The 122,841-nt window shown below is 39.9% G+C and overlaps 3 protein-coding genes across 7 annotated transcripts; 1 reads left to right on the top strand and 2 right to left on the bottom strand.

Moving 5' to 3' along the window:
- Positions 1–2,248: 2,248 nt before the first annotated feature.
- Positions 2,249–61,607, top strand: col6a3 (collagen, type VI, alpha 3). Of its 5 annotated transcripts, XM_078263078.1 has the most exons (46): positions 2,249–2,542; positions 12,558–12,671; positions 13,217–13,849; positions 15,745–16,341; positions 17,256–17,849; positions 20,721–21,350; positions 21,443–22,036; positions 35,760–36,371; positions 36,510–37,130; positions 37,356–37,952; positions 38,560–39,171; positions 39,304–39,638; positions 41,050–41,128; positions 41,251–41,396; positions 41,488–41,580; positions 41,683–41,736; positions 41,982–42,053; positions 42,177–42,203; positions 42,311–42,355; positions 42,542–42,595; positions 42,702–42,764; positions 45,536–45,601; positions 45,697–45,750; positions 45,852–45,887; positions 45,990–46,052; positions 46,324–46,386; positions 46,674–46,736; positions 47,007–47,069; positions 47,637–47,687; positions 48,129–48,164; positions 48,298–48,360; positions 48,503–48,565; positions 48,856–48,888; positions 49,001–49,037; positions 49,138–49,149; positions 49,250–49,743; positions 49,894–49,996; positions 50,679–51,380; positions 51,509–51,611; positions 51,707–51,762; positions 52,070–52,330; positions 53,910–53,996; positions 55,177–55,362; positions 58,363–58,422; positions 59,600–59,785; positions 60,808–61,607. In XM_078263078.1, the coding sequence occupies exons 2-46, from the start codon at positions 12,587–12,589 to the stop codon at positions 60,846–60,848; spliced, it is 9,525 nt and encodes a 3,174-aa protein (XP_078119204.1). In that variant the 5' UTR covers positions 2,249–2,542; positions 12,558–12,586; the 3' UTR covers positions 60,849–61,607. The 5 variants fall into 5 exon arrangements, with proteins under 5 accessions (XP_078119204.1, XP_078119206.1, XP_078119207.1 ...); XM_078263080.1 differs by lacking the exon at positions 13,217–13,849 and having other exon boundaries at positions 2,250–2,542; XM_078263076.1 differs by lacking the exons at positions 2,249–2,542; positions 12,558–12,671; positions 13,217–13,849; ... (2 more) ...; positions 20,721–21,350; positions 21,443–22,036 and adding exons at positions 29,586–30,237; positions 30,486–31,079; positions 31,311–31,910; ... (1 more) ...; positions 32,984–33,583; positions 33,831–34,424.
- A 27,161-nt stretch (positions 61,608–88,768) lies between these two features.
- On the bottom strand, positions 88,769–100,987 carry cops8 (COP9 signalosome subunit 8). The gene is made up of 7 exons (XM_078263075.1): positions 100,862–100,987; positions 100,097–100,167; positions 99,663–99,711; positions 97,039–97,171; positions 91,241–91,348; positions 90,962–91,024; positions 88,769–89,406 (listed from the first exon to the last, which is right to left on the bottom strand). The coding sequence occupies exons 1-7, from the start codon at positions 100,952–100,954 to the stop codon at positions 89,327–89,329; spliced, it is 597 nt and encodes a 198-aa protein (XP_078119201.1). The 5' UTR covers positions 100,955–100,987; the 3' UTR covers positions 88,769–89,326.
- On the bottom strand, positions 93,724–97,129 carry trim63b (tripartite motif containing 63b). Its single transcript, XM_078263074.1, has 2 exons — positions 97,039–97,129; positions 93,724–95,604 (listed from the first exon to the last, which is right to left on the bottom strand). Exon 2 carries the CDS (start codon positions 95,191–95,193, stop codon positions 94,153–94,155), a length of 1,041 nt encoding a protein of 346 aa, XP_078119200.1. The 5' UTR covers positions 95,194–95,604; positions 97,039–97,129; the 3' UTR covers positions 93,724–94,152.
- Positions 100,988–122,841: the final 21,854 nt, after the last annotated feature.

The raw sequence follows: 122,841 nt of genomic DNA, 5'->3' as shown, positions 1-122,841 counted from the left end.
GTGGGGGGTGAATGATTTTCGGAGGTGGGAATGACTGAGCCCTTGATCATTTTATTGATGTAACTTTGCACATTTGCACATCATGTTTTGTGTTTCATTTGCATTGAATTGCATTGAGTTATTAACGTATTGTTTTACCACATGCCCAGGGACTACGGTCCGAAAATAGCAATCTCATTAGTCACATCTCTCCTTGTTTTTATACCAGGCTAGTGTCTAATTGTGCAATGTGCCTGTCTAAACAAAATGACATTAGAATACATTACAAACGGACACATTTAGTTACCAATTATCATAAAAGAAGCGTTATAATCATTTAGTATTATGGGCCAATCTAGGTCCTTATGTTTTACATGTTCTCTCAGAACATGTAAAGCTTGTAACTCAATGAATATTACAACAGTGGTTGCCATAACAGTGCAATGCTTTGCAGGAAATTTTGCTGGTGTGAGTAATGACCTACAGGCAACAGAACATGGATGCAGTGGGCCAGCTTATAAACACTTCCATATGGTACATTTTGGAGCCATTTCAGAAATATAGAAAAAATGCAGAGATAGTTTTGTGGGGTAATAGAAGTTACTGTACCTTACCTGATAACCAACTGCTGTTAGAGCTCAGCATTCAAGTTGTATTCACACAGATGTTAGGGAATTAATTTCCCAACATACTGACCTCTGGGCGCAAAGCCTGTTTAAGCTCACTGACAGAACAATACTGCAGCAACAACAATACTGTTTCTTTAGCTTCTAAATGCTCCACTATGTTCAAGGGCCCGACTGATATGAGCTTTTTGAGACCAATACCGATTTTAGAGGGGAAAAATTTACAGATTACTAATATTTTTTTAAGCCTTTGAGCTGGAATGACAATAGACCTTTTCTATATGGATTTATGCATCGATAATGCACCAATATGACTATGCCAACAAATAACTTTTTCACTGCATGCTGCGGCTGTAAGCAAGGTTGATGAGAGTGATAAGAATGAACCAAAACACTAGAGCTGCAGACTATAAAACCAAAATAATGATCTGAATGAGTCTAAAATGCTCTGCAGTGATAATTCTTTGTGGGTTTGTCACTACGAGCAACGTCTTTCACATTACACAGCCAATCTATCCATTGTTAGCATACAAATTGTGCACATATTTTCAGCTTCAAAACTTATTGTCTACGACAACCCATCAGCAGGCCACTCAAAACAGCGATGTTAGTATAGCTACATGCTAGAATTTCAAAGTATACTTTCTTTTATAATTTTCCCAGTTTGTGCACACTACATTTTTTAAAACAAAGTTATAGTATGCAGCTGGGACACAGCTACAGTCTCTCATGAGCTCCTACAAGCATATAAAGTAATATTTTACATCTAGACTAGACTAGATGGGGTGATATTCCAATATATCCACGTCCTCTGTACCCCTTATAATTTAACATTGCAATGGAGTCTAATCGCCAAAGACTCTAACATATCAACCTATCATGCACCATGTTCATTCAACTTATTTCACTCTTAAATGAAGTCTCTCCTGATTGAAATATAGTCTGCAATGTATGGCTGTGTAAGGGTGTTGGTAATAAAAATTAACTCATAAGCTTTGTAATATGCTTGATCATTTTATTGTTGTGGGACAATTACATTCATGGCAGTGTGTCATTGCTCCTCCTTAACAGCATTCACATTGTAACCTGTGCCAGGAAACATTCCCACACATTCCTTTATGGGAGATTTGTGAGTTTATTTGTTCAATGTGGAGAGACTTCTTGCCAGGATGGCCCACAGATAATACATCATATTTATTAGCTGTTGGGACAATGGGTAAATTGACACAGTATGTAATCAGTCATTAATTACCTATCTTCAAGACATCTTGCATGTCAATGTATGCTAGTTACTCAAACCAACAACGTTTTTTTTTCTTCCTTTAGTGTAATTTTAACGTAAGAATGGAGATCCATATAGTTGAAATGTAAGAAAAAGGGCCCCAAAGAGGTAGAGGGAGAAATGGCAAAATGTAGGAAAAGGTAAGGAGAAAATCCCGCTCCAGATTTGTGACATCATCCTATCCACTGCTCACATCCAGACCAAACAGGGCCATGTGTCTGGTTTTAATTTACTTCTTTTCTCCCCCCTCCGTTCACCCTTTTCCTCTCCTCTCCTCACCCTCCTCTGTTTCTTTTTTTCCTCTCTTTAGAGAGAGTGGGAGGAGGAAGAGAGAGGTGGCCGAACTCCAGAAGTTTGGAAGTTTGTCCCATCCCAGCCTTGAACTCAGCACCACAGCTCCTCTGGTTCGAGACTGGGAGGGTGTCTGTCTCTTTCTGTCTCAACTATTTCCTCCCTTCACTCAGGACCCCTCTCTCTGCACATCTCTTATCAGTGACCTTCTCACAGCTTTGCTCAGCCGCCTTCCTCTGGCAGCAAGAGGAATTTACCAGGAGGATAATGACCAAAAGTTCAGCTCACAGTCATTTTACATAACTAATATTATCTCTTTTTTTCTTCAAAAACAAACAGTGGAATACAGCTACATCAGCTCAGGGTAAGTTTTAAATCTGCTATGTTCTCAATGTGATTCATCTCGCAGAAAGAGCTTTCGGTTTGGTTTTTTGCAAATGCATGCTTGCTTTCTTTCTCAATTCTTAATTCTTTACGATGGACCGTGATTGCACTGTATGCTGATTATAAATAGTGCACTGACCATAGCATAGTTTCAGTTGTAACATGTAAGCGTATGATGGGTGCCATAATCATAGGTTTGATAGAATCTTTGGCTTATAGGTCATAAATATCAGACAGCATGTGTTCAGCAGCATGACTGGAAGCTATACTTTAGTGGTGAGAGTGCTGCGAGGGCAAGAGGTGAGCTGCAGTTAGAGACCTCAGCAATGTTATGTACCGTGCATGTGAGCGTAGAGGGGCGTGTGTGTTCGTTTTTTCCTCTTTAGAAATCTTCAAATGCTACTCTTCTGTTTGACGGTCTTGGTTTGTGCAAAGTTGTTTGGTGTGAAATAATAGTGGGGAGAGAATAAAGTAAAGTCTGAAGCTGTGATCCCAGATCCCTGTTGGAGCTGTGAACCTGTAAGGAGTTGCTTTGCACTGAGTAATGTCAATTTATGTATGTACATATTGTGGTATAATGCAGATTTTGTGTAATAAGCAATGCAACAGATTATTTATATATATAGACTCAGTTCAAAACCTGCTAAATATGATTTATGTTATGTCAAGACAAAAGGAATGTCATCAATCATCAATAGCTTATTTCGGTGCACTTATTAGTGTTCTGGAACAATCTTTTGGTCATTCAATTATATCTAAATCTGAATCTGTTAGTAATGGTAGAGTCAAATCAAATGTTTAAAATCTCCACACCAACATGTGAGCTCTAAAGAAGAGTAGTTGGATGGGTAAATGTTTCCACGGCAGCAGTAGCTCAAAAACCACACCCTCTCTGAAATGGGTACAGCACTGGAAAAGTGTTTTCCACACTACAGGCCAGAAGAACTAGGAGAACCAAGAGGGCTTTTTCTTCCACTGGACAAAAGAGGTGGGGTGGTGGGTGGTGTTATTGGGCTGCACTGTTTAGTGAACCAGGTGTGAGTCATTAATCTTCCACTTCTCCTACAAGACTGTCCAAGTAGGGACAGAGGAATTCAGCTGTGTCTTCATTGCATTCATTTCATTCTGTGCATGTACAGTAGGATTCAATGCGCAAATTAAGTAATTTTACTCTTCCAAGTCATAACATAATGAAAGTACACTGGAAACAAGGTTCATGAGCTACTATTTTCACACAGTTTTATTTTGGCATGCAACCCGTTGCTATGATACAGAAAGGAAGAACTTGGTCATCGCCTAAAAGCGAGAGGAAACTTGGTGTGCGCTCCAGATTTGATTTTATGTGTTTGAAATATTTTCACATAATTTACTGCCAGTCCCACGAAAACGTAACAGCTCTTACTGGAAGCTAGGATCTAAATGGTTATTGGCAGAGCTGCGTCAGGAGAGTTCTTAACAAAGAATTTTTGGATATACAGTATAACTCTGCATTAGTCTGTTTTATGACTGCTGTTCTCTCTCCAGCTTTTTGTCTTTTTTCTTCCATGAAGCAGCACAGATGTCTGGAAGGTTGAAACATTTTTTTCAGAAAGGGCTTGTCTCAGTGAACTACTGTTCTCTTTTAAGGGAAAAAACCCATCTTTGCTCGCAACTGATGTAACAGTTCACACTGCTTTGCATTGGTTAGTGAGAGCACCAGGTCTGTGGGTGATAATGGCATTAACGTTTTTATCATCTTTGACTTGTTAATTTTGAGCTGCTGATTGATTAATTAAGATCACAGGGCCCCCATTTGACTAAAAGGTGTATCAGGTGAAAAATAAAAACTAACGATCTCACCCAGCTGAACAATGTATATATTTAGTCTTTGCTACAAGCTTCCTCCATGTGATTTTCTCCCATTCTAACCAACAGTGCACAAGTGTCACATTTAATACTTGAACTCAGCCTTTAGGCTTAGATTGGCTATGATGCTTGAGCACACATCTGCTAGGTGTCAGAGGGGCTAATACACAGCAGCTGTGTGGAACTGCCTGCCCAGCCTGCCTCCCCCTTCTGCTTTTAACCTCCTCTTATCTGTGCCACACATGTCACGTCACATCCTTCCAGGGAAAGGGTGGGTTAGGTGTACAGGTCCACACCCTAACTAGCACAAAGTCACACATACTGTACATACTGTGTGTACATAGATATTTTCTCCGCATGACTTGTCCCTCGTTACTTCACTTAATTTACAAATTTCTTTTTTTGTCAGTGGTTTGGGACGAGATGTCGTGAATATAAAAAAAAAAAATTGGCATCAATAACTGTTGTTGACAGTATAATTGATATGTACATGGTTTCAGTCTGTAATTAAGTGAACAGCTTATGTTGAGCCAATTTGACAAAATGATCCATTAAGCCCAGAGCATAACCTGCAGTTGCACATTGAGGTTTCTCATTAGATGCATATGATATGGACAAATTCCACTTGCTTAATGTAAGCTGTGCAATATAGCCAGTTACATTCATGTGTAAGCTTGATTTGCTGTATCATTCATAATTGATAACACAAAGTGCAATCACAAACAACATATACTAGTGGTTAGGGATCCTATGTAACATCTTTGATCATGTTATTCCTGCTACACATGTGGCTAATGAGATGGCTGCCAAAAGAAATGCAGCTGTTCCACTGTGGCAGCAGGATCCCCACTAGCTATGCTCACATGCAACTTTTTTGGAGTTGGAAAAGATGTTTTTGGGGGAAATGTAACAGCCCCGTTGAATGTACATGTCTTTAATGGTAAAAGCGTTCACTGCACTATATAGATATGACACTATATACCTCCTGTAGTAGTGAGCGTTTGAACATAGATCACAAATTATAATAATTACAATTTCAATTCATGGAGAATGTGTTGGTACTACTTTATTCCAGTAAGGCAAGTGCTTGTTTACTGTGTATGGAAATTGTCTTTATTTAATCTTTATTTGACTTCTAGAATCTAGACTTGAGTTAAACCTGATTTGTTTCTGCCACATGTGGGCAGTGGAAACAAGCTGTAAACACAAAACTAACATGTCACCTTTAAGGTTTCAATGGTAACTTTTGTTAGCAAATAGTTGCAATTTAACACATTCAGAGCTACATTAGTATTAATTTAGAGTACTGTTTCTGAACACCTGATGAATGTAAGTCCAATATTCCATCTCCTCTTTGCTCTGGTTTGGTCTCCACTAACTCCTGACAGAAATATCTGTCTCTGTAGCTGCTACATGCTCCACTATATTCACCAGCTAGCCGCAAACTCTATCAGTCTTGATATTTGGTGCTGGACAGATAGCGTTCAGTTTGTTTTTTAGTGCTGTTTTGGTCAAACCTGTTATGTGTTGAAAGTGCATTTTGAAATCCGTGAAGCGCCTCTATCTGGTAGCCTTTTTTCAGAGGGACACAGTTTTTATTTTTGTGAGGGGACTGAGCCACTTTCCATTTCCTATCCTAGGAGGTCCGCCTGGTGGAGCTGGTGTAACATGGAATTAATTACACTGGTATCTGTCCTTGAGGCTGATGGAGTTGTGTGCTGTGCTGCACTGTAAGCCTGTGTGTGTGTGCTTATGTATGTGCATGTTTATGTGTGTGTGGGGTCTTTGCTATAAATAAGTGTGTGAGGTCCAGGTGCAAATGTGCTTCTAAGAGCACATTGCAGCATCTATGTTGCTCTGGAAATGCAAACTGAGTGTTAACTCTAAATAATACCACTGAGCAAGATACTCTGTTATATACAGTATACAGAGCAGGGTGCTATGCTCACTGTATAACATAAACTGCTCACTACTTAAACTCTGAGCTTTCTTTAGAGCCTGTCACTTTATGGCGGGGACTGGATTACACATAAGATTAAACAATGACTCAGCATATCACCCAAGTGGAACTCAGCAGGAGAAAAAAACACTAACATGCTAACAGATCATAACTCCTTAAATTCTTAAGTTTAGACCATCATGGTGTTATACACGGGGCATGCAGGACCATGGACATCTTTAGCTTCTCAAAGTGTGTATGGTTTAAAAATGTCACACTTTGGCGACTCCTAGTGGTAGAAGCAAAAAATACACTAATATGCTTCACTACATGCTGATATCCACCAACCTCACATGGATCTTAACTGGGGATACTGATATGGAATGGGCTGACAGAACCACAAAGATTGGTGCTAATTTTTACGGTCCTTGTCTCATTCTACTCCAAACAGAAACTTATAATTTTAAGGACGCTCATAACATCGGGGCTTTAAGTTTGGAGGAATGGCAGTTTTTAAACTGTGACCTGTAGTTTATATTTTGTGCATGCAGTGAGTGAATGAGTGAGTGAGTGGGTGTATAATTGACACAGGTTTTTCTGAAAGAAGAAGAGCTTAACAATGGACCTATTGAGTTCCCTGGACTGCCAGAAGCATGTTTGTAGCAGATGATTTGGGCTATGACACAATAATGTTTATGGGTTGCTGACAGGGATTCAGATGTATACCACAGAGTATAAGTAATAATCAAATTCATCGTTGAGGAAATCGAGAGCAAGTTACTTTTTGTGTTGTCCTTTTTTTCCTAGGCTTTGTGTCTTCCTTTTCTCTGCCATTGCACTGTCCCTGGCGCTGCTCTGCTTGTTATAATAAAACTGCACTTATCAATGATTGTTATTAACAATGGATTAAATGACAATGTGTAATGTTAAAGTCACACGTAGTGACAAACCCACAACAGAATGATCAACCAGCTCAGCAGTAGACTATTCTCAATGGAGTGTTTTTGCATCTTTTAGCTTTTTTTTATTTCAGTCTCCCTGCTCTCATCAGCCTCAATTCCAGCAGCAGCAGCCATCCAGCTGTTTTCAGAGAAAAAACACTCTGTACAAGAACTGTCCAGCACCAAGCTGACAGACATACTTAACGACTAGCTGGTGAACATAGTTGAGAATTAAGCAGCTAAAGAGCTGGATATTTCCCCATGTCTGCTGAATATGTAAATAAGCAACTGTCTGCTAACATGTTTGCCATAACAACTTTAGAGTTCTGCCCCTGAGTGGCAAAAAAGAGTGATGCAGCTTTAAATTAGGGAAGTAATTTAGACACGGCATCTTTTTTTTACTTTCTTTCCTAATTTTCTCACTAATGCTATTCCCCATGCTGCCATTGTTTTGGCTGCTCGTATCAGGGAAAACAGGAATCCACTGTGCTGTGTTTTCCTCTGTGGCGGCGAGGGGAAGCCATAGTGTTGACACATTGGTCAGGCCTGGCAAACTCTGCAGTGGCTTTTGAGTGACCTGAAATCACATGAGCATGAGTGGAGAACACAAACATCTGTTGCAGATTTCCTTGAAATAAAGGAACTTGGGGGGAGCACTGGGACTGAAGGGATCCATATCTCCTACTGCAACAGTGTTCAAAGGATACGTTTCTTTTAACTCTCTTTAAATATGTTCTCCAAGTGCTTTACATGTTTGTTTTATAAAGTAAAGTGTATAACAGAAAGTTTCCATGTGTAAATTATCATCATCTCTTCACAGTGGGCAAACACCGACATTTTAGTAAAAGAAGAAAGTTGGGTTGGGTTTAGGATACGTGACACGCGGGACACGATCCCCGGTCTCCTGGGTGAAAGTCCTGTGTTGTTTGACCCATCCTCCACCCCAACCACCCTCCCTACGCAGATTTTTGGCCTTTCATACTACTCGCTACCGTAGTCGCTCTTAATGCTACCTCATCTTCTCATTGACTTTACAATGGCATTGTTTTCCGTGGTGGCCACACGGAATCTTCACACATTCTGTGCCACCGCCACTTAATGCGCTGTTAACAGTTCGTGATCATTTCATGGAATTCTGTGAGACCAGGCTTAACAAATCCTACGTCTGCAGTGCATTAAATACAACAGCCATGTGTTTATAATTCATTTTTGTAGTGTACTGTGGATGGCTTTGATTTAAGCCTAGCTGACACAGGTTTTCCTATCCTCATGAAAGGGTCTCTTTGACTAAAGAATTATTTAATTTAAATATGTTTGAAGTGCACTCTTGGTAAGATCAGAGGGAAACTTGGTCCAGAATCCACTTTAGACAGGGCCATTTTCCACAACTGAGGGTTAATATTATTGCTATGTGTTGTTGGCCAAGATTTCAAATTAGACACAATGCTAGGTAAGCAAAAATCACTTAGCATGATCTACTTTGCCTTTATGGCGGGGACTGGACATAAGATTCAATGATGATTCAGCATATCCCCCAAGTGGAAAAAAAAAAAAAACTAACATGCTAACAGATCATAACTCCTTAACTTGTTATGTTTAGACCATCATGGTGTTATACAACAGGTCCGGGCATGCAGGACCATGGACATCTTTAGCTTCTCAAAGTGTGTATGGTTTAAAAATGTCACACTTTGGCGACTCCTAGTGGTAGAAGCAAAAAAGACACTAATATACTTCACTACATGCTGATATCCACCAACCTCACATGGATACTGATATGGAAGCAAAAAACACTTCAGCATGATTTACTTTGCCTGTGACCTGTGCAGCATTGTAATTCGGCCTGTGTTTTATTTTTATTGCTTGTCAAAATTTCCTTTCTTTTAGTTTTCGTTTTAAATTGCTGCAATGATAAGCCCAATTAGCATTTCAGTGGGGCCGATCTTTGTGCCAAAATTGGTTTTGTTGTATTTATATTACTGACAAAATCTTTTCCCTGTGGCCTTGGTGGAGGTAGCCTAAAGTTTAGGGAAGCAGTTCAATGACTGGAGAGTTTCCAGTTGGATCCCTCGATCCGCAGGATAAATCCGGGGAGGTGCCCTTGAGCAAGACTATGAACACCCAACTGCTCAGTGGTCAAACATATCGGGCTGTGGTTGTACTGGGCGGCTCATTGTTGTGTGTATCTAAAATGTGTTGGAGTGTTGTCTTTAAGGTCTGCCTAAACGGAAAAATATAGCCACCCCCACAGCTCGGCATAAGTGGTTAAAAACACACATATTCCCACAGGTGACCCATAGGTGGGTAAAAGTCAGAGCAAGCTCAAAATAGGATGGGATTACAAAAAAAACATGAGCCTCGTGACTTAGTCATATTCCATTAAGATCATGATGAAAGACAGACGAACTGTAAAGATGTCTTATGTGCTACTTTATTCTAGAGAGTTGTTGATTATAATTTGTTGTACTTGCATTTTGCACTAGAGGGCATTTGTTATTTTCAGTGTTCACACTTCACAGTTCACAGTTGTGCCTCAGTATGCCCTTTTTTCAATATCATAAATGCACTCTTTTATTTCCAATAAAATAGACATACGGTAAATATCTAATTATCCAAATACCACTTTCCTTACAGTACACTCATTAGTGCTGGTCTGAGTGCTGAGCCTTTATTGTATGGCTACCAGCAGGCACAAAGGCTGTTAAAGAGACTCCTCTGGGACTCCCCCATCATTAGTCTAATGGTGAAGACTTTGGCCATGTGTGCCATCTAAGGCTATTTTATTTTTTCAAGACCCTCTTTTTTACGTTATATTTAAGTCTTTATATGCTTGTGTAAAAAGCCTTCCTAATTGCAGAGTGGAGTGGTGAGTCTGCCACATCACAGTTGGATGTTTGGGTTAATTTGGGTGGCATTTGTTTTTCTCAGATCAGAGTTTTGCAGTTTTAAGTTTGCTTTAGTGCAATTAAAATGTAATTGCTCTGGTTGCTCTTTTGGAATCCATATTATCACTTCATGGTGGTCTGAAATTGAATAGGTTGTGTGTGTTCAACTGCTCTTTGCTGACTATTGTGAGTTTAAGACCTAGAGAGTTAGGAAAGTAAAGGAAATCCTCACTTCTCAACGGGATACAGGCAAGTAATAAAGTACAAATATGTGTGTTTGGATCTGTAAATATACTATTTCTTTATAAGAGATGATTTCATGAGGAGGACATCTTGGTGTAATAAGGCTCATTACGTTAAGACTTGATCATAGGGTTAGGGCTGTGGCTACAATCAAATGTGTGTGTTTTGTTGTTGTTCAGGCATTAATTATTGATAGCAAAAGATTGATGAACAATTGTGTTTGTAACCTGAAATTGAAGAAGATATTGCATATTAAGCATATTTGAGTTAGAGTTACATTTAATGTTTGAAATATAATTAAGTGCCCACGCCTCAATAGAGTTTGGTTCACTTTAGGTGAGAATGCGATCCGCCCAAAATACAGGAAGTGAACAAAAAAAACATGCATTTACTAGCCTGCAATTTCAACCTTGCACACAACTTATGAACTTGTATATGATTTAAGGGATGATAACTTTTAAATCCATAACCTAATATGACCATACATTGCTGGTCGTTTGTATGACAACACATCATCATCTCTCTCTCATCCCCTTTCCTTCACTCACTCTCAGCTGCTCAGATTGTTTGCCTTCTTCAAGAAACACCAAAGCAAAAAACTCAAGACATGATAGATTTAGTTTTGCTCCATTATTTCTGAGACCAGGCAGTGTCGGCGAGTTTCACTCGGTTATTCTGCCCAATAGACCAGCGACAGCTTCGACCTCGTGACAATGTTTGCTACGCCTGACAAAGTGCAGTGTAAACCCAAACCGAACCAAATGAAAAATGCAACAATGTTGCAACTTCACCCACGAATCGCACCAAGTCTACCGAACTATAGATGTGGAAGTGCCCTTACTGTACATGCATGCGTGCATTCTCAGTAGTGAGCCATGCATGACCTTCCTTTCATTTCCTGTGACATTACTTAACATAACAATTGGGGAAAATCTGACTGAATAGAAAATACACCCACCCTGCTGTATAACTGGACTTTCCAGTCCAACACCCGTCTTAATAACACTTTGTTTTGTGAGTTGGAAAATTCCGTCTTTGCCAAACAGTTAATTACTAAAGCACATTGGCTGGTATTTTAACAGGTGGTTTTGATCATTACCACTCTGTGCTTCAGGTCTGCTACTGAAACTCCAACACATGCTGCAGCTCCCTCACTCACACAAACCAAAATGTTAGACACATCTGTTACAAGAAGAGCTGGTGATTCAATTGTCATTTTTTTTATTGAAACATAGCAGCCTTTAATGGCAGATACCATGTCTATTTTAAATCTTGGCCAGGATGTACATGCTTGCCGCTGGCTTATTAATGTGAAAAATGCTAATCCCACCGTTAAGCAACTGGGACCTGGTGATGCTTCAGCAGGAGTACCAGTAGGAAATCTCTTATTGTTGCATGACAGGCTGACAGGAGATGTGTGGTGTGTCGAGGTTAGATGTTGCTTTCTACCACAAATACAAATAATAAACATAGATTTAGCATAGCTATTTATTTATTATCATAACATTCAACATCTGTAATTTCTGCATGTAAAAATCTCATTTAACTAGTGCCTTTTATTTATCTCTTTTCAAAGCTGTACTTGCCTTTTATTTATTTTCAAGTTGTACTTGCACAAGCGTCACTTTTCACTACGCTGCTGTTTTTGCTGTTTTGCTGCTACTCTACTACTGCTGTTGCTGGTACTGATTTGATCTTTTTCTGTGTTCTGTCTGCATCAAGTCAAGCAATACGGAATTTCATTATATCTGAGTATAATTACAATATCAGATCATTTTGATAGTCATGGCCAAATGAAGCTTCATAATACTTCATGAACCATTTTCTTTATTTTCTGAGCCCACTAGATGGCGCTTTTGGTTTAAAGAAAAAGGCTCAAGGAATGGTGATTCAGTGTGCTTTCAACATTTTGTTGAACAGAGAGCGCCATCTAGTGGGCTCAGAAAATGAAGGCGTATTTTGTACGGGAGTATGTTTATTTAAAATGTATATTTTATAGGCATGCAGAAGAATCATTCTTCATTATAATAACCATATTGCAACAGTAGACTCATTTGAAGTGTTGAGTGTTGGTCAGGCCTTGTGCTATTAGGATAGAACTACTGGTTTAAATGCATATCATATTTGCTTCTGGTTTTACAGGTGTCCCTTTGCTGTATTGGTGATAGAAGATGAAGAGGCATCGGTTATTACCGCTATGTGCCCTCCTAGGCGTCCTGTTTGCAGGACTCCTCCCTAACCTTGAGGCTCAGGAAGGTAAGTCGAACTAAGTTCATCTCAGCTGCAGTCAGCAGGCTGTGCTCATTCTGCAGATGATTTGTCAACTTTTTCCAATTTTCAGCAATGCTCAGTAGGAATAATTTTTTTTTCTACTTCTCGTTTTTGCTCCCCTAAAAATGTATACTGTAGTCTACATCTACACCTGTTCATATTTTGCAAAGAAAAGCAGGACTTTTTAAAAGTGCTTATGACATCCTAAGAAAAACCAAACACATTAAAGTAATTAATTATAATATTACATGATTTTTCACTTTTAATGACCATTGTTAGTTAACTGGCTATATTTCAATTATTGTTATTATTTTGGAAGAATCTGAATTCAAAACGGTGTATCTTAACATTGGAGAAAAAAAAATAGAATACCAAGTGCAGTCAGATGCTTTTGCTAAACAAAACAGCAACATTTCAGCTGTATTGTGCAACCATATTGGTGTTAAGCACCAAAACAATATTCTGGTACCAAACACACCAGGCATCTTTTCACTGGTCTTCACTTTTGTCCTCCAAACACTCTTTTGAAGATTGTGCACAGGGTTTGGGAGCTGATATATACTTTCTAGTGGATTCATCCTGGAGTATGGGAGTGGAGAACTTTAAGCATATCAGACAATTTCTGTACAGCTTGATACAATCACTGCACCAGGTTGGAGGGGAGAGGTTTAAATTTGCCCTTGTGCAGTACAATACTAAGCCAAAAACTGAGTTCCAGCTCAACAGCTACCCAACAACACAGGGAGTCCTGGCACACATCAAGGCTATGCCTTATCATGGTGGGGGAACCCAGACTGGCCTGGGCCTGGATTTCCTGACTCGTACACACTTGACCACTGCTTCGGGCAGCCGCGCTGTTGATGGTGTGGCCCAAGTGGTGGTTGTGCTAACAGATGGGCGCTCCCAGGATGACGTGGCCGAGCCAGCTCAGGTGCTGCGGCTGGCAGGCGTGGAGGTGTTTGCAGTTGGAGTTCAGGATGCAGTTGATTCGGAGCTCAGGGACATGGCTAGCAAGCCCTATGACACTCATGTGTTCAGTGTAGACTCTTTCCTGACTTTGCGGGATATAATCCAAGATTTAGTAGTGGGGCTTTGTGACGCAGTGACCCGGTCAGGGGGTGGTCCTGTGGCAAACGAGGCCCCCGTGTCTGGAGGAGGGACAGGTAATGAAATGGGACCAGTGCCACTACCATTACTAATGTGTTTACATGTGCAGGATAAAGCTGCTGCATATGTGGATTTTATTATTAACACAATCAAGTGTTTTTTTTAACCACAATAACCTTTCACTATCCACCTGCAAAATTAACATCACTTGTTTTGTCTCACCACACTTAATATCCCCCTAATGCTTTAAAAAAGAAAATCACAATTAGATCTGCATGTGATTGACATCCCTAGAGCATCTCAGATTAGGGTGTGACAGTGGCACAGAAATATGCCTGTGCAAAGCCAGAACAAAAACAATGAGAATGGAATGAGAGAAAGCTATTTAAGTGATGGGACCATTCTGTGCTCATACATTAGGTAGTGATTTAATTTCTGTGTTGGCATACAGCATAATCAATCATAAGGCATCATTTAAGACACAATTTCAAGGTGATGCTTGTTTGAATTAGACATAGCTGTGGTGAGAGGACACAATACAGACAGCAAGGGAATAACATTGTAAAATCCATATATTGACACCTCAGACTGACATTTGTTCAGAAAACCTTTGGAAAAGAGAAAGGACTCAAGGATGCCTCACCCTTTAAAACATCACATCTTAAATTCAATCAATGAGCTTTTAACCATAGCTAACCATGCACCACTGCTTATGTGTCTTGCATTTTGTATTCTTTTCTTTTGTGTCTTTATCAGTCACAATGTCTATCTGTGTAAAATATTGTCAATATTCTGTATTTGAAACAGCGATGAACCTGCTTGGACTTATCCTTGACCTGCAAAAGTACGTTGAGAATATTTATATATGCAGATGCCCTGAAATTATATACAATATGTTACAATTAATTACCAGAAGTTACTGGAATGAAAAAATACATTCCATAAAAAAAGATTTCTTTTGCCAGCATATATGATTCAAGTTAAAATGAATTGGAAACATCAATAATGAACACATTTGTAAAGATTTTACATGAAATCACATGTAATATATTCTCAAGTATTGTAGGCCTCCAGGATATGCCACAGGGTCATGGCTGGTCACTTTATCTGAGGTCCATAACAAGAGTCTGCATGGGATGGCTGAACTCAATGGAGTTTCTACAAGGGACACATCACACTAATTTAACGAAGAACTTTGTAAAAGGTTTAATGATTAAACAGCTCAACTTTTTTTTTTTCATCATTGTTTTTCTTTTGTCCCCATAGTATGACCTCATGATGGAATACCCTTGGTTTTAAATTTATTTTATTCGGAAAAAATATTACTGAACCATGTAGTTAAATGTATTAATTATATTAATTATAACCAATTATTATCATTTCATAATACTTTTTTTATTTTTAATTTCCCCTTCTTAAGGCTCAACAATTAGTTTTTATAAAAAAATCTAGCTTTTCAGTTCACGGTCACTAAGTCACATTCAACATTTCTGACTATCACATTTTGCTTTCTGTAAAAATCTAAATTATGCCATGGTTAGCTTTACATGTGGATGGAGTTCTAATCTGCCCCTAATGTGGGAAAACATTAGTTTTTCTGGAATTTAAAGATGTTTTTGACCTATTTAAGCCGTTATGATTGATCATCCTAGATGAGGAGAATTAGCTCATCAGTGGTTAGTATTCATACTGACAATACAATACAGTACAACAGTACTATACTCTGCTTCATCAAACACATTGCATCACTTTAGGAAATGTCATTGGTTCAGCCTACATGCAGTATGATGTGTTTTGCAATGTTTGATTGATTTGTTCACTTTCACTGTTACTTGACACACACAATGATATGCTAGCACGAGTTCTTTGATTGGATTCTTTGTCTCTGCCTCACCATGTTAACGCTTTCACAAGTTCCATTTTGTTTTGTTTTCTCTCTCTTCCCTTAAAGCACAAGATTCAGCTGACCTAGTACTCTTAATTGATGGATCAGAGAACGTTGGAGCAGCAAACTTCCCCTTTGTGCGTGATTTGGTTTTGAGAATCATTGAGCCCCTTGATGTGGGCAGGGACACTGTTCGGGTGGCCTTGGCCCTGTACAACGGCAACCCACAGATAAAGTTCTATCTAAATAGCTATGACAGCAAATCATCAGTCCTGGAAGCGGCGAAGGGCCTTTCCTACTCAGGGGGTGATGAATCTAACCTGGGGTTCGCCTTGGAGGAAGTAGCCAAGAGCCTTTTAAGCCAAACAGCTGGGGGCAGGGCCGACGAGGGTGTGCCCCAGATGTTGGTGGTTATCAGTGCTGGGCCGTCCACTGATGATACTGGTGCCGGTGACCGGGCCCTTAAGAGGGCCAACGTTATCACATTCGGCGTGGCGATTGGTGACACGGCCAGTGCAGATCTGGAAGCAGTTGCTACAGATAAAAGTTTTGTCCTGTCAGCCCCTGATTTCAGAACAGTGGCGAGCATGGGTGACCAGCTGCTCCCATTCATTAACGGGGTGGTCCAGCGCACCATTATAGTTCAGAACGAGTTCACAGAAGGTATGTAACTTCTCTGTAAATGTTGGCGAGGCATTGTGGTTGTGGATGGGGTCTTAAAAAAGGAAAAGCCCTAAAGAGCTCATAATGAATGTAATATAGTTTACAAGGTAAGATAGTGGTAATAACACATTAAACATTAGAAAAGTATTGTTCTCTACTTCAAATTTGACTAAGCTGCTGCAAATGTATAGATCCACACAGTTCCATTGATCCATTGTAAAGACACCCAAGTCAACAATCTGAAAAGCTGCATACAATTGCAGAATGGGTTGTCCCCATATCATATCAGTCACATACTGTATACCCAAATATATTCCTTGATAGAGCCGAAAGTGTTTTGTAGTTATAAGTTCCTTCATTGAATTGAATAATTTTGTTGTTTTGCAAATGCAAAATGCATGCAGTTAATGTCTGGATAGCTTTTTATTGTCAAACTTTGAGAAAGAGAACGTTCTAACAATTAATACAAAGTTCCAACAATCATTGCAATGCGGAGAACAAACACACTTTAAGTACATGGCCCCCCTATTAGGCTTATTTTATGACCTATATGAATGACCAAGACGTAAAAAACAGGTATCATCAATGGAAATTACTTTTCCTTGAGGGCCAAAGTCCAGTGTCATTTCCAGGCTATGTATTGTATTTTTATTTCACATTTTGTTCATTAATCATTAATGTTATTCAGCATTTCTATTAATATTCTAATCTTAAATTAAACTTTCTTTGGTACAATATATCTTGTCCATATGCAGCAAAAAAATTATCCAATCTAAATATAAATTATTAATCTATTAAAATATATCCTTGGTGGACTTTGGTAGCCCTTAGTACTTATTTTTTTTTTATTTTTATAATGTTAAAACAGCTTTTATTCTTATATTATTAATTCTCGCATTTTCTTTTCTTTTCAGTCTTGGCAGTTGGACCACGAGACATCATTTTCCTCATCGACAGTACAATGGGTGCAACGCTTATCAACTCTGTGCGAGAATTCATCAAGCGGTTCGTCGACATCATGCCAATTGGTCCAGATGGAGTTCAAGTGGGTGTGGCCCAGTTCAGCAATATCCCTCGACTTGAGATGGATCTCAACTCCTATGGATCCAGGGAGGAATTAACTGCTGCTTTGGGCTCTATCAAACCAAGACCGGGACAGACAGTCAACATTGGAGCAGCCTTGGACTTTGTGCGGACGAATATGCTGCGGCCTGAGAAAGGCAGTCGTATTCAACAGGGGGTACCCCAGGTTTTACTGTTGATGACCAGTAAAAAGTCAAGTGACAGTGTGGAAGCACCTGCTATAGCCCTGCAGCGACTGGGCGTATTGACTCTAGCTGCGGGTTCCAAGACTGCGACGGAGAACGAGCTGCGGCAGATTGCCTTTGCTGACACCGTTGCGTTCTATTTGAAAGACTTCCGCTCACTGATTCGCAACCCAAAGGCAATTGTCGATGCTCTCTCCACTATAGCTGGGGTGGTGGTGACTGAAGGACCCACTGAGCCAGGTACTGCTTTGTCTTTCACGAACATCTACTACATTTTAAAAATATTTTTTGTCATCATTCAATCAATGAAATTGATAAGTGACAAATCAAAGGAAAACCTTAAATAAATAAAAACAACAAATGCAGATGCTCCGATACATTTGTGCTGCGTGATAAAATTAAACAATTGAAATCTTCCTTTGTTGTATGAAAAATGCCACTGAACAAGTGGGAAATTGTGGCCTGACCCGCTTTCTGCCACTATCATCAAACCACCAAAAAGGGAAATGTCTTTTGAATGAATGAATGGTGTCCCATGAAACATGAGACATGAAATACAATAAAAATGTCCACCAGAGCTGTGATTTTTAAAGCATCACAGTCGCAGAGATTACAATACTCAGGGACAGGATTGTGAAACTGTTGAAAGTTATGATGGTGGCAATTATTTTGGCCTTCAAAACAATGTACATGAGGTAAACAGTAGAAATATGTTTTGGTAATCGGATGGCTGATGCTAATGGCTATAGGCAGTCAATTTGTAAGTTAAGGCCCGGACACACAGAGCCGATAATCGGCCGTTGGACAGTCTGGCGAGGTCAGTGACTCGAGTCTGCTCGGTGTGTTCCGTGCTGTTGTCGGTCAGAGGGGCCATTGGCCTTCATTTTTGCCGATTTGACATGTATAATCGGGAGGGCGGGCACTGCCGGCAGTCAGACTCAAATGACCCATCTGATTGGTGGAGTGCTAACCCGGAAACGGGGAGTGGAATGAACGTGACTAGAGTCTCTCAAAATCTGACGAAAATCTTTTAAACTGACCTTTCTCGATCTGAAATGAAGACAGATTCAGCAACTGCACGGCCTATTTCTCGCTTAAAATGTTTTCAGAAACACATTTCGGTGAACTATTTTAGTACAATATGAGATCGTATTCTGAACAAGCCGCCATGACAGTCTGTCTTTCAATTTCCGGAGACCCACGTGACGCGTTCGTCCAATCAGCTGCCGGTTTTCATTTTTGGGCGACAATACAGATTAGCGCCGCCTGCTGTTATGGAGATGTATCACGTCTCGTCGCTTTGGTGTGTTCTGAGGCATTTTTTTGACCAACTCGGGGAGACTGATCAGTCCAACTGCCTTTTCTGCCGAGGGTCGGCTGTCTGGTCGGTGTGTCTGCAGCTTTAGAGTGTTTGCTGTCTATGGCAACTAGTGCCAGCTTAGCTGTGTCATCAGCTGAGTCTAATTACAATGGCCACTTGAACATTAACACATACAGTTTAAAGGGCATTTGCTGAAACAACTGATGCTGTCGTGTTTCTTGGAAGGGCAGTCTCCAGTTTAGGTTGATTTAAAAAAAATTTAAAACTGGTCTACATTTGGAGAACTTTATTACATGACTCTTTAGGAGCTAAATAATGCTAGTTTAGCTGTGAGCTTACTTAGTTGCATGTATTATCACAAAGTTAGAACTAAGTTTTTAATTGAGTAAACAATTATTTAAATACTTAATATTAGTGGTGCTTTCACACCTGAGCAGTTTGGTCCACTTAACAAAAAACCTAGAGCACTTCATTGGATAGTTGGGTTTGTTTGTGGTGGTGTGAAAGCACATTAGAACTCTGGTCCGCTTGAAAAAACGGGTTCTCGATACGCTTCCAAGTGCGCTAAAGTTGGTTCCCTTAACCCTTGTGTCCTCCCAGTCAAAACTGAAAATCAACACTTTTTCTGACGTCTCTTTCGACACTTTTGGTGCTTTATTCAATGTTTTTTGGCACTTTTTTGGCATTTAACGCTTCTTTTCACTACCATGAATAAACACCACCAACACCAACTCATAACTAGTTTTACACTTATTACTTATTTTTGGAATTCATTTTCAATAAAACAAACGCATTTATAGGAAATAAATGAATATGTGTAAATAAAAAAGCAGAAACCCATATTTCTGATATAGACATTTAGACGGGTCAAATTAACCCGAACACAACACAAGGGTTAAGGTAAGAATGCAATCCAACCAAAATAAAAGAAGTGAATTAAAAACAGGGCATTTAACTAGCCTGCAATTTCAACCTTGCAGGCTTATATATGATTTAAGAGATGATAACTTTCAAATCCATGATGTATCATAACCACACATCACTCCTCATCTGTGGAACAAAACATCATAATCTCTCTCTCATCAGGGGCTGCCCTCTCCGTCACCCACTGTCTGTCAGCTGCTCATATTTTTCACCTTCTTCTAAAATCTTAGAAGCAGTAAAGTAAAACCAGACACCCAAGACAATATAAATCTGGTTTTGCTTAATTATTTCTGAAGTACAGGGGAGTTTCACTTGAATATTCTGTTGAATAGACCAGCGAACGTTTCGACCATGTGACATTTGTTTACAATGTTTGGTGCGTTTGAAAAAGTGCAATGGGAACACAAACTGACCAAATGAAAAAATGCAACAATCTTGCAACTTCACCCCAAAATCCCACCGAGTCTACTGAACTATGGGTGTAAAAGTGAACTTAATTTAATAAGTGATGACCAGTAACATACATTGCCAGGAAATACATTAAGTTACAAATTCACTGCCTTTAGCCTTCAGCATCTCAGAGAGCATTTCTGTTTTTTCCATTGCTGAGAGACAACAAAATAATCTTTTTGGGGGGTGGGCTTTAATAAATGTGTAGCATCTTACCCGACTATTAGCTTACAGTGATGAGAACAAGTGCCCAAAGCAAAGACTCAACTTCATAGCATATACAGATAACTGTTTCAATGGGCATCATTTGAGCTATTATTGTGTCACTAACAGTGTTACATCGTCCAGAGCCTGAAATTATATGTACATAGTATTACAAAGAGGACAATTTGTTTTGTTTTTGTGCTTTTCCCTAGTGGTGGAGATAACCACAGTGCAGACTCAAAAAGTGGTTCGAGACATTGTCTTCCTTGTGGATGGATCAAACTACGTTGGCAGCAGTAACTTTCCCTATGTGAGAGATTTCATCATCAACGTGGTCAACCAGCTGGATGTACGTCCTGACAGAGTCAGGATTGGTCTCCTGCAGTTTGCTGAGAGACAAAAAATTGAATTTCACCTGAACAGCTTCAGCAGCAGGCAAGATGTTGTGAATAAAATCTCTCAACTCAGACTGACTGGAGGCTCAGTTTTGAATACAGGAGCTGCCATGAATTATGCCCTTGCGAACATGTTCCAGCCATCAACTGGGTCACGTAGGAAGCAGGGAGTCCAGCAGGTGTTGGTTCTGATCACAGGTGGTCCAGTCCAGGATCAGGCTAAAAACGCAGCTGACAAATTGGCTCTTGCTGGTGTTTTGACCTTCACAGTCAGTTCTGGGCAAGCAGATGAAGCCCTCATGAAAACAGTTGCCTTTGTTGAAGATTTGGCTTACCATGAAACAAGCTTCTCAAATTTGCCAGCTCTGGCTGAACAAATAATGCCAAAGTTGATAACAGTGGTTGGCGATACAGATGTGACAGAAACAACATTCCCTGAGGAAACTGGTGAGTTTTTTTTATATCTCTGTTTCAATTAATGAAACACATGTGACTTACATAAAGGTTTCCCTGGTAACATTGTTTTTGTTTTCCCTCAGCTGTTGTTGCTGGAGCTGAAAGAGATGTTGCCTTTCTCATTGATGGCACAGAAAATGTCAGAAGAGATTTTGCCTACATCCGAGATTTTATCCTTAAAGTCATTGAACCACTTGATATTGGGACTGACAGGGTACGAGTTTCAGTGGTTCAACACAGCGAGAGGCCAACTCCAACTTTCTACCTTAACACTTATCAGACCAAAGATGAGGTGATAAGAGCTGTCAGAGGAATGACATTGGCTGGTGGACGTAGCCTTAACACAGGAGCTGCTCTAAGTTTCATGAAGGACACCATCTTGTCTGAAAGGCATGGTAGCCGCGCATCACAAAATGTCCCCCAGTTCCTGATCGTTTTGGCTGCAGGCAGGTCCAGGGACAGCGTAAAGGATTCTGCTGGTGCGCTAAAGACAGAGGGAGTTGTACCGTTTGGTGTTGGTGTCAAGGATGCAGACCCAAAGCAGATTGCGGCCATTTCACACAACCCTTCCTTTGCCTTCAATGTGAGGGAATTCAGCGAGCTTAGCACCGTTACACAAAGGCTCAATAACTACGTGAGCCTTCCAAGGGAAGAGCTGACCACAGTTCTACAGCAAGGTAAGCTACATCTCTTTTCCTAGTGGTGTTTTAAACGTGCTGTAAGAAAACAACACTTTGATGTTTTTGGTGCTTCATCGGAATAACTGAATTTTATTTGTTGTGTCTTAGTACAAAGCAATGCTGCAAAAAGAGATATTGTGTTCCTACTGGATGGCTCTGATAACACAATAAATGGATTCCCAGAGATAAAACTCTTTGTTAAGAGCATAGTGGAGAGCCTCTCTGTCAGTGAGAGCCAAGACAGAGTGTCTGTGGTTCAGTTTGCTAATAACCCTGAGGTCAACTTTTATCTGAGTTCTCACAAGGCAAAGGATGACATTATAAATGCCATAGATAATTTAAGGCACAAGGGTGGGAGGCGCCTTAACATCGGGGGAGCTCTCCAGTTTGTGAGGCACAGTGTCTTCACTTCCTCAACGGGCAGTAGAAGACTAGAAGGAGTGCCCCAGATTTTAATTCTTCTAAGTACAAAACCGTCCACTGATAACGTGAGAAGCCAAGCTTTTGCTCTTAAAGAGCATGGAATTGTGTCAGTGGGGGTTGGAGTGGGAGATGCCAATCATTCAGAGTTGGAAATGATTGCCTTCAAACCTGGCTTTACATACAAAGTCACTGATTTCTCCAAGTTGCCCTCAATCCAATCACAAATTGTTGCTACACTGAACATAAACAAAGAAACTGCGGAAACCATGACTGGAATCTCAGATTTAGTAGGTAAGAATTCCACATTTCAATATATGCCTAAAATTGGAGTACAGTATTTGTCTTCAGAATAACATTCTTTACTCTCTTTTATACTCTCTCTCAAATATATTTAACATACATTTCTAGTCTGATGATGATAAACAAACAATTTTCATTTATTATTACCCTTGCTAGAATATCTATACTGTTTCAAAAAGGAGGTGTTCTGTATTTCTTAGGCTTTCAAGAATGTAGCCCATTTTATTCCTCTTTCCAATTGTCCACATCAATGAGTCGACAAATTCTTTCACACATCTTTCTGATAAAAAAGATGGTTCTTTAGAAGTTTTGCTTGGAATAACACTTTCAGAGAAGTGGCTCATCTTTCTTTCAGTGCTCATCCTTTGAGCTTGCTCATGCTGATAAAAATGCAGCGTAGAAAAGTCTTGAACGCACAGTCCGTGAATTCTCTTTTTATCTATCCATGTATTACCTCGTTGGCACAGGGAGCAATAAGAGGGACATAGTGTTTCTCCTTGATGGGTCAGATGACTCCAGAAATGGACTACCAGCTATTCGTGAGTTCATCAGAAGAATGGTGGAAGAGCTGGACATTGGTGAAGACAAAGTTCGAGTGGCCGTCATACAGTATAGTAATGACACCACAGTTTATTTCAATCTAAAAACTCACAGATTAAAAAAGGCCATCATCTATGCCGTGAGAAGTCTCCGCCATAAAGGAGGAAGAACTCGAAATACTGGAGCTGCTCTACAGTTTGTGCGAGACCATATTTTCACAGCTTCATCTGGGAGTAGACGCCTTGAGGGAGTCCCTCAGATTCTGCTTTTACTGACAGGTGGAAAATCCAATGATGATGTTTCAGGAGCAGCATTAGACATAAAACAAAACGGGGTTCTGTCTTTCGCCATTGGAATGAAAAACACTGAACAGGAGGAGCTTCAAAAAATTGCCTTCTCCTCCAGATTTCTTTTCAACCTTCCTGTCTTTGGTGAACTTTTGTCCATTCAGCCGGAGATAGCTGCATTTGTCCAGGCTGAAATACAAATTGAGCCTCCCACTATTGTAGGTAAGAAGTGTCACAGATTCATATTTGAGAATGAATCAAACTGAGTCCTCTTATGGCTATGGTTTAATACACTTGGTCTTTAATAGTTTGAATTGCAATGAAACTGCATCGTCTTCTGAAAAATGTCAGTTGATCAGTTTCATGTTTCTCAAACTGTCTCCACTGGCTAGCGGCAACTTCCTTGTTACGCTGTTTCTTGTTTGGCTCTCATCCTTCTTCTTGTACCTTGGGGCAAGTCTTTTCTTGACAGCCCCACATCAGCAAAGGTCCTTTCTTTCTATTCTTAAGCTCTTTCTTGAGCCAATGATAATCACATCATTGACCGTATATTTGGAGTTAAAGAAGAATATTGAAATCTTTTTCAGCTTTCTACATCTTTCATTTGTGAAAGAAGAATATGCCTCTTATCTTGTAGTTATTTCCATGTTTCTCAATAATTACTTTTTCTACCAGTTTTCTTAAATGTTCTTTCATCTAACACCTTGTTTACCGCAGTTATTAGTTTGAATTTCGATTACCAGCTCTTCTGGCTTTACCAACCATTTAAAGTGTAATGATTGCACCACAATAATATTTTAACTTATGTATTATATGTCTGATTCTTAAACAAGATTTTCCTATTCTGTTTTAGTTGAATTAGAGTCCCCTCAAAGAGATGTAGTGTTTCTATTGGATGGGTCAGATGACACACAGAGTGGCTTCCCAGCAATGAAAAGTTTTGTCCAAAGAGTGGTAGAAACACTCAGTGTTGGTGAGAACAAAGACCGTGTGTCTGTGGTCCAGTATAGCAGAGATCCACAGACACATTTCAGTTTAAACACCTACAAAGAAAAACAAAATGTTCTTGCTGCTGTCCAGCAGTTAAACCATAAAGGGGGCAAACCCCTCAACACTGGGGCAGCTCTCGACTATGTGAGGAAAAATGCTTTCACTGATTCCTCTGGGAGTCGGCATCAAGACGGTGTCCCTCAGATATTGATTCTGTTGAACGGGGGAAGATCTCAAGATGATGTTGCAAGTGCCGTTGCCGCTCTAAAACAGGACAAAATTGTTCCATTCTGTGTGGGAACGAGAAATGCAGACATACTCGAGCTCCAAATGATTGCACATAACCCTTCCTATGCTTTCTCTGTGCTTCGGTTTGATGATATGGGTAGCATCCATCAACAAATTGTGTCATTTGTGAAAAGGGTGCCTCGACAGCAGCCAAGACTAAAATCACACAATGTATTGGGTAAGAATATCTATCTATCTTAGTCATAATATATTTTTCTACTATTGGATAACTTTATGTGTAACTTACTGAGCATAATCTTTGTGTCTGTCACAGATCAAACTGAATCCATTCAACGCGATATTGTATTTTTACTGGATTCTTCAGATGAAATGCAAAATGACTTTAAGGCAATACTTGGATTTGTTGAGACAATGGTGGACAAATTCAATGTGGATGAGAACAAAGATCATGTTTCAGTGGTGCAATACAGCAGAACACCTTCTGTTGAATTTTTTCTAAACACATACAAAACACAGCAGGATGTTGCTGCCAATGTGCAAAGTGTCAGGCATAAAGGAGGCACGCCCCTCAATACTGGTGCAGCCCTTCATTTTGTCAAGGATAATGTTTTTACCGCCTCCTCTGGAAGTAGGCACCAACAGGGTGTCCCTCAGATTCTGGTTCTCTTAACTGGTGGACGTTCCAGTGATGATGTCAGAAATGCTGCAGAAAACTTGAGAGGAATGGGTGTTATGGTATGTGTGGTGGGAACAAAGAATGCAGATACCCTTGAAATTCAGTCTATTTCACAGGAAGCCAGTCATGCTTTCTTTGCTGCAGACTCCAGTGATCTGTCAGGCATTGAACAACAAATATTTTCTGTCATCAAGAAGAGTGAGACCCCTGCTGTCAAACCGGCATTGTATGGTAAGACATTGTGATGACTTCACGTTGTATGCCGTGTGCACAACTTTATTACACACACATTATCAGATTGACGTGGACCTTAAGTCATTCATTCCATATGAGGGTTAATGATGGACAGTAACAGACTAGTGCCCTTTTGGGCACGATGACTGTTTTAGGCTTTTCTCATGTAGATTGTGTCAACAAAGATGGTCCTCTAAAATAGATAGCAAGTTGTGCACACAGGGTTATTGAACATTTGCAGGAATAAAACACTTTTCATCGCAATTTGTATCAGTTTGTTTAAATGCCTGTGTGATTACAGATCCCAACAGAAGAGACATTGTTTTTCTGCTCGATGGTTCTGATGGTTCTCTGCAAAGATTCCCAGATATTAAAGATTTTGTGCAGAGAATAGTGGCGGACCTTAACATTGATGCAAACAAAGATCACGTCGCTGTGGTCCAGTACAGCAACACAGTGGAGACTGATTTTAACTTGAGACGTTACTCAACAGAGGATGAGGTTCTTGATGGAGTAAGAGGCCTCAGTCACAAAGGAGGTTATCCTCATAATATTGGAGCAGCTCTCCAGTATGTAAGGGAACATATCTTTACTTCTGACTCAGGAAGTAGACTTCTTGAAGGAGTTCCACAGATACTCATACTACTGAGTGGTGGAAGATCTGGAGATGACATAAGAACTCCGGTCAGAATGCTGAAAGAGACTGGTGTCATTTCAATTGCCATTGGAACAACTGACGCTGACACCCTGGAGATGCAGACAATATCTCATGAACCCAATTATGCGATCTCTATTACTGATTATGAGGCACTTCATACTGCTAAGCAGGATGTGTTGTCATTGTTAAGAGATGCTTCACACCATGTAGAGCAAACCACTCCCAAAAATGTTTTTGGTAAGATGCAATGTTTTAATCTTTTAGCTTAAACATGTAGTAAAGAGAAAAGGGGAATGGACTAAAAATGGACTGAGATGATTTTCATGAATTATTGGGGACTATTATCACTGCAGCGGTTTACCGGTTACCTGCAGAAAATCACATTGCCTTTGTTTCTCCATCTTTTGTCTTTGTTACAGATTCTGAGAAACATGATATAGTATTTCTTATTGATGGATCATATGACTCACGCAATGGTTTTGAAGAGATACGAAGCTTTGTTGAAAAAATGGTTCAAAGTTTAAATCTAGATGAGAACAGAGACCGAGTGGCTGTTGTTCAATACAGCCGTGATGCCACAGTCAATTTTTACCTGAATTCCTACTCATCCAAGAACGATGTGCTCAATTCCATAAGAACAATAAGGCATAAGTTGGGGAGACCCCTCAACATTGGCAAAGCATTGGAGTTTGTCAGAGACAATGTCTTTGCTGCTTCAGTTGGAGGCAGACGTGCAGAATCAGTCCCTCAATATCTGTATGTATTTAGTGGTGGAAGATCAGGGGATGATGTCAGAGGACCAGCACAGTCTCTCAAAGGAAATGGGATAAAGACTTTTACTTTCGGAACAGAGAATGCTGATACGTTGGAAATGCAAACAATCTCTTTCACGCCAGCACATAATTTTCATGTTACAAGCTTTCACAATCTGCAAAGCATCCATCCATCTGTAAAAGCTACATTGAGCGGTGCTCAAGAAACAACTGACATTCCTGGTAAGACCTAGAAAATAATTAGCATTTTAGAGATGTTTTCTACATGGAAATAAAAGTTGTAAGACTGTATACCATGGGTATGTTTCTGTCTACAGCAAATATGGTTTTGTAAAATGTTTGTATCCATTTCAGACACTTCCACAATTCCAGAATTAGATCTCCAGAGTGCTGATGTTGTTTTTCTCCTTGATGGTTCTGATGATATGCGAACAAGTGAAAGACAAATTTTGGATTTTGTCAAAGAGCTTGTCATGCAACTAGAAATTGGGCCAAACAAAGTACAAATTGCTTTGATTCAGTACAGCACAGAGCCCACAACTGATTTTCTCCTGAACACTCACTCACTAAAAGATGATGTCTTGAGTCATTTGAACAATGTGAAACTGAAAGGAGGGTTCACTGTGAACACAGGCGTAGCCCTTGATTATGTGAAGAACAATGTGTTCACTGCTTCATCTGGAGGCAGAGCCCAGCAAGGAGTATCACAGATACTGATTCTCTTAAGTGGGAGAAAGTCAGAAGATGACGTCTTAGGTCCAGTGGACAGACTGAGAAATGCTGGAATTGTCATTTTCAGTGTTGGAGTGAATGATGCAGATAGGCTGGTGATGGAGCAATTAGCATACAGTTCTAGGGAGCAGTATTTTATCAATGATACTTCTGACTTTATTCTTGTAAGACAACAATTGCTCTCAGACATTGCATCTCACAAAGGCACTGTCAGCCCTGGTGTAGGTGAGTAACAAATTAATATTAATTCATTTAACTTTATACTTTATCTTCAACAAATTTTATTACTATGCACATCTAATACAATCTGTATATATTCAAACCCTGTAAACTGCATGTATTTCAGAAAATCTGATTTCTGTGGAATTGTTAACTAACACAATTTACATGAATGTGGAATTTTCTAGGTTCAAGCTCCAGTATGAATAGAGATATTGTCTTTCTCATTGATGGATCTGATGATGTCAGGAGTCGATTCTCTGCTATACGTGAATTTGTTGCAAAAATTATTGAGAGCTTTGACGTGAACCAAGGAAAAGATAAAGTTGCTGTTGTACAGTATAGCAACAATGCTGAACTCAATTTCAATCTGAATACTTACAACACAAAAGATGATGTTCTTAAGCATGTTGCAAGCTTAAAACCAAAAGGCGGAAGGCCTCAGTATATTGGAGCGGCACTGCAGTTTGTGAGAAATAATGTCTTTGTTTCAAATGCTGGAGGCCGACATCATGAAGGTGCCAAGCAGATACTTGTTATGTTGGCTGGTGGGAGGTCTAGAGATTCTCCACGAGGCCCAGCAAGTATGCTCAAGGCTGCAGGGGTTGTCACATTTGCAATTGGGTCAAGAATGTCAAATTCAGCTGAGATGCAAGTCATATCTTCTGACCCAAATCATGCTTACTCAGTCCCTGATTTCGTAAATCTTTCTCGTATTCAACAAAGTTTGATGAGTCATCTCACTCAAATGGGGGATGAGAAGGAAACTATAACAGGTAAGATTTTAGAGTATTTTAATCATTATTAAATACATAATCAATTAAGATGTTAATAATGTATATTATTAACATCATACAACGTATATCTATTTTTGTTAACAGAGAAAAGTGATGAAAAGGGAAGAGACATAGTTTTTTCTTTTGCCAGTCAGCAGAGCAAGTCTAATTAGGTTCCTCTGAGTGACAAAGCAGTTGTATAATGTCAGATGTTTTAAAGATAAAGAGATACCAGTGAGTATCACGTCTTTCTTGCAGAGAAGACCACCCAACCCTGTCATATAAAATACAATGACATAACAAACTTGTTGCCTAGGTCGGCACAAGTGATGTGATGTGAATTTTGAATGGGAACTTATTTATGTATTTATGATAATATTTTGGAATATTGAAAGAAATGGCATACCATGCAGAATCAGAATTTAATGTGCCATTGCTGTATACAAAAGTCAGGGGAGTCAAACATTCTTACATCAACTCTGCTCTGTAAAAGTGCTTTTTACTAAGTAGAACACATAAAACCAACAGTAAACATATTTTTGCGTTGCAAGATCATGGTAGGATGCAAATTGAACTGTATTAAAAGATCAGGTCTGCCAGTGTTACATTGGCATAACAGTTGTTCCAGCATTACTAAAGAAAATGTTGTAAACGTTGAGGTTAGCGTTCACCATCTGACTTTTGCACAGGAAAACTTTTGACACATGAAGCTAAATATTTCTGAAATTCTATATTCCTTAGTGGAGAGACAGCCACCAGGAAGGGATGTTGTCATCTTGTTGGATGGATCTGATGGTACTAGAACTGGATTCCCAGCTATGCGAGACTTTGTCCAAAGACTAGTCGAGAAACTAAGTGTGGATGACACCAAAGACCGTGTCTCAGTGGTTCAGTACAGCAGAGATCCAGCTGTCCAGTTCTATCTGAACACGTACAAAACAAAAGGCGAGATCCTTGACACTGTCAGAGCTTTAAGGCACAAAGGCGGAAGACCCCTCAACACTGGAGCAGCTCTCCAGTACTTGAGGGATAATGTCTTCACAGCCTCTGCTGGAAGCAGGCGCCTGGAAGGAGTTCCACAGGTCCTCATATTGCTAAGTGGTGGAAGGTCTTCTGACAGTGTTGATGCACCAGCCTCTGCTCTCAAACAGCTGGGCGTCTTGGCCTTTGCAATTGGAACCAGGAGCTCTGATAGCAAAGAACTGCAGACGATATCCCACGATGCCAGTTCTGCTCTATCTTTGTCTGAATTCACTGAACTTCCCAGTATCCAACAGCAACTTCAGTCCGCAGTGGACTCTGTGGTCGTTGACGTCACCCCAGAATTACCAACTGTACTTGGTATGTTAACGTGCACGGCCTCTTGCTGGCCTAAAAGGCTGACTTGTTTTACCTCCACTGAGGGAAATAAATTAAGTGCAATGTGTTAAGTGCATTTAAATATTGGTGGGGGGTGTGCTTTCCTTCTTTTTAAAATTGAAATAGGAAGTGCTAGGGGCTTTAAAAAATATAGTCCACCACTTGATGATTAGTCCACAAGCGTACTTTTTGCAAATGTCTTCATTTTTTGTCTTCCTGTCTTTTCTCAGTTGACACTGCCAAAAAAGATATCGTATTCCTTCTGGATGGTTCTGATAGCACAAGGTATGGCTTCCCTGCCATGCGTGATTTTGTTGAAAGAGTGGTGGAGAAACTCAATGTGGGAGAAAACAAAGACCGTGTCTCTGTAGTCCAGTACGGCAGAGATGCAGAAGTCCATTTCGATCTGAAAACATACACCACAAGAGAGGATATTGTGGATTTGGTCAGAGGGCTGAGACACAGAGGAGGCAGGCCTCTCAACACTGGTGCCGCACTCCAATACGTCAGGGACAATGTCTTTACAAACTCCTCCGGGAGTAGGCGCCTGCAAGGTGTTCCACAGATGTTGATCCTGCTAAATGGTGGAAGGTCTTTTGACAATGTAGATACCCCAGCCTCTGCTCTCAAACAGCAGGGCATCTTTGTGATTGGCATTGGAACAAGGAGCTCTGACAGTGGAGAGCTGCAGAAGATATCATATGACCCTAGTTATGCTCTATCAGTGTCTGAGTTCACTGACCTCCCCAGTGTCCAAGAACAGCTCTCCTCTGTAATGAGCACAGTGCTGGTGAGGGCCACGCCCATGACACCAACAGTAACTGGTAAGAAAGTGAACAATTTTTACATTCTTAGATCATGGTAGGATGCAAATTGAACTGTATTAAATAGTATTTCACTAAGTATAGGTCAGCCAGTGCCACTTTGAGAAAACAGTTCCAGCATTACTAAAGAAAATGTTGTAAACGTTGAGGTTAGCGTTCACCATCTGACTTTTGCACAGGAAAACTTTTGACACATGAAGCTAAATATTTCTGAAATTCTATATTCCTTAGTGGAGAGACAGCCACCAGGAAGGGATGTTGTCATCCTGTTGGATGGATCTGATGGTACTAGAACTGGATTCCCAGCTATGCGAGACTTTGTCCAAAGACTAGTCGAGAAACTAAGTGTGGATGACACCAAAGACCGTGTCTCAGTGGTTCAGTACAGCAGAGATCCAGCTGTCCAGTTCTATCTGAACACGTACAAAACAAAAGGTGAGATCCTTGACACTGTCAGAGCTTTAAGGCACAAAGGCGGAAGACCCCTCAACACTGGAGCAGCTCTCCAGTACTTGAGGGATAATGTCTTCACAGCCTCTGCTGGAAGCAGGCGCCTGGAAGGAGTTCCACAGGTCCTCATATTGCTAAGTGGTGGAAGGTCTTCTGACAGTGTTGATGCACCAGCCTCTGCTCTCAAACAGCTGGGCGTCTTGGCCTTTGCAATTGGAACCAGGAGCTCTGATAGCAAAGAACTGCAGACGATATCCCACGATGCCAGTTCTGCTCTATCTTTGTCTGAATTCACTGAACTTCCCAGTATCCAACAGCAACTTCAGTCCGCAGTGGACTCTGTGGTCGTTGACGTCACCCCAGAATTACCAACTGTACTTGGTATGTTAACGTGCACGGCCTCTTGCTGGCCTAAAAGGCTGACTTGTTTTACCTCCACTGAGGGAAATAAATTAAGTGCAATGTGTTAAGTGCATTTAAATATTGGTGGGGGTGTGCTTTCCTTCTTTTTAAAATTGATGTAGGCAGTGCTAGGGGCTTTAAAAAATATAGTCCACCACTTGATGATTAGTCCACAAGCGTACTTTTTGCAAATGTCTTCATTTTTTGTCTTTCCTGTCTTTTCTCAGTTGACACTGCCAAAAAAGATATCGTATTCCTTCTGGATGGTTCTGATAGCACAAGGTATGGCTTCCCTGCCATGCGTGATTTTGTTGAGAGAGTGGTGGAGAAACTCAATGTGGGAGAAAACAAAGACCGTGTCTCTGTAGTCCAGTACGGCAGAGATGCAGAAGTCCATTTCGATCTGAAAACATACACCACAAGAGAGGATATTGTGGATTCGGTCAGAGGGCTGAGACACAGAGGAGGCAGGCCTCTCAACACTGGTGCCGCACTCCAATACGTCAGGGACAATGTCTTTACAAACTCCTCCGGGAGTAGGCGCCTGCAAGGTGTTCCACAGATGTTGATCCTGCTAAATGGTGGAAGGTCTTTTGACAATGTAGATACCCCAGCCTCTGCTCTCAAACAGCAGGGCATCTTTGTGATTGGCATTGGAACAAGGAGCTCTGACAGTGGAGAGCTGCAGAAGATATCATATGACCCTAGTTATGCTCTATCAGTGTCTGAGTTCACTGACCTTCCCAGTGTCCAAGTACAGCTCTCCTCTGTAATGAGCACAGTGCTGGTGAGGGCCACGCCCATGACACCAACAGTAACTGGTAAGAAAGTGAACAATTTTTACATTCTTAGATCATGGTAGGATGCGAATTTGAACTGTATTAAATTGTATTTCACTAAGTATAGGTCAGCCAGTGCCACTTTGAGAAAACAGTTCCAGCATTACTAAAGAAAATGTTGTAAACGTTGAGGTTAGCGTTCACCATCTGACTTTTGCACAGAAAAAATTTGACACATGAAGCTAAATATGTCTGAAATTCTATATTCCTTAGTGGAGAGACAGCCACCAGGAAGGGATGTTGTCATCTTGTTGGATGGATCTGATCGTACTAGAACTGGATTCCCAGCTATGCAAGACTTTGTCCAAAGACTAGTCGAGAAACTAAGTGTGGATGACACCAAAGACCGTGTCTCAGTGGTTCAGTACAGCAGAGATCCAGCTGTCCAGTTCTATCTGAACACGTACAAAACAAAAGGCGAGATCCTTGACAATGTCAGAGCTTTAAGGCACAAAGGCGGAAGACCCCTCAACACTGGAGCAGCTCTCCAGTACTTGAGGGATAATGTCTTCACAGCCTCTGCTGGAAGCAGGCGCCTGGAAGGAGTTCCACAGGTCCTCATATTGCTAAGTGGTGGAAGGTCTTCTGACAGTGTTGATGCACCAGCCTCTGCTCTCAAACAGCTGGGTGTCTTGGCCTTTGCAATTGGAACCAGGAGCTCTGATAGCAAAGAACTGCAGACGATATCCCACGATGCCAGTTCTGCTCTATCTTTGTCTGAATTCACTGAACTTCCCAGTATCCAACAGCAACTTCAGTCCGCAGTGGACTCTGTGGTCATTGACGTCACCCCAGAATTACCAACTGTACTTGGTATGTTAACGTGCATGGCCTCTTGCTGGCCTAAAAGGCTGACTTGTTTTACCTCCACTGAGGGAAATAAATTAAGTGCAATGTGTTAAGTGCATTTAAATCTTGGTGGGGGTGTGCTTTCCTTCTTTTTAAAATTGATGTAGGCAGTGCTAGGGGATTTAAAAAATATAGTCCACCACTTGATGATTAGTCCACAAGCGTACTTTTTGCAAATGTCTTTATTTTTTGTCTTCCTGTCTTTTCTCAGTTGACACTGCCAAAAAAGATATCGTATTCCTTCTGGATGGTTCTGATAGCACAAGGTATGGCTTCCCTGCCATGCGTGATTTTGTTGAGAGAGTGGTGGAGAAACTCAATGTGGGAGAAAACAAAGACCGTGTCTCTGTAGTCCAGTACGGCAGAGATGCAGAAGTCCATTTCGATCTGAAAACATACACCACAAGAGAGGATATTGTGGATTCGGTCAGAGGGCTGAGACACAGAGGAGGCAGGCCTCTCAACACTGGTGCCGCACTCCAATACGTCAGGGACAATGTCTTTACAAACTCCTCCGGGAGTAGGCGCCTGCAAGGTGTTCCACAGATGTTGATCCTGCTAAATGGTGGAAGGTCTTTTGACAATGTAGATACCCCAGCCTCTGCTCTCAAACAGCAGGGCATCTTTGTGATTGGCATTGGAACAAGGAGCTCTGACAGTGGAGAGCTGCAGAAGATATCATATGACCCTAGTTATGCTCTATCAGTGTCTGAGTTCACTGACCTCCCCAGTGTCCAAGAACAGCTCTCCTCTGTAATGAGCACAGTGCTGGTGAGGGCCACGCCCATGACACCAACAGTAACTGGTAAGAAAGTGCCAGATTTCTACATTCTAAGATCATGGTAGGACGCAAATTAAACTGAATTAAATTGTTTTTAACTACGTGCAGGTCATTCAGTACCACTTTGACAAAACAGTTGTTAGGCATGATGGAACCAGGAGCAAAGAATTGCAAACAAAATATATGATGTTGCCATTTCTCTTCTATCCATGTTTGAATTCATTGAACTTCCCAGTATCTAACAGCATCTTCAGTCTTACATGGAGGCTGTTGCAGCAAGGCTACCTGCCTCTTTTTGATTTCCTATGAAAATTTACTTTATGTCATGTGACCTTACAGTCCTTACGTGTCGGCATACACACCGCATGAGCAGGGTTTTCTAAACTTTAGTATTTCCTTACTTATTCGTCAAATGGAGCAGCATAAATCGAGTTATTGGCAGTTTGAGGAATATTGTGTTGTGTCTGCTGAAAAGTCACTTCTCTTGCTCCTTGCCCCTCTGTTAAAAAATTAAATCAACAATTTCAAGTACACACTCTCCAAACAGTAGATGCATTTTTATCGACTTGCAATACTGTGGCAAGCAATTTTGAGACATGAAGCAGCGTGGTTTGAGAGACTAGAAGCAGCTATTGGTTGGCAATGTTAACAAGGTTAAGGGTTATATCCACCTCACTAATGGTTCAAATTATATACCAGCACAAAAATAACAATTACCAACATAAGCCACCACATTCTGAGTAGACATATTACAAACACTAACAAAACGTGACACTTGCATTTTGGTACAATAAGCAGCTAATTTAACAAACTACTCCGTCCAGCACTAGGCAAGCATGATGTGAAATAAGAGCGGTGATTATTGCTACAATACTCTTAGCACTGACAAAGTGTTCATTACAGCTAAGCAGACAGTGGTGCAGAGTCAATCGGTGTCTTCATGGCAAATTGCTTATTAGTTTGTGAAATACTGATGACCCCATCATTTTTTACTTTTTAGTATAACTAATATAATCCTGTCAACTGTTCAGCACAATTAACAAGGTCCTCCTGCAATAAGGACAGTTCATTGTAAGAGGAAAAGTTGGGAGAAAATGTAAATGGCCTCTTGAATATTCACCAGATTACCACACATTTGGCATTAAAACATGCTGTCTATATATGGTTTAGGAACACATAATGCGCTAAACATTTCTCCATGTTATCGAGAAAGGTTGCAAAAAGGAGTCCAACAGTCTCAGTCATGAAAGCTGCTATACCTTGGTGTATAACTGCTGCCATAAAAGTACTTTGATCTTTTCTTCCATATTTTAATATTTTTTGTTGCACAATATAGTAAAAATTTTTTCTCTCTTACAGCCGAGACGCAGGGACCCCGAAAGGATGTTGTTTTCCTTGTTGATGGATCTAATGGTGTTGGACGGGAATTTCCTATCATCCAGGAGTTTATCCGCAGGGTCGTGGAGAGTCTCAATGTGGGCGAGAACAAGATCCGGATTGGTGTGGTCCAGTATGGTGACTATGCTCATGCTGACATGTTTCTAAACACACATACAACCAAAGAAGGTGTTTTGAATGCCGTTAAGGGAATCAGGCAGCGAGGAGGAAGACAACGTAACCTGGGACAGGCCTTGCAGTTTGTCAGTCAGGATGTTCTGACAGCAGCACGTGGTGGCAGGAAGCAAGAGGGTGTACCGCAGTTTGTAATTGTCGTTTCCAGTGGGTCTTCAACAGATGACATCAGTAGTGCAGCATCTTCCCTTAAACAATCTAGAGTTCTTCCCTTCAGCATTGGGACCAGGGATGTTAACCCGACAGAGCTCCGAGTGGTGTCATACGTGCCTAACTTTGCCTTCACTGTAGATGACCTCCCTGGCCTGTACACAGTCCAAGAAAACTTAATTAACACTCTCACTGAGCTGTCAGATGATGACATTACCAGGATGCGTCCAGTATTCCCAACCATTGATGGTAATTTCCTCAATTCAATTGTACACTTTTTACATGATACTTGACTTTTTCAGTCATAATGTATGTCCTCTATATCTATCAGAAACTGTGTAGTTAGTAATCTCACCTTGTTACTGTGCTTGCATTCTTTCTGAGCAGTAATCACACCAGCACCTACGGGAGGAGAAAAGAGGGATGTCGTATTTTTAGTTGATGGCACAACAGCGACTCGTGAGTTTTCTTCCATCCGTGAAATGATAAGAAGAGTTGTGGAGAAGCTGGATGTAGGATTGGATAAGGTCCGAATTTCAGTGGTACAGTACAGCGATGACCCAAAGTTAGAATTTCTTCTGAATGAATTCTCCACCAAAGATGAGATACGCCAGGCTGTGATGAAACTTAAAAGCAAAGGTGGGAACCGTCTAAACACAGGTCGTGCTCTTGAGTGGGTCTACAGAAACGTCTACCAGAGGTCAGCAGGTAGCCGCATTGAGGATGGTGTACCTCAGTTCCTCATTCTAGTTACAGGTGGCAAGTCTGCAGATGATGTATCCACTGCAGCTGACCAACTTAAGAGAAACCAGGTTGCACCTCTTGCCATTGGATCAAGGAATGCAGACCCTGATGAACTGAGACAGATATCCCTGAAGCCCGAACTTGTATATACAGTTGACAGTTTCCAGCAGCTTCCAAGAGTGGAGTCACAGCTCATTGATTCAGTCAAAACAATATCCACCAGTGATATCATCAGTAGTTATGTTCCTCCATCAGTGGATTTAGGTAAGAAATACTATATCATACTAGCTACAATTGCTCTAAGCAAAAACTGATACACATTTTCATGATTTGCTTTTTACATAACTCATATAATGAAAAAAAAAACATGCATCAGGGTGCAGAGCTCTTTTCTGTTATGGAGGTATTATGCATCAGCCTTTTTCTAATATATTTCAAAATAAAGTACGTATATATACACCTCTTCTCTTTGTTGTGCTTTTTTTGCAGGTAACCTAAATCTTGGAAGAAAGGACATTATCTTCCTTATTGATGGCTCAGACAGTACAGGTCAGGGTGGCGTTGTTCATATCCGTGACTTCATCCTCAACATTGTCCGACAACTCGATGTGCAGCCTGATCAAGTGCGTGTGGGTGTTGTCCAGTATGCCGACAGAGTTAAAACAGAGTTCTCACTCAACTCTCACAATAACAAGCCAGCTGTTGTCTCTGCTATTCAAAGACTTCGGCCGATGGGTGGCCGGGCATCACATCTGGCTGATGCCATTGACTATGTTATAAAAAACGAGTTTAAACCCGCTGCTGGTGTTCGTCAAGCTGAGGCCTCCCAGCATCTTGTGGTTCTCACAGGTGGACATTCCCCCCAAGATGTTTCTATCTATGGACCTCTGCTTAAGGGCACCCGGGTCAACTGCATTGGTGTTGGAGCTGCTGGTGCTGACAAAAGGCAGCTAACCCAAATTGCCACCACATCAGCTGATGTCCTCCAAGTTCCTGACTTCCGTGGCCTGCCAGCAGTCCAGCAGGGGGTTATTGAGAGGTTGAGTGGGATCATCGAGGAACCACCCACACACTTTGAGGATCCTAGTAAGTTGTGAAACCATGTACACATATTAGAGATACTTAGGTAACGTATGTTTTACCTAAATAAGGTGTCAAGATCGGCCGAGTGCCGAGACAGGAAAAACCGAGTTCTTGGCTCAAATGCAAGACACTAGCAGGAACTGATGCAGCTGTAGTATTTATTTAAACAATAGAAACCCCAGGCTTACATGTAGTGACTGTAGGTAAGAATTAAAACAAGGGTAGTAATCCATATAGTGATAATCCGAAATGGGTAACAACATCCAACACAATAACAGGTTCGCAGAGACCAAGCAGAAACACAACATGAGATGAGGACCCAACAAAGACTGAACAGAACAGAGCACATTAAATACAGAGGCAAACGAGCAGGGAGGGATCAAACAGGTGAAACACATTAGGGACTAATCACACTCAACGGGAAACAAAGCTAGACAAAGACACATTAAACCGAACATTTCAAAATAGTACAGAAAGAAAAACATACAAATATACACCAGGACAAGGTCAAACATTGCTAAAATCTAATTTGTCAATTTTCTCCATTTCTTCTCCTGTTTTCACCCTTCTCAACCTTGTCCTCATCGATATCTCATTGTTCGTCTCATAGCATCAGGCCTTCCAGCCCCCAAAAAGGCTGATATAGTGTTTTTGGTGGATGGCTCCATTAACTTGGGCAGAGACAACTTCAATGAAGTGATGTTGTTTATCACCAACCTAATTGACCTGTTCTTCAACGAGAGAGACAACCTGCGGATTGGCCTGGCGCATTATACAGCAGATGTGACTGACGTCTTCTACCTCAACACCTACAAGAACAAGCAAGACATTGTTAGTGCCATTGGCCGAACAGAGTACAAAGGTGGACGTAGAATCAACACTGGTGCAGCCATTCGCCACGTTCAAGATGTTCACTTTACCAAAGAAAAAGGCAGTAGGATGGATGAGGGCACTCCTCAGATTCTTATGGTTCTCACGGGAGGACGCTCAGCTGATGATGGGAAAACAGCAGCCCTTGGTCTGAAGAAAAAAGGTGTGAGAGTCTTTGCTGTAGGCGTGGGCGACATTGAGAATGAGTTAGAAGACCTGGCAAGTGAGTCCTCCACTGTGGCTAGAGCAAGCACCTTTCTAGGACTTTCAGAGCTCAATGAGCAAATTCTGGAAACTTTGGATGATGAAGTGAAAGGGAAGCTGTGTGCTAGTGTTCAAGAAACTCCTAAAAGTAAGAGACAGTGTTTATTTCTTGCTAATTGATTATTTCACATTTAGTTTGCAACCTTTAATTAAAAGTTTTATTTTCCAGATGTTTTCTGTGTTTCACAAAAAATGCCTTAGAAAATGCTATGTTTTACAGCCTGCAGCATAGAGGTGTTGGTGGGCTTTGATGTTGCTGCCCAGAATATCTTCAGTGCTCAGACCAACCTCCAGAAAAATATGGAGGCCATTCTCAAGAGGATTCCTAAATTGGCAGCCATCAGTTGCTCATCTGGGCAGATTCCCTCTGTGCAAATGGGCATGCTGGCCATGGACTCTGCCTCTGAGCCTGCCCAGCTGGACTTTACAGACAATGCTGGGGAGCTCATTAGGGACTTCAAAGCCCTAGGGAGTCGTGGCCCCTTTGTCCTCAATGGCAAGACCATCTCAGCTTACACCAACAGGTTCAAAACCAGACATGAAGACGTTGTCAAGGTTGGTTACTAAAACAGTTTAAACTATGTCCCAAGCCAAAATGAGATTGGAAAAAGTTAACCTGGCCTCTCTAAACGCGACCTTAGCTCTCTCTTTCTCATTTGCGAAGGGCAGTGTACAAAACATCCAGGTAGCAGCTTCTCATTTTTGGAGTCACACTCTCCCATTTAATCTTCATTCAAATCATATCAATAATATAGCATGATCACTGTAATAGTTTTGATGATCAATGTGTTCATTAAAAATACAGTATGCCAACTGTTAGAATAATTTCATTATCAAAGGATAGACAGAACCACTGAAGTTATATCAAAGTTCATTGTTACTTGTGAATACAAGGAGGCAGTTACAGTACTCACAGCATAAGTACAGAAGTGACCTAACGAAAAGCTCTCTACAGCCGCTTTTTATAATACCAAGTGGAATGTAATACAATCATGATACAGAGTTGATGTCGTCAGTTGTTATTATCAGTTATCTGATAAGAGACGATGTTGTCTCATCTACATCTACAAGGACAAAACAGTGGCTCCAATGTTATCTTGTGAGTTTAAGCTGTTTTTTGGTTCCTTAACAATATCCACACACATCCACAACAGTTTAATTTAACAGAGAGAGAAAATAGTAATCAGTATAATATTATTCTATGCAAACAGTTGAATAAATAACAAGAGGAAAAGTATGTAAATCAAAATTTTTCTAACACCAACTTTGTTATACAGATGTTATTTTAATGTGTCACATACATATTTCAAAAAATTTGATTTTCTAATGTTTATGTCCACACAAATGTCTGACATTAACTATACTGAATTGTATCCATGCAATGTTTGTCACTAGAGAGGTGTTGTCACATTCCTCTCCTAAAGGTGGAGTTTCTTTGAAATCTGAGATTGAAACGTATCCTGGGCAAGCTTGCTTAGGTCTCCAATCCGTAAACCGATTGCTGTCTAAATCCTCAAAAGCCAGCAAAGAAACCTAGAGCAAACAGAGAGCAAAAACACACTATCAACATTTGTCAGGCACTGCTAGTTACAAGCTAACAAACAAAGGAAGGGTGGGCGGGGCGAGGCCAGATCCAGAATTTCTCAATGAGGGAGAAAGGGTAATTGTGTGTTCTAGCCACTTTTCAGTTTTTTTATTTACTTTTTATGTGGGGAAACCATGTGAAACTAAATATTTATCATTGCAGTAGTTTTGCATACTTTGAAATGTGTTCAACCAAAATATTTTTTTAATCAATATTTTGGTTAAAAAAAATACTGAATCAAACACTATCTGCACATACCAAATATTAAAGGAATTGGATCAAGGCCAAAACAACTGGATATCTCTAGTTTAAACTTACTAATGAAAATACTCTGAAAGTGTAATGAAATGTGTGAAACTGAATTGTGTTTTTCCCCTGAAGATTGTTGTTCATCTGACTGATGGTATTGACGCCCCATATGCTGAAATGAAAAGGCGAGTTGAGGAGCTTCGACTGTCAGGTAAAAAGTTGTTACAGTACACAGGCCTTAATGACTAGCTATCTTTAAACCTCTATAACATTACAGCAATATCATATTTAGAAGGAATTAATGTTCCTGAAACTCTTGTATGTGCAAAACAGGAGTGAACAGTTTCATCCTGGTCGGGCTGGAGCGGGTGTCACAATTTGACGAGGCTTTGCTGCTGGAATTTGGTCGCGGATTCAGGTACACAAGACCTTTACGACTCAATATCATGGACTTGGACTATGAGCTTATGGAAGAACTGGTGAGTACTAATCAGTCACACAGAAGACTTTCATGAGCTTTCTTTTCAGCCCTTAAATCATTTATTAATTGTTTTTTGTTTTTCTGCGTAGGACAATATTGCAGAGAGGGTTTGCTGCGCAGTGCCATGCAAATGTACTGGTACCAGAGGAGACAGAGGAGCAGTTGGACTTTCAGGGCCTAAGGTATTCAATGTCAAAAAATTAAAATATATTTTTTGAGACCTTGCCTTCAATTATACCACAAAAGAATGTTAGAGGCTAATACTTGGTTGTTTTGTCTTTCAGGGTAGCCCGGGAGGACCAGGAAGCCAAGGACATCCTGGAGATGAGGGTGGACCTGTATGTTTGAATGCCTTTATATATGTATATAGTCATAGTCTGACAATGTTTCCATTAGAGTTTTTCATACATCTGTTGTTAACTGTCCTGATGTATAACCATGTTCAAACATGTTTTTTTTTGTTCTCAAGAAGTTCAGTGACAACTCTGTGTTCTTTTTGTTTTCCACCACTTCATGTTCCTTAATATTGCCTCCCTTCTGTATGTTGTCACGGTATTTTACTGTCTTTATTCTGTAATGACAGGGAGAGAGAGGTCCTCCCGGTGTTAATGGAACTCAGGGTTTCCAGGGATGTCCTGGACAACGAGGTGTTAAGGTAAAGGCTTTGATATTAACTTTAACATCCAACTTAAACTTATTTTTTTAATTTAAATTGTCAATATTAATTTTTGTTTATTTAATATAATGTTGTAACACAGTTTTTTGTTCTTTTGTTCAGGGTTCTCGTGGCTACTCAGGAGAAAAGGTCAGTATTTTTTTTAAAAAGGGTTTTTTTGAGTCTTCATTATTAGATGACGCTGCAAGAAAAAGACTAATGCACTGATTCCCTCACAAACTTCAACCATGTTGCAGGGTGAAGCTGGAGAAATTGGGCTCGATGGCATCAATGGCGAAGAGGTAAGAGTGTGTATTATATTTTTTTGTTTTATATGTAATATTTTCAAACAGAGTCTTATGCAATCGCTTCTTGTCTTAAGCTGTGTGGTGAGTCACACCAATGTGTTTATGAAGCAAAAACATGTAAATGAGCTTTGATTTACGCATGATTCTGGGCATTAATTGGCATCTGCTTTATGTTTTCAGGGCAAAAGTGGAGTGGCTGGACCCCCAGGAGACAGAGGAAACCCTGGCAAAAGAGTGAGTGACTGAATGCAATTTTAGCTTTACATTTTTACCCATTTTTCTTTAAAAATCTCAAGTGGTTGGTGCTGATAAATGCTCACAAAACATGTATTGCTTTTAGGGTCCCAAAGGTAGCAAAGGACAAGCAGGAGACATAGGTGAAATTGGAATCAGAGGAGACCCTGTGAGTATTATGCAAACTAATTAAGGTGCCATTTACAGTCTAAATCTATTAAACAAATCATATAATACCCTACTAATACATACATACATACATACATACATACATACATACATACATACATACATACATGCATCCTGGACTGGGCGGTATGGAGGAAATCAGATATCACAATATTATTGACCAAATACATTGATATTGATATTGTGACGATATTTGTAGGGTTGACAATGGGTGCTTTCACAAAATATTTTTTACAATGAGATTTTGGATAAATAATCATCAATAATGTGTTAACAGTTTCAAGTGAAATTTCCAGCTATATACTGACTATGTATATATGCATGCACAAAAATAGTGTGATGTTAAAACAAATCTGCGATTCTTGAAATGATATTCCCTCAAAATGTTTCACAACAGCGCAGCTATCTTAAAAAGCTGGGCGCCCGGATAGCTCAGTTGGTGGAGCGAGCACCCATATAGAGGTTTACTCCTCGACTCAGCAGGCCCGGGTTTGACTCCGACCTGCAGCCCTTTGCTGCGTGTCATTCCCCCTCTCTCCCCTTTCATGTCATCAGTTGTCTGTCAAATAAAGGCCTAAACATGCCCCAAAAAAAAAAAAATGCTGAGTGAGTATGTGCTTGTTATTATCAAGTTGGACAATGTCATTTTATTTCACGATATCTCGATATATGATTTCATCATGATATGAAAGACGATAAATTATCATATTTAATTATTGTCCAGCCCTACATATATCTATTGTGCTGTATTTTAAAATAACTGACCGAGACAACTCTTTAAAATTGGAATACTTTACTAATATTTGATTGAATTAGAAATAACATATAACACAAATTAGACCAAAATGTACCTTTTAAAATAATATTACACAAAATGACCCTGGAATGATTAGCAAACTAATTATTTGTTTGAAAAAAACAAAATATTTCAACACAAAACCTCCAATTTCTTTGGCCAAACCTTTATTTCTTGCCATTTTCACTAGGGATGCCCCAATTGATCGAACGCCGATCATTATCGGTCAATATTTACTAAAAAATACTGTCTAACTCACAGTTCGGCGTCAGTCCTGGAAGTACAGTTCAAGTCCGAAAGATGAAACCAGATGGCAGTGATGGCGAAGTCCTCATCTGCAGGCAACACACAACAGTCCTCTCCGGTCCAAAATGGCATCATCTGGTTCTGCGATTAAACAAGAAATGTGCATTATTGTCAACCGCTACAGCTTTATCTGTTCACTTTGATTTTAATCAAGCTAGCTATCCTAGTGTTTCTCAGTTTTGTGCGCTTCGTATTTTCTTCTCTCTCTCTGTTTGCATCGCTCTCCTCTTCGTATCTGCTGCACCACTTATTTCCTGCCAACACTTACCACAGGTGATACTGACTAAAAAGTAACCAATCACCATAAAACACTTCGACATAAAGGCACAATCCGTGTATTTATTATTAGGTTTATACCACCGTTTACTTTCAGTATTACCGGTTGCCTTCAGTAGTTTATAGAACCGTTTATTTAAACTTCTTATTCAACTATTTACATCCTGTCTAATTTAAAGGATAACTACTGTTTTTTTCAACCTGGACCCTATTTTCCCATGATTTTGTGTCTAAGTGACTGATGGGAACAACAATCTTTGACATTGGTCCAATATCAAGCGAGATCGCTGCAGTCGGCAGCGGCGAAACAAGCTACAATGAAAGTTAATAGGGACATTGTGCAGCTTGTATTTACGTTGACAAAAGTGCTTGTTTTGCCATTGACATAGAACGGATTTCTAAGGAGGTCGCCTTTTATGTTAAAGAGTAAGATCCTTTTTTTAAACATAAAAACATCTGCAAAATTGAGTTTAGTAAGGCCACCAGACTCCATGCAAATAAACAGTACTTTTAGCATCGTAAAATACACTTCTTTCAAAGTCGACAGAAACTATGAAAAGCCGTTTTTAATCGTCTTTCCACTTTTCCAACCATCACAACTCTAGTTTTGGTTGAAATAAACACATAGTTTACCGACTTACATGTGAAAATATGTTGGCTCTTTACACAGTAAAAGTATATTTGATTTTTAAAATGGAGTCTGGTGGGTTTAGCGCTAGTGACCTCAGAGCTGTTTCTGGTTAAACAAAAAGGTCTTAAAAAGGTTTTAAAGGTCTATCTCTGTAGGGATCCTTTCCATAATGTTGTCAGACACTTAGAATATTAATCTGAGACTTTCAGTGGCAAAAACAGCACTTTTAGTGGACCAAATTGACGATGCACATTTGCCCCATAGGGTTACATTGCAGCCCGGTCTGTGGTTGCCGGTTACAGCGTTCACGCTTAATACTGGACCAATTTTGAAGATTTTGTTCCACAGTCAGGTACACACAAAAACATCGGAAAATAGGGTTGAAAAAAGTGGCAGTTACCCTTTAAGTTAAATTATCTTAATATCTAAGTTAACCATTTTTATTTCTCTACTAAACTAAATTACTGTCCGTTTAATTGCCTTAATTACTTATTTTCACACAACTTTATTAAGGGACTAACTTGTTTTAATCCCTTATTCTTACAACAGGGCTATACTTGGAATGGTCACTGTTCTAATGCCCTAGGCTTTCAACAGTGGGAAAACATTGCAGGGTTTGATCATTGAATGCAATTGTATACATTGCAATTGCTCTCCCAGGCAGTTTGTACTTTAGAATGTGTTCTTGGTCAGTGTTTTAATGTGTTTGAAAGTAGCTGAAAAAGTGACATCTATCTAACAGGGTACAAGTGGACGAGATAACAACATCCCAGGACCTAAAGGAGACCCTGGTGATGCCGGACCACCGGTAAAGAAAATCCTGTCAATGCATTTTCAACATGAAACGGCTAGTTTTGTTTGTATGCACTTGTTTTATGGGAGATATCTGCCCTGAAATGACAGGGAGCGCCTGGTGAAGATGGAAACAAGGGGGGCCCTGGTGAAGTCGGAAGAAAGGTAAACAAGTTTGCCAGGTCTTCATTATATTTAAAAAACAATGACTTAATTACCACAGTTTTTTCGTTAATCAAGACTTATTTCTACTCTCACTTTATTAGGGAGCTAATGGCAGAAGAGGCCCGCCTGGACAGGCTGTAAGTCTCTTTTTGGTGATAACATACATTGTTTAATACTTATTGCAGTAATTCTTGTAATGGCAGTGATCCAATCATCTTGCTGCTTGCATGTCATTAAAGGGAATTCCCGGAAAGCCAGGAGAGGAAGGTGTTCAGGGAGAGCCTGGTATTGGAGGATCTAGAGTAAGTTTGTCATTCTTTTCAGGGTATTTGGCAAATTAGTCAATCTAAAGATCCACTTGCCAAAACATGTTTTATAGTGGATGTTGTCATTACTGGTAATACTTTTCTTGGCTGCATTAGCAATATGACAGATTGTTTTGACTGCACTGTGACTGGTGTATTTATATGTCTAGTCAAGTGTGTTCATTCTTGACTTGTGTGTTGGAGGTCCAGCTCTAATATGCAAGAAACTGGTGCATCATTCATGTCTGGTTTGTCTTTTTTTTAAAAGGGTCCAGCTGGACCAATTGGTGTACCAGGACCAAGAGGAGAAGATGGAAATCCTGGACCCAGGGTGAGTGAACTTATTATGGCCATTTTATTGAATACAATCTATTGCTATGTCTGTAACATATTGCAAACATATTAATTCAAGTCAAGTGAAATATAATTATGGATCACAATTAAAACCAGCATCAATTTAAATGATTAAATGCAAACAGGGAACACAGACAATCCTTATTTCACAAGCAAGCAATAACTAGTGTCTACCACACATTGCTACTGTAATGGTACACTGGTTTAACTGACTGAAAACCATGTGCACAATATACTTCATTTTGAGAAATGTTTTGTTTTTAGGGTCCCGGAGGGAGCTCAGGTCCCACTGGAGAAAAGGGTAGAAGAGGAGCTCTCGGACGCAAGGTACTGAGTGGAACATAATTTTGCGTGGCTAATGCACTTCTAACAGGATTGTTTCATTTATACACACAATGGCCTAAGCCTAGCTCTCTCACATTACTGGACACACGTGTAGTCTATTAGAACAAACATAAAAGCACTTTAAGAAAACATGAAGTCTCTGCTTGAGAAATATTTCACTCTTAATTTGAAGCCTTCACATTCTCTTTGAATCTTTAACTATTTCTGTCTCTGTGTCATTCTCCGTTTCTGGCTATCTCTGTGCCTTTTTAGGGAGAGCCAGGAGAGCCAGGACCTAAGGGTGCTATTGGACCTCTTGGTCCCCGTGGAGAGCCTGTAAGAATTAAACCACATCTTCTTTGCATGTACCGTTGTGTAAAACTGGGTAGGAGAAATTAGCTAAATAAGAACTTTCAACTCTCCGAGATATCAGATGTACATGGTTTGTGTTCTTGTTTATGAAACCAAATGTCTATACTTTATAGTACAGTAGATTGTTATTAGATTATTAATAATTGTCCTTGTAAAAGATAATGTCTTGAAAGAACTTCTGCCTCAGGCTGCAAGTTTAAGAGGCATATTATTTGCATCACTGCCATGTGTGGTTAAAGGAAGACTTATGTTGCTGTGTCTTTTGCATCTAGAAATGTATGTTTAATGGTTTTAATTGAGAAACGGTTTTAAATGAGATTTTTTTTGCTGAAAGGATCCTAATCCATGTGTTTGACTTGTATTAGTACCATTACATTGCTTAGTATCACATAACAAAACTGTTATGTTGACAAGAATGGGTAAGGGTTGCTTTATTTCTTGTTACTACTAAGTATGTGTAAAGCTGAAATAATTAAGCACATTACAAATAAAACTAATTGGTCGAGCCTTCTTTTCTTGTCTGTTTGATAGGGTGAAGATGGTAGAGATGGGTTTGGCGTCACAGGTCCTAAAGGACGAAAGGCAAGTGAATTTTGTCTTCTAGCAATATATAGGTATGTATGGTAATCACAAAGTGTGTCTACATTTTGAGTAAAGTTAACGTGAAAATTTGATTTAGCCTCGACTATCCATTGATATTTTAGAAATTGGATTAAGAGAATGTTTAAATCACACCACAGAAATGAAAAGAAGGATAATAAGAGGAAGTTACAAACCTGTTAGTCTAACTACTATTGTCATTTAAGACATCTGAAGTCCTTTCCTAAACACACAAAGTAAATCCCTTCTGTGATACTGAATAGCACTGTAAAGAATGCCATGGCATATACAATTATCAGCGATCCACTATTACAAATCTCAAGACAAATCAACTTTTACACTCATTCAATTGTAGAATAATGATAATAATTCATAATAATAATGATGATAATACTTAAAATATGAATACATTTTCCTCTACAGGGTGATGAGGGCTTCCCAGGATTCCCAGGACCAAAGGTAATGGAAAACATTGAATTCTCAAGTGCAATTTCAACAGAGGTTGTAAATTATAGTGTTATGCTGTACACTGGCAAATGGGCCTTCCTTTTGCTGTCGGTTATTTGCATTATCTTTACTTCCATTATTTCAGGGAGAGGCTGGTGGCCCTGGCACCAAGGGTGGACCTGGACGCAGAGGAAATCATGGACAGAGGGTAAGTTTCCAGACCCCACTTAGATTAAGTCACACTGAGCATTCATTTTTAAATGTGACATACAGTATGGTATCACTTAGCAAAATCCCCCCACACTTATTATCTCTGGACACATATGTATGTGTCTCTCTATTCTTTCCAGGGTGTCTCTGGAAATATTGGTACACCTGGACAGAAGGGAGAGGTTGGATATCCTGGGCCTGATGTAAGTAACATAAAACTATACCCTTTGCTTATAAACAAAGTAAACCCACACAAACATTTAAATTAAGTCATAGTGCCAGCGTAGCAGAATATCTGTCGATTTACAATATACATTATTTAGCTTGGTCTGTTTTTTTAAATGTTGTCTTCTCGTGAATCCACACTGCACAATGTAATATTTTTAAATTTGTAACATGAAAATAATCGTGCTTTACATACAATACAAAAAATAAAGTCCTTTTTATCGTTGGCCATGTCCAGCTGTTAACCCAAATGTTTGTATTCCCATAGGGTGAGAAAGGACCAAGAGGACCAGGTGTTGTGGTATGCGCCCAAATATCAAACTGTTATACAAAATTGTATTGAATGAACAGAGCAAAATTCTACTCTGGTGCCTGTGATTAAAATCTTACTCCAAATGTATCTTTGTCCTTAGCAATGTGACCTGGTTAAGAAGATCAGAGAAAACTGTCGTAAGTATGATTCAATAAGAACGATAATAATCATTCCACAATAAGCTATGTACTACAGAAAATGTCTCATGTTTTTTTTTTTCCCCTTTTATTCTACCAGCTTGCTGTTATGGTAAGTACAGAAAATACTTTTTATTATATAATTACAGTTTGATAATGTACTGTACACACTATTATAAAAAGAACAAAATCCTCCATGTGTACGCTATTAGGTCAGCAGGAATGCCCGCTCTACCCCACTGAGCTGGCCTTTGCCCTGGATGCCTCTGGAGACGTTGGCGGCACAGCCTTCAACAATATGCGTGACACAGTCCTGCGCCTAGTCAGAGACATCACCATCTCCGAGAGTAACTGTCCAAGAGGAGCTCGTGTTGCTATAGCCCTTTACAATGAAGAAGTGACCACTGAGGTCCGGTTTGCTGAAGCAAAGAAGAAACGTGCCCTGGTGCAGCACATCGAGGGACTGCAGACCCAGCAAACCCGCAAGCCGCGCAGCTTGGACACGTCCATGAGCTTTGTGGCCCAGAACATCTTTAAGCGAGTGCGCAGTGGCTTCCTAATGAGGAAGGTGGCCATCTTCTTTGTTGGTGGGGCAGTCAGTAAGCCACGAGAACTTACTGCTGCAGCTCTTCGCCTCCATAATGCTGGAATTGCCTCTCTGTTCTTGGTTAACCGTGAGGACAGAATACTCAGCAAAGCACTGCAGGTAAAACAAAGAAAAAACTAAAAAGATATCTCAAAAAGAACTTTGCAGTATATACCTTTCTAAGGTATATTTGCAGTGTCTGTCTCGAAAGAAAAGAAATGACAGTGTAGATTGTATTTTGATTACTTTTGGCTCTTTTTTGTACACCAGGTCAACAACACAGCACTGGGCCAGGTAATTGTCCTCCCAAATCCTGGAAGTGCACAGTACAATTCAGTCATCCAGAAGGTGATGAACTGCCATGTCTGCCTAGGTAAGACCTCTGTGTTTGTGCATCAATAATGACATTACATTCTCATTGTTTATTATTATTATTATATTATTATTATTATATTATTTTCTTTTAGATTTACACTAAAAATACCGATTTAAAAAAGAAAATGATTTTCATCGTGATGTGTTGCCTCAACATCCAATAGTTGTTCTATTTCTAAAGTTGGCCACCAGCCACTGTGGCAGGTGGATTTTAAATGAGTTATTTGTTCCCTTCATAAATGTGAAATACAGGAAATGAACGAGCATCATTTCTGAACTTGTTAAGAATACAGATTTAAGTTCTTTGAAGTTATTGATGAAATTGTAATAATATTGTGCCTCCAAATTTTTAGCTCAAATCCAAGGAAATGGTGGACTTAGTTGAAATGTGAAAGAACAACAAAAAAAGCAAAAAAACAACTAATGAAGCCAGAATGATAGTTTCACCCACTGATGGCAAAATTCAACCACATTTGCTGTGTGGTTGGGTGTTATTTTCAGGTCCTGAATAGCCCCAATCATAGTATAGTTTAACCTTGTGTGGCATCACCATTGTACAAAAGAATCCACAGGCACTAACAGTACAGTGACTGGGCAGAATCCAAGTACATCTTTTGATGATCAGAAATAAATTGAAATTGCATTAATGTAACATTAAATTATGTGTCTTTGTTTTTCAGATGTCTGCTCTCCGGACCAAATGTGTGACTATGTGCCCCCATTGGCCAGCCGAGATAGGAGGTCTTCTACCACAGACGTGGACATCGACATGGTTTTCGTCATGGACAGCTCTGAGTCTACATACCCAACCGTCTTTACTGAGATTAAGCGCTACATAGCGCACATGGTGGAGCAGCTACAAGTCTCTTCAAATCCCACATCGTCCATTCACCACGCCAGAGTGGCTGTGATCCAGCAAGCACCTTATGAGTTCATCCACAACAAAACTGGCTCTCCCATTCGTGTGGATATCGGTTTGACGGAGCACCACTCAGCTCAGGATATTGTCAAATTTCTGCTGGAGAAGACACCACAGTTAGAGGGTGGCCGTGCACTGGCAGCGGCGATTGAATCGACAGTGGAGCAAGTGTTTGAGAAGGCGCCTGCCCAGCGTGACAGGAAAGTACTGATGCTCTTTGTGACAGGAAGTGTCGAAGAAGAAGAGGAGCAGCTGGTGCGTATCGCCACTGAGGTCAAGTGCAGAGGCTACTTCCTGGTCATCATGGGTGTGGGTAAAAGGTTGAGTGCTGGAGATGCTCGTGTCTTTTCACGCATGGCCAGCGAGCCATCAGATGTCTTCTTCAAGCAGCTGGACAGTATCTCACACTTTTACGAAAAACACATCCAGACCTTCGGCCAGCTGCTGCCGAAGTACATCAGCAGTAAGTTCAAGATAGTTATCTATTATATTGCCTTTACACACTCTTTTTTATTTACTATTTTAGACTTAATGCCAGTAATTAATTGGTTCAAATTAGTCTCTCTGAGTGACATCCTGTGTTCTTTTCAGTCGAAAATGCTTTCTACATGTCCCCTGAAGTATCCAAAAACTGCAAGTGGTTCCAGAGTGACCAGCCACTTAAAAACCCCTTTACATCATCACACCAACAGGAGTAACTATTATATTATATTTATATTCCCTATCACTAGTTTGTTAATTTTTTGGGAAATTTATGGTTTTATTCACTATTTATGGTTACATTTGTAGGAAACATCAGAAACATCATGAAGACCACCAAGCAGTTCATCAAAGCAAGCACAAAGGTAAGTGTGGATGGACTAAAGTAAACTTAAAGGTCTTATATTGTGAAAAGTGAGATTTCATTAAAAAGCAGGTTGAGGTGCTATGTAAATATGGTGTAAGTATCAAAACGGTCACTCTGAAAAGAAATGCACACAGCCTGTATTCAGGCTAACCATTCACCAGTAACCATTGACTCTAAAAAAGGATGGACAACGCATCTCCACTTCCTCCCACTGTACAAAAGCAGAGCCAAAATTCTGCAAACTGTCAACCTGATTTTAATTATGCAATGTACTGCCTTGACAACACTTTATCTTACCCCCTCAGATGCAGATGAGCTGCACGTCTCTAATGTCACCTCCAGCAGCATGAAATTGCGTTGGACCAACCCAGACTCCAAGCTCTTTGTCTACTTTGAGGTAGTGGTGACACGGTTGCACGACCATGCTCTGGTGCTGAAGACCAACGTGTCAGGCACAGAGCTTTCTGTGGACAACTTAGAGAGTGCTCAAACATATCATGCTGTGGTCACCGCTCACACTGCAGAGGGTCAAATTGTCTCCACTCGCAAAGGCATCATGACTACCAGTAAGTCCATGAACACATCTACACAAATGTTTCGATATAAGTTTTATTCCAGAAGATTACATAACTTACTTTGCAGCTGTTGCAAATGTTTTTTTTAAATACTTTTTAGAATAATAATAATATGATTATTATAGTTTCGGGGGGGGGTTCAATTAAATGTGACTTGAAATTCAATTCAAATAACTTTATTTGTCCCCAAGGGGCAATTAAGAGGCACAAAGAGTAGCACATAAAAGGACAGTCCACAAACAAGGTACAATATGAATTAAAGCTGCAAGCAGCGTCGGATGGGCCCTCTCTCCTCCGTGCGCGTCAGGGTTACTGGCGGACGCCGCTCCACGTGACCCTGCATTTGTGCAGCGGTCGGACACAGCGCACATGGTGGAGTGTGCGGCGTTGGAAATGGTGTATTGCAAATGTTTTACAAAGTTGAGAGGGCGGGGCAACCGGGCACCAATGAAAAGGGAACTCTTTACTGAGTTCAATGAGACCTCACACAATAGTCTACATCAAACGGTTTAAAAGTCTAGAAGTATGTAAAGTAAGATGTAAACAGTAAACAATAAGTACCCCACATCATCTCCAGACTCCATCTGGAACTTGTAAACTAAATTAGACAGTCCGCTATAAAACTTAAAATACAGCATCTCTGTTCTCTGCAAAGACAAACTAAATTACCTGATTAATGCAACGTTATCACAATGTTTCCCGGCCATTTTTCACTGGAGAAAGCTGCTCCCTGCCTGCCTAAAGCTAATATAGTTAGCCTGAAGAAACAAGGCGTCTGTCCCAACTAAAGTTACGGTTCGGAGTCGCGACCCCAGAAACGTAACACTAATCTACAACAGCAGTCTTATCCACCACTCTCTCGCCTGTACTACTGTGACTGACTGGGAAAACCAAAGTTTTCCCAAACTTGCGATCTTAAAGAGGCCGGCGGGTCCGGGTCTGACTCACTAAAACTGCATACATAGGCGCAGAGATTCAGAGCTAAGGCGGGGCTACAGATTAGGTGTCCTTAAAGAACCCGCGTATCTAACAGTAGTTCCGCATTACATTAGTTCCACATTACATTAATTAATTTGCCCGCGAGTTTTATTTATTTTTATACCGTGTATTCTCCGTGTAAATTCATGCTCAGAACCGTGACGCCTGTACCATTTCGGTTCAGTACGAATACATGTACCGTTCCACCCCTAATATGTGTACCAGATTCCATAAGTCTATGTGAAATGTACTGCAGGGGCTCAATTATTTAATGTTTGTAGGGGGCGCTAGCGAGCCATTTTTGAACGTCTATTTACGAAACTATTAAAATATAAAAAATTTCACCAGGCCTGATGCTTGGTTTGAGTATGTTAAGGCCTTCAAAAAGGAGATTCATTGTGCGTAATAATAAAGCGTAACAATAATTCCTTCAGTTTCAATAGGGCCTTTGCTGCTGTCGGCGCTCGGGCCCTAATGAATTCAACAAAATGCATTTGTTAAATGCAAATAAATAAACTAAAGCTAAGTTCAACTAAAATGAAAGCTAAATATTGAACACTTTGTTTAATGACTTATGGTTTCACTTTTGCAGAAGCGGCAGAGCCTAAGCTAGAGCATAAGCCAGTCAGGCAAGGCTCCAGTTTTGTAAATACTGAACCACTGGACAAACCAGAAACTGGTGAGTGACTGCGCATGCATGTATGTGCTTGTGTGTGTTATGCATAAGCTATTTTGTATTCTGTAATTTTGAACTGCATAACTTGTAATTTAGTAGACTTTCAGCACAAATCCATTCAATATTTACTCTATAGTGTATTAATGTTCTTGTATTTGGCTGTTTCCTAGGCAGAATATTAGTCACATAAATAAAACCTGAAAGTAAGTGCTATGCTGTAATGCAGCCATATTTAAATAATATGCAGGTCACTAGTACATGCCAAAATATACTGTGGCTTACTCAACTGAGTCTTGGTTTGCAGATTTTTATCTCTTCCTAATGTGTTATGACAAACAAATGAGTTGATGTTGCACTATGTGTGCCATTTTGGAGAAAGATGCCTCTTAGAGGCGATGAAGAACACTTACACAGTGCATATTTGTTTCAGGAGAGAAGCCGTACAGCTGCTGCTGCTTCTTAGAAAAGGCAACACTTAAGGCATAACTTAGACATGAGAACTCTATACTGGCTGTACATTTAGGAGTCTTTGAGGAGTCAAGCTTCCTAACCTGCCCAACTATTATCCAGTTATGATTATAAGAGTAGTAATGCTGTCTTAATTATTTTTTAAAGTCAGTGAGTGCTGTACTTTGATAACCTAGTGTGAGCAAGAACATTTTAACTAGCACCTTGCATTTCACACAATTTAAAAAAAAAGAAGAAAGACTTAAACAATGCGGCCAAGAATGCAGTGGATTTTGTCATAATTAGCTGTGATGAAGTATTTATGGGGTCAATAACCTGGACCACACAGCCATGCACATCCTGGATGACCAAAATGAACTAACAAAACAGTAGCTGTAGTTTTAACTAACTGTCAAATGTACCAATGGAAACCTACACTTACATGTAAACCTCTTTCTTTCTACTGACTGCTTGATTTTCATATACAAACCTGAACCCTTGGAAGTCATTTTGAATGCCTTTTCCTTCAGCACTAAGTCTCATTTGACCCCATTAGACCCTTTTAAAACACCGCTTAGCTTCTAATATGAATGTATCCATTACCATCAACTTCTTTAACAGCACACAGTAATCACTCAGTATGCCTCCTAAAGTTGTTATTTTAACTAACACATACTCATCTTCTCTCTCTGTCGTCCATCACTGCTGCTGTTCTTTTTCTTTTTGCATGTTCTAGTTATTGAATTTGCAGACCCATGCTCACTTGACTATGACCCTGGAATGCCGTGCAAAGACTATCAGGCTAAGTGGTTCTTTGACAGACAGAACGGGATCTGTACACAGTTCTGGTATGGAGGTTGTCAAGGCAATGAAAATAGGTTCGACACTGAGGCCCTCTGCCTGAAAAACTGCATGAGGTCAGGTAAGTGGCTGTCACTGCCAGGCCCCCTTAGGGAATGTTCCGCCCCCTGCTGTGATGGCATAATATATAATCATGCAGCATTGTATGAGCTTCAACTGCAGATACCAAAACCACAAATGACTGTTCGCTAAACCTTGCTCCACAACAATGATTGTCCAATTATAGCTTAGCAACCAGGCACACCAGGCCTATTAAAAGGGATACTGGTTTGGACGGTTTTTTTGTTTCGTTTTTTAAATCAAAAGTGGGAAAACTGTAAAGAATGAATGGAACAGTGTGTTTATCTGATTTGCAAACACTAGCATGCAATGGCTAGTAAACTAGCTACCTATAGTAGTAACCTATATCTCCAGAGATAGGGGGCATGTCATCTAACCAATTGTAGAGAAGATTACAGGAAATATCTGTTCGTGGCTGGAACAGGTTTAGGATGATATGGACTAAAAGTCCAGCAACTGTTGTATTGTAACTTTATATGGCCAATAGGGGTGCATGCTATATTGACTCAATATCGTTATCGCGATATAACGTTGCGCAATATTATATCGAAAGTGTCGCAATAAGTATGCAATATTTTCTTTATATTGTGGAGCGCTGCGTCCTGTCCGTTGGCTGTGTTCATTAGTTGTGTTTGATTTAGAGCCCGCTTGAAACGCTATAATGATCATGTTTCATTGGCCATTTACCGTGCCACATGCACTTTAGTGCACGTCAGCGCACGGGTCCACTACGTGACAAACCCTATGGAATGTACCGTGTGTGTGCATATTTCGACAGAGTGACAGTGTAAGTGAAGAAATAGATAGAGACAACTAAACGGAACCAATCAGAGAAGCGAAAGAAAAGTTGTGTCCTGTTCTCTTTATTTATATATTTGATACTGTCCAACCAGTAAAACATGTCCTGTTCTCTTTATTTATGTTATACTGTCCAACCAGTAGAACATGTCCTGTTCTCTTTATTTATATATTTTTATACTGTCCAACCAGTAAAACATGTCCTGTTCTGTAGACCTGGTCCTGATTTATTTATTCAGGTTGTACCAGTCTAATATGACTGCCAGTTGAAATAAACCTTGTGTTGTATTTATTATGAATCTATTTTGATACGTTTTCTCGTAACTTTTCTAATTTTACATTTTTAAAAAACTATTATTAAAATAGGCTCGGAAGGAACTTGTTTTGGTGGCGCAACAGAAAACTCAGATTGGACAGATAGTCTAGCTAGCTGTCTGGATTTACCCTGCAGAGATCTGAGGAGCAGTTAACCATAGTCCTCAGAAATCTACCAGAAATTTCCCGTCACGCCATTCATGTCATTTGCAGTGGCTTTGTATGTAATCACGCCGCCGAAAAAGCAGTGGTGTGAATGCACCATTACATTGTTTTTAAAAAAAATGTAAAACTGTTACGTTTGCCAAACTCCTCAGTTGTTCTTCATCCTCAAAGGCTTTTCTCTTAAAATCAACAGTTGTCAACTCAGCTGACAAAATCCATAGTAATTGGCTAGGAATGAGAAGCATGCTTTGTTTGCTTGTGTGCAAATTCAAGACACGTTTTCAAAATGACAGCAAATGTATCCTGCTATCATTGCAAACTGTGTAGTGTGAGAATGGTTTGACAGGCGTACAACAGTAACTAATGGGGCAAGGCTTAGCAAACAGTCAATCAAATACACCCGATGTATAGAACCTGAAGGAATTTTACTCTTATGCCTGATATAAATGTATATCTTTTACATTTTACATACAAATATTAAAATGTCTGTCACTGATCCCATTAGCTATTGGGAAAATGTGGATTACATCTTAATACAGAAGTATGATGGGAAGTTAAGGTGGCTATATGTAACTTTCAGTTTGTGTTGATTCTAGCGGCCGCTTTGGACAAAAGCGGTAGTGTTTTTACCACAGCTGCTGACGTAAAGATCTTTTCTTTACGGTGCTGTATTTCAGAGTTAGCGTTACCGGAAGGTCATATAGTTGCGATGAATGTTTTGCTCAGACAGTAAAATCACTCATTTATAATAAGAGAATAAGTTACAGATGCATCGTTGCATTTCGAGTGTTGCATGTAGTAACTTAGCCTGGATGTATTGTGAGCTAAACCGGGTAGATTAATATAGCACACTCATGAAATCCAAGAATGTTTTACACAAGTACAAGAGGACAAGGGAAAATAAAATAGTAGGCCAACACAAACACAGACTGAAAAGTAAATTGAAAACGTACTTTAATGTAGGCTACTGACTTACAACCACATCATGCATTGTCAAGTTATTTTATGAATGAAATAGACATAATAACATAATATCTGAGGGGCCAATTCGGGGTGGGTTTTGAATCATTTAAAATTCAGCAATTGTCTCCATCTGTTGAAAGACCGACTGTCAAATGTCACGTTCCCTTTTAGCTTTTAGTTGTTCTTCGTTTAGTTTCCTTTTTTTCCAGTGATGGCCTTGCCCCAGTATCAGCAATAACTACAACTGATAACTTCTACAATCAAATTAAAATACAATTAGGCCTATATAAAGCAATCCCCTGCTACCTTTTACCTGGCTGGTGCAAGCTTTTCTGGTGTTACACCGAAATCTGTGACCCGTCAGAATGTGTGACTGTAGAGCCGGTCTGCCTGCAGTCAATCATTTGGTGACTTTGCGGGAAAAATTTGACCCGGGCAAAGGCATTAATACAAACTATATAACAATAGGGTTCTTTTCACTGTTAGTCTCATTTGCTGTTACAGGTCATTTATGATCATCAGATGAAAAATTATAGTTTCAGGAACATTAAAAAGTTACATATAGTAACTTTATAAGTAGAAAAAGAAAAGCAACCTGCCGATGTGGGCAATTTACAGATAAGACAGATAATAAGGATTGCATCTGAGTACATGTCTGTGGTCATTTATATCAACATTGCACCATGTTGGAAATCCTCCAGCAGTGAAAAGTCTGGTTTCTTTAAAGCTGAAACTACATTCATATATTATGTTTCCACAGTGCCAGAGCCTCATCCAAAAGTGCAGCAGGTTGAACAAGTGGAGATCCTTCCAGCTCCTGGTGAGATCTCATATACACTGACTAAATAACATGAATAGTTTTCTGTAGGCCTACAGTATTATGTTACTGTTCCTTCCCTTCTAACTCCCTGTTTTGAAGACATAACTGACTTTGATGTGGGTGCATGTGCATGCTTTGCAAATGCCAGCCAAGAGGAAAGAAAAAGCATTTCCTCCTGGTTTCAAACAAGCGAACCCACATCCTCAAAACATGATGATCAAATCTTTTCAGACCACCCCTAATGTTGGGCACATACAGTATCTGGACATCAAGTCGCCAGCCTCTTACTGTATCACTGTTACATAATTCAATTTCCACAAACTGTGTTCACTTTGCAAAACATTACGTTCTTTTTATTCAACTGGAAACAAACCAACCTCCTCCGCTGCCCCTCACGTGGTCTAAATGACTGAAGGAACAAATAAAAAGCAAAACATAGAAAGCTGAGAAGGTTAAGCTTTTGACACATCATAATCATATAGAAAATGAATGGAAAGCCTTGTTCACTGGTTCATTGTTTTTCTGGCGGCATACAGAGCAAGTTCAATTTGTCAGTACCACGTCAGCTGTGGAGTGAATTGGCACAAGGTCCTCACAGTAATACAAAGTCTACTCCAAACCAAATGTGCTATATCTCATTGTGGAACAATAATAGTCTGCTGTGTTGGAAGTACTTTTGTTCTTTCCTTGAAACATTTATAAGCTTTATACCGATTTTCTGTCCACAACATAAACAGGTCACTGGCAAAATGCTGCCATCATCTTTATTACTAATCATCATCAGGGCCACATAGACTCTGCGGGTGCAGAATTTCACCGTATTTTCCGAAGAACTTTCTGCAGAATTTTCCGCAGATTTTAAACCAATTTTAAAAATTAAAAGAAAGCTCAGAAGGTTAACATCTCCACCTCAAGCAGAAAAACAGTCCGCTAAATTCCGTAGATTTTCATTCTGGATCCCCGCTGAACCTGTAAAAACTAATCTACAGATTCTGGTCATTATTAGTAATGGTAATGATATATTTACTGCTGATTGCACCACTCATTGTTGTTCATATTTACAGTAACTTCTAATTTAGTGAACAATTAGTGAAAGCATTTCAGAGATGTGGTCTCTTCTAGTTGCATGTGTTCTCACAGTTTGCCTGATTGTTATTCTTTGTCGCTTCCCTCACAGCGGCCTCTACAGCCGTGGACATTTGCCAGCTTCCCAAAGAGGAAGGTACTTGTGCCAAATTTGTCCTTAAGTGGCACTACGATGCTTCCAGCAAGAGCTGCACACGCTTCTGGTATGGAGGCTGCGGTGGAAACCAGAATCGCTTTGAGACACATCAGCAGTGTGTGACGGCTTGTGGAAAACCAGGTACTTTGTTTATAGTAATAATATTCCAGTGTCACTGATCAGATATTGTCAGTCCACAGGTTACTGACCAATGAAAGGGACACCTCAGTGAAAGGATTTTTTTTTTTTACGGAAGCGCATTGCATTTGCCAATTTCTTTTTTTTTTTATTTTTTTTTTTTTTATTCTTGTAATATAATAAACTCCATGTCTCATACTTTTGATGGATGCCAGTTATTGCAGAGTTAAAAGTTGTACACATTCCATCAGTACGAACACTGGAAGATCAAGTTATGACACAGGGGCTCCCAGTCTGTGTTTATGTTCACACGGGGGGGGGATAACTACAGTATAAGATCAGTTGTATCCAACATTGATGCGGAAAAATGACAAGTTCAAGTTTCGATAGCAATGCAATCCAATAAAACAGGTGTAACAAGTCACAAGCAACAATACTGATCAGCTAATGCTGATTAAGCATGCTCACTGCATGCGTTACACGCTCAACACTGAAATATAGCAGTTAGCTTTTGGCTAAAACTTCCTCTGAACCCGACTACCACAACAACCTACAACATCAGTTCCTGTGGCTGCATTAATTAGATGGATCTTATTATAATGACATTCATGTCATATAATTGCAAGATACAGAATGATAAAGAGAAATAGTAAGTAAAATGTATTTATAAAGCACCTTTCTAGATTAAATGTCACAATATGCTTCACAATGAGTAATAAAGAGTTCATAATTATGATATAAAGGTCTTGCAACTATGACATTCATCTTAATTATGAGACACAGAAGTCATAATTACAAGGTGAGGTCTCCAATTATTTGTTTCTTCCGTGAAAACAATGCGCTTCCGGAAATTTCTGCAGATCGTTATAATTCGGTGTGTACACAGTGAAATATAACTACCTACCAAGATAGTTTAGGCCATTAAAACATTCTTAACATACTCTTCATAGTCTGTAATAGTATAGTTAGAAGTCCCTTTTTATATTAAATGGCTAACTGTGTTCATCTTTTCCATTCATCACCAGCACCCCTCAACCAAGGAGTCATCGCTACAATAAGAACATAAGACAAAACATGGCCAGCTTTCCTCTCTGTTTAGGGGATTCTGAGAAGAACCATCTAAAATGGCCATACTGTAAGGATGCAATGCCAAAGCAATGGTGGGCGCACTGGATTCCACAAACAAAAATGGACTTTATCCCCCAAATTCTTGAAGTAGTCTTTTTTTTTTTAGTAGGAAGGCAACACGATTTGCTGCATGATTTGTTTTAACCTACTGGTGCTACATAGTATGTTCGTTTTACCAAAGGAGTTTTTAAGTGGATTCAGTTTTGTAAAGTCACGTTTTCTGAAACAATGTTGTCATATTTTTCTAAATGCAGTTTTATAAGCAAGAAAACATGTATATCTTGGACAGAGATTATCAATGAATCAGAACTTGCAAAACTGGCATTATTCAATGCAGTCCTTTTTATATTGTGTTTTATACATTCCACATTCACATAGCAACATTGGCTTGTATTGATTACTATTTTCAAACTCACTTGATCCGTGTGAAATCATTACTTCACTATTTTAGAGTCACAGATTCCACAGCAATGTTTACACAAGTCTTGTATGGTAGTGTTTGTATTTAAATGACAGTGACCAAACATGGAATGTTAAGTGCACTTCTGGATCCACTGCCTCAAACACACAAGTTACAGCTATTGAAATGGAATTTACTTGTCAAGCTGTTTTTATTTTTGTTTCATTTGGTTACATCTGAAATTTGTGTTTCATCTGGGTATAGAGGAAATAAACACAAACTAGACTTTCTAATAAACATGAGCAACTCATTTTTTTTCTTTCTTGTTTTGAATTAAGATTTAAGAAACAGATACAGAGGTTCAGGAGTATGAACGATATGTGACTTCCTTTCAAAAGGTGGAGCTGAAGATTGCATAAAACCAGAAGAAAATAACTTCTATAAGGGACATTGTTATTTTATGTTGTGTAATTCTACTGCCTTTTACTTGTTTTTACAAGTGAATTTTAAATTAGCAAGAATTGGAGTAGAAACAGCTGACATATTAGTGCTCAATATGCAAGTGGCAATTATTATGATCCTTCTAGGTCAGTTAAAAACTGAAATCAAGTTTAATGTTGGTCCTGTGTTTCCAAAGTTATATATATATATAAAAATCTGCATGGTCAATATGCATGACTAAAAAAAAAAAAAACTGGAAAAACCTCACTCTGATTCGGTTGATTGGTATGCATACTTTGATGTCTTTAGTTAATGTGGGACTGTTTGAACACCCCACATGACAGACAAATCTTGTAATCATAATTAACATCACACTAGAGAACAATTATTAAAATCCAAAAGCCTAACTGGAAGCAACTGCTCACAATTAGTGGCGAGACTTGATGTGGTGTCTCCTCTCTGTGGGTGGAAGTTTGTACTTTTGGACAGATGTGTTGAAGATTGTAAGAATGTAAGGGGCTGCTAATGTGTGTGATAACATACAGTACATTGGCATGTCAGTATATGTGAATCATTGTTGCATATACTGATCATACACTGACATGGTGCATTGTACAATGTATTAGGGCTGCACAATATGAGGAAAATGTCAAATTATTATTTGACTGATGTTGCGATTGCAATGTGATTCACGATATTGGAGGGAATGATACATTTTTTGGGTCATCATTCTCATGTAAAATGTACTATAGTCATGTAGTGTGATTTTTGCAAGAATCTGTACCAAACAAAGATTTTTTCTTTAGTCTGTAGGATAGGATTTGTAGGCCCAGGACGTAGTCTCTCTCTCTCAGTAACTAAGTACATTTACTCAAGTACAGTATACTTCCTGTACCATTTTAAGGTTCTTATACTTTACTTAAGTACTTCCATTTTACTATTTTATACTTTTACTTCACTACATTTCAAAAAGGGAAACAGTACTTTTTACTCCACTACATGCATCTGGTAGATACCATTGCCAGTTACTTTTGAAATAAAGTCTTTACATAAAAAGTGCCCAATGTTTATGTTCCACCGGAGATACATCTCAGATGGTTTCATTTAAACACGTTTGTGGCCAGAAGAAGGCAAACTAACCATTATTTCATAAAAATGAAAGCGGGGGGAAGAGAAGGCTACCAATTTGTGGAACAGAGCTTGGTTTTTCTCCTTTCTTCTCTAGGGCTGGGTAGTGAACGTCGATTGTTTTTAGGCACCGACTGAATTGCCTACTAAGCGTTGAGTATCGAAAAATTTACTTGCCATTCAATATCAAAGTTCAATAGACTTAACTACAGTGTGCGTCACATAAGTGGAAAGGAGATGAAAAACAAATGTGTGCCGTAATGTGTAATATGGTAATTTATTTTTGTTAAAATGGATTTTATGGAAATGGTATCAAAAAAAGCATCAAATGATTTTTTTGCTCACTATCAATTGTTTTAACGATTCCTATTCTATTCTTTTCCCATTAATCATCTCTTGAACTTTCAGATGTATGTTGTGACTAGGGCTGCACGATATTGAACAAAAACTGACATTGCAATATTATTTTACCTGCGATATACTGTATATTGCGATATGAAAAAAGACACATTTTTACAAGATGACATAAACAGCTCTATTTGGAAATAATAAATCATTCTCGACTACTGGGATGATTTTGTAGGGGAGTGCATCTACATAGAAAAGAAAAAAGAAAAAGGAACTTTAATGCTTTACAAACACCAAAGCAAGTAAGCGCTATGACTGCTCTTCTGAAGTGGTTTTTGGAGAGGAAAATTAGGTAGTTAAATACACTGGTTGACTGGCATGACACCATTGTATACATATAATACTATCAATCCAGGCTAAAGTCAAAGATAATAATGCATGCATGCTGCTTCCTCTAAATTTTAGGTTGTGGTCGACTATCGGCGCCGGCTTGTTTGCTAGATAGATTGATCAACAATGATTGTGATTGGTCGTTCGCTGTGCATGCAGATCCTGCATGTCACGCACCAGCAACAAACTGTGTATCCATGAACGCTTTAATCAGTGTAAATAACGTTATATCAGACACAGACTTCTGTTGTAGATTAGTGTCACGGTTCCAGCATCGCCGCTTCAATCTGTTAATGTTAGTTTGGGACAGACCCCTTGATTTCTGAAAGCTAAGTATCTTAGCTTTAGTCTGGCTGGTAACAGCTTTCTGGCAACTCTGTACAGTTTTCTGTGCCAACACCACATCAAGTTCCATTTGTAAATGTAACACTTTAAAGTTTCTTTCTACTTTAAAGTATCTATCCACTACACAGTAAAAAAACTTACTTTTAAAGCTAGTTCACCAGTTAATCTCATTATTTCCTTCCAAATAACAAATAACAATAACACAGACGTCCTGTACAAAAAGGGCCAAAGCTGTCTCCACTCCACACCTGCTGAGGAGGCTGAGGTCCTTTGGTGTGTGCAGGACTCTGTTAAAAAACTTTGTATGACTCTGTGGTTGCGTCTGCAATCTTTTATGCAGTAGCCTGCTGGGGAGCTGGGAGCACAGAGAGGGACAGAAAAAAAGGCTAAACAGACTGGTGAAGAGGGCTAGCTCTGTTCTGGTCTGCCCTCTGGACACCATAGAGGAGGTGGGGGGAGAGGAGGATGTTAGCCAGGCTGGCATCAATCATGGGCAACACCTCTCACCCCCTACATGAGACAGGGAGTTCCCTGAGCAGCTCCTTCAGCAGCAGACTGCTGCACCCTCAGTGCAAGAAGGAGCGCTACCGCAGGTCCTCCATTCCAGCAGCAGTCAGACTCCTTAATACAACATCATAATGTAGCACTGCTAGCTGATTCTGCAATATGAGCCATCACGGGACAATATCCTGCACTATGCACATGTATCTATTTATCACTCTTTGCTACCTCCAACTGTGCAATATGTCATTTCTATTCATCCACACCTTACTCATCTGTATATCTGTGTTTATATACTGTTTATATAAGGTTGTTGATTGTGTAAATACGGTTGTTTTATTACTATAACTAATTATATTCTATTTTTCCATTTCCTATACTTTATGTATAGTTTTTCTCCTATGTCTACTTAATGTGTATTTGTGTTATAATGATGTGTGTACATTTTTTTCTTCTTTTGAGATGCTGTAGCACAGGAATTTCCCCAGTGTGGGATTAATAAAGTCTATCTTATCTAAAACAGCTATGAATAACATCAGGACCAATTGCCAGGAGTTGAGTTTAAATTCAAACTAAAGTATGACTGTAATGGGTTAATGGCATGGCAAATTAATGGGAGCACACAAGGCCAAATTGCCTCCTAAATCGACAAGTATTCAAAAAGCTTCCACCGCAGGTGCCAAAAGCCGTTCAGGATGATTACGGTTTTTATTACAGTAAACTTATGAATCCAGGCTATTTACTTGTGATGGAGTATTTCTTCATTGTTGTATTGGTACTTTAATTAAGTGAAGAATCTGAGAACTTAATTTCTGGATTATATTCCATCCTCTCACTTCTTCCTGTGGTGACACAAAAACACAGACCATTGCTTTTTTTAAATGCAGGGCTTATTTCTGTCCAAGTTTACTAGTTGTAAATCCTAGTGGACACACCACATCCTTGCTAAAATGTCAGATTTGTTTAATGTTCAAACATAACCTCTGTTATGTTCACTTTAGAGCCACAGGAGTTAAAAGTATATTAAAAAACCTACCAGTCTTCTATGTAGAACAAGACACAGAGGCCACAGCAATGGGCAATTCTGTCAGAATTTACACAATGAGCGGAAAGTGACTAACAGCAGCTCACTTTGGTAAACTGCCGAGGCATTTAGCACATGCCAAGAAAAACCACCCTCTCTCATCCAACATCCAACCACCCAGCAGCATATGAATTAAAACAAATAAAGTCACACAGTTAAACAGAGCAAATCATAATTTGGGTTTCTGTAAGGTGATGAATGGGTCATAAAGAACATGTAAATAAGCGCAATCCTTCTCGCCTCTCTCTCTGTATCCCCACTAATGCTTCCCGTTCACTGCTTACTCTGGACGATTATCTTAGTATGCATGGTTCACATAATAAGACACTGAGGATAGTCCAGTAATTTTGTACATTTTTGTAGCAACAAGTCCTCCAAACCATACGAAGATACCCATCATGTATTCCTACCCTCTAATACGACCCACAGGAGTGTTTCCGTCCTCATATCTAAACTAGACAATGCTAACGGTCACGGTTCTAAACACATTAACGTGAAACAGGCAGTTTGGTTAGGTTTAGGCACACATACTAATTACTCAAGTTAAGAAAATGATTGTGGTTTGTAAGGGTGGGGAAAAAAAAAAAAATCAAAATTTGACTGCATCATGATTTTTTTGCGTCGATTTTTAGAACTAATTCTTTTCCCCAGAACTGAATTTCTTTTTCCCCCAAATATTCACATAACTATTTTCTGGTTCGACGGTTCCCCCGTTGGCGACTACATCATATCTGTTTTGGGCAAAACAGACAGAAAGTAGAAAATGCAGAAAATCCATGTTATGTAGATCTTTACAAATGAAATAACTTGTAAAGACTGACTGACTGATGTGCATTCTTTTTAGAACACAATTAGATTTAGAAATGTCTCATGATATATTGTCTCTAGAAGTGTATTATTCAACTTTTGTTTTTGTTAAAGAAGAAAGAAAATTGCAATACTCAATACTATCGAATGGCAATACTTTTAGAATCGCATTAAAAAATTGAATCAGCAGCCATGTTTTGTGAAAGAATTGAAAGGACAAAGGCATATTGTCCCAGCCTTAGTGGTTTGAGTTAAAATCATGGACATTTGTTAGATTACTTCACTTCCGGATATGCACGTGAGAATGTGACAAAGTTTGGTAAAGTACAGTTTGACTAAACCCCAACCTGTCTCGTTATGCAGAATGAAGCACTCTTATACTTACTTTCTGCTTTGCTCCTGTCATAATCACTACAGCTACTAGAGCATGCTACACTATAAAGGTCAAAATAAGTCATACTCCACTCACAGTAGGTTTCCCAGTGCATAATTTGATTTGGGTCTTTAATTAAATAAAACAACTAAGAATTATATGATTTCATTTGAATCTTGCATCTGTGGCTGTAGAACCCATAATTTTGTTTTCCCTGCTATTGAAAGCCTTTTCATTTACTCACAAACAGAAACAATGTCATCTTCATGTCCTCATGTGCAACATCTTATCCTCTCTGTGACAGTGTAATATTATCAGGAGCCTAATAAACAAGAGGGGCTTTCATTACTTCCAGTAGACTGAACAGGCTCCTTTGATGCCATCATATGGTGCCTTTTACCAAAACCAGTGGTTGGGTGGGAATTTCCACACGCTGCTGCTGATGATGATGATGATGATGATGATGATGATGATGATGATGATGATGATGATGATGATGATTCACATTGAGCCATTGAAGTGTAAACATCGATGGAGAAAAGGCAGAGCTTGACATAAACTTAAACTGTTCAAAGACATGATTGAAAATGGTGTGGTTTTTCTGAACAATTTGGAGAAACTTTAAAAACCAAAGTGCACTGGTTCCATCCGCATGACCTTTTTTGAAGATGAGTGAAATAATAATTGGGGGTTCAAACTGTATTTTGATGTTAGAAAATCCAAGGAAAATATTGAATGGGGCCTTGAAGCTAAAGTGATCCTGCTGTTGAAAAATCATGTAGCTGCGGTTTGGTCGACTACTTTCCAATTGATGAACTTGGCAAGGTTTCGCTGCGAGCGTGGGAGCTCTGCTGTGTCCCTGGAGGCTTTATGCTGTATGTGGCCAAAAGAACATGGGGTGGGGGAGAGCAGTGAGGACTTTTTACTGCTGTAGCATTGATGACTCACACCGCTGGCTCTGCATCTTTCCACAAGAGCCATAAAAGTCAGGGGCCTGTAATGGCTTTCACATTGTGCAGCAGAGCTGTAAAAGCACTCCCACTTTCGGAAGCTCCTGAGTCACAGCAGAAACCACCTGCAGACTCATCTCTTCCCTCACCCATTGTCTACTTTGGCTCGCTTGGCAGTGGCATCCCCAACATGCAAGTCAGCTATTGCCCATTTGTGGTCAGGCTCAATGCTGAGCACACAGAAAATCCCCCTGGGCTGCTGAATGTTGCCAAGTTAAACGACTGACATGAAAGGCCAAAGAGATCTGAGAGAACAGAAGGAGCAAAAGTTTCTTAACTCCTGGATCCTTTAAAACTTTTTTCTTAAAATAAATGTCTCTAAAGTTTCTCAAATCTGTGGTGACAGCAGGGTCAACATGGTTCTCATAGTTTTTCACAAAAACAAGGAGATGACACAAGTGTGTATCAGTCAGTTGGCATTTAAAATGATTTCGTGACCCAGACAAAAATGTACTGAATTTCTTTAGTTATTATTATAGGCGTATAATTAATCTTGTGATTAAATCAAGTGCAGTTAAAGGTCCAAATTCAACTTGAAGTATGTCCTGAAGAATGGTTAGAAAGATCATACTATTCACTATTCTTTCATGGGCCATATTAAGAGATCTTAAGTATTCTTTCTTATAAAAGAAATGCCTGTATTAGCATGTTTCTCCAAAGAACAAAGAATTAAACAGGAACTTATTGCCCTCGTGCGAACAGATATGATTTATGTCAGCCTATACTTCTATAAGCAAATTAGTTTAAGCACACTATCCTTTCAACCCCACATCAATAACATTACCTGGTCTGCCTACTTCCACCTACGAAACATTAACTGCCTCCGCCCCTCCCTTACCCCCCACACTGCTGCCATCCTTGTCCACAGTCTCGTCACTTCCCGTCTGGATTACTGTAACTCTCTCCTCCTCGGCCTCCCTCACAAATCCCTCCATAAACTTCAACCGGTCCAGAATTCAGCTGCCCGCATCATAACTCAAACCCCCTCCATCCACCACATCACTCCTGTCCTCAAACAGCTCCACTGGCTCCTGGTCCAGTTCCGTATCCGATTCAAAGTCCTCCTTGTTTACATTCAAGGCCGTCCACAACCTCGCTCCCCCATATTTGTCTGATCTCCTCCACGTTCCGCTCCCTCAGATCCTCTTCCTCCATACACCTGTCTGTCCCCTCCGCCCACCTGCTCTGCTCCCTGTCTCTGGTATTCATTACCACCCCAACTCAGAAACATTGATTCATTCCCCCATTTCAACTCAAAACGCATCTGTTTTAAAACTGCCTATTCCACTTGAGGTCAATTGCTCTGCCTTTTTCTGCTGTTTCTATTTCATTCTTTATTTTTATTTATATATTTTTTGCTGCTTTTAAATGTCTTATGTATCCCTGGACAGTGTCCTTGAGTGCCGAGAAAGGCGCCTTTAAATAAAATGTATTATTATTATTAAGCTTATTATACAACATAACATGACAAAATGTTACTGCAAGTAACCGTGTGACTCAACCATAGACAGTATATAAGAATGGACCAACAGATCCCGTTGCTCTGGACGGAGACCAGTGAAGGCCATTAGAAGCACTTTTCCGGTGAGTGCTGAGCGTTACTGAGCAGCCTCCAACTGAGAGAGACAACGTAAAAGTGACGTGAGCAACCTGTCTGAAAGTTGTAAGTCTTCTGGTAGCTGTGCCAAGAGAAATCTCAATCATTCCGAATATTGCAGAGACGGAGAGCGTAGGTATATGTAAGGAGATAACATGGACACAGGCTAATTATTGCTAACTAAAATGCTAGTTAACATTAGTAATTAAACTTAAACAGCTAATGTAAGTCGAAACTGCCTGCGAGCTTCTCCTGTACTATACGGTAATTCCTCTACTATGCGACAGTAAGTCCCGTGGTTATGACACAATCGTTAGCTTATTTTTACAAAAACATCTGCAACAGAGCCATAACGTGAGATATAAGGTAATGGAGCCTTTTATACATTGTCATGTTTCTTTAGAAATAAACAATGGACAAATAGTCTTTAAACGTTTCAGATGTAAAGTTATTCTCTGTCAAAGTGACGTCAAAATGAATGGCAGTCAATGGGATGCTAATGGGGGGGTGAGTGCCTGTTAGCATCAAAATGCCACCATAGGAGGTACGCGTTGTGAGGAGAAGCTTACCCCCTTGGTCTCAACAGCCATGATCATCTTCTTATTTAATGGCAGATTGCAAAAAATGTAAGTGCATACCGCCACCTTCTGTACAGGAGTGTGTAACATGTCATTTTACAATCATCTGAAATTCTAGTCAACAACCCTATCTTTTAAAGTTTTAATTAGTGCCTTCCTGGATTCTTATCCCTTCTCATTCTGATCCTAGTATCCCCATCAGATTCCACTCCTGCCCTGCCTCCTATCTTGAATTAATGTAGTACTTCATGAACTATCAGTAATGTACAAGGATTAATACTATCTCATGCATGACTTAATGCAGGAACACTATGTTCATGAATGCATCAATTAAGGTATTTGAATCATCATGATTTGATTTATTAATGATGTTCTTGTCTTCCTCAGAAAACTGACCAGTCCCAACAGCGTACGTATATTCGGAAGTATTGCAATGTTGTAATCAGGGTTAACTAAACATAACATCTTAATTACTTCGTCATGTTTGTGGCTCTTTAAATAAAATGCTGACCTTGTCCATCTTTAACATTGATAAAAAAGATATGATTAATGGTGGCATAAAATTAAATGTATTAAGGTGTGAAAAGGTGTAGATTTTTTACGGTTAGCTGACTAGGACTCAAAATGCAGAACTGACAGAGACCAGGACGTGAACAAACCCAAGATGTATTAAACTGAATATTCAAATGTGCTAGGGGCAGAGCTCAGGGAGGGCTCCGGGGCCGAGGGAACAGACAGAGGGGTCTTGGGAAATCCGGCACAAACTGAGATTCAGGGGGAAAGGTATCCAATAGGATCCAGGGGGTGTCCAGAGATGGATTTCCAGAAATCCAGGGCAGTGTGTGCAGGAGTGGAGTGGAGGTGGGGGTCAGGACAGGCAACTAAGGTATAGGGAAACCAGAATTAGAAAGATACAGATCAGGTAACAGGATTTTCAAAGGCTGGAAGCGTACCTGACTGGTAGAGTATAGTTTATGATCTGGCAGCAAGTGTAGGAATGAACCAGGTATATATATATATATAGCAGAGCAGGATGAGGCTGATGAGTAGCAGCTGGCCCTGACTCCACTTCTGTAATCAAAAAACACACAGGGGGGTGTGTGAGAGAGAGAGAGCGCGAGAGCAGGCAGCACACTACACTGGGGCAGAGGGCCCAACAGGATTGTCAAAATGATACTCAGGTCACTACATTGACACAAAATACAGTTTACTGCAGATCCATTTTTATAGTTGCTTTATTTACAACATAAGGCACTTAAATAAGTAATGCCTGAGAACAATGCTCACCCAAGTAGGATATTTATTATATCCTATTATTATTTTACTTTTTCCTAACTTCCAAGTGTCTGACCACCCGAAATGTCTTTGCAGTTTTTTTTATTTGAGGGGTCACAAAGATGATTACTGCATATGCCACCACTAATCATTATCTTATTTATCAATGTTAAAGATGAACCAGGTCAACACTTTAAAGGGCCACAAACATGAAGTAATAAAAAAGCAATGTCTAGTTAACCATGATTACAACACTACAATTTGGTTTATATTGCCTGTCACTTTAACAGTTTTACCCATGAAGGAGACAAAAAAATGAATCAATAAATCAGAAATCATGATGATTCAAATACCTAACTTGATGCATTAATTATTGTATTGTTCCTGCATTGTCATGCATGATATACTATTAATCCTTGTGCATTACTGATAGTTCATGAAGTACTACGTGAATGAAGTCATGCATGAATTCATGATATTTCATATAGTTTATGTACCATTATTATAAAGTGTTACCCCAGAAGTGCCTTGATGGGCCACAAACATGAGGAAGTAATGTTTAGTTAATCATGATTACAAAACAATTCCGTTTTTTTAGTCATGACATTTGTCACTTTAACTACATGATCATTAATACATCTGGAATCAGGATGATTCAGATAGCAATCAGGTACCATTATAAAGTGTTACCAATTTAATACAAAGTATGGTAGCTCATTCTGGCAGGTAGCAAATATCTATAAGAATTGACTACTTTATCTATAAATGTGGTTAAAAGTATGGTAGCTCATTCTGTCAAGTAGGAAATATCTTTAGAATTGACGACGTCCTCTAAAAATGTACTTAAGGTGCTCTAAGTGATGTTGGGTGACGACACTTCTTGTTGACGTTCAAAGTATTTTCAAACAAAACGAGACTAGCTTGCCCCTCCCTCCTCCTCATCCCGTCCCCTCCCCCTCCCTTCCGTGCTTCTGCGCACTAACCCCACAACCCCCACCCCCAACTCCTTCTTTTCGGTTATTGGCTGGAACACGGTTATGTTTGGTGGTGCAGGTTGGCACAGTTTGTTTTCGTTGGCGTTTGTGGAGCCTGGGCTGACTACAGAGACCACGTTTTTTTTAAAGTGTGTTCAGGGGACAGGCAGCTCGCAGATAGTGAGGAGATGTTTGCTGTATGGGACAAAGAATGTTGTAGCCTAAAAAAACATCGCTTAGAGCACCTTTATTTTCAGGCTGCACCAAAAACAAAACCTCCTGTTTAGCCAGACTCATTTCACTTCAGAGTGATAGTACACCACCCCAGACTCACCAGTCACTCTGGTAATATCAGAGCATTCTGATGTAGGAATTTAAAGTCTTTGAAAATTTCCAACTGAAGCTATATTTTAACTGTTTTGCAGGCTGCTAATTAAGGCTATGTTTTAATGCTTTAAATCTGTGTAGATGAACAAAAGCTGGTTAAAATTGTGCATGTCTGAGGTATGTAAACATTGTTTCTCTAATGGATATTTCCTATGTATTACAACTTGGATCTCATTAGTTATAGTTTCTGAATACTAGATCAAATTTTACAAAGAAATGCTACTGGAAATTATCCAGAAACAATACATCTCCCACAATATGTCTCATATATATATATATATATATATATATATATATATATATATATATATATATATATATATATATATATACACACACACACATACACACACACACAGGATAATCATTTAAATAAGAATTGTTATGGGGAATTCAAATTAGAAAAATTGTTCAAATCGTTTTTTTAATCAATAACAGCAGACTGAACCATGAACTCTTCGTACATATAGCTATGAAACGTACTGCACTTTAATTTGAATGTATTCCATGTATTTATTACTGTAAGCCCCACATTGCTGTTTGCTGTAAGGAAGCGTCCCCTACAGTCCAGCGTAATTATGACTGGAGTACCTAGTATAAGGCCACAGAAATCGGCGTACGTGGGGTTGATGGATGGGTCCCAAAACACAGGACCTTAAAGGAGAAATCTGAAAAAAGAAACCTAGAAAATTTTTACCTTAATCCTGATTGCTTGATGTCTCCGAGTACCATCGATAAGAAAAAAAAACAAAAAAAAACGACCAAACTCAGTGCTTGCAAACTGGAGTTGCTGCAGCTAATGGCCAGAGCTCCCAGTTTGATTACTTTGAACGTTCACCTAGCTGGAATGAGAAGAGAAAAGAAAACACTGGCTATGCTACTCCTTAAAGCAGTATGGCTAAACAAGGCTAACACTAGGTTTTTATTTTCCTTTTTTTAAAACGATTTTGTTGCTTGTGAAAGACAGCTTGTGGATTTAGCTATGTAAACGATAGCCCACAACCAAAGTGTTTATATCCAAAGAATCCTATGTGTGACATAAATATAATGAACTTAAAGCTGTGTGTCAACTTGTGTCAGTCTGTTCAACTTGTTCTGTACGTTTATCACTAGTGATACTGCTTGGAGAAATGGCGACACGTGAGAATGTGCTTCCAAATATTGGTCATCTGTCAAACATTCTTGACTAAGTTTTGATCAGGCTAGCTAGCTCCATTTACCAAGCAAGCTTACTAGCTAGCTTCTACCAGCAATGAAACGTCAACCATTAACAGTCACACAAAACACAATTTTGATTAAACTTTAGAACTAATGTCGGAGATGAAAATACATACCTCTATACTGGGCTGTCTCCTCCTCCTCCTCTTGTCTTTGTTTTCGTCCCCATACACCAGATTGGACCTTTTCATTTTGAGAATTGATATTCTAACGTTAGCTTGATCGAGTGCGCCCATTGCCTTGCAACGCAACTCAACCATAACGTCGTCATCGCCCCCCCATACACTTAATATTTTAATTTCAACATATTGGGGGCGCCATGTTCATTTGTTTTAATGAGGGTTTTATTATTTTTTTTATCTTGGTAGTCAATGTTGTTAAGAGAAAGATATATGCTTAAGGGCACCAATAGAGGGTGCCCCCCACCAATTTGTCGCCTTAGTTCGCATATAGAAATCGCGGGCCCTGGGGCCCTTCCGTGACAACAAGATGCATTTTCAACTCAGACATCGTTTAAATTCAAAATTTGTACTGTCACCTACCTCTTTTTCCATCGGTCGTTGCTGCAAATGATAAGCAGTACAACAAAACCACATGGGCTGGTGAAACTGAAAGAACACAAATACAAATTAGAACTTAACAAAACGTCACCTATTCTCGCAAGTTCAATGTCAAGGAATAAGGGTTCAAATAAATTTGTCAGGTAAAACTAACATTGACAATTAAATTTACTTACCAGCCTGCTGCCTCATGTGAAGGTGAGAGAGTGACTGAGAGGAAGTGCAGTGACCAGGTGAACTCAATCAGGTAATTAGGGGGGGTGACATGGTGGAAGCATAAAAGAAGAGGAAAGGAAGTGAAAAACGGAAGTGCCAAAATAACAAAAAAATATGATCTTTACAACAGTACCCGCTGAACACACTTAGAGATCAGAGCTATTTAGAGTATCTTATGAATAAGATTAATCTACTTTGGTCAGTAATTAAAAAACTATTTGAAAAAAAAAAACGATCCAGAGACACCTTCATGTCTCTGTTTTTCCTTTTCCCACTTCATGCTGTGGCAGTTTGATCCGACAGCAATACAATGTAAATTCAACCCACACCTTAGTTGTAGTCTGACAGGAAAACATTCTTTCCATCCTGAGTTAACGGTGTGAAGAGTGTTCTCAGAGAAGAACATTAAAAGATTAATCCGAGATCTCTTTTTTTTTTTAAGATACAGGAAACAGGAAGGAATGCTGATAAGTCATGTCATTGCAGTCTACCTTTAGTAGTAGAGCTAAGAGGCCATCTACACCATGATTTCATATAAAGTGACATTGCAGCTATTATGCTTGTGTCACAGCTATTGACTTTACAAAGTAGACTGCAGTGATAAGTTGCCTTACTAACCCTCTGTTGTATTATTCACAAATGGAAACAATCATGCTAACTAAGAGGGATGATGGAACATAAAGAACAGAGAATAAACAGTTTTGTTTTGAGCAGTTCCCTCTGCCAGTTGAAGTTGTGTGCTTTTGTTGACTTGTTTCCTAATAGCATCAGTTTGGATTTGTGTCTTTTTTATTTTTTATTTCCTAAAGCAAATTAAACAAGTACGCTGACTTACTTTTTATGTGCTTAGTGTTTATTTAGTTCATGCTTGGTGGGTCCTGTTTTTATTGCCAGCAAGGTTTTTATTTGCCTGACTACTCTTTGAGTAGACAAAAAAGGTGACATTTAAAGGGTAACTTAAAGGGCAACACCACAGCATTTCCACAGGAAACTTTGTTTACAGCTGTTGGAGAGTATTACTGCATATGTGAAAAAAAAGTTGTCTTTATGTCTCCAGGGTAAGATCTGCAAACATTTGATAAATGTGTCAGTCCTGCTGCATCAATTTTTATCCTTATTTACAAAGTGTCCAAATTAAGTCTGACAATGTTATAGGCAGTGTTGGGGAGTAACGGAATACATGTACCGGCGTTACGTATTCAGAATACAAATTATGAGTAACTGTATTCTGTTACAGTTACAATTTAAATAGTTGGTATTTAGAATACAGTTACATTGTTGAAATCAATGGATTACATGACGATACTTCTCTGTTTCACGAGTTTATTCACTCTCTAAATAAATTAAGGCAACTCCATGCATTTCCCAGAAGCCAGAAAACAAAAATACTAGCTTTTTTTGCGTGATCAGTCACAATAGAGTCGGAAGAGGAGCAGCAGGAGCTAGAGGTAGAGATGGAGCCGGAACCGGCACAACAGAGCCAGGGCAGGAATGTGTTTCTATCTTGGAAATTCAAACAGCATTTCACATTAAAGAAAGAGAAGGGAGAACAAAATATAACTGTGCACTGCAGTGCAACCTTTTGCTTGCCAGCAACCAACCTCCTTTCAGCGTCCAAATTACTCCACCTCCAACCTGAATTCAATTCAATTCAATTTTATTTATAGTATCAAATCATAACAAGAGTTATCTCAAGACACTTTACAGATAGAGTAAGTCTAGACCACACTCTATAATTTACAGAGACCCAAAAATTCCAGTAATTCCCCCAAGAGCAAGCATTAGCAGTGGCTAATGCGGCGAGGAAAAACTCCCTTTTAGGAAGAAACCTCGGCCAGGCCCAGGCTCTTGGTAGGCGGTGTCTGACGGTGCCGGTTGGGGATGTGCTGAACAGTGGCAATAATAGTCACAAAGATAGTGGAACAGTGACTACAAATGGTAGTCGTAGTATTTCATGTCATAACAGGGCACTTAAGGGCATTAGAGGATGTAGCATGGCACAGCACAGCATGGGTGGGCGTAGCAAGATGCAGACACTTGGCAGGACGTAGCCGGACGCAGCCGGACACTGCAGGGCATTGCAGAGCGTTGGACCACAGTGACAGCTCCAACCAAGATCGTGGTGCCACCCTAATCCAAGGGAATATTCTGGGCGGGAAAAGAAACATAAGGACTCCGGGGAGTAAACTCCCCAGAGCTAGGTTAGTAACAAGCATTTCTGGGGCAAGGATGCACACAGATGGAAACAAATGGAAAGAGAGAGGAAAGAGCAGCAAAGAGTGTTTTCAGTTTATTCTTAAATATGGTGATGGTGTCTGCCCCCCGAACCCAGACTGGGAGCTGGTTCCACAGGAGAGGAGCCTGATAGCTAAAGGCTCTGGCTCCCATTCTACTTTTAGAGACTCTAGGAACCACGAGTAGCTCTGAATTCTGGGAGCGTAGTGCTCTAGTGGGACAATAAGGTACTAAGAGCTCTTCAAGATATGATGGTGCTTGACCATTTAGAGCTTTGTAGGTCAGGAGAAGGATTTTAAATTCAATCCTGGATTTTACAGGAAGCCAATGCAGAGAAGCTAGTACAGGGGAAATATGGTCTCTTTTCTTAGTTCTTGTCAGAACACACGCTGCAGCATTCTGGATCAGCTGGAGAGTCCTAAGAGTTTTATTTGAGCATCCTGATAGTAAGGAATTACAGTAGTCCAGCCTGAAGAAGCATCTTAAAGTATTAGACACAAAGGAACCGAAACAAGGGCTCAAATGCACTCGAGTTCGATTAAAACAAACTAAAGGCTGTCGGTGTGAAAAGGCCCTTAGCGCCAAAGACTATTCACATTTCTCATCCTTTTATGCACGTCAAAAAATAAAATAAAAATGTGTTCACTCAAAATGAAGTCTCTCTTGATTGAAGTAACCATGACGAGTAAACTGAACATCATGTAAAATCTTTCATTTTTAGAGTTAAAGAAACCTCATGGTGAATAGTGAAGTAAAGCAGAAAAAGCTATTCAACCTCAGGTTTTAAGAACTAACACAACCTCCACAGTTATATTTTTCCAACAAAGAGAAGGGCGACAGAGTAATTTGTAGCCAGACCTTACTCCGCAGCATTACATATAGCAGCCACTAGCATGGCTAGAAAGGCTGAGCTAGGCACTGCAGTTTTTCTTATTTATTTATTTTTTACACATTTTGTAGAAGTGAGTATTTGGGGCAGTATGACGGTGTATGTGGGAAATAAAACTACAGTGTGTGTGTTCATGATAATGAAGAAACATGTCACTCAGTGCAACAGCGTGACTCATGTATGGGGTTTTAATAGTGTTCATACAACAGTGGAGCTCTATGGACAGAGCTCAGAGGAATACGATATATCTGGTTTGCTATACACAGACAATACTTGTTAGTGGGATACGTTCATAGTTGGATTTAGTATTTTCACAGGATTTGTTGACAATAAGACAATTATATAGTATTACAGTCGTGTATAAGATTAAACGATATTTGAGAGATAAAATGCCCTATCGTTTCTGAAAGCAAACTTGGTAAGAAAAATGTCTGTCTGAAAGACAACTGCTGAAGAAGAGCAATGTGCATATTCTAGCTGGCTGAGGCTTAGACGCTGCAAGAGCCATCTCTGCTCTGTCCCCTTGTGTCATTCTCTCAGCCAAGTATGATGTAACACTAAAGCAGCCTTTATTTGAAAATGTTTTTGGCGTCAAGAGATTTATATTTAACTTTCAAATACGGGCTGAATAAAATGAAAACATGCTTTTGTGAGTCTTCGCTGTACTCTGCTACTGATCTGTATTAATTTTCCTCATTTAATTTCCTCTGCAATTCCACAGAGTCTAAAGGTGACGGCCCCAGGAGCAGGAAATGAATGAAAGAGACATGGTGGTCTCATAAAAGACCCATTCACTTTTAGCTGGCAGCAGGACCATTTAAGCCAAGTCAAGTCCTGCAGGATATCTTGATTTTTAATAGTGGATTAGAAAATATCCTGGAAGAGAGATGTGAGAGCCTGTGGCCATTATCTGGGAACTCTCAGTGAGGTCACATGGCTCGGAAAACAGCTGCATCGGACAAACTGCATCTAATTCTCCATTTGTGAGAATGAATTTTCATGTTCTGCTGGCTCTTATGAGCTTCTTATAGGATGCAGGACTTGGTGGTACTGCATGGATTTAGACAGTCCTCAAGAGTTTTTATTTTCTCTTCTATAGAAAACATGCTATTTGTCATGCTAGAACAGGGTTGACATAAATGATTTATGAATCCACAAAGCTGCGGCATCTGGATGTGGCTTGTAATAACAAAAACGTTAGTACATGTTAAAAAGCTGCCACAGATTCATACATTTTCCACTTTGTTTACATCATTTGAAAACATAGATTATTTTTAATGTAGCCATGCCGTAATCTGTCTAAATCCCATAACCTAAACAACATAATGCTAGAAAATCCACTACTCCAGCTATTTATTTAATTTCCAGTCTCTATGTTTGTCTCTTTGCAGCAGATATTTGTCCACTTGGCACTCATGCAGCAATGCCTTTGAAATGTTTCCCTCATTCTCCTTCTCCTCCCTCTTCCTCCCACCACTTCTCTCGCTTTGGCGCCTACCCGCCACTCACACCATCACTCTTTTCCTACCCTTCCTCCTCCTCTTCTCTTCTCTTCTCCCTCTTTTTCTCATCACCGTCCTCTGTTCAGTCTCCCACATCCTCTTGGACTCTTGTCTTGGTCTCATGCTCATGACTCATCATCCCACATGGAAAGATTTTCTCTGTGGATATGAGTGAGCTTTTACTGCTGTTAATAAGAATTTAAACAACACCCCCTCCAAGTTGGAGCAAAAGGAAAATGTGAAAAAAAAGGAAATCTGCTTTTTCTCCTCTTATTCAAATATTGCCTATTGCTTTATAAACTTGTCTATGATGCATTTTAGTATCGGATCATCCAAAGCGGGCAGTGTGTGTCATGTCAGACGACCGTGCACTGTCTCTGAGATCACACCAACTGGAAGTGAAGACTGCCCGCTACTGGTTCATCTCTTCTCTTATGTGAGCTCTTCCTCCATCCAACGCATTCCCTGTTCCCAGCTATCATCAGACTGCTGAACACATTGTCTGCACCTGATATAGACATCCAACTATGTCATCAAACTATGCAAGAACATTTCCACACAAACTGCAAACAAAAACCTGCATTATAAATTCCATCCTAATGGATTATGGATATCTTATATGTGTACATATTCTATGAAAGAGGATTAAGGCCACATGTGAAAAATGTATTTTAGTTCTGAGTTTAAAGTCAGAATTCTGAGAATAAAGTCTGACTGTTTCTCACAATCCTGATTTAATAGTCTTCTGTAATATCAATACTGTAGTGCCGCATTCAATATACCATGAAACTGTGTCACTAAAGATTCATGAGCATGATTTATTAAGTGCTAAATGAACAAACCCATAAGAGCGTAGCAATAATAAACTATACATATTAAAAGACATTACATTCTGAGCTCACTTGAGCAAAGAGGTTTATAGTTTGGCTGCAGATATGGCTTGCTTATCAACAAGGTCAACAGCTGCTGTAACAAACAGCTCATGGAGGCAATAATGGTTAGCCCGATTGGCACAATCTACGTCAAAATGCGTAATTCTCTGAGTCATAACTTAGTCAAATCTGAACACCGACATACTGCTGGCCAAATGATGCTTTGTGAACCATTTTCTTAATTTCCTGAGACCACTGGATGGCGCTCTTGGTTTAAAGAACGAGGCTCAAGGAATGGCATTTCATTGTGCTTTCAACCCTTTGTTGACAAGAGAGCGCCATCTAGTGGGCTCAGAAAATAAAGAAAATGATTCACAAAGCTTCATGAAGCGTCATTTGCGCATCACTATACACACATGATACGATAAATCTGCCTAGAAATTATTTCACAAAATACCTCCTTCTTAAAGGAGCAGAATTAGGGGAATCTATTGGCAAAAATTGAACATAATATTCTCTGGAAACTAAGAATCTTTGAGATTGTGTTTGCTTAAAATGAACCCTTCATATCTACATAGGTCCTCTTGCACAGAGCCCGCCATGTTTTTCTACAGTAGACCAGAACGGACAAACCAAACACTGGCTCTAGAGAGGGCCTTTCACGTGTTCACGTTACCTGATGGCCACCATAGAGTTTCTATAGTATAGACGCTTGGAAAGGGAGGTGTGAGGGGAACAAATGTGCATTTCCTAGGATGGCAAAGGCATGAACCTGTCTCTGATTGGCTAGTACTCATTCAGAGGCAGGGTAAGGTAGAGGTGGGCCGGATAGGTATTTGCCATCCTAGGAAATGCTAATTTGTGTGAGGGTGTCAGTACCCGATCCGTACTGCCTGTAAGATCCATTCTGCGCATGTGCATAATTACGTAGTAGAAAACTAACAATGTCCATGTGCGATTTGTACCACGCATGCGTTGAAACACTTTACGACCAAACATCACAACTTTTTTATTAAATCTTTATTATACAATAGTCATAGCTACAAACAATCGAGACTTATCACTGATCCAAAACCATGTAGCGACGTCGTTGTTGTGTTGTTTATGTTAATGTTTTTACTTGTAATACTTCGTCTTGACTAATAACCATAGACTGTCTATTATTAATTCGATGAAGTGTAAACGTACATAAGTGTCCTTTTGAAGACAGGATGACAGCTCTTCCAGCCACCACTGCTCTATACCACTATAGTAGTTACATGCTAACGGCAGTAAACATGTCATCTTAGCTGGCAATGTTGTTAAATTCTCCCCAATTCCGGGTCACATTCCTGCTGAAACATGTCCAATTGTGTAGTGTTTGGTTCAGAAGCCTTTATCTGCGATTTTTGACGTTAGAAAGTGCTGCTTCGTTCCACTACAATCTAACGTTAGCATACTCATAGCTAACTATTGTAGCTGCATGCTAACGCGACATAGCGGAGCATATATAGCTAGCTATATATGTAGCTACGTATGTAGCAGGACTTTGTACCGTAAAAAATCACCAATAAAGGCTTCTAAACCAAATACTAAACAAATACAAATACACTAAAGTGACCGGAATTTGGGGTGAAATGTCCAGCACTGAGCTACATAATAGTTTGCTAGGAGTTTGCTGGTCTCTCACAGAGATCTCATTTGTAGCCCTGTTTTTACCTGATACTTTCATAGAAATACAAACACATGAAGTGAGAGGTATACAAATGCTTAAACTTTATTTAAAGCATGATTAACCTGAAGCAGGACGGAGTCATGACTTAAAACACCAAAGCAAGGCTTCTAGCTCAGGCTAGCTAGCGTTAGCAAATTACCTTCAAAGCTGCAAAGAAATGATGAAAGCCTTTGAAGCCTTTATTTAATTTGCTACATTGTGTTGTACTGGATGGCCGGACGACCCTCCGTATATCATTAACAGATACTTGAGGCAACTCCAGCAAACACCTTGTAAACTTCATCTCTGCCATCATAACGGTCTACTGTCACTGTCTAATGTTTTCTTCTGGTAACCAGAAATGTGCAAACATCCTTACGCCAACGCGTGCATAGAGCTGTGAAGTTTGCCGGTGTTCACGCAAGCGTAGAACTGATCAGGCAGTGTCGTAAAACACGTTGAGTTTCTGCGCATGCGCAGAACGGATTTTACAGGCGGTACGGATCGGGTACTGACAGAGGGGCGGAGGGTTTAGTTGGTTGCAATCTGCAACCTCACCACTAGATGCCACTAAATCCTAAACTGCTCCTTTATGTTGCCTGAGAATCAGGCAACATAAATAAACAAAAATCTATTTAAGTTTTCTTCAGTATCAAAGTATTCCAGTGATAGGTGTCTGTACATTCATGGGTGCACTGCAAACATGAACTGACAGTTTGCCAAAATGTAAAAGGATATAGGCTAAAATATAATGGGCTCAAGATATAGCCCAGGGCTAAGTGACTGACTCCATGGCAACACTTTACTTCCTGCAAATAGAAAGTATAATGTTTGAGGGTGCAGCTGTCTCTATTTTGTCTGGGATGGGGGCTAAATTGTCAAACTATGAAAACCCGTGCTTCAGCAGAACTATGTTTGTATACCACCCTATAACATCATGTTGGTGGCATGTTATATGATGCAAGACAGAAGTAACCTTTGATCCCTGGAAGAAATGACCTCACCAAAGCCCCCGGCTCTTTGTGAGCATCTGTGCAAAAGATGCATTGACTCAGTTAAGTTTCTTTTCTTCACTCAAACATACCAACATTTAAAAAAGAAAGAAAAAAACAACATACTGATGATGTTCAAATGTTTCCAATCATCTTTCCTTCTGCGTTTCTGTTTCTTCTGTGTTGTGTTTATGTTAAGTGCTTCTCAAATGTGCTATTCTGTTTTATATTATTCTAAAATAAGATGATTGTAAAAATAGCCTAATACAAAACAGCGATCTCAGCCACTTCAAAGGAAGCAGGTTGGACGGAAAACATGTGAATGACAAAGACTAAAATGTGCAGGCCATTTGTACTGAGCTGTGAGAAAGCAAAGGCAAGACTGATTTAAAGTGCTGACAACTATTTATGTAACGACGACTGCTGTTCATTACAGGACACTTGTTTTAAACAACGCATTCTAGTCTTGGTAAAACCAGCAGTGACCAGTGGAAATGAAAAATCACACCAAAGTTCGGCCTTTTGTCCAACAGAAGTCTTAAAGCTCAGTTAATGTTGCATGACACAACCTTTAACCTTTACTTAAGCAAGTAGCCACTACTGTTTGCCTCTGTGGGGCTCCAGACCTGAAGGTTTTCTCTTTGAGGGTTTTAAAATCATTTCCCCTCAGATTGAACTGACAAATCAATTGAGCAAACGTTCTATTACTGGGGAAATATCTACGCTAATTCTGTGAACTCGACTCCAGCATAGTCAAACAAAAATAGGTTTCAATATTAGTAAAGCAGTTTGAGCCAAATTCCTACCCTACTTGGTATGTTGCCTGACTTAAAATATTAACATCAGACCATTTTTTGCCTTTTTCTTTTGATGGCACGAGTGAAAATTAGTCATGTGCTGGTTTTAGAATGAGGAAGACAGTTGGAGAACAATGAGATACCAAATAGGATTTTTTTTTTTCTTGGCAATTATCATGTTTTTTCCAAATGATGTATAGATTTTAAGGCATTTTATTATCAACTGGTTTGAAAGAAAAAGGTCCATATAGCTGACATAAATGGGACATCTGGCTCCGTCATTGGGTCATGCATGCATTGGACGAACAGAGAAGATCATCTAAAACCTCACTGGCCTTCTTCATTAAATCCGAAATCGAACTTGCTGATGGACCCACAACTGTAAAAATGATGAGAGCTTATTCTGGAAATACAGTATGACTTTGTGTTCTGGCTTCAAAGTATTTTCCCAGCTGGTTCATAACCTTGCCTTGACAAATTGTATGTATCATATGTACCTGTACAACTGCTTTGGTTATCCACACGTATGAAGTTACACAGTATTAATAGTCTGAAGGGGTTTTAAAGAGCACCAAAATGATACTGTAAAGACTGATTTAGTATCCACATGCAAACAGACACAAAGTTAGGTTTTGAGACTTCTTTACTAGTCTGAATGAAACTTGTCAGTATAAATACAAAAGTTGGTAACACTTTACTTGAAGGTATTTACATAAGAGTGACATGACACTGTCATGAACGTGTCATAAACAAGTCATAAATGTTTATGACATCATGCTTCTTTTAGTAGGTGTCATTCGGTTTGTGTCATGACAGGTTATGGTTAGGGTTAGAGTTAGGATTAGGGTTCATGTGTCATGACTGTGTCGTGACAGTGTCATGCGGTCATGACAGTGTCATGTCACTCTTATGTAGATACCTTCAAGTAAAGTGTTACCCAAAAGTTTGAACCAAACCTTTCATTCACAGCATTTGAAGGTGCTGTGCTCGACATACTGATAAAGATTCAGTCTGGGCAGGGATTGCCTCCACATGGCTCTCACCAGAGAGTGACTAACATCTAGACTCTGGGCCAGGAATGGCTGCTCAGAGCTTTCACCTCTGACGTGACAAGCAAACATGGAGCTGGCTCATACTACCTAGCAAATCGCTGCTGCTCTGCGCTGCACACAACCCGGGTCGGGCTTCTTAGGGAGATCAGTGCTCGTACAGAGCTCATACTGTTGATCAGCAGATCGTGCAGGGAGAGAGGTTGGAAGAAATGAGGCTACAGTGCAAACAGATCAATAGTTAGCTTGTTAGGCCACACTCATTGGGACGACCGGGCTTCCGTGGCTCATCAGCGGTAACATTGACCATCTTGTCCAGGACTCCGGCATTATCAGTGGGCAGGGCTGGACTGGCCATCTGGCATACCATTTTCCCGGTGGGCCGACGCACTTTTGGGCCGAATCGCCAATATAAATAGGACCTGACCCAATCAAATCCAGGAACCCCCTTCCCACTCTGGTCCGCAAATTTATGAATCCCACTATGGCCATGCCTCCCGGCCCTGAGACACGAGCTGTAACAGTTATGCTGGAAGTTTAGCATCCACGTTAAAATGGACAAACGACCACCAAAGCGCAAGGGAGGTGCAGAGAAATTACGGAAGAAAAAGATTAAGAATCTACAGGCGGATTCCTCAAAATGTGCCAACATTTCGGACATGTTTGGGGCTGTAGTAGCTGCTTCAACATCAGCATTACCTGAAGTAGAGGAAGGAGGAGAGGTGGCTCGCTATGCAGAGAAGCAGAAACATCATGACAGGGAAGAAGCCGAGGAGGAGAGTGACCATGACAGGGCCAGGGGAGCGAGTGAGGAAAAGATGGAAGAGAGAGTAGATGACGATGTGGTAAGGAGTAGGCAAATTAACAGGGACTCTCAGGAAGGGAGGGAGGCTGCGTGTGTGTGTGTGTGTGTGTGTGTGTGTGTGTGTGTGTGTGTGTGTGTGCACGGTGGCGTTATGTGCGCCTCACCTCATAACGACAACAAGCAGTTAAAGTTAGTGGCTGTCAGGTAACCTAACTGCTTAAGCTTACATTGAAAGTTCTAGCGGTTGGCCTCTTGGGTAGCTGAAAAGCTGTTAAAATGAACAGCAAACTGTTTTTAAAGTTGTTAAGCCAATATTAAGCAAATTATAATAATACCAATGATGGCAATACAATATCAAATATCAATAATAAAAAATAACTCTAAGAATGAATGAATTATTTAAGGGTAAGATCAACAGATAAGTCTTGGGACCCCTCTTGAAGGATCCAAAACGATCACATGAACGCAAAACACTAGGCAACTCATATCATAGAATGCGCACTGTCTGCAGGGAATGTGTCTGACCAAACACGGTGGGTGTGGGCTGCTTTTTTGTCCCAGTCCAGCCCTGTCAGTGGGTAACGTTTGTATGAGCACTAATCTCCAGGAGAAGCCCAGACATGCAGTGCATAGTGGCAGTGAGTCGCCGGCGACCAGCCAGCCAGCGCGACATGAACACAAAGGAAAGGGCCAGCAGTTTTTAACAAGCAGTTCTCATGAAGTTGTCACATACCGACCCCAATAGGAGAGACTCACGCGCTAACATGCAAGTGCGGCCGGACCGGCTTTTAAAACAAAGAACTGAGAAGCTCAGATTACAACACACAGAGGAAGTGTGACTTCATTGTCGGCTCAGGACGCCATTACGCCACTATATCTTTACATGGCAGATATTTGTTTACTGCTATATTAATGTCATAAATACAGCCCCTTGTGCATTTGAAGTCGATGTTGAAAATCGATGGGGGTGGAGCTACTGTGTAAGGTACTGGCGACCCATCATAAGCAATTGAGGTTCAGTAATTGAGGATGAAAAAATACTTATTCATGAATATAGTAGGCTATAACTTAATTTCTGTAGGTTCTTTTTACATTTGTGCATGCACTGATTTCTGTATGTCTTCGACAGTTACTGAGTTCACAGTCACACGCTCTCCAACTTTGACCAAAACTGATTCCTGAGTGTCGGCTTATTAGTGGCTTTAGCATTAGCAAGTCAGCTAATAACACTCAACATTTTTTAAGATTATTTTTTGGGCTTTTCCGCCTTTAATCGACAGGACAGCTAGGTGAGAAAGGGGAGAGAGAGGGGGAAGACATGCAGGAAATCGTCACAGGTCGGACTCGAATTCTGGACCTCTGCGTCGAGGCATAAGTATATGTGCGACTGCTCTACCCACTGAGCCAACCCGGCCACACGACACTCAACATTTTAATAAGGCTACTTTGGAGTTACTGGCACGAGCATGACTCCTATTTTAGAAGAGGCTATAGCCACCTCCCCTACACCAAGCTACACATTCTGTGATATGAACACAGACAGACCAAACTGATCGGCCTGCCATCAAACTCGTGCTTAAACAGAATACGGTAACTGGGAAGTAATTGCTGAATTTCAAATAGCATTTACACTCACACTGTTTACTGAATAAAGTGATCACATTACTGTAACATGCGAGGTAATATATGTAAAGTAACTGCCCAACACTGTTATGAACATACAGGCACAGAGATACAGAAATGAATAAATAAATAGAAGTTAAACTGTAGAAATACACATATAGCCTAATGTACATTTGTAGAAATGTACAAACATAACATGTTTTTTTGATTAGTTATCAACATGTATTATTTATTAAGATTATTACTTATATAGGCTAATTTTTAAACATGGTATTTGTTATTTCGAATGAAAACTGGGGATTTGTAATTAATAGAACATGCCTGGCCAAAAGATAACTTTGGCATGTACAGGGATCAAACCCACAACCTTGGCATTACGAGCACCACACTCTAACCAGCTATGCACATGGAACTCACTGTAAATGGTGAAACACCGGCCAATGCAAAATCTTCATACAGTAGGTCTATAACGTAGGTCAGCATTATGTAATTAGAGACTTTGCTTAAGTTGTGCATTTCCCCAAACAAATTATGTCAATGAAATAAGCAGAAGCCAGTTGGCATACAGTTATAACATTAACTTGTTAATTTACTCTTGATTTTCACACTGGAAACACATTGAGATTATCCATATCAATACATGTAACATTTATTTTTGCACTGACGTACTGCAGGCTGTGCAACTTCTGCCCAGCATTTCATCAGTCTAATAGATTTGTGACAGTCTGTCTGTGTACAAATGTAGTACTGTTGTGACAGACCCAGAGGAGTGCTCAGTGTCAGTTACCTTCTCACGCTCACACTTGTGCTGACTGACTCTGGCACGCTGTGCTGACATGAGGCCAATGCAGGTTCAACACATGCCAAGACATGGGATTGAGTCAACACGTTTATACAGCATATACACAAACACATACTGTAACACACACACACACACACACACACACACACACAGGTACACATTCAATACTGAAAGTGCAAAAGGCCATTTATTCACTGAACATTTAAGGAAAAAACAATAAATATATTTTTGATTGTTACTAAAATAGCCTTGATAAGGCGAGCAAGGAAGAACCAATGCTGGCAATTTCTGTTTGCAGTCGAGCCAATTTGAAAACAAAGCAAACCATGTCATGAAATAAATGAGTTCCTCGCTACCACAAACATGCAAAGAATGGCTTTATGTACATCATTTCACACTAAATCACATCACATGTCCGGCACTGCAAGCTAGTGTAAATCAAATAAATATAAAGTAGTGTAAGTTTCAAATTCTTCTTCAAAATAGGATGTAGTGGGAACTAAGAAAACAAAAAACAATCACCACCAGACATGTATTTCGTAGCAGCGCTGAACAGATGGCAGCCAGATTTATAAAATCCACACACCCCGCCATGCCAGTAAATGCATGTCACATAATGTAAACTGGTAGGTTTGGTCATGCAACAGAAATGAAAGTTTGTGGTTACTGCAACTCCTTCAGTTTTCCAAAGCAATCCATACTATTTGAAGTGTACACATGGTGGTCTTATGTTCCACAGCATTGATATGTGTTCCTCAAACATTATATTATTCCCCTTGTGTGTGAATTGTTGTTGCCAGGCCACGGAAAACGGCAAACTTATTTTCATGTTAAATAAATGTGACAGCAATAAGCCCTGGACGCCAAACATAATTAAACATTCAACATCCTTGATTGAGCCCAGCATGCTCCATAAAGACTGACCTGAAACAAAACTCTTGCATAAAAGAAATACAAGAATACTTAATTGGAAATAGCAAAATATTTATTCACCAGTCAAAACATAAACTTCAAAATACGAAGTCTGAGGACTAAAATCCACACGCTGAGCAATACATGTCAAGACTTCTGTTACCTGACAAAAGATGTTTCAAGATCACCATTAAGTGCTAAAACAGAATGGACGAACTGTACGTACTAGCTTGTGTTGTTCTATTGTGTGAGAAGGGTCTGTTTGGTTAGCAATAAAAACGGACTGACAGTGATGACAAACGTATTTCTCCTTTGAAATCAGACCCAAATCTTCCCAACTCATCAGGTGGGCTGCAGGGAGCAAAAAAAAAAAAGAATATAATTCAACAATGTGTTTGAAAGATATCTGATTTGCAAATGGGGGAAGCTATATTAGCCGATGAACATAAATAGGCAGGTCTTGGAGAAGAGCTTGCAGCATTCACGCAAGACAATGGGTGTGTTTTTGGTACATCTCTATCAGGGAGCGAGACTGTCTATCCAGACTTGTAATCTCCCTCTGTACCAAGCGAACAACAACAACAAAAAGGTCGGCGGTGGTTGTGTGGGGTTATCAGTTCTCGAGGAAAGCCACGTAGTCAGTGAGTCTGGCCAACTGCTGCTCATTTGGAACCAATGAGACAGGGGGAGGAGCTGTTGAGAGAAAGAGAGAGAGGAGATGTTGAGTCAGAGGGGGATTCCGTGTTGTGCCAAGTCCTATCGATCTTCTTACATCTCCTCCAGCTTTAACTTGGTGGCTACAGCCCATGTGTTCCACTCAGACAGACTCAGCAGGTCACATGGTAACCACACTGTCGACATCGGAGCTCACCGCTGCCACGGACCGGTTTAACAACACTAACCTACACAGTCTCCCCATGTGCCTGGGAGACATTCAGTCTGGAGACCATTACAACACTTATACGTGAATCCCAAACAGAATGATTTCCACTTAAAATTACCAAGCATTATTAAGCCCCAGTGGCGCTGTGGAGGGGGAGGTGAGGGAGGTGGGGGGGGGGGGGGGGGAGGCAGCCAGCCTTGTGAGGATTAATGGCGAGTGAGTTAAGAGTGTTGAGCTGGACATGTGCGCAGCAGATGCTTCAGCAGGCCGATGATTACAGAGAGCAGGACATACCACAACCTCCTCCCTGACTGGTTGCATAAATCACCAAGTTTCTCTTAAAAGATGGATCAATCCGTGACTCACTGTGCTTGAGGGAATGTGATGATGTGATAAAAAAAAAAATCTTGACAAAGTGACAGAGCCCAGGAGAAGACAAGAAAGGGAATGGATGAGGGAACATTTGCAAATATGGACAATAGACAAGGGAGACGAAAGTTATAGGAAGAAGGCGAGGCTTGTCAAGTCCTACCCCCCGTCTTTGCCATAGACAAGTGCACAATCCAAGAAGATAAAGTAACCAGACAATTGTATTAAACGGACATGCAAAGTACTCTACCCATCACTGTGTATTGTATGAAATGGTAGGTTGGCCCTCACTCAACACAAGAAGGCTCAAACATTGGTTGGCCTTTGTGTACAAATCAATAACTGGACACACTCCTTCATATTTAACTACACTTTTAAAATCTAGTAGATCTGAAAACAATCTAAGATCAAGTAGATGCATACTGTATGACGTTCCACAAACTAAAACAGAGTTTGGTAAAACTGTTTTCAGTTACAGTGCCCCAACTTCATTGAATGAGTTGCAAAATCAGCTAAACTTGCAGGTTTTTATTTCACATACTGAATTCAAGTCCTGCCTACATCAAATATACCAACATGTTTGCGCTTGTTTTTAAAACGTGATATTCTGTTTTTTATTTCTTATTTCTTATTGCTGTCCATCCCTGTCTGTCTGTTATTTGTTGTATGTTAAAGTGTATTTTTTATGTGCTGCCTTCTTGGCCAGGGCTCACATGTTGAAGAGATTCTAATCTCAATGTGATTTTTTTTTTCCCCTGGTAAAATAAAGGTTAAAAAAAACAACAAAAAACAAACTACTCCAATTTACCTCTATCAAGCTACTGAGAAAAAAAGAACAAGAAAAAGAAAACATTTGAAGAGACTCTAGGAAAAGGAGAATAAAATGGCTCTTTAATCCCTGCTTCCAACACTTTATGGGCGTCTAAAAAAACGTTTGGGCAGCAGAGCTGTGGGCTGATGATGGGTACAGATCAGAAGAGCAATACTGCCACCTACCGGGCTTTTTGGGCATCACCATCCTGGTACCCGGGTCTGCCTGCCAGCCCTGGCTCACCACACCTAGGGACAAAGACGGAGGTGGAAAAGAAAACACCCTCATCAGCAAAGGTTTAAATGGTTATGTAATGGGAATTAGCTGCATTACGCCACTGTAGAAATTCTGCAATACTACAGCAGTTTGTTTTTAGGACTAAAAGTTACTTTTGAATTCTTTCTACTCAATAACAGCGATGATATAGCATTTCCTGTGAAGAGCTTGTGTAAATTGCATCTTACCTTTTACTGCCTCTTCCACAGAGTATCCCACAAAGGCGGCAAAATCATCGGCTGCGATGGAAGTGTATGCCTGGGCCACGAGACTGTACGCCCTTTGCCGTGTGCTCTCTGTGAAGGAAGCATGAACGCGGAGACATTAATATCAAAAACTGCACTCTGGTTGCATTTAAAGTGCATTTCAACATGGCATTTAAGAGTCATGTTTCTGTGAGAAAACGTGCCAATTACAACAGAACTAGAGGTTCTAAACTGTGAATAACAATTGATCAAGAATGACAGGTAAGGTTTTGAAGCCAGGGGCTGTTTAAAAAGTAGTACTCTGCTATGACCATTAGCAGTCAGAGGTGAGTATGTTTTGGTAAAATGTTAAGTGAATACTCAAGGGCTGCATTTTTTTACTCCATGTTGTTAAGCAAACACTCAGGAGCAGCAGAAGCATTTAATGAATTCCCAATTGGGGAGAGAATTAAGCAGGCAGTACAGTTTAACCACGACGTGTTATGGTGCAGCGACGTCCCAACTCTCCGAAGTTCCCGTCTTCCTGAAGGTGCATTTACATTTACTCATGCTGGGGGTGTTGTGTTTAGTTTCACTATGGCCTTGGCAGGGTGAGCAGCACTGTCTTATCATACAGCTGTTGCGCCTCCCGTCATCTATGGAGGCACAAAGTTGAACCTGGAAAGGTTATGAGGGTATGTTGGACACTGACCTGAATGCGGCCTGCTATGTCTCAACTTACATAGCATGAGTTCGTAAGCTGGAAATTCCACCACACAGGTATTTCCTGTTCTTGTATATTTTTCATCTTAGGGCTTGCTCACAGTAATTCTGTGTGTTTGAGTTCATGAAGTGGCTCCCTCTCACCAGTCCATCTCCTGCTCACCCCAAATAAGCACACGGTCACAAACAACTTAGTAACTGACAAGTTTGTTTGGGATTTATATGAAATTAAGCTATTCTGAGCTAAATCTCTGGGTTGCCTGCCTTGAATTGCTTCTAGCATCTGGGTTGGTTTTAAATCAAATATCTTTTAAAGGTGGCCTTCGATTTGATAATGATGAACTCGTCACAAATACCAAATTCGGATTTTCCATAATGAAGAATACATGAAAACAGATCATGTTAAACGAAGCATGCTTAAGATGAATCATGGACGTTATATGCTGTGCAGTTCTTACACTACAAACCACTGAAGTCTATCAACGGACACTTAGGCTTCTAAAACGTCAAAGCTGGCACATTTATCTTGCCTCAGCTGACATGGTGCTGTAGTCTGTGGAGATAACTTTAAAGTGGCAGGGCCTCACAAACCATACATACACCGCCCTGTATTTGCTGCTGCTCCTGCAGCGATCACGTAAATGCCTCAAGGTTGTGGCCTTTCGTGTTTTATAGCCTAGCAACGGTGTATGTATACCAACAGTCAACCCCCGAGTCGGTTACAGCAGCTAGCAGCAGTAACAATAACAAGTGGGATGAGAAAGGACAGCTGTGAGTGGAAGGCTGGAGACTTTTCAAGAGCACTTTCCCATTCTGCTGTCCAAAGGGCTTCCTGTTCTCTCTGGTATTTTACTTGTCCAAAAAGAGACGGAAGGAGTGCAGAAATCAACTTGGAAAACTTATGGCAAGGCAGTGTTTGTGCCTCACTTGTGTTTGAAGGTACTTTGTTTTTGTATGGTTTAATCAAAGTTATGGTTGTAGAGTAATATTTGCAGTCCTTCGTTGTACACTATGATGAGTAAAGATGATGTGATTGATGGTTCCAGAGAAATGTGGATGAAATACTATTGTTTTGTCATTGTGTCGTTTCAACATTGGTGAATGATTACAAAGGAAACAGACAGTTCTTTTTCTTGGCTTTAGTGAGCATAAAACATCCATCTGTTAAAAGTGAACCGCAAATTAATCTTCACAAAACTGCTTCTTGCGTTGGAATAACTTTTTTTATTTTTTTTGCATCCGACTGGCTGCATATTAGAAAATATATGAGGACTCTGAGCAAATGCTCCAAACACAGCCAAGCAGGTCATGTCCAGGGGCTTTTTTTGTAACCCAGTCCTGAGGTAGACATGTATTTTTACCATGGCCTTTTGACCGCGAGGAGCGGACTCGTGTGGCAACTGGACCGGCCTTTAATATGCCCTTCTGACACTCCAGAGTTGGGCTGAAGCTGCTGAGCAAGACATCCATGAGTGGGAGGATGGGAGTTTTATGGAAGAGAAACAGGACCTGGCCTGTCCTTTCCCGAGTCTATTCCAGGGCGGCTATCATTTCTCACCTCTTAAAAATAGCCCCCACTTTTCACCAGCAAAGGCAAAGCAGACAGGACATGGCAAGGGCTTTTATTTTTAAATACAGCCTATTGCCAAGTAAGTCTTATCTATAAGACCTAAATTATTTTGGGTCTTCTTATGTTTTCTTCTTTTGTATATTCCCTTGAATTAAACTCCACGTTTTAGTTTAGCAATAAAGCAAAGAGGTGCTTAACTTCATGCAGTTTTATTCCACATTCCATCAAAGACAGATTTGGTGATTACAGGCAGATCAGCTGATCACCAATTCAACACAAACTTAGACAAGTGAGAAGAACACAAATAAGTATTTCCATGAGCTACATATGAGGAAAATTATGTGTAATTAATCTTCAGACATTCTATATTTACATTTATGTAGACCAATTTCTCAGTTTAACTGGCTTACAAGTACAAAAGTATAAAAAGTAAAGAAAAAAGTATGAATACGACATTGAAATTAAATATTGCACTTAAAAGGGCAAGCCATTTCAGCCCATATCCACCGCAGCCTTGTATTTCTTTCAACATCAAATGCCGTCCCTGCCATAAACACTTGTGTCAAAAAACCTTTAAAAATCACATATTACAGTATATCCTAGAAGTCTGTTACTACTTTCATTATTCCTCCTCCTCTTCCTCTTCCGCATCCTCAAAGTCATCATCTTCACCCACGCCAAAGTCCATTTTTGCCAGGACTGCTTCGACCTGCTCTGTCGACAAAGTGAAGTGGTCCATCTTCTCGAAGCCTGGCTCTGGCCTCTCTTCACCCAGTGAGCATTTAGCTGCATCTTTGGTCTGCGTGATGAGGCCCTTGGAGGCCAACAGAAACTCGGCAGCGCCGCCCTGCTCCAATGCCCTCACCGCCGTATCTGTGAGCTCTGAACTGGCCTGCAGTCGCTCACCGTAACGTTGAGCCAGTGCCCGCAGAGCTGCCACCTTTTCATCCTGCTCTTTACCAATCTGCTCTAGTAGAATGGTCTTGCGCTCTTCCAGGACAGCATATAGCAGGTCAAAGCGTTCAGCCAGCCCTTGCTTAGCATGCTGAGCATTCTCCTGCACAGCACGGGAGGCATCTTCCATCTGGTTGAGCAGGGCCTGCAGGCGGCCATTGCTGGCCACTAGGGTATCGATAGCATTACTCAGTTCGCCCTTCTGGGCCTGGTAAACACTTGCTAAAGGTGCTACCTCACAGTCCTTATGCTGGCCAAACACTTTGCACATGGAGCAGGTAGGTGTCTGGCAGGTCATGCAATAGATGTTGATTTTCTCATCCTCGTGTTCTTGGCACATCGGCTCTTTGGATTCTTTAGGCTTTAGGGTGGTTTCCGTGCTTCCGCTGTTGCTGCCTTCTTGCTGCTGCTTATAGAGGTCGATAATATTTTCTACCAAGAGGTTACGCTGGAGCCCGTGCACACCGTGGCGGTCGAGCACGACCTCGAAACGGCAGGTAGGACAGCGAAAGACGCCCCCAGAGAAGCGGTAAGGGTTGCGTGAGTCGTAGAGGTCACTGGCACAACTACGGCACAAGTTGTGCTGGCAGGGCAGGATGACCACGGGTTTGGTGAACATGTCCAGGCAGATGGGGCAGCTCAGCTGTTTCTCAAAGCTATCCATGGGGCTTGGGGGCCGAACCACAGATCCTGTCCTCTGAACATCCATAATGGAAATGTCTCTGCCTACTGTTAAGACAAGTTAGACCTAATTTTTTCTCAAGAGAAAAACGAAAAGCTTCACTCTCTGCTGCCTTCAAAAAAGTTACCAAAGTAAAAATCTGTCTCTGCGAACTTATCCTTAGTGTGTGCCGTTACTTGTGATATGCTGACATCTATTCTGGCTGAGAGCTGGCAGCTCGGCGCTTTTATACCAGCCCCTCACAGCTGGTGACATCTGATCCTTTCCACCAACCCGAGAGCACATTCCTGCCTGCTTGTTGCCTTGGGATCTTTTCACAGAAATGGCCCCCTCCTACTCAGTGCTTCTTGTGTCACTTGTTCCCCTCTAACAGTGACAGACGTGGTGGACTGAGCAGAGACAACCAGGGTCCATGTGACTGGATATGAGGAGCCCCAACTGAGAGAGAGAGAGAGCTCAATCGAACTGGTAAACAAGTCAATGTCAACAACCTGTGACTCCGGTCTTGTTTTGACCATTTGATCTCCTGTCATATGTTGTCAATTACCTAGTTTGCTATTTAATATAAACTCTTGTTTGCTACAGGAAATCCAGTAACTTTATTTTTTTTTCCCATTCATATACTTTAAACTTGAAATCGATAAATGGTATCGATCGATACTAAGTTGACAGTTTTGATGATTAATAAGGTCTTAATTAAATCATCCATTACATAAAGTTTAAGTGCGTGTAGTTTTCTAAAAAAAAGAATAGCAGCCATTTGCTGGTAAATTATTTTCAAATGTAAATATTTACTTGGTTTCTTTTGCTCTCGCTTTGTTTCTTTATAAATGTACGTTGGGGTTTTTAAAACTGTCTTTCAGACAAATTGAAAAATGTTAAAGACATCATTTGAGCTTTAGTAATTTCAAATGCCCATTTGGTGTTATTTTTCTAATTTTATGGCTAATAAGCTGTTGGGACTTGCCAGTTGGCTTGAGATACTTTGGTTATTTAGATGTACTGCAACATGTTATTTTTAAACAAACACAGTCAACACAAAAGAAAGTGCACACAGTATATACCAATCTACTTGCTAATAACAACTTCATGACAGAGATAATATAGGAAGATGGGTTGCCTTGTTTAAAACTGCTTTATCAAAACAAAATGATCCTAAAGGGTAAAATGTGTGCATTTAGATTCAAACACTCCTAATTTCCCAGTCACCACATCCACCCAAACAATTCCATGGTTACCCAAGTGTCTTATGACAGTGTATGTAAGCATCTATGGCAGATAAACAAGAAGTACGGTAAACATGAGGGAGAAGCTATTCTTAAACTCTTGCATAAGGGAACCATCACATGATACAGATGCCCAAACAATGTTCAGCATGAGGGCAATACTTTCAAAATTGGGCTTTTGATGTAAGAGGTGATGTGTGAATCAAGACAACAGAAATGTTGAGCTATTCTGTGACATTATGTAAGATTATCAGTGTCAGTATGTGGGCATGTAAACTGTTATCTTATTCAGAGTATTGTGTTGTAGCCACCTCAACTAGCCTTCATGATACCGATATGTCATAATGCTGGATATGAAAAGTTGTCATAAACAGTCATATTCAGTCCCTTCATTTTCCAACATATTTCTTCCCTTGGGTTACATCACAGCTAAAACGGTTTTCAGCCGATTGTGATTCTAAGTCATGCAGAGGAAATGTAAATATTTGATTCACTTCAATTCACCTACAGAACTTTTTGATACAGTTTAACCAGAGCCAAATGTGTAAAACATATAATTATCATTTAGAAATGTTTTAAAGAGCTAAATGACACACAAAAAGGAATGAAAGTGAGAGGTCAGATAAGACATCATTTTTGTTGTTACCTCGAAGAGCCTCCATGACCGGAAGGATATTCTCTGACCATTGGTAAGCTGCGATGGTTGTGTAGATCCCTGGAAAGTCCCGCTGCCAAATGCGTTGGCCAACAGCCCAAATCGATGTTAATTCAGGATTAGCCTGCACACAACAAGTGGAAACGCATTTCAAAAACTTTTAGTATGCTACACTTGACAAGGCAGTGGTTGTCACGCTACTGTAAATAGCAGTCACACCCAAATACATAGGATACTGAATAACAGCGGTTACATTTTTTAACTGTACTTAGAGCTGGGCAATATATCAATATTATATTGATATCGTGATATGAGACTAGATATTGTCTTAGATTTTGTATATCGTAATATGACATAAGTGTTGTCTTTTCCTGGTTTTAAAGGCTGCATTACAGTAAAGTGATGTCATTTTCTGAGCTCACCAGACTGTTGTAACTGTTCTATTATTTGCCTTTACCCACTTAGTCATTATATCAACATTACTGATGATTATTTATCACAAATGTCATTGTGTAAATATTTTGTGAAAGCACCAATAGTCAACACTACAATATCGTTGTGGTATCGATATCAAGGCATTTGGTCAAAAATATCGTGATATTTGATTTTCTCCATATCGCCCAGCCCTAACTGTACTGTCCATTTTAAAACGCCTATTAAAACACCAAATAATAGCGTGCATAGGCAAGATGAGGCTTTTTCTTTTATACAATCTGAGAGCCTTAGCCTTTAGCTTAGCATTTAACAAGGCGTTGTGATCTGATTAATAACATTATTCCATTAGTTTCTGCAGGCAGAACCAGGAGTGACAGAAGTGATGGTTACTTTGTCCATGGTTATACATTGCCAGCATTTATGCAATCTGACAACCCAAGGCAGCATTACCATGTGTTACTAAGGGACCGTTCAGTATTTATGGAATGGACCACCGGAGGAAAATAGGGGAGGGTCACCCAAGTGTGTGTGTGTGTGTGTGTGTGTGTGTGTGTGGGGGGGGGGGGGGGGAGTCATCCAACTTTTGTATTCATGAAAACAGGCTTTTTTGGTGCATATTTTTCCATGTAGCCCTCAGTCTCAGCCCCCCATCGCTAGCAGATCGCTAGACTCCAGACCCTGTTGGGTGAGGAAACATAAACGTATAATTTGTGCAGATCCTTCCAGCCTTAGCCTTTTATGAAAAGATAAGAACATATGAGTTTGTGACTGAAGGAGGCTCTGCTGTCTGTGCGCTGACGCAAGGCACAGGTGCGCACCCGCCAAGCAAAACACATTTGTCTTTTTGAGACTCTGCAGTCCTCCTGAGTGAAGCCGTCACGGAGAAATCGAAAAACATCAGAATTGAGGCCATGCTTGCTGATGAGAACTGAACTGTGTGAGCCGAGACCTCTCCCCTGGTCTGAGCAGCGACAGCCCAGCAGGCAGCCCCTTATCCGGACACCCCGTCTCTGCGGGCCGCACAACTTCCACAAACCGGGTGTCCTAAATCTCCCGCATCCATGTCTCGCTTCAATTCCCGGCAAGTATCATGCCCATAGTATGATCATGCCCCTATGTACCCATTATCCGCATTGGGTGGACGGCGCCCCGTGTTTGCATACACCGGTTTCGCACAACTAACGCAGACCTACCCAGAGCACCTAAAGGCAGCTGCCATGGTGGGATCCGCGCCGGTATCATGATGCCACGACTAGTATATGATGAAATAAAATGATTTTATATATTGTTTATCCTGACCAGATTTCATTTTCCAAACACAGGCACACATCTGTCACTCAAGAACTGTTTTCCGTGATCAGTTTTTAATGAGCTCTGAAGGACTGCTGAGGTGTTGTAAACTCATTGAACACACTGACTGTCAAATAAAACTGCAGTTCATTTTTGACTCATAGTGAGTAAGTCTACTGAAATGGCCACCATCTTGGTGGAGTGCGATGTGTAAGATGAGAAAGCAGAGGTTGAGTCATGTATGTCATGATTGTAAAAGAACAGTGGCTATCTGTACATCTTTGCCAAGGGCAAACCAGTACAGAAGGCATCAATAAATTGTTGGGGAGGGTCATGCCTTTTTTCCCAATCATTTTGGAGGGTCATAGAAAATGTATTGCTGGCGAAGGGAGGATCAGGTCTATTTTGACTAAAGACCCCAAAACTCCTCCAGTAGCCCCTTAAATAAAAAATGAACAGTCCCTAAGAACAAGTTATTATTAATCTATAGTGGGCCAGAGACACAAAAAAAAACCTGCTGTGCATTAACTAGATATTTAAGTATTTAATATGGTGCGTTCAACTTTGATTAATAAGACTTTAGCTGATGTCAGACAGCCACCTTTGTTTACTCTTCAGACTCGTCTTTATATTTACTGTCAAGTTAGAATGAATGAGAATCAGAGTAAAAAAAGAAGCAAGTAAAAAGAAAGTAAGGTTACAAGTTGTAATTACTATTGGATGTTGATGTGAACGGTATTTACAAGTTGGAAATTGGTAGATATGGTAATGATCATACGAAGCAGCACAAGCAGGGCAATGTGTGACGTGTGTCATACTGAAATGGGTTTCAGCAGTCAGTCCTTAGCAATGTCTACATTTGTTGTTTGTTATGTTGGTATCTTGCTTACCGATTTTATTGCTTGAGGAATTCGTTTCCAGAGATACCTGCCATTATTCCTGTTGGAACAACATCAACAGGTGAGACAATAAGCAGAAGTAAATTGCAGGTGCAGGCAGCAATACAACACAGGGTTAGCAGTGGTACCTACTGTAGTGTAGCCATCCATGCACTATGATATATGCTACAAAAAGGCATAGCACAGAAGGCTAAAGAGGAAAAGGGCAGCCCAACTTTTTTTTTTTTTAAACTGCTATTTTGAAATTAAGGGTGCTTTGTATTTCTTTGCTTTGCATTTAAGAACAGAATAGGCTAAATGTGTTATCTAAGAAGTTCAAATCTGAAAGCAAATGAGCCCATGCCCCATTCCTAATAAAAAACCTTGTAGAATAAGATATACAATCCTGTTAATAGCTACAGAAGACAGAGACATTGTTGACTTACATATCATTATGAAGTAAATAGAGAGCCAGCAACTGAGCGTACACTTGAGGTGTTGCAATGCCCCCTGGAGCCTGTTCAAAACAAATGCAGGTGTGTTAAAGACTGAAACTAAATATTAGAAGAAAACCAAGCTATTATTTCCCTAACCAATCCATGTTGTTATTGTAATGATTACTCGCTAATAGACATTAGCTACGTTAGTGCAACAGCTAACACTTTCCGGCCAGTCAGTTGTTATTATTTTCCTTAGTTTCTGCTAACGTTATAGCATTATTCCCTTACAATGCTACTTTTTATTAAAAGGTATTGGTCAGTTAAAAGGTCACCTAACGCCACCCAGTGAACCAAGCCATAGCTTTTACGTTATGAAAACCTAAATAAAACAGTGTTGTAAGTTAGTAATGTCAGCTAAAGCTATGTTTACCGAGGTGTCTGGCTATCTTAGGTTAGCTAACTAGCTAGCTCACCCACTGTCTGCTAATAGCCCACGTTAAAGCAGAGTAAGGGTAAATCAGGCTACTGTTTAAATGAGGACCCATTTAGTTGGCATTGTTAGCACGGAACTGGTTCATTTATGAGTTAACTCGTAACGTTACGTCAATTGAACAGTGCCTGGAAGTAAAATTAGCGTTAGTGAAAACAGGCTAGCTTCTTAGCCATAGCGTTAGCCAAAACTGCCCCTGAGCTAACTGTCGGACGCACTACTAACAAGCCTTCAAGCAAGCATATAGGAGAAGCCTATATATGTCGCGATTCAGTGCTTACCTCGAGCTCTTGAGATTCACACTGCTCTAATAATTTATCAAAATTTTCCTCCATAATCACAGCAGCAGGCATGTTGATGCCTAGCTGTTGCATCGGAAACTTCTTCTTCTGTAAAATTACAGCAGATTATCAGCACGACAGGGGGACTCCTGCCCTCCACTGGATGAAACACAAAAGACAGAGTTGTTCTTCTTCTTCTCTCCTCTATTGGAATTTGATTTATAAACACAATTTTAACAATTTTTAAACCATACAGAATTCTGTGACAAATTTAGTCTTCACTGTTCGTTTAGAGAATACACTAAAGTGATAAAAAGCCATTCCAATTCCCTTTAAAACAATGACCCAACAACATTTGGTTCATGTGGATGCTATATCAGAAATGAGGCCTCTTTGTGTTGATGTTGTCATTTTGAACAGCAAACAGTTCACTAACAAGTTTGTTAAGAATGTATTATGTACAAAATATTATCCCTTTCAACTGAAAAGAAAATATATCCTCCGAGACTATACTGGTGAAGACGCACGAAAGATTAGGAAACGATCCTTATCGTATCCTCTCCCACCAAAAGCCAAAGAAGTGACATTTAAAATATGAAATGATATGTATCCATCAAATCACTTCCTACATGTGAAATTTAATTGGGAAAGTAACTCCTGTGTTTTCTGTGAGAGCGATATTGAGACAGTTGAACATGTTTTCTTTCAGTGTGAACCGATTAATGAATTGTGGCTGTCTTTTCAATGCTGGCTTCAATCTAAAGGCATACTGCTGCACCCATTAAATGAAATGTCAATTAAAGCTGGCATATTTTTGAAGGATACGAATCTAGAATTCTTGATTAATAACTTGATTGAACATTGTAAACATTTTATTCATAGGTGCAAATATTTAAAGGTCAAACCCCACATCAACGGTTGGAAGAATGAACTTAAGCTTTTTGCTACATCTCTAAAATACATGACAAAGGAAAACGCCAAGAGACTCTTATTTATTGGACTTGCATTCCCCTACTGAACTAAAGAACCCTAGTATCTGATTTCTTTATTTATGTTTTGTTGTATACTACCTCACAGCTGTAAACACGTTTTTGACAAATGTACAAACACATTATGCCTTGAATGTTTGTATGACTGTTGTATAATAAAGATAAAGAAGATAATGAAGATCCTTTGGAGTTTTACGGCAGCCGGCATCCGCAATGTTGCATCGCTGCCACCGTCTGGGACTATTCAGTTACTGTACCAACTTCATATTAGATCCTTTGTATTTGTCCAGAGTCTCTCAAGAAGTAAAACAGCAATTTCACTTATTTTCCTTTCCCTCAACACTCTAAGATACTTTTTTAAGTAGGGCTGGACAATATATCGATATTATATCGATATCGTGATCTGAGACTGGATATCGTCTTAGATTTTGGATATCGTGATATCGTGATATGACATAAGTGTTGTTTTTACTGGTTTTAAAGGCTGCATTACAGTAAAGTGATGTACTTTTCTGAACTGACCAGACTGTTCTTACTGTTCTATTATTTGCCTTTACCCACTTAGACATTATCTCCACGTTACGGATGATTATTTATCAAAAATCTAAGTGTGAAGATATTTTGTTAAAGCACCAATTGTCAACCCTGGAATATCGCCGCAATATTGATATCGAGGTATTTGGTCAAGAATATCATGATATCTGATTTTCACCATATCCATCCATCCATCTTTGTCCGCTTATCCAGTATCGGGTCGCGGGGGTAGCAGCTCCAGCAGCAGCATTTTCACCATATCGCCCAGCCCTATTTTTAAGTAATATTTCTGTTAATCAAATGTTCCTCATTTCAGTTCTCTTTCTGCCCGTATGCTGTGCTGGACTGTCTCCGGCTGCTATAGCGCTCTTCAGACAATCCGGTTGGGTGCTTTGGTTTCCCAATATGTATGTGTGCTGCTCAGATTAGTGTGTCCCATTCTCATTCTGGTCAACTTCACCTGTCCCCCACCTGCTTGCTGTAGACTACTGCCCGCTAAGGAATAATAAAGGTGTCTCTCTTTTGTCTCCTAAGAAAGTAACCTCACTCATATCACTGCCCCGCCTTGTTCTATTTAATGCTACCAGGATTTCATAGACTAGATCAGGCCGACTCTGGGATGCACCAGACCCAATAGACTCTGGACTGCCGACAATGAGTCTCTACATATCAATATTTTACCAGGCTGAATGTATTCATTACCTAAAAATAGCACACAGCCAGGTAGGCTATATGTTACACATCGGCTCATCATAGCCTACATTTTAAATCAAAGCTACTTTCCAAGACTAAATTATACCAGTCCAGTTCCAAAACATGGACATGAAATGAAATAAATCATGCAGACGTGGATGAAGAAAGAAAAAAATCATCCTACAAAAATCATTTTTGATTTTGTTTCTTGAAAAGGTTGACAAACAAAGTCTGCATTCATCAAATGTTAAAATGTGTCAACTACACAATGCCTGCCTACGTTGGTTGAATTTTCTGCTTTTTTCTTCTTTTTTTTGTACAATTCTTGATTCATATATTCATTATTATCTTAGAGATAGAAAGGTATAGAGTATACTGTATAACTATATTATAGAAAATAGATTCCAAGAGAGCATAAAAAAACCTACACGTCTCTCTGGATATCTTCATCTGAAGTCTTCAGTTAAGGAATAAATATTCTACATTCCAGATCATATCTTAAAGAAACTGCAAGGCCCTTGTTAATCTCACTAACTGTATTTATTATAAAGTCAACAACAGTGAGAATCCTCCTCTGAATGTTGACATTGAACTGTTTTAGCAAGACATTTAAAAAAAATCCTGGATCCTACATTGAACCTCTCCAATTAAATAAGACTGACTGACAGCTAATATGGCCATTACAACAAATCAATAAGAGAGGACATTTTGAACATCTATATGTGTTCTTTCATTTTCATTTTCTATTCTACCCAGAAAGTTTCTTAAAACTGATTTGTTGTATGTTTTATTTTATTAAATCACTTTAGCATTTCTTGAAGAATTCAGTCTTCGTGAGCTCCACAGTGCTAAGAAAGGCTGCCTTTCTCTTTAAATGCACTAATGAACCTCTACTGTCTGCCAATGCCGGGGATTTTTGGATGTTCGTCCTTTTTGATCTTTCCATTTTCTTTGAAGCTGTTGACTCCATTTTTTCCCTCCATTTCAGAAAATAGCTCGGTACCACAGGCAGATATAATGTGCTTCCACTATTTAGCTGTGTTTTTATTTAGTTGTCGTTATAGAGAATACATCTGTGTTCATCTTTCCTGCGGTTCTTAAGCTTTACGTCCGAACTGGCATTAGATTAGATTTCATTTCTTTCATGTTAATCACAGCATATATGGTAGCTTTGTTTAGCTTTTCAAAACTTTACAGTTTACTGCAGCCTCCTTGCAAACACCTCTCCCAAATAATGTTACACCTGCTGCTTGAACCGTCTTTGAAATTCATGTTTATTTTATGATGCTTTAATTTAAAGACTTGTTTCCCCCACAAAACAACTCAAATGTTTCTTTTTATATTTTATGGAAACATTGCATATTGTCAGTCATTTTTTCAAGATTCACAATTTACTTTAAAACTCCGAGGGCAACAATACAAATATGTTGCAATAATTTGTTATAGGGAATACAATTAGAGCTACTCAAATGAAAGAAATAATAGATTTTCACAATCAGTGAACAATGAATACAGTTAACTATTTGCAATGTCCCAGTTCAGATGACATTTCATTAAACACAGTCACTAGAATACATAGCTATCTTGCTTTACAGCCTGTTGCTGTAGACATGCTGGCCAAATTGATGTGCCCCCTTATCCCCCGCGACAATTACACATCTGTTGTTATGGGTCAGCTGCCTTTTTTCCCCCATCCTGTGTGTTTGTATCTCCCTTTTCCCCTGTGTGTCTGTCTGTGCTGTTTGTCTCCACCTGCAAGTGGCAAGGGGCGTGTCAAGAGGAACTAGGTCATCCCTGCTCTGTTACCGGCACAGCTGATGCACATTCCATGATTCTCCCCTGCAGTATTTAGACCCGGGCTGTTCACCTCTTCACATACACCTACGTGGTAACTGGGCTCAGAATCCCTGCTCGTGTTTTGTAGCAGCATTTGTGATTGTGTAGTATTCTGTCTAACTCCAGTTCCTCTGTTCAGATTCCGCTGGTTACCTGCTTCACCGTGCTGCCTGGCTCACTACCCTCAGACTTAACCACCAGCTTCACCTAAGGCTGCACAATTAATCAAATTTTAATCACGATTTTGGCTTCCCACGATCAAATTCACGTGATCGAGCGATATTTAAAATGTTTCTTTCTGTTGATAGAATGCTCTGTATCAAAGTTTCTTTTTTCAAAGCTCCATAAACCACTCTCTGATCACGTGCCTCCATGAGCCAGTCAGAGTGGTTCCCTGCACCGCGCAGTTTAATTTAGATGTGGACAGTCACAGAGGACAGAGTAACGTGAGGAAAATTCCACAACAGATAGCAGTCGGTCATAAGTCGTCACGAGGTTTACCAGATTACCAGTAAACGCAACATTTAGTCCCGTCTGTGTTGTTTTTCAGACAACAGCAGTAGCCATTGTGCTAGTTTGAGTCTTTTAGCTCATAGCTTTAGCGGCAGACTGTTGTACGTCCCGCTGCTGTAATCCTCTAACAGTGAAATACAGTCACACTACACCATTTAGCTGTCAGCATTTTAGCCGTGTTTAATCCAGTTACTACTGTAGCTAACGGTAGGCTAACGTTAGCTGCTGTGTAAGGTGTTATAAGTGTTAACTAGCGTGACATGCAGCGATGTTTCTGGTGCCTCTAACGTCTGTTTTGGAGCATCAGACATGTACGCAGACATTTAAGAGGCACCGTAATCCGCGTTGCTATTTCGTCCGGTAGATACTGGGCACCGGCGTCCTATTGGCACCGGATTTTAACATGCGCCGTTAACCTGAACAGAAAATTGCGTTGCCTGTATCTTTTCACAGCAAACGCGCATGTTTGGAAAGCGGTCGCACAACAGCTGAAATGGCTCCTTCATAGTATCCTTCAACACAGGAGGAATGTAGCACAATATGGATGTGAAAGCAGTTATAATTAGCCTATTTGACAATAAAATGTGTTTCGGTTAAAATCAACAAATAATCGTGATAATCGTGATCAATATATTGATCAATATAATCGTGATTATCATTTTGGCCATAATTGTGCAGCCCTAGCTTCACCTGGATCGTACTCTGTGATTTTTTTTTTTTTTCCAGATCTGCCACTCCTGACTCCCTCAAGCTTCAGTCCGGTCACCGAAAGCCTCCCAGCTCAGTCTCAGCTGTTCATCTCCTGAGTATTTACGTCTATTAAAATACTTGAACTGTTTTCCTGATCTCTTTGTTCTGGGTCAAAACTACAGCCTTACCATCTGTAATCTTTTGTCCCAGATAGAGGAACAAACAATGACTTACATTTCAAAAGGACAACAATGATTGTTCACTTTTACTGGAAGTAGTGTCACGTTTCACTAGAGCGGAACCCAGAAGCAGACCAGGACAAGGGGAGTTGAATAAAGGTGAGTATTTATTAAGAGACTTAAATGTGGAAGCAGGAGAATCCAGGTGACGGAGCAGGCAGTGGAGCCAAGTAGGTGGGAGGGAATGAGCAGATCCAATGTTGTTTCTGAAGCAACAGATGAGCAGGCAGAGGTGGAGTGAAGATCCCGGGAGAGTAATGTTCATGGCTAATGATCCAGCAGGGAATGGATGTCAGGTCAGAGCTTAAGAAGTGGAGAGGTGATGACCAGGACCAGGTGTGCAGGTAGCTGATGAGATGCAGGTGTGGGTAGTTGAGAGATCTCCCGCCTTCGCTTCGTCGCCAGGCAACCAAACAGGGTGCGTTCAGGAAACTCAGGAAAACAGACTCCAGGACAGAATACAGGCAACTCAGGCAGAACATAGACTCAGACAGCGGGATTCATGACAAGTAGTCACATTTACAGCATGCCCATATCAGTTGAAGAAAAATGTGAGGAGAAATGCAGGCTTAAGTACAATCTAATGACCTAATATATAAGTAACCCTCCTGATTTTCATAAGCAAAGACATGTCTATTATACATGACCCTTATTTATAGAAGAAGTAAGGACTTAAAGATGCACTTTTAGGGTATTTCATGCTTAAGCCCTTTGAATAAATGTGACTATTCTGTTGACATGAGCATACTGTAAATTGCCTTCAAGTTACAGTCTCAGCAGGGCATGAGCAGAATAAAATGACAGAGAATGTGTCTTTATTGTACAAAAATATAAATCAATAGAAGAACCTACAGGAACCCTTATAATGATAAGTGAATATCATGATAATGAACCAAATGCCCAGACTGAAGAATTTCAGCTATTTTTATCTGTCAAAGTGGCCATATACTGCAGCAAAGTATTTTTCTGTATGATTATTTTTCTGGGATTCACTCCTCAAGTTAACTGGGCCCTAACATTCTAAGCACTTTAACCCATTCCTTAATCCATATGAAAAAACTGTCAGCTTGGCTATACAACAAAAAAAAACCTGAAGCTTGGCACAACTTTCAAAACCTTTTTTCAAGCCACTGCAACATGTAAACATTCAGAGTCTATTGTTGCCAGATTTAGGATACATGGTAATCTTTGCAAGTTGGTGGTCTTGTGATAAATCCTTTTGAGTAATTATAGAATAATGCATGTGATCAAATAGGATTTCCATGACTTTAAAATGTGCATAAACCCTGGCATCTCATGCATGCACATGTTCTATTATAAATCCTCACTGGATTGCATTGTAGAAGAAATTGTCTATAGTGTATATTTCTGCAATGAATAAAGTCACTTCTGAGCAGCATTGCTCATTTAGCGGTTTTTACAAGGCATTGCAGGTTTTGGATCTTCCTGTGTGTCAGAGAATTGATTGATACTACTGTTATAAAGCACTTAGTGTTTAGATTTCTGATCTGCTGACACGTCTCTGTCTCCATGTTACCATCCAGGCTTGAAATGTTTTGGTTTTCATATCTTAACTCGCTATTGGAATTTTTCATTCTGCTTATTCTGTTTAATTCCATTTTGGCTCATTTCAATCTTCTATTTTATTTTGCTATTTTGAAGTCCTATTTATTTGTGCTTTTTTGTATTGCCTTAAGTTTCTTTTATATCTTTTCTTCATGACTTTTTTGTCTAATGTGGTCTTGCATTGCCAGCCCTGTCTCCACAGCTCTGTGGGGTAAGGTCTGGCTACACAACAGATACATTCCAGGATAGGAGAAAAAACGCTCTGGGTTGTTTGCATTTCTTTAAACCAATCACAATTGTCTTCGGCGGCGCTATGCTCTGGACGCAGCGACGGTGGCTCTGCAAAATAGTCTCAGGAAGGAACTTGTTTTGGTGGAACATTTGCATTTCCTGGAAATGTACTTCCGTTGATCCAGACTATGTCTAATGTAAAGCACTTTGAACTGCCTTGTTAAAAGGTTCTAAACATAATTACTATCTCCCAATACGTTCTGCTATAAAGCAGTCCAATCCTACATTTCCTTATCTTCCAGTCTACATAAAAAATTTTTTTTTTGCTGTCTATACAATAGACCCTTCATCTCATACTTCCATGTATGACAAGCCCAGACAACTGCTATCAGACATTCTAACTTGATGCTTTTGTCACATTCTCAATAATTCAAGAATCTCGGGGCCAGAATGGCTGTTGTGATATAGGCTAATGGAGAAGATCAGTGGAATGCAGCACAAATAGTGGTATAACAATTTAAAAAGCCTGAAACAGAATCCCTAAGACACATGAATAAATCAAACATTACCACAATCAAAATATTAGAGCATCTTCCCTCTTTGAAGAGTGGCTTTGAAAATGGCAAACTAGTCATGACCAGGCCTCTCAGACTAGTGTACTGTACAATGGAGTGTCACTCAGACACTTATATAAATAGGCTTTTCAGGGAGACATCCTTTGATGTTCTTCACGGATGTGTGCTTAAAGCCTGCTTGAGATGAGAGCATGAAAGGCAGTTGTAAATAATAATAAACAGCATTTCTAATATTTCATTTACTCAGCTTCTCTGCTGTAAACGTGTCCCAGTGTTTCGCTGCGTGAATAAACCTCACAGTCTGCAGCATCAATAGAATTCATAATGATGCGTGGTGTTCCTAATTCTCTACATAAAATGCTTCTCCAGTCTTTCCCCACCGGGAACTCTTTACAGCCCTCTCTCTGTTCACTTTCTATACATCTCTGAGTGTTTCAGAGAGGGAGAATGAGAGGAAACTAGCACGTTTCCCTCACACTAGTAAATTAGAACAAGCAACCCAATATTGAAATTTGGAGAGCAGTTCACAAAAACAGCTTTTTATGGGGTGCTGCCAAAAGTAACCCTGTTGATTTTCATGATAAAAGACACTATGTTAAGTGCACGTAGTGATACTGAATGCATGATAAGGGGATGTGGTAAGAGGCATTGCTGCTTCACTTCATTGGTAAATAAAGTAAATGGAGGTGTTACCTTTTTTCACATAACATATTAGTATTCCATCCATTATACTGTAGTAACCTTCATTGTAGGAAATCAGTCAGCCTTCTTGCCAAAAAACCCCATATGGCCATTTTGATTTCTTTCTTTTAGGTCTTTACAGGTCTCAAAACGTAAAGTAATAATTAGTTTTTCTGCTCTGTTTTTCATCAGTCAGACATGAACAATATACGTGAGCATTATCTTAACTGCTGCTGGGCCGTATTGACTAAACATACTCTAGTTTATGTTTATGTATTAATTATGGATTACATCCATTAGATGACGTAGATGCAAAACAACCATTCCTCTTTCATCCTATCTTTGAAAAATATAACCCCAGCCATACAGTACAGTATTGTCTGATCATGTGTGTTTCATCATATTCTCTTCACCATTACCAGTGTCAATATGTAGCCTACCAGCGGTTGTAAGGGAGTATATGAGTCTTCGTATTACCATGTGGAGTGACAAAAAAGGAAAATGCCATTCCAGCGTGTTGTTTCTGTGGTTTGAGGAACACGATAATTGTTCTTGGATGGTTGTAATGTTGGGGCGATTATCTGCACTCACTGTCCACTTGTTAAATGTCGCTCTGCACTCTCATTTGGGGATGGAGGCCTGCTTATCTCATTAAGCCCCTTGTTAGACTGCCTGCATAGTTTGTGTTGATAGGATTTACTCCCCAATTCATTCACTCTTATTCCAAACAATATCTAACCACCCTGCTGGTTATTTAAGCATGACGAGTAATTGGAAGAAACCTAGCTGGATAGTTGATCCAGTTATACTGTTTTAATAGCAGAATTTCAAGATCACAGTATAGCTACAACAGTTGCATGGTGGTCTTGATGAGGTTTGGGTTTTTTCTGTTTATAGTCTTGAGTCCCATGGAATACCAGGCTCTCCAGCTGCAACTAGGATCCCGGCAAGGCACAACAGGAACATTCCGATGGCCTCTTCCATGCTGGTTTGTTGGTGTATGTGGCGCTAAAGCCAAGTGACGACGCTATAAAGAACGTTGCCGTGCTTGCGTCACTCCCTTACCCCTCCTACCAGTTCCTATGGCCACTTGGCCAGTACGAATGCAAATGGCAAAACCAGTTTTGGGGGAGAGTAGTTAGGAGAACTGTTTAAAAGTGGACTGTTCCTATAACTACGTTTCTGTAACTACTTGGTCGGAAAGAGGCTAAGTCATTAGTAACTATTACCCTAGGTTTTAATTATTTCACAATTGCTTCAAGAAAGCTTCTGTAATTGGAAGCAAGTCTTGGGAAAAGCACAGTTTGAGAAGTGTTAGTATGTTCAATTCAAAATGTCTGAACATACAACAGAAAAAATTGATGCATAAAATATGATACTTTTCTCTGTCTTTTCTTTTGCATATTTACTGTATAATTGCCAATGACAATGTTTAAATAAATGAAGACAAAGCAGCTCATGCTGGTTATTGTGCCTCTCATATTTTCCTTGACCCAACCAATTCATTTTAAATGAACTGAAAACTGATTTTAAATTAAGACAGAACACAACAAGCACACTTTTCCAGGTAATCCATCCATCATCACTTAGGTCAGAAACAGCCAACCTCCTTTTCACTCTTTCTCCCACATAGTAGAGTGTAATCATTTATGGCCATTCATTGACTTTTCCACCAAATACCGGGGGAAGCTTAGGCTTGGAAGACGTGTTAACGGATATTATTGATTCATCCAATTACGTTGGTACTGCTCCCTTTAACTCATTCAACAGTAACATTGCCACAGCTGTATAAATGATTCACGCTGACTGATGGTCCCTGCAGAGAAGAACCCTGTTCGATGTTCAAACAAAGTGAAACATTTGTTTGTGTAAAATCAGCTCAAACTGTCTTGTGACACTTTGAATCCTCCACTGCGGTCATCTTAATCTTACTTGTATTACAGTAGCTGGTGCTCCCTGTAGATGGTTTAAGGCTTCCACTCCATCTGTTCCCCTTTTCTGTGTTAAAGATGGGTTTTTTTAACAGACGATGCCTGATGGGTTTGCAGAGTGAAAGGATAGAAGAGAAACAAAAGAGGAGAGAGGGAGGGTAAACAGAAGCAGATAGAGACACTAAGCACTTGAAGGACATGCTTTTTAAAGTTATTTTTATTCATAATAGGATGTTTTTTTGTTTTTGTTTGCAAGCCTTACGACTTACTCTGAATCAATGGAAGTACATTTCCAGGATAATTGCCTGACATCCGGCGCAATGTCCCTCGCCTTCCGCTCTGTGTGTGTCGCTGTTCTCAAAATTCCTTCACTACCGAAAACAACAACAGACTTCAAGCTAGCAAGCTACACGCTGAAAATGTCTTTTGAAGAAAGATTAACAAATAATATGTTTACGGCATTTACTCTCTAACTGGGATGCTTTGGGAGCGATATGAGAGGATTGCTGTGAACAGAGTACACACGGAGATACACTGGTAAGAGCAAATGAAGTTTAACCATGTATCCAGCTAATTTAAATAAATCACGTTACTGTATTGTGTCAACAGTTCACTTCATTTAATATTGTATGAGGTGTTTTCTTTTGCAGGGTGCAAATGTTCCACCAAAACAAGTTCCTTCCTGAGACTATTTTGCAGAGCCACCGTCGTTGCCTCTGGAGCTTAGTGCTGCCCAAGACGATTGTGATTGGTTTAAAGGTCCCACGACATGCTGCTTTTTGGATGCTTTTATATAGGCCTCAGTGGTCCCCTAATACTGTATCTGAAGTCTCTTTTATATAGACCTTAGTGGTCCCCTAATACTGTATCTGAAGTGTCTTTTATATAGACCTTAGTGGTCCCCTAATACTGTATCTGAAGTCTCTTTTATATAGACCTTAGTGGTCCCCTAATACTGTATCTGAAGTCTCTTTTATATAGGCCTTAGTGGTCCCCTAATACTGTATCTGAAGTGTCTTTTATATAGGCCTCAGTGGTCCCCTAATACTGTATCTGAAGTCTCTTTTATATAGACCTTAGTGGTCCCCTAATACTGTATCTGAAGTGTCTTTTATATAGGCCTTAGTGGTCCCCTAATACTGTATCTGAAGTCTCTTTTATATAGACCTTAGTGGTCCCCTAATACTGTATCTGAAGTGTCTTTTATATAGGCCTTAGTGGTCCCCTAATACTGTATCTGAAGTCTCTTTCCCGAAAAGGATGTGCCATTTCTGTGTCTGTAGCTTTAAATGCTATTGAGGAATAGAGAGGGGGGGCAAGGATGGTGGGGGTGTGGCCTTAACCAACTGCCACTTTGCTTGTTTGCAAGCCATGATGTTTCTCTCTTTCTCATGAGCGGGCCACATTCTCTGGGCAGTTGTGACCGGCGGGCAAAGCAGAGAAAGGGGAGGTAACCTTTCCCCTTATGACGTCATAAAGGGAAGATTCCAGATTGGCCCATCTGAGCTTTCATTTTCTCAAAGGCAGAGCAGGATACCCAGGGCTCGGTTTACACCTATCACCATTTCTAGCCACTGGGGGACCATAGGCAGGCTGGGGGAACTCATATTAATGTTAAAACAAACTCATGAAGTGAAATTTTCATGCCATGGGACTTTTAAAGAAATGCAAACAACCCAGAGCGTTTTTCTCTATCCTGGAATGTATCTGTGGTGTAGCCAGATAAGTCTGGCAATGCGAGACTACTACCTAGTATCAAACCGCAACTCCATTTAACAATGCACTGTCTTTGGTAATATCAGGGCCTTAAGCAAAATGAAGTCCTCAAATTGTTCTTTCCCCTAGTTTATATCTCAAGAGATAATTTCAACACTAACAAGGGTGAGGGTGTTGTATTAAATAGGTTACTTTTGAATTAATCAACAAATAGGAATATTCTGGTTTCACTAAGTCTCTATCTCAGGGCCATCACCTACTTTTGCCTAATGTTAAGGCAACTGGCTGTCAGAAAAATGAATGTTTCCATACCTCAGAGAAAGGAGGATATTCCCTGAAGGACCTTTGAAAGGTTTTGGAAGAACCATTGGTTGCTGCAATAAAACATTTTTTCTTTCTTCTTATAATTTTTGTTAAAACTACTTTTTAGGATGTTGACAATTTGATCTTCATTACATATTTTATTTCATCTATATTTAGTGATTTAAGCCTAAAATTTAGCATGGGTTCATAAACTTATGTGCACAACTGTATGTGTTGTGAATGTTATCTGTTCTTTGCACTTTAAATGGCACACATAATTCAGCTCCAGCTGGAGTAAAACATTTAAAGTAACCTGAACTCTATTTTCATGCAATTTTTCATGTACTGCCACAAGAGGCATAGAAACCATGTAGAACTGTACATTTCTTCACTACAGTTTTGAATTTTGGTGTGTTTTTTTGCCTCATCAATGTATCTGAACGTAGCCGTTTAAAAGCTTGGATTTCATTTCGTTATGGTGTTCTAACCTCTAAGAAAGCCTGTCAGTGGGGTTCTGATAGCATGTCCTGTGCTGATGGCACTGATCCCTTCAGTGTTCATGACTCTGTGGAATGGGGTTCTGATTTTCTTGTCAAATAAATTTGTTTATTTGAGCTAAACGACTTCCAAGTCTTGTTTTGGGTTGAGATGCATAATTATACCTGAGATTGTTTGACTCATGTGGGTGTTGTTCATAGTATCCAATGTTGGGGCTGCAACCAATGATTTAATCTGTCGATTTTCTTGATAAATCGATCACTCTTTCCCAAAGCCCAAGACGCAACCTAAAATGTCTTGTCTTGTCCTGATCAGCAGTTTGTAATTTAAAACATTCACATCAGAGAATCTGGGATTTTTCTTCTTGAAAAATGAAACAAAATTATCCTAATTGTTGATGATTAATTTAGTTGTTAGCAACTAATTGATCAATCAACTAATCGTTGCAGCTCCTGTCTTTTTATCAGTATGGTAAACACTTGGCTCCATGGCAGCATATCTTGACATGTGATAAGAGGATTGTCATTTCAAACACATAGATGACACATACTAAACTTTTTAAGTAAACTAGGGCTTTGACTTTTGCCCAAAAATCATATTTGAAGTTCGTTTGTTTATTAATATTAATATTTGAATATATTTGAATATTTATTAATACTATTTTGACCATTAAAGCCTTCAGTAAGACTTATATTGGTATCAAACTTTGTATATGTTCTGTCCACCAGGGGGCAGTGTATCAGTCAGTAGGCGTGCAATGATGTTTTCAGAAGAAAAACACACTGCCACAACAATTTTTTTATTAAAAGTCAGACCCTGGATTAAACACAAACAGTATGCTTTCAACAGGAAGTTCGGATATTTCACCGTAAGTGGTCTGATGTTTATACTTTTGCGCTGGTGTGTGCGTCGAGCCGCGTGTGTGTGGGTGTGTGTGTGTGTGTGTGTGTGTGTGTGTGGAGAGTGTGTGTAGAGTAAGAGAGTGATGGGGATTACTGGTGGCTTCAGAGCGAGTAGTGACTCTAGAGTCATAGTGGGAGAAACAAAGTGTCTCCCCTGTTCTTTCTGACCATGGTCAGAAATCTGGAGCAGGAACAGTTAACCCTCTCCTTGATTTCATGTTGTTTATGGAGAAGGAGAACCAGGAAATGAGTCGGGGGGGGGAAATGTAACGCTACCAGGGCACGGCCGAGAGAGAGTTACATTTTGAAACGCGTGAAAAAGCCTCGAATCTGAATTTCAAACGTATACACATGAACATACAAAAAAACAATGCCCATAACAGGTTCCAATATAGAGCTGCCTAATATTTGTTCTGAATATCAATATTTTTTAGCGAAGTCCGGGTCAAAGCCCAAAGTAGACCAAGCATGATACAAAATATTGTGCCTGATCTACTTTAAAAAGGTAAGGCAACTTTTTGCATCACATTACTTACTTAATTTCTTGAATATAAGAAATTAGTTTTTGAAGTATAGTCTACTTAATTTAGTAAGTAAAGTCTACTTAACTTAACAAAACTAAGTTGACTTTACTTCAAAAAGTAAGTTGACATTACTTGATAAATTAATGTTGACTTTACTTCCAAAACTCATTTCCTATACACAAGAAATTAAGTAGCCTATACAAAGACTAGCCTTGCTTTATTTACATAATAGTCTGATCCAAAAAGTTGCCTTACCTTTTTTAAATCAGGCTCAATATTTTTATCAGCGTATCATGAAGCTTTATTTGGCAATTACAAAATATGGAATAAATAAAATAATATGTAATGAAGACCAAAATGTCAACATCCTAAAAAGATTTCACAAAAATTGTAAGAAGAAAGACTTTTTTTTTCATTGCAGCAACCAATGGTTCATCCAAAACAAACAAAAGTCCTATGTAAATCATAATAGCTCCCTGCAACTTTGTGTACTGACAGTGCTTTCTGAGTCAAGGAAATAGTACCTTGTTGAACTTCGCCAAAGTTGTAGGCAGAGCTTGCAGTGGTTGGCCGTCAGAGTCTAGCGCTTAAAGTAAAGACGTTGATTCATGTCACTGGGCTTTTTATTTTTGTAAAACAGCCGGTGCGGTGCAGATTGCAGTGAAGTGTGTCCTGCGTGTCTAATGTACTTTAGGTTCTTTCATAGCCAGGCCACAGGCCCTGAAAACTGTCATCTAGCCACTCCTAAAACGGAACAATCTCGAGACGTCGTAATGAGCAGACCCAAATGGGTCAGCGATGATCCACAATGAACATCTGGGGAAGTTTTTTTTGCTTGGGCTGGAGTTGTCAACATTCAAGATTTCTTTTTTTCTATTTTAGTTTACCTCAGTCCTCAACATCAACAATTTGTTGGTGGAATTGTATTGGTGTAATGGATCTCAGAACATTACTTTCGAAGGAATGTACTCTACTGCATATCTTATTATTTGTTTTTACCGTGTCCAAGGCTAAGTGTATGCTGGTGGTTGCAGGGACAAAAGGGAGTTGTGAATGGTTTACTTGTGGTCATATCAATATTAAACTGCATTGATATGACATCATGGAGTACAGATGACTAGGAAAATGAAGGCATGGGTATTTTAATCCATACCAGAGAGCCAGGCTGTTCTCATGAAACATTCATACATTTTGCTACAAAGAGTAATGCATCGTAATTCGTATGTATTCCACGTAGGTATTGCTGTCGCTACTGTACTGCGGTTGGGGTGGATGAGTGGGTCCTAAAACACAGGGGTTTCAAGACAGGGAGTGGAGTTTATGTCCCAGGGAAAACATAAGACTTGGGAGGCTGCAGAGACCAAACGATGGAACGGGAGTGGGTCTTACAGGTCTTATAATACATCCATGAACGGGAGTGAATGGGTAGCAGAAACAAAGCTCCTTGAGCAGAAATGGATAAAGAAAAGGGTCTTTTGAATGGCAAGTTGAGTTTCAAAGCCCTTCCAGATGGTTCTCTCCACAAGACTAAAGTTATCTGCATGTACTGTCGATATGAACTGAGTTACCACCTGGGTATGTCAAGTCTCAAATACCACTTGAACGTTACAAACTTGAAAATAACCCCTTTTAAAGTAAATGTGTGATTAATTTGCCATTAATTGCGAGTTACATGCACATATTCACAATTCAAAATTGTAATCGATTGACAGCCCTACTTTCTATGTAACGCATGACAGTAACTTTTGACATCAGATGTCGGAGGCAATTATCCTCGAAATGGACTTCCGTTGACCCAGATTATGTCCAGAGCAACGGAGTGGCTCACTGATGTGTTTTAATAGTTTTTGGACAACAATGGCACAGAGGGAAAAGACATACACGGACAATACTTGTTAGCAGGATGGATTCATTGTTGGTTTGGGTCTTTTCATGGTATTGGTTGAAAATGAGAAAAAATACAGAAGATCACCAGTCGTCTCCTGAAGGCTTAATATGCAGCTGAACATGGGCCCCCTGCACACAGCAGCAGAGATAAGGATGATGAAAGTGAACTCCAGACAAGGCCCCGACCTCTCTGCGGGGAGGTGATGCATCTGACTGCAAAGCACTTTCAGCCCGCGTCTCAACACCCTGATGTGCTCCCTGTTACACCGATCCAGCCCTGTCAACAGATAGCAATAATGACACTGAAGGAAGACATCTATGCAAACTATCCTGCTTTGTTTTTACTTTTCTTAAATTTCCCTTTGCATCTAGTTATTATAGAATCAGCAGAACAGCATTTGTAAATGGCTTCTGATAAAAGTAAATGTAAATGGACAAACAATAAGCACTTTAGCACTCTGTGTATTGCCATTCTCAAACTATTTTCCCTTTAGACACATCAACAAAGCTACAGCTACTTTTGTACTTTCTTTGAGTCCAGTCCAAGACTGGATTCAAGCTTGACTCACCATGACACTTCTCAGCTGCTTTAGGACACAACAAGTTCTCACTCCCATTTCGTAAAATATGGACGCTTGGTCAGGTGACTTTGTCGTTCTTATTGACGCTAAAAGTCTCCTTTAGCGCTATAAGTAAACGCGCTTGGTCGGGACTATTGCCGTCCCTTTAGTGCTTTAAGGAAACACGCTTGGTCGGGACGGGTTATTACATACTACTCACTAAATCCTAGCTAACTGCTGCTCTCCCCGGTGCATTACACAAACGCTGAAAACATCCTTATTTTACGAGTCAAAAATTGGTTGTTTTCATTTTCTATTACCTTATCTTGTGTGTACACAGGTCATACTTGATTAATGAGAAATGAGGAATTTGCATGAATGTTGAAAAGTCAAAGACGTTCCTGCACAGGCAGTAGAATGTGGTCAACAATCCAGAATATATCTTAACGAGGAAATGAATCAATGGGATACTGTATGTTTCATTTAAATACCATAACTGAGATACTGGTGAGCATGTAACACACTCCGTCTTAGCAATATACAGAAAACAGACTGCTGAAGGGTACTTTAACACCTTTTTATATGGCTTTATTTTACTGAAAGATGCATTAACATGTTTACAGTGTGTCTGAACTTATCCTTTGACTCTCTCTCGCTGTTCCTCTGAGACACACACACAAACACACTGAGTTTTTGTGAAGCTTTTAGATCTGACCTGATAAAATGTGATAGTGACCTGAAAATGGCACAAACGGAACAATACACACAGTAACAACTGCAAGTGTGTGTTTGTGTGTCTGTGCATTCAAATAAGACAAATGAGTTTCCTGAAATATAGGACATGGTCTGGGTCTATGCCAACAACGCTTTCTAAAATGTAGAACTGCTCCTGTCTGTCTGATTTTGGACACTAGTCTAAAGAATGAGAATGATTAAATGCTTATAAAAAGGAACATATTTTTGGTAATAACTAATAAATATTCCTCTGGCTTCAATACAATTATTTTATTATATTATTAGTTTCTACCTGTCCACCCAACACAGTCTCATTCCCAGCATGTCATAAAGTGACGCCTGGTTTGTTGCTTTTGGCATTAGTTATTGACGCAAAAATCTTCTTTAGCGTTTCAGTCAGACACAGGGGGTTTTCAACTTATTCCAATGTAATCCCATGTGTGGCGATATTTGATGCTCTGGGGACCCCGTTGGCGTAAATTTTCAAAGCGATTGGTCAGGACCCCTTTGCGTCACTTTATGACATGCTGAGTTGAGACCGATTTGGCGACATTTCTCAACGTGCAGGATAAAACCACTTAGATACGTTTAGGAAAAGATTGTGGGTGGGGTTACAAAATGTACATTTAAGTGACAAGCGGGGCAAGAAGGGGACACGAACCACAGTCTCCTGGGTAGAAGTCCTGTGTTGTTTGACCCATCCACCGCCCCATTCTGTGTCCTTACGTTTTTGGTCCTTCATACTTCTCGCTATCGTTGTCGCTCTGTATAGTACGTCATCATGCAGCGACGCGGTCGAGCTGCTGCTATGCCCGGTGCGTTCCATACAGACATTAACGTGTCGATATCTGACGCTGAGAGCCACTGACCAAGCGTCAGTATTGACGAGTTGGGAATGAGAACATGTTGCAACTCCACTTGATGATGAAATGATCATGCTTTGAAGCATTCAAATGATCTTTTTGATTTTTAAACCAATCAAGAGTATATTTCCTAAAACAATGTATGTCATTGTAAATACGCACACTTTAACTGAATCAGATTTGGAATCAGTTTGTACACAAATATTGTAATAACATTTTGTAATACAAGTGTTGGGCTCTTTTTAAAAGCATCTGTTGGTTATGTACATTTGCTTGGAACATACTTTTAGTATAAGTATTGGTTAAAACATTAGAATCTATATTTTTCTTAGGCCAGCAATAAATGAAACACGGGATTCAGTATTTCCCCTTTACAACTGTATTCCTGGTAGTGTAGGTGAGGCTTTCAAACAAAATATTGATCTTACATGATGTATGGAAATAAAATCATAACACTAACAGAAAATATCACTTAGCAGTAAACTGGATATATAAAATTGTGTTGGGTGAAGAATCCTGTAATTAAAGGTAGTATTTTGCTGCTCTAAAACATTATCAGATAATGTCAGATTATGGCGTCAGTCCCTCACAATTGCAACCTGCAGGTGTCAACAGACAGAAAATAGAGGAGAAGCTCAAATCTTACTGTATATTTGATGCCTCTCTTTTAAAGTTACTACAATGTTTATTTGTCAGGTATGAAAGCATAAGAATAAACTGATATCATAAACAGTATATTGTAAGCCCCAAAGCCAACCTCACATGGCACCCATTACAATAACAACCACTAAATTGAAAATAAAGCAAGGTGCATATATATGATGTACTGGGACATGAGTGGCTCTGGGAGCTACTTCAAAGTGTTAAGATGTAGTGAGATACAAACACCCTCGACTATTCTCACTTCATGCTGTATTATTTACATTATAATATACATAATATAGTCAGTAGTAAGATTGTAATGCATATTGAATGCATTACATACGATGCAGTAAGACATTTGTATTTTTCTAAATGCACTGAGCACATTGGGTCCATAGTTTTGCAGGCACCCGGGCATGGTCGGAAACATTGGTTGTTGTGGGGAATCACACCGTTGACCCGTTTTATACAGCATGGACTGAAATGCAAACTTTACATTTCTATTTAAGGGGCCCTCCAGTGAATTAGCATTGCAGTTTTATAATAAACAAGGTAGAATCACAAGTGTCAGATCAACAAAAAGAAATGACGTTAGTTACGCATGTGACGCAGAACATGATGTAGTTCCATTTGTGGTAAAGTTAAAATAATTAGCCGTTTTATTTTCAAACAGATTTCAAACAGGACACGGACACCGGCCTCCTGGGTGAAAGTACTGTATGTTTGACCCATCCAGCGCCCCTCCCACGCACCCTTTTCAGACTTTATGTATCTTAATATAGACGTAAACAGCCATTGGGTTCGTGTTTCGGGGGAAGAATGCAGTTATATGCAAGTAAAAATGTACTTCAATCCTTCATTGTATGCTGTGAAACGGTATAAGCAAGAACACAAATACAAGTGGGTTCCTAAGACTAGAGAGTCTGGATAGTTTCCTTCTCTGTGTCAATCAAAGCATTATCCAGTGACACCATTAAGCAAAGCTTCCTCATTCATTCTAAGCTGCTTTTAGTTGTGAACCTGAAAGCACATTATATGTGCTGCATATGTGCAGTATCACTGTTTCAAGCCACCGCCTTAGTTCACTAAGATACATTCACATTTTAGCACACCAAGAGGAATGGCTGCGGCAGCTAGATGCACTGGATTTTAAGACAACACCACCCTCAACAAGCCAGATCATCCTTAGCTTAGAACGGATTTGCAACTGACCCAAATTTTGTCCAACGCTGAAAGTGTAAATAGCAACCTTGCTCTAGTTTGCACAGTTACTGTTGAACTCCTGGAATGTTTTGATTTAGTTGGTCTTTGGCTCATGCTAATAAAGAAATGTGGACAATAGATAATCCATTAAACATGCAGACAAATGTGCTAATGAAATCACTGTGCGGATCATTCAGGCTATTTTTGTACAGTGATTTTCTTTCAGCTCGTTTCATTGCAGCCTTTCACATGTCATTATACTACTTGCTGGATGCTGCGTACCACGATATTTGACCCATAGTGAGGGTTTTGGAGTCTGCAGACGCAGGAATGGACTCCGACCTAAGTTGCAGTAATGCAGATGTTTAATAACTAACTATTGAGCAGAGGTCATACATGAGATATTTTTACTTTTGCTAAAATTGCTTACCCTACAATTACTAATGTAAATGTACCAAAAATGTGCTGATGCTGTGACTGCATCACTGCCAACCTAAATGTCTTTGTGCATTACAGTGTGTCATCGCTGTTTCTGCTCCATCTGTTTTATTTTCGAGACAGAAGCTTTTTGTATGCTTACCAGTGGGCTCTGCGGCCCAGCATGTGTCTTTTGAAATCAAAGTCTGCGTGCATCAATCCAGTACATTACAGTAAATGGGCTCCTCGGTACAGTTGATGGCCGTGGCCATTGATGACAATCTAGCAGAGTGCATCAATAATGCAAAGTCTTAGCTGCACTTGAACTGTCTGCAGGTAAACAGAGCATTGTGATGGCTGTTGGAAATTGTGAATTCTTTCTGAAGGTAACTGCACAGACAGACTTTCAATCATCGGCAGCACAGACAAAGCACACAATCCCTGGATGGGGATTATTTAAATCTATTCTAAATATACACTGTTGTGCCATATCAGTTTATATTTCTCTCTCCATCCCTATTTGATTGAATACTATGATATCCCTGTATATTTGTTTATCCTTAATCTGTGGACCTCTATTCCAACAGGCTGCTTGGTGGATTTGTACAATCTTTCAGAACAAACAAGTCCTCCAAACCATACAACGTTTTATTGGTTGTTTATTCCTACCCTCTTATACGACCCACAGGAGTGTTTTCAGTCCTCATACCTGAACCAGAGAACGTAAAGGTCACGGTTTTAAACATGATATTAACGTTGTGAAACAGTTGCAATTTGGTTAGGTTTAGGCACAAAAACTAATACTACCACTAGTTTAGAAAAAAAAAAGATTGTGGTTTGGGTTAAAATGAACACATCTGTTACCTTACTTCACTTCCTTTCAGTTCACACATGATGCAGAATGTTACATAGTTACGTTTGTTCCGTAAAGTAACCTTGCCGTGTACTTTTATCTTCATACGCGACCCAAACCCTGCTGTGGTCTTATGTTGGTCTCCTCAGAACACCCCGGTGTCCTTGTTAGACCACCAGGCTTGTATTGCTCCTTCCTAAGTCTGAATAAAGACAAATCACGAATGTCTGCCTCAAGTCCTCTGAAATAAAGTACAGTACTAATATTTCTGCATTCTATTAAATGAAAACACAGAACTTAATGGAGTATGTGAATCTTACATTTCTTTTTACTTTTAACCGTACAGGCTAAACTGAAACAAGTATGGCTATGATGATTTTAAAATGTATATCCAGATGG

The sequence above is a fragment of the Sander vitreus genome, chromosome 11 (genome assembly GCF_031162955.1).
Source record: "Sander vitreus isolate 19-12246 chromosome 11, sanVit1, whole genome shotgun sequence".
NCBI classification, from domain to species: Eukaryota; Metazoa; Chordata; class Actinopteri; order Perciformes; family Percidae; genus Sander; species Sander vitreus.
This window is presented reverse-complemented; position numbering and strand designations above follow the sequence as displayed.

Excerpts from the sequence above, each read along its gene's own strand:
- col6a3 (XM_078263076.1), top strand. The coding sequence starts at position 29,601 with ATGAAGCTAAATATTTCTGAAATTCTATATTCCTTAGTGGAGAGACAG. Across the intron at positions 34,425-35,759 it reads CATGACACCAACAGTAACTG|CCGAGACGCAGGGACCCCGA; the intron begins GTAAGAAAGTGC and ends TCTCTCTTACAG. Across the intron at positions 46,737-47,006 it reads GAGGAGCTCTCGGACGCAAG|GGAGAGCCAGGAGAGCCAGG; the intron begins GTACTGAGTGGA and ends GTGCCTTTTTAG.
- trim63b (XM_078263074.1), bottom strand. The coding sequence starts at position 95,193 with ATGGATGTTCAGAGGACAGGATCTGTGGTTCGGCCCCCAAGCCCCATG.
- cops8 (XM_078263075.1), bottom strand. The coding sequence starts at position 100,954 with ATGCAACAGCTAGGCATCAACATGCCTGCTGCTGTGATTATGGAGGAA. Across the intron at positions 91,349-97,038 it reads GGTCATGGAGGCTCTTCGAG|AGAGCACACGGCAAAGGGCG; the intron begins GTAACAACAAAA and ends CTTCCTTCACAG. Across the intron at positions 89,407-90,961 it reads GGTGATGCCCAAAAAGCCCG|CTCCTCCCCCTGTCTCATTG; the intron begins GTAGGTGGCAGT and ends TTCTCTCAACAG.